General features: G+C 41.9%; 1 protein-coding gene across 2 annotated transcripts; it reads left to right on the forward strand.

Annotated features, from left to right (window-relative positions):
- The first annotated feature begins 34,580 nt into the window (after nucleotides 1-34,580).
- UBL3 (ubiquitin like 3) lies at nucleotides 34,581-117,105 on the forward strand. 2 transcript variants are annotated; one of them, XM_080658939.1, is made up of 5 exons: nucleotides 34,581-35,658; nucleotides 98,386-98,494; nucleotides 104,938-105,024; nucleotides 113,491-113,568; nucleotides 114,102-117,105. In XM_080658939.1, the coding sequence occupies exons 1-5, from the start codon at nucleotides 35,617-35,619 to the stop codon at nucleotides 114,152-114,154; spliced, it is 369 nt and encodes a 122-aa protein (XP_080515065.1). In that variant the 5' UTR covers nucleotides 34,581-35,616; the 3' UTR covers nucleotides 114,155-117,105. The 2 variants fall into 2 exon arrangements, with proteins under 2 accessions (XP_080515065.1, XP_080515066.1); XM_080658940.1 differs by having other exon boundaries at nucleotides 34,620-35,658; nucleotides 114,212-117,086.
- The last annotated feature ends 27,074 nt before the right edge of the window (nucleotides 117,106-144,179 follow it).

Here is a 144,179-nt window from a genome sequence, read left to right on the forward strand (position 1 = left end):
TGTTTCTTTTTTTCAGGCTCCTTGGTGTCCTGCCCTATCCTCCCCCAAAGAGTGTCACATCTTCAGGCCAGTGACTGGTGGCCATGTCCATGAGTGTTGTGGCTCCTCAGGCACCCTGCCAGATCTGATGGTTACTCATGGGCTCTCCAGTCTTCCACCTCCCTGACAGAAATCATAGACTTCCAACCAGTACTGCCTATAAAATCGATAGAAATGCTGAAACATGACTGAACCCGAACAGCTGAACCATCATTGATGGGAGCTGGAATCCACTGGCAGACTCTTGTTTCCCAGTGTTCTTTCTCTCACTATTCCATAGTAATAAAATTCATAATTTTTGTAAAACAAAATAAAGACAACACTTTCTAGCTTCTCCTGCAGTTAAGTATAGGAACTCATGCCTAAGCTCTGGCCAAAGAGATATAAGTGAAAATGGAAGAGAGGGGTCTAGCCTTCTTTTCTTCCTTCTTTCTGTTGGTGGGAATGTAGATGCAATGGCTGGAGCTCTAGCAGCAATCATAAGCCTTGAGATGGCCTGGAGAATGGAAACTATACATGCAAAAACAATCAAACAAGCAAAAAAGAGTTTGAGTTCTTCTGACACTATCTAGTTAAATCTAGCTCAGAAGTAATTGTCTCCAGACTTACAGAACATAAGACAAAAAATAATCTTCTTTCTTGCTTAAGTCACTGTTATATGTTACTCAGCCAAATTTGATTCTAACTATATGCTACAATTATAGAGCTAGCCATAGTCAAATAGTGACTAGGTGAATTGGTTTTTCATCTTCTAGGCTCTCTTTCACAATTCTTCTCATAGAGCCCACTGTCCTCTGATGCCCTCTGTCTGCCTCGGCACTAATGCCCTCCATTGAAGTGCCCATGCTCTGCAATTTTTCTAATCACTTTTCTATATGGACATACCAATCCTACATCCTGCCCACTCTGGGATATGACAGGTGACTGAGTAGGAAATGTGATAATGAAATGTATACTATGTTTTTATTCTAATAGAGCATTCTAGTGGGGGTTAGGGTGACCAGACCACAGGAATGACTAACATAGGTTCTCTAGCAGATAACTATGGCAGGTATTTTCAGGAAGGCAGGCTTTTAAACATTTGATATAAGAAATAGAGTTCTACAAACTGTCAGGCAGCTCCAAGTTCATTCATAGCATGTCGGATTCAATTAGTATTCCGAGATACTTAACTTTCTTCTTATATTACTTACTTGTATAAAACTTGTATCCTATATAATAAAAGCCTAATATGCAAATCGACCAAACGTCAGAATGACCAGCAGAACAACTGGCTGCTATGATGTGCACTGACCACCAGGGGGCAGACACTCAATGCAGGAGCTTCCCCCAGCCTGCAGGCCCCAGGCCAGCTGAGGAGGGTGCCAGTGGAGGCCCCCGATCGCCCCACCAGTTGCCCCGCAGAGGGAGGCAACTGGTGGTGGTGGCGGCGGGGGGGCGGGGCCAGTGAGCAGGCAGCGCCAGGCCAGCCAAGGCAGGTGCCAGCGGGGAGCACTGATCACCCCACCAGTTGCCCCACAGATTGGCCCTGATCATCAGCCTGGCCTAGGAACCCTACCTGTGCATGAATTTTGTGCACCGGGTCTCCAGTTCAAAATAAGATACATGGGGGCTGGGTAAGAAGAAATGTGAAAGTTAACACTTTAAAACATTTCAAGTTTTCAGAAACAACATTCTTTTGATTTTCCTATCATTGAAATTAGAAACAGTGTTTGAAAAAGGCCCCTACATTTAACACAACAATGTTTGTTGAAAAGTCTTTGGTTCCTCCATAATCTCCATCAGCTAGTCCTCTACCATGCAAATAAGCATGCACTCTAAGGAAAAAACAGTGTGCACCATACAGAAACACCACTTCTGGACAAGTCCCCTGGCTCCAGTTCTTCCAACAAAATTGCCATTCCAATGCCTATGATTTGGAAATTACGGGGCTACCATTGATTGACACAATATTATGCTTTTTGCTTCCTTGAACCATCAAAGCCAAATTACTAATTACTTATGAAATAGTAATAATTTGTTGTTATTTCAGTAGCTTATGTATTAATAGGCTTTTCTCTAACTTTGCATAAGTCAGAGCTTGCTAACAGTCAGGGAAACATATAAAGAGGAAGTACAGGAGACCACTTGAGTCATCAAATACTGCCTGAATAAACATCCACTTTTCTTTAGCCACCACTGGTATCACTTCCACTAAAAATACAGTAATTTGAGCTTGTGTCCTGGACCCCAAAGGAACAGCTTATGACAGACCTGCAATTGTAAACCAACTTCCTTGAAGATAGCAGTGCCTTGAAATGAAAGGCTGGCCTTGGAAAGTAGGCAAGCAAGTAACCTCATGGTAACCTCTTATCTTTCCTTTCAGTGCCTCTTATCTTACCATCCTCTTCCTCCTTCCTCTTTTTTTCATCTCACTGCTATTTACAATTGTCCCCTGGCAGGAAATGAGTTTAAAAAACAAACAAAAAAAGCTATCAAAATATCTTGTTACTAATAATTATTTTTAAGAATCTTGTTACTTTCCCCTTTTAAGAAATGTCCCTTTACTGTATAATTGCTGTTGTTATTTTGGAGTGTGTGTGTGTGTGTGTGTGTGTTTTCTAGGCCTTTACCCTCTAAGTCAGGGGTGGGCAAACTTTTTGACTCGAGGGCCACAATGGGTTCTTAAACTGGATCGGAGGGCCGGAACAAAAGCATGGATGGAGTGTTTGTGTGAACTAATATAAATTCAAAGTAAACATCATTACTTAAAAGGGTACGGTCTTTTTTTTTTTATTTCAATAGTTTTATTCATTTCAAACATTTTAACAAGAAGAATGTAAACACTAATTATTATAATTTAAAACTTCAAAAAATGGAGGAATCATAGCACAATAACATACCTTATATTGAAGATGGCAAAGGCAAAATAAAATTGCCTAACAAAGGAAAGGTACAAAAGCCTTTCAAATTAAACTTAAATATAGTAAAATAATTTAAAACTAAAACAAATAGAAAAGAACAAAATGTGTAAACAGTAAATTAAACATTTTCTTTAGTGCAACTTCCAAATTATGCCTGGGACGTAGATGTAGATGGCAATGTAGACTGGGTTGAAAGGTTTTTGGTCTTTAAAACATCAACTTCAGTGGGAACAGTGTTGTTGGTCTCCTTTTTTAGCTAATGCATCAAAGTCTGGAGTTAGTTTTGTTGTGGCTATTCTCAGGATAGATCTGAGGTGTTCATCAGTTAAGCTGAATCTGTGAGGGGCTTTGTTGATGTTCATGATGCTAAATGTCTGCTCACAAACATAGGTTGACCCAAACAGCACCAGTATCTTCTGTGCCATCCTCCGGATGTTTGGAAAAGTGGCTTCATTAAGTGAAGCATAAAAGTCTCTTAGTTCAAGAGAGCTGAATTTCTCCTTTAGGACAAAGTCAGACTGAAGATCGATGAGTTCCAGTTGCACCTCTTCTGGTGCTGTTTCAGGGTTTTGTGACAAAGGACGGGCTACCAGTTGAAGTGACTGGTCAATTTTTTCAACATCAGAAAACCGATGACAGAATTCTGCATGCAGGTCATCCAGTGATTTGCTCTATTTCTTCACGTTTTGGATGGTCTCCTTCTGTGTGGCTAGTGTGGCAAAATGAGTGAAGACTTTGTCTGGAAAAGAAAATCAGCTTCGATTTAAAGGCTTTCACATTAGTGTACATGTCATGTACATACTGATCTTTTCCCTGTAGCTTCACATTTAGCTCATTCAAATGTGAAAATATATCTACAGCAAATGCAAAGTCACACAGCCAATTCTTGTCACTCAGCTCAGTAAATTCGTCAGACTTCCCCTTTAATTTCAAAAATGCACCAATCTCTTCTTTGAGCTCCCACACTCATTGGAAAACTTTTCCCAAACTCAACCAGCGGACACGAGAGTGGTAAAGTAAGTCGTGGTGATCCGCATCAGTTTCCTCCAGAAACTTAATAAACTGACGGTGCTGAAGTCCCTTTGCTCGAATGAAATTAACAAACTTTACGACTGGATTAACAACATGATTAAGTTGTAATAAAGACTTGCACAATGATTCCTGGTGAATAATACAGTGAAGAAAAATAACATCTTGGTTAGGGTTCTCCTCTTTCACTTTATCCTGAATTCTTTTTAGCAGTCCAACATTTTTTCCAGTTAAATTTGGAGATCCATCTGTCATGACATTAGCAAGTTTACTCCAAGGTAGCTTCATTTTCTCGATGACAGTAGACACCCAGTCATACAAGTCCTCTCCCCGTGTTTTTCCTTTCAGTGGCTCCATGGCTAAAAACTCCTCCGTAATTTCAAAATTGTCACTAATCCCTCGGATAAAAATTAAGAGCTGAGCAGTGTCCTTTACGTCATTACTTTCATCCAATGCTAGTGAATAAAACTTAAAAAACTCTGCCTTACTATTTAACTTGCTGGCCAAGTCTTCATCAATCAGTTCCACTTGACGAGTCACTGTCCTGCGCGATAAGCTGAGTTTTTCAAACTTGCCTTTGCTCTCTGGACACAAGAGACCTGCTGTCTCTATCATACATTCTTTCAAAAACTCGCCTTCAGAGAGAGGTTTGCTAGCTTTTGCAAATTTGAATGATAGCATAAAACTTGCTTTGGTAGTTGTCTCTTGAATTGCAGTTTGTCTGTGAAAGACATTTTGCTGAGCCTGTAATTTAGCCATCAACCTCTGTGCAGTAGCCTCCCGTTCTTGAGGTGACTGCTTGCTAGCATAGTTGCCATGCTTTGTGGCAAAGTGATGGCTGAGATTGTACTCTTTGAAGACTGCAAGTGTTTCCTGGCATATCAGACATACCGGCATTGATCAGACTTCAGTGAAAAAATATTTTATTGTTCACTTTCTCTTAAACACTTGGCATTCACTGTCCACTTTCCTTTTCTTTGGTCCACTCATGTTTAATATTGGGCTAAAACCAACAGTACCATTCTCTTATTAAATTCTTTACTAAAATAAGACAGTAAAGTATAAAAACAAGTGATTAAATTTGCTCTATAACATTTTTGGTCTTCTAAAAATATATATATATAACAAAATCATCTGAAAAAGTTCAGACATGGGACAGAGGCACACCTTGACCATAGAGAACAACCCCTTTCCTCCATAGGAAACCTATGTATCTTTCACACAGGCCCTTTGTTTATGGTAACACACATAGCTGCACATTGCTGTGTCTTCCAGACACACTTGTATGGGAGGTGCTAGGGCAGTGCAAAACATGGGTAACCAGTAGTTACCACTAGCACTTCTGTTACTGGAAAAAAACAGCAGCAGTGAACATAGTGTGAAAGAGCCCATTATCAATGTCAGATTGCATCCACTGGACTCTAGAAAAACAAGCAAGTGCCACTTTTAAATGCCCATTGCAACAGTTTTTCTTATTAAAAGCTGGAAATGGCGGGATATTTATATATATATACCCCTACTGTGACAGCCTGGCAGAGCATTACAAAGGAGAAAACCCAGCATCTGGTGATGTCCATAAGTACAAGACTTCAGGCTGTCATTACCAGGAAAGGGTTTCATCCAAGTATTAGATATGAACATTTGATTTTCAGTTTTTCATTTGTCCAATTACTTCTGAAACCCTGAAATTAAGCGATTTTGTAATAAAATCTTTAGTTCATCACATTTCTATACAATCTTTGTGTTCAACCCACTGAATTAGGGTTCGTTCACACTAGCCGTGCTGCCGTTGCAGTGTGGTGCAGTACTGCAATGCAGCGCAGCTAGGGTTAATGCAGGGTACACAGGTTTCCATCATGTTTGCGTTGATGCTAATGTGCAGTGGTGCATGTTAACACAAATGCCCTGTAGCACGCATTTTTACAGGCACAAGGGGGAGAAGCAAACGCAGCGCAAAATGCATTTGTTTTGCCGCTAACACATGCGGTTAGTGGCCACGGTAGCATTACTGATACCGCATCCGTATCAGCAAAAAAATGCAGCCGCAGCATGGCTAGTGTGACATGTCTTCTGTGTATCTTTTTCCCTGCTCCGCCCGTCCTCAGTGGGAAAAAAAACTGCAGTGGATACAAGCCCTAAAAGCTGAAAGTCTTTGTTGTTTTATTAACGAGCCATTGTGATGTACAGAATGTGGGAACAGGAAAAAATTGTGTTTGAGTAGAGCTCTTAATCTTACCTCAGAAAGGCTCTGATACTGTGCTCTCCAGGGGCGTGTCTCCCTACATCACCACGATAATGATAACGTGTCTACGCATTCCCAGGGTGATGTCGGGAGACGCGTCCGAGGGCATTACAAGGAGCCTCTGAAAGATTGAGAGGTTGTTCCTTCTACTGAATGGGCGGATATAAATCCGCCCACTCAGAAGAAGGAGCTGCGGCCGAGTTTCCCGATGTTGCCATGTTAACACTGCTGCTGGTGAAGGAGCGGAGGGGAGAGCAGGAGAACCCTCTGCTCTTTCGGCTCCGCGGGCCGGATAGAACAGCCGAACGGGCCGTAGTTTGCCCACTGCTGCTCTAAGCTCACCAAGTTGGAGATCAAAGACCAGGGCACATAGTTCAGGGGCAGAAGCACACTTCTGGACTGACTTGCTCTCACCTAGGCATGTAAGGGAGTGTAGTCATCTGGAGACATGACTGCCACAGTTAACTGGTAGTCTTGTGGGAGGCAAGACAGAATGAATGAAACAATTAGAAAACAATGTCAATTGAAGATAACTAACAATGATGTCATGTTTGAAGTCAGTCCTTGAAATAACAATGTACATGCCTAAAAATAGAGCTCAGGTGAGTAAGGAACTAGGTGGGTGGAGAGGTGTAAGAATTGGAAAGATCCAGTCAGGGCAAGGTGAGCCTCCCCAACTTCAGAGAGAGCTCTCAGAACTTCTGAAGGCTATTGTTTGGGCCAGAACTTGATCTGATTAAGGTCTTTGCAAAGTTTCAATATTGAGGCATTCAGTACCGATTAAAGGAAACGGACTCTTACGTATGTTCCTTCTTACTTCTCTATGAGTGGGAAAGCCACTCAGGTTACTGCATGGGAATGACCCTTAACTCTCCTCTGTGCCCACCTGTAAGAGTGCATGGGTTTTCTTCTTCAGTAAAACCCTTTGAGTTACAAGGAGAGGAAATAACAACAAACTTCCACTAAAAAGGTATTATAGGGAAATAAGTGAAAATAAAATGAGGTTTTAATCTTATTTCTAAACCACATTATGCATATATAATGTCTAATCTTTTTGTAAAATGAGTAATAATTTAGATGCACCACACTCAATATTTAATTACACATGAGTTCAACATAAATTTGTCCTTTTGCAAATGTAAAATTCTTGCTATAAGAGGAAAAATCCAGTCCAAGGTGAATAAAATTTTGCTTCTAATTCTAGGTATAAATAAAGCTTCCCTTTAAACATGGTTTAAATGGTTGGGTTCATCAGTTTATGACTTGTGTTCATTGAGATAGAGAGAAAATGTCCAGCATACTGACTGACCATAGTATGGAGTGCTCAATAAACATTAATTTATTATTTTCAATAAAGCTGTGTAATTAAGCTACAATCTGCAGTAATGCAGATTTATTGAATATTTCAAATTTTTCATTAACTCGGCCCATGTTTTTCCACTTAGATGAGTCTAAATGTACAATGGGAACTATATGAAAATGTTCAGTTTTTTAATTATACTGGACCCTCCCTAATACTCTTTTCTCAAGGTTCTGTATTAGAACTAATTCTCCCTTGTGTACTTTGGTAGCCATATTATCTCAGTCGTGATCTCCATTTGCAACTTATCATTATCTCACCAGTCAAACAGGTCTTCATGGACAGACAAAACAATTCTGCTTCTCAAAGTGGGGACCTTTTAGTGCATGTGGTGGATGTCTATATATCATTCATTTTTAAAGAAACTGCTTCCAACCTAGTTGATTTCTATAATGGTTTTAACAGCTGTTATCTTTCCAACTTTCTTTAATGATTGGTTAGCATCTTTGGCCATATGCAAGAGATTGCTGGCTCTCACTATAAATTAAATGTAGGTAAACCAACTTATTTTAAATGCAATAGAGCTTTCAAACAAATCCTCTAGTTCAGTGGTTCTCAACCTTTCTAATGCCGCTACCCTTTAATACAGTTCCTCATGTTGTGGTGACCCCCAAGCATAAAATTATTTTCGTTGCTACTTCATAACTGTAATTTTGCTATTGTTAATGAATCATAATGTAAATATCTGTGTTTTCCAATGGTTGTAGGCTCTATAGCAGCGGTTCTCAACCTGTGGGTCGCAACCATCGGAAAACACAGATATTTACATTATGATTCATAACAGTAGCAAAATTACAGTTATGAAGTAGCAACGAAAATAATTTTATGCTTGGGGGTCACCACAACATGAGGAACTACTGTATTAAAGGGTTGCGGCATTAGAAAGGTTGAGAACCACTGCTCTAGTTGCTCCTTTGCAAAGTGAAGGATTCTTTCACAAAGCCAATAATCACTTCCTAATGCATGGGTTTTGCAAATCTGGAACTTAATACATCAGATTTGTTAAAAACAGGTAACCCCTCTTTATTTGCTTCTCTAAGGGTTGGTCTGTTGGCTTAATTTTAATTGAAAGAATAAAAGAATCAAGACCAGATTGCTCTAATCGTGTTTTGGTTTGGGTAGGGTTGACGACTAATGTGTAAAGAGCAATTTAGTATAAATGGGATGGAATGGAAGGTATGGGAGTGGGCTGGGGGGACTGTGCCCCCAGATCAATAAGTTTAAGACCCTAGCAGAGCTAAAGTTTGAATACCTTATATTTCATTTTTAAATTTATCAGGCTCTTTGCAAGATTGCATCACACAAAAATAAACAAACAAAAACGCAGTATTTCACAACAGATTCTGTACAAGGCGTGGTAGCAACAGAAAAGGATGACTCCAGTACAGAGACATGTAGGCCGAACAAGGAAATGCCTAAGTTGATGTTGTAAAACAAAACTACACAAGTGCAAAAGGGACAAGTGAGTTGGAGAAGCATGTTTTCCCAACCTGAAGAATAGAAAACTAAAAATAAGACCTCCTTCCTATCAAGAAAGGCTGGCTGTGTCCTTTATGATTCCCCTTTGTGCCCCTCACTCCCATGCTTCCGTCTGGTGTGGCCGCCATCCAATCCTCCAGGGAGAAAAAGAATCTTGCTTTGTCCCTGCCAGACCTTCCAAGCAAATGCAGCCTTTTGTTTCAGAGTTCTTTCACCTTCACAAAATGCTGAGACAGTTTCTACAAATCAGAGGAAATTTGATGGTGGGAGTGGGGGCAGGTTTGCAGAAAAAGAATTTACCTTCCTGCAACCAAGACAGGATACATTTCAAGTCACCTCCTCTGGGATAAAGGCTGACATGTAGATGGTCTAGACCCTGCATGCTTTCAGGCCTCCTTTCAGGGACTTTGTGCCAAGCAATGTAGGGATTAAGGTGAAAAAAATCTACCCCACTTAAATGCTTTGCCTCTCTAGCTGTCTAAATTTTTCTCGAGATTTTTAGCTGAATGCTCTTTAAGGTGATGCCTTTTCAAAAGGAAACCTCCAGTTCTGACTGCTCAGCTCAGTCAACCTCTTTGAACTTCCTTTTCCAGTTCTATGAATCCTCAGTGTGCCTTTCTGCTTGACATTGAGCACGAAGGGATTTCAGGGGATCAATCAAAGGCAATAAAAGAGCTCTGGGCTTTTATAGTTTAAAAGAATGCTGTTTTCAGAAATTGTGAACAAGAGCACTATTATAAAATTTTAATTATTTCTATGTATGCATTACAAATTCCTCCATCACTAGAATGTAATAACTAAAAACGGTCTTATAATGAAATGTAAATGAATTTCATTCCATGAAAATGAGACTTCAAAGTTAGCCAGGCAAACAATTGGCATTTTTTTTCGTGTTGGCTCCTCAAACCTGCTGTCTCATCAAAACACAGAGGAATGTTGTTCCCATCATGTAAGACATAATCCTATATAATAAAAGGGTAATATGCAAATTGTCCCCTCAACTAAGAGTTTGACTGGAGTTTGACCAGGGAGCAGCTCCAGCCTGCCAACCACCTGAGGTACCTCCCCCTGGCCAGCCAACCTCCCATATCCCCTCCCCCTGGCTGGCCCAGACCAATTGGCCCCGATTGGGGCAGGCTGGCTGGACCCCGCCCATGCACAAATTCGTGCACCGGGCCTCTAGTATTAACATAACTTTCACCATAGTTCCAAGACCCTAATTATGTAAAATTCTAGGGTAAGTCCAATTACTTCAAGGATGTTGGAAAATCCCACCCCCCAAAAAACAAAAACTTTAAAAATATAATATACATTTCTATACCTCAATCAAAAAGGTAGACAGGTGGTGTGAATAATTTTTGGAGGTGGAAGCATTAATCACAAATTATATAAATACTAGAGGCCCAGTGCACGAATTCATGAACCAGTGGGGTCCCTTGGCCTGGCCTGCGGGATTGGGCTGAAACTGGCTCTCCAACATTCTCTGAGGGGTTCCAGATTGCAAGAGGGTGCAGGCCAGGCCGAGGGACCCACTGGTGCACAATCAGGGCCAGGGAGAGACGCAGGAGGTTGGCCAGCCAGGGAGGGACTGTGGGAGGGCTCCAGGGCCTGTTTGGCCCATCTCGCTCAGTCCTGATCAGCCAGACCCCAGCAGCAAGCTAACTTACCTGTAGGAACATCTGCCCCCTCTGGTGGTCAGTGCACATCATAGTGACTGGTCGACCGGTCGACTGTCTGCCCCCTGGTAGTCAGTGCACTTCATAGCGAGCAGTTGAGCAGCCTTAGCATATCATTAGCATATTACACTTTGATTGGTTGAACGGCATACTGGTAGACCAGACACTTAGCATATTAGGCTTTTATTATATAGGACTAGAGGCCAGATGCATGAAAATTCGTGCACTGGGGAGGGATCCCTCAGCCCAGACTGTCCGCTCTCACAGTCCGGGAGCCCTCAGGGGATGTCCTACTGACGACTTAAGCCCGCTCCCCATGGGGGGCTGGCCTAAGCCTCAATCTGGTTTCTGTCTGGGGAGGCAACTGCACCAATCAGGGAAAGTGCCGCCCCCATCACCCCACTGCTGCTGCCACTGCTGGCCGCAGCAGCTGCCGGCCCTCAGCCCTCACAGCCACTATGGCTGCCGGCCCTCAGCCCTCACAGCCGTTGTGGTGTTTTCATCAACAGGGACTCCAGTCCCTTCACCATGAAAAAATGACAACTTTCTTTAGGCATTTTCAAGATGTCTGTTTCATAGGATATGACCTTCCTTCCTCTCTCTCTCTCCCTCCCTCTCTCTCTCTCTCTCTCTCTTTCTTTCTTTTTTTCTTTCTTTCCTCATCTGAGGATATTTTTCCATTGATTTTTAGAGAGTGTGGAAGAGAGAGGGTAAGACAGAGAGAAACATCAATGTGAGAGGGTTACATGGATTGGTTGCCTTCTGCATGAGCTCTGACCTGGACCTGGGCCAGGGAGGAGCCTGCAACCTAGGTACATGCCCTTGACTGGAATTGAACTGGGACCCTGCAGTCTGCAGGCTGAGGTTCTATCCACTGAGACAAACCGGCTAGGGCAGGATATGACATTTCTTAGCCCCTCCAGCAGCAGACCTCCGTTTTTTCCTCCAGGAGTGAGGTGGAAAAACCCTAGATCACCTTCTTGGATTCTTATTACCCAAATTACCAAGAACGCCGTGAATGGCTTACTGCAAGCTTAGCCAATGAGCGGTCAAAAAAAGGTGTTTCCTATGCAGCTCACATGCAGAGGCAGACCCTCGCAGCAGCTGCAGCTGCCAGGTCCTCTCCAGCCCTCGCAGCTGCTGTGGCTTTGTCTGGAAGGACATCTGGAAGATGTCTGGTCTAATTAGCATATTACCCTTTTATTAGTATAGATATTTGTTCTTTGCCAATTGCCAAGAACCCAAAGGCCTGCACTCTAAAGGATGCTAGATTGTGCTTTGAAGAGTGAAAGGCAAAAAAGTAAATAAACATTTATATACATTCAACTTTGACTATTTAAGGGTTAATTATACAATAGAGGAACCTTTTCTTTTTCTTCCTGATTATACCTGGACCTTGGGCAATTGTTCCTTAGGATCTTCCCAAGATGCTGGGTTCAGCAAGCGAGAGGATGTGAGTGTATTCAACTGTTCTTGCTCAGCTAAAAATATTAATATGTTGTGTCATGGCTTTATGATGGAACAATATGCAGCCACTAACTATGATATTTACAAAAAGTTGTGATGTTGGCAAAGTGTTTTCAACCATGAAAAATAAAAGCAAGATTTAAAACTGTATATACAATATGAGTCCAAATATTTTTTTAAATGTAGAAAAAAAGATTAATGGGAAGAAAGAGGAGTTAGTGTTATGGGTGGAATTTGTCAGGCTTTGTATCTTTTTCACATTTTTCATTTTTCCCCCCTCTGGTTTTCTTTTCCACATTTCTACTAAGGATAGATTACTTTTGTGTTTGTGATTTTACACTAAGTTTTAAAAGACAAATTAGTTTCTATGCCTTTTTTTGGCCACAGTCATTCATTTTTGTTGTTGTTGTTAATCCTCACCTGAGGACATTTTCCCATTGATTTTTAGAGAGAGTGGGAGGGAGGGGGAGAGACAGAGAGAAAGAGACATTGATGTGAGAGAGGCACATTTATTGGTTGCCTTCCTCATGTGACTGGAATCAAGCATCTAACCCACGACCCTTCAATCTGGAGGCTGACACCCTATCCACTGAGCCAAACTGGGTAGGGCCACAGTCATTCCTAATTAATCCTCTTGCCGGTTTTGCAAAGGTTAGAGTTAAAGATTCCCCTTAGGTATTGGTATAAACAGAATCCAAAGGACAGTTGTAGTCCTGACCCAGTTTCACAGAGAGTGTGGATCAGAGGCTAACTTAGACGGGATCTGTCCAGATGCAGTACATAATAAAGTGCGTATTATATCTCTTAAATGGCCCTCATGATTATTAAGGATTACCTTTGAATGGGTAAACAAAGGATACTTTTTTCCTCTAGGAAAAACTAGAGGGCTTAGAGGTGAACAATAGCTTAAAAGGGAAACAGGCAGAAAACAGAGAATAGTTCCAGAAGAAACTTGGTCTTTATTTCAGTAGAAGCTGAGCATCAGAAGAGACATCTTTTTTGAGGTCAGAGAAATTTAACTGGGAGCTCTGCCAAAACTGGGACCAGAATTGAGGACCCAGCAGAAGCCCTGCTCTGGCATTCAGAAAGACCAGTTGGCCCATTGCAGGAGTGGACAAAGATGAGTGGGGCTTGCAGGAGCTGGGCAGCAATCAGGATGACGGTAGATGGAAACAAACAGTCCTGTCTTGTGAGGCTGGACAGAGCTGACCACATCATGGGGGTGTCGAGTCACCTGAACCAAACCAGATTCTATTTTATTACCTCTGACCACCTGCCCATGGACAGATTGCTCCCCTGTCAATTATTATCTGGAAGAAAATTGTTTCCATCACCACACTTGGCAAAGACCGGCCTGCGTGTGTACTAGTATTGCTGGCATGATGATGATGATGACCTCCCAGGAAGAAAAATACAGGGAGGATGATAGATTTTTGGCCAAGGACAGAAAGAAGAATTTAAGCTCTTAAGAGATAAAAGCAAGGACACAGAGGTCTGTGCTGTGGCGGCATACTCCAGGACATGGCTGCCACAAGCAGCAACACTAATTAAACTGACATCCCTTATTGCCACTGTTAGAACATTTTGGCAGGTAAGTTTGTCCCTGGATTATTATCACTGTCTTTTTGGTAATCCTTTCCTTTATATGACCAACTTCTGTGGTCGTTGTAGGGGGTCATTTTGGCTGGTCCTGTCGACTCTACCTTAAAACATGTCCAGACTCATCAATTGTTCTTACCTAGTTTACGGTAAGAATCTCCAGATGTATCTCCCTGCTTCTCCTCAAGCCTCTAACACAAGACCCCGTTCTCCATATAGGAGCTAGAGGGATTTATATAAAACTTAAGTGAAATGTTGACACTGTTCTGCTTAAATCCTCCATGTTCCCCCTACATTAAAATCTAGCCACACTCTTTGTTGGGCTTCCAAAAACCTGTACAAACTACTTATATATGGATTCTCTGATTTCATCCTCTGCCCACTCTCCCATGTATACCATGCTCAAGCTCCACCAATCCTATCTTTGTCTCTTCAACTCACCAAGCCTGGCTCCATCTCAGGGTCTTGGCACTTGCTGGTCCCTCTGCTTGAACAACTCTTACCTCTACTCTTTTATTAATTTTTATTTTTATGTTTGATTTCATCACAGATATTTTTAAAAACTAAACATTTTCAAATATAATTACCATTCACAAATACTTTGTAAAATGATAATATTTTGCTAGGCAAAGTGACCATAGTGCTTTGCAAGCACGTTAAAGTCTGCAAGACTACACAATGAAGTTGGGAGCATCAGCAATCTTGACTAGGAAAGAACATAGCTGCGTGAACCCTCCCTGCAAGAGGCCTCTTAATAACTTGACGAAAGTCCAGATTCTGGCTTTCACTTTTCCCTCTACTCTTTATGTTGTTTTTCTTCTTGCCATTAGGACTGAGCACAAATGTTTTTCTTCAGAGAGGCCTTCTCAACTGAGCTAACCTCCCTTCCTATCACTTTGTCCCATCTGCCTGTGTCATTTTATTCCTAGCACTTAATGCAATCTGAATTGGTTCAATACGTGTGTGTGTGTGTGTGTGTGTGTGTGTGTGTGTGTGTGTGTATACACACACACACATATACATTAGTTGTTGTATTAGTTTTATGGGTTGCATTAATTAGTACCGAAGACTGGGTGGCTTAAACAACAGAAATTACTTTTTCTAGTTTTATTGAGATTTACAGCATTATATGAGTTTAAGGTATACAATATAATGATTTGACTTAAATATATCATCAACAGAAATTAATTTTTCACAGTTCTTGAGGCTGGATGTCCAAGATCAAGGTGTGGTCAGGTTTGGTTTCTTCTGAGGCCTCTTTTCTTGAGTTGCAGTTGGCTGCCTCCTCACATGGCCATCCTACTATGCAAACATCCCTGCTGTCTCTCTGTGTGTTCTAATTTCTTCTTAGGATGTCACCAGTCAGATTACAATGGGGCCCCACTCTAATGGCCCCATTTTTAACTTATTTACTTCTGCAAAGGGCGCTCTCTCCAAATACAGTCATATTCTGATGGGGTTAGGACTTCAACATCGGAATTTTGAGAGGAACACAATTATTTATTTGCTTCTTTTGCTTACCTATTTATTTTTGTCTGCCCATACTAGAATTTCATTATCACAAGAGCAGGACTTTATCTTTTGCTCACAGCCCTGATGCTACCACTGTGTCATTTCAGGGGAAGTGCTAAGTGTTTGCATAAAGCAATGATCAGTAAGTGGTTTTGCATAATTTTTATTACCTTTTCACAAACTATTCCATTTCTCTGAAAGATTTTTATCTCCTAAACTGCACTTACTAATAGATTCTCATTTATTAATAGTTTTTATTAAATAGATTCTCCCATGAGATAGTCAATGTCATCACCTTCTAGTCCAAATCTAATAAATATGACATTTGAGTCCCATGAGCAGCTCATCAGTCATAAATATACAATTTATATTAACCGTTTTAAAATGTTGAAAGTATCTCGAGGATTTCTTCCTCCTCTCTGCCCCATCACCATCTTTTCAGATCCTGCATGAAGAACCCAAGCTGGAAACCTCCTGGATCAACCCTTATGTATTTTGCCACTCCAAGTTTCTCAGATTTTATGAGGCACTAGAAAATGTCGGCTGAACAAAACCTCAAAATGTCACCTTTCTCTCAGGACCATGTTTTTCTTTACTTGTCTGTGTGGGTCAAGTGAATTTCAGACCCACCACCAGTCAGGTTAGTTGAGCTGAAAGAAAAGGCTGAAAGGAGACTATCTGCTTTAGCTAGATAATCCATGGTGAATTGTCCATAAAGAATGATCCATTCCAAATGGTAGGTCCCTTGATGTGAAAACTTTGTCATATCTTACAGTTAACAAAAAGTTTTTACAGAATGAAAACAAACATACCCATGGTACTATCAATAAAGGGTAAAGAGGGAGTCAGGTCAAATACAAACCAACTCACTAAAGCATAGGTTTCACAGGCAGCTGTTCTGAGAACCACAGCACATTCCTCAAAATAAAGGTACCGACGATTGATAATCAAGAATTTTAATTTCACACTTAGCCTCATAAGAATCATTGCAAATTCAATTTCTTTGTAAACTGGAGACTTCACATATTTGATTTGCCACAGGGACTAGGACAAAATAGCACATGTACATGTGATGTGAAAAGAACATACACAATCTCAAGTATAATTGGGGTTTAAATACAATATTTGGAAGGAAAAAAACACCTCCAATGACAGCAAAACCTTCCCCCAAATAGTTTTATAACTGTTTTATATATTCCAAAGGAATCATTTTATTCAGAGTAAACTGGTCTCTTAATTTAATGGCCAGATGGTATCAGCTCCAAAGAATCTCCAGGTGGGGGGCAAAGCACATTCAAGCTTCCAGCACTCACCCTTCACATTGTCTAACGTGCCTCCTGAAAGAAAATTTGACTTTAGAATTTGACAAGTACATCTTTAAAAAATGAGCTTTGGGCCACGTGCTTCCATCCTAACAGGATGGAACTTGCATGAAAAAGAATAAAAAGTCACAAGACTTGTTCAGGCCACCAAGAATTTCATAGCATCAGGACATGTGCTTAAGCTTGTCATCGTTTTATACCAATAATGTTAGTGATGTGAGTTGCTTTTAAATAAATGGTAAAATTTTATTTTTATTTCTTTTACTATTTCATGATGCAGAGCTACTTATAATTATATTTGCACAGAAAGTAGGAACACCCTTCCAAGCATAAGACAAACCCAAGCATGGATTTGATGAGCAAATTATTTCTTTAAAAGAAAGTAAACTCTAGGACCAGCATTTTATTAAGCCAATACTTATTTCTAGGTTTCTAAAGTTACTTATCTGTTTTTGCTATTTTGGAAAGAAAAGTGCATATGCATGAACTCAGAAGAGTGACACTTACGTTCTATCTAACTCATGAGCTCTTTTCTTCCTCTGTAATCTGGGACATAATGATATGACCTCATGAGTTGTCTTAAAGATTGCATAAAGTAAAGTATATAAAGCCTTATGATGCCTGACACATGGAAGTCACCAGAAAACTTTGGAGGATGAATATTCCATATTCTCTACCCCTTGTGCTACCTGATTAAAGCCATACGCAGTCTGAAAACTTACAAGAGCTTCACAAATCCATTCATGTCCATGATTTTGTAATTGCTGAATTCCCCTTGGGAAAGTTAGCTGAACAGCCCAGGAATAATTTACAAATGCAAAAGTTGAGGGCTAGGAGGACATAGAAAGGGTCAAGGACACTTGCCCTGGACTCCTCCTTGGGGAAGAAGCAAGAACCCATAAGGGGGTTGCTGCCATCCTCTGCCTCTTGCCCAGGGCATGGCATCTGTGTTGACTGGTCCTGTTTTTCCACTCACTTACTGTTTGGCAAACTCTATGTCTGGGTGTACTGACTCTGTCTCTTCCATTTCTCTTCTGTTTATGTTTGACTTGTATTCCATGTAGCACGTCAAAGTATTTGGGATGAAGTGTGTTCTGAGCTCCCTAGGATTTAGGGAAAAGACAACTTTGCTGAAAAGATCATGAATAATGGAAATTGCTGGGACTCACCATTCAAATCTTCAGACTACCACCTATATGTTGAGAAAATCAAGTACATCTTTGTTCAAATTTCTGCAGTGTTTTTAAGTTTTACAAAATAAAGCATTTGGGGGAAATCCCTTGTCTTAGATTTTCTTTGATTAGGAAGTAACCTATTTTTTTCAATTTTGAATCTGGTTTAGAACTCATCTGTGTTTTCATTTTCACACTCAATCTGAGTGTTTGTGTTTAAAGATAGATGGCAAGACTAAAATTCCACTAGACAAAATTGTGAAATGTGCTCTGGGACTTTACCAGATGTAACAAGATTTCTGTACTTCTCTCTTCCACAGGATCTTGATCTCACAGAAACATGTATATTCCTACATTAATGTCACTTGGGCATAAGATCAGGGATGGGAAAGTGACAGAGGAAAAATAAACAGTAGGAAACATACAGAGGAACACTTCATAAAATCCTAGCCACAAAGACAAAATAAAAATCCCTCCCCACATACCCATAGACTTTTGAAACCATAAGAAGGGCTCATACCCAGGAGCCAGTTAACAGTTGTGTCTACAAGTCAGAAACATAGAAAATCCCCACTGGCTCTATTTTCCTGGCTTACCCAAGACAATTAGAGGAATCTTGCAAAGCAATATTTCCCCAACAGAGAATGCTAGGTAAGTCCTAAAAGATGCAGAGTCCAGCTCTGGAGCCTTCCCAGTTTCTTCTGTTTAACAATCCAACTTAGCATTTATTGAGCAACTACTATGTACTGGACTCCAATAACATGCCAGGTAAGGTTAAGATTTTAGACATTTGTGGATGAAACTTCCTTTAAGTGAGAAGAACCTGGAAGAATCTGTCCCCTACCTCTTCACTAGTTTGACTCCCTCTTTTCTCTCAGGTCTCAGCTCAAATGCCTTCTTTTCCAATACTTCTCTGACCATTCATTCTAGAGCTGCCTCCAGCCTCCTGCCCCTTTACTCTTTATTTCGTTATTCCATTTTAGTTTTATTTTCTTTAAAGATTTATGACAATGTGAAATGATCTCATATATTAATTTCTTTATTTGTGGAGTTTATTGGCCATATTCCCAACTAAAACACAAGCTACGTGAGAGCTGGGCCTTTCCTGTCCGTGCACTCACCAGGAGTCTGACACATAGTGTGCAAATGGAGGCCAAAGCAGAGTGTATACCTACCAACGAAGTATCATTCAAATGATACACATGGCTGCCCCAGTGTCGTCCACTGGTCCTTCTGAAGCTGACACTATGACTGAGACTTGGGTGAGGTAGCAGACTACTTTGGGAGGACACTGAGTTTCTAAGGATCAGTAGCACTAGCAGGTGATGACTCAGGAAAAAGAGACACCAGGTGGAAGGAAAAGCTACACAAAGGCATGGATGCCAGAAAGACTTTACCAAATTTCAGGTTTGCCAATTTTTTGTTGTAACTAAAGCAGGCATTTAAGGGTGAAAGCAGGTTAAAAAAATTAAGTGAGAGAAGGCACAGGTCAAATACCAAGTGAGACAAGCTAAAGTATTGGGGGTATAACTGAGAGATTTTTAAGCAAGGAGACAATAACTATACTGATGATGATCAATCAGTGGCTTCTGAGCGAGTCAAACCTAGGTCCAAGTCCCAGTTCCACTACTTAAAAGCTATATGACCTGCTGCCTGTGCCTTCCTAAAGCAGACATAGAACCCACCTCACATGTTTGTTGTGATGCAAAGTTACTGTGCCCTGTACTAGACACATAAAAGTGTGCAATTGCTTTTAACTCTGATGATGATTATTGGGAATGACGTGATTCATTTATACATCTTAGAAAGAGTCTTCTAGAATCAGTGCAGATAGATGTAATAAGCTTTCAGATTTCATGACCTGAAAAACATTTTTAAACTTTATTCAGATACAGTTAATGCATAATAAACTGCTCATTTTAAAGTATACAGTTTGATAAGAAAATTTAAGAATATTTGGAGACAAATATAGAATGCTAATTTGTAAAAAAGAAAAATAATGATGATGACCTACTATCAACTGCTTCAAAAGCAATTATTTTAACACCATAAAAGCAGGAAGAACATTCTCTCCAAACAAAGGGTGAACATTTACATTGGGGGAGAAATTGCTTTATGAAAACTCAAAACATTATTTTCAACATTTTTTCATAGATCTCTGAGAACTCACCGTGCACTGGTGTGTTGGAACCTCTGATATTCGGATTTTATTATGGAGTATGAGCCTAGATGTGGGGAGGCTATCTGGGTGGCAGTTGGTTCCAGGAAAAACTTGTGAAGAGATGAACTAAGATTGTAGGAATGGGGGCAGAAATGTGGGTGATGGTTTAAAAAACACTAAGAGGGTAAAATCAGTAGGGCTTGGATATTGAGTGATTAGGGAAAAGTCAAGGCTAGGTCATAGGGAGAAGGAGGCACAACGTGGGAGGGAAGGAGGTTTGGTGGAGAAGCAGGTGATGCTTTGGTTTGTAATGAGTTAACTTTGGAGTTGCTGTGAGACATTCCAGAAGAGAGGTCTAACAGGACAGCTGGAATGGATGGATCTGGAGTCCTGGGAAGCAGTCTATACTTGAGATATAAAAGTGGACACCATCAGTTCAGTAGGGCATTTGAAGCCACTGGAGTAGAGGGTGTGTAGAGCAGAGAGGAGAGCAAAGGTGAGAGAAAGAAGAGCCACTGGTATTTTTTATTCCCTTCCCTCCAGGGAATTTTAATGAGCAGTCAGGCAGAGAAGCACTGTTGGAGGGAGCAGGTGAGATATTAAACTTTGTTAGGAACACCTCATATTTATAGAAGAATTTAGAGGTTTGCATATATAGTTTTTTATTGAATGTTTTAATCATCCTCTGAGGTAGAAAGTATACCTAAGTAAGGAAACAGGATAAAATCAACAATTAAGAATCAGATGTAGTATAAAAGCTAGTGGAAAAGATGGAAAGGGAGCAAAGAGGTAGTTGGAGAACCAGGAAAGGGAGATATTGTAGAAACAGTTTTTAAAAAATATAATGATAGTGAGCATTTCTAGAGTGACATATTTATTAGGCATTGTGATAAATATTTTACAACTATTTCATTGGGTCCTGACAACAACTCCATGAAGAAGTTACTATTATTAACCATATTTTACAGTTGAGATGCTCCAGATTTACACAGATTAAGTAAACTTGCTCACAGTGCTGTGAGTGGTAGAGTTGGAATCCAAGCCCATGAGGTCTGACTCCAGACCTATCCAAGAGCAAGGGAGTGGCCAGTAGTGCCAAGGACTCAGAGAATTGATCGAGGATGACCAGGCTTAAAATGTGTCCATGGCATTTGGCAGTTAAAAATCTTGGCTTGAGAGTTTGAGTGAAGTGTGAGGGACAGAGTGGGTAAGGCTTCCCTATCCACTCATGCATGTGTGGCTGGGATAATTGTGCATCATGCAACTCCAATTATGACAGGAGTCACTCCTCTGGAGTTGTGAGGTATACAACCAGCACAGCCTTATGCAGAGTCCTGAGTGGAGGTTAAATGGTATTTATGGGACATGGTCCCCTGTACTTTAAAGAAGCTGATGTTGAGGGAGAAACAAGACGGGGTAGGAGATAGAGAAGAGCACTGAGAAATAAGCCTGTATTTTTGTTTGTTGTTTTAAAATATGGGAGTGATTTGACATATTTTCATAATAAAGAGAAATTTGCCTGGGGTCATCCCAGCTTTTTTGAGGAATTATTTATTTTTTATTTTTTTGTTAATCCTCACCCAATGATATTTTTCCATTGACTTTTTAGGGAGAGTGGAAGAGAGAGGGAAAGACAAAGAGAATCATGGATGTGAGAGAGACACATCAATTGGATGCCTCCTGCACGAGCCCCAACCAGGCCTGGGCTGGGGAGGAGCCTGCAACCAAGGTATGTGCCCTTGACCAGAAAGGAACCCCGGACCCTTTGGTCCACTCTATCCATTAGGCCAAACTGGCTAGGGCTGAGTAATTATTTATAGTGCTTCTTTTCCTTCAACTTTTCCCGGTTAGGACAGCATATTATATGGTCACCCTAAAAAGAAGAACTTTGGGACAGGAAAGGCAGAAGAAGTAAGAGAGAGAAGGAAAGTATTAGTTGGAACAAGGTTCTGACACAGAAGGAATGGCTCCTAGGCAGGTTAGAGAGCTGAATCTTGGAAGGAGGTTGCTAGGGCTTCCCCTAAAGCAGGAGGGTGATGAGATAAAAATAAGTTAGGGACTGGATACAAATTTGTGAGAAATCTTACTTGACTCCTTTTCTGGCCAGTATGACTCAGTTGGTTGGAGTGCTGTCCCATACACCAGAAGGTGGCAGGTTCAATTCCGGGTCAGGGCACATACCCAGGTTGTGGGTTTGATCCCCAATTGTTTGTGTACAGGAGGCAAGCAATCCGTGTTTCTCGCCCATCTCTCTCTCTCTGTCTGCTTTCCTCTCTCTCTCTCTCCAATAAAAAAGGAAGAATTTATTCCTTTTCTCTGTGAAGTAAGAGGCCATGAGGTCACAGTTTAGAGTTCAAATTCCATGTTCAATTCACTTTACATTATTAGTCATGAGGCTAACAACCTTTTCATAAGTTCCACAACCTTTGCATAAACATGGTTCCTTTGGTCTCTGTAAAAAAGGCAGACAAATGGAGATAGATTTGAGCTGAGCATCAACAAATAGCTGAAAACACATGCCTGAACGGAAGTTGGTTTAGTCATGTCACTATGATATATGAAAATGTTAGCATAGCAGGAAAATAGTGTGAGACAGACCTACACAAGTAACAGGCGAAGCATCCACCACTGTATCCCACTTCATTATGATAATTATAATAATAGCTTATTATTGAGAGCTTATTTTGTGCAAGAAAGAGTTTTGTTTTAAATGTATATATTTTAGTGTAATATTCTAAATATACTTTTCCAAGTCTTTTTTTTTTATAGATGAGAAAATTGAGTAAGTCACCCAGTTTTACTCATATAGTAATTTAAATCCAAAGCCCACATTCATAACTAATATGGTATTCCCCTCCCCTTCTCTTTCACTAGAATCTGTTGATTTAAGTTCATTTCAGGTCTTCTCTTTTAAGTCAAAGCTTGTTGTTGTAATAAATTAATCATGTCCGAGTCCTCCCACAAAAGATGATACAGTAATCTGATCTGAAAGCTCCTGGCATGGTGGACTAGATGCCCAGGCAAACAGAGCAGTCTCTTCCTGCTGCTACCCTTACAAGACTGTTAGGCAGCTCCCCTGTGAAATCTCTAACAGGCATGCTGGAGGAGGCAACTGCTAACTGGATTACTCAGTTTAGGAACAAGATCATGAAATTCAACCATATAGGCCAGTGGTTCTCAACCTTCCTAATGCCGCAACCCTTTAATACAGTTCCTCATGTTGTGGTGACCCCCAACCATAAAATTATTTTTGTTGCTACTTCATAACTGTAATTTTGCTACTGTTAATGAATCATAATGTAAATATCTGATATGCAGGATGTATTTTCATTGTTACAAATTGAACATAATTAAAGCATAGTGATTAATCACAAAAACAATATGTAGTTATATATTGTGAAATATTTATTTCTCATTACAAATAAATGAAATTTTGTCTTGAAGTATGGTGTAGCATGGTAACAGTCTTAATATAACAACAGTAAACTACATTGCTACATTTTGCGACAGTATGCGTAAAAAGCCAACTTCAGTGCGAAGGTTGAGATTGCTTCTTTCTCACCAGATCAGAAATTCTCGGGGCAGTCTTTGCAAGAGCACAACGAAGATCATCTTCCACAGCAAGTCTACTTCTGTATTTAGACTTGATAACCAACAAGCTGGAAAACTCTGTTTCTCAAAGATATGTTGTTGGAAATGGAAGAAGAAGGCGCAACATAGTCTCAGACAGAACAGGATATGACTGCAAACACTTGATCCAGAATTTTGTAATTGGCATTGTAGAGAAATCAGTTCTCGCTACATCACTGTTAATAAGTTCAATGAACTCCTCTTGTGCTGTCTCAGGAACATCTTGAACTTTGACTGTGAATGGGCTACTGGCAAGTGCAAGTGGGGTGTCAGGTAGATTTGGAAAGTACGATGAAATTTCATCTGCAAGCATGTGCAAGTGTTTTTTCACAGGAATTATCATCGTAATCCTTTTGTCTGGTTCAATGTCATGTTCCTCAAAGAAAGCAGATAAGGTAGGCAACATGTAAATTTTATTTTCATCCAATTTTTTTTTCCAAAGCTGAAGTTTCATTTGCAATGATCGGATCTTTTCAGACAAATCGAGGCATGTTGCATTTGGTCCTTGCAGTGATAAATTTAACTCATTCAAGATGGCAAAGATGTCAACCAAGTAAGCTATTTTCTGCAGTTCACTTTTATCACTGAAAAGTGCTTCAAACTGCGGTCTTGCTTTTTGATTAAAAAAGTTTTGAGTTCATCACGAAGCTCAAAAACACGTTTTAAAACTTTTCCTCTCAACAACCATCTCACTTCAGTGTGAAATAGCAGAGCATTGTTCAGTGCATCCAACTCATTGCACAGTTGTGAAAACAGTCGACTGTTTAAAGTGCTCGCCTTTACAAAATTGACAGAACTTATGACGTTTTTCATTACTTCTTGTAACTCTTGTAGCAGTGTCTTTGTTGCTAATATTTGCTGATGAATCATACAGTGAGTTCCAATGACTTTTGGTGACTCATTCAATACCAAATGTTGAAATCCAGATCAACATCCTAGCATAGCTGGAGCACCATCTGTGCAAACACCACAAACCTTTTCCCAAGAGATCTTATGCTCTTTCAAAAATGAACCAACTGTGTCAAATACATCACATGCAGTAGTTGTCATTTCAAGAGGTTTGCAAAAAAGAAACTCATCTTTAAAGTCGCCATCATTAATATACCTCACGTAAACCAGTAACTGTGAACAGTTTGCAACGTCTGTAGATTCATCAAGCTGTATACTAAATATTGGAAGTGGAGCAGATTTAATTTCCTGGATTACCTGATCAAGAATATCAGCAGATATGTCATCTATTCTTCTGGGGGCAGTGTCATTAGATAAGGAAATTGCACTCAATTTGGTAACAAATTCGTCTCTGATCATAACCCGAACAATGTCTTTGGCCGCTGGCAACAGTAAATCCTCAGCAATGGTGTGAGGTTTTATAGCTCTGGCGATTCTGAGTGCAACCAAATCTGAAGCTTCAATGGTTGCTACATTTTGTTTGTGGTACTTGCCACCGGTGTCACGTTTGGCTTTCTTGAGTCCATCAGCTTTGCTTCTAAAATAGTTGATATCCTTGCTGGCAAAGCTCGGATGCTTGCTATCAAAATGGCATTTTAGTTTGTTCAGCTTCATAGATTCGGCTGATAGAACTTCACAACAAATAACACATTGTGGTTTCTCAATTCCTGCTGTAATTATTGAGGTAAAACCATACTGTAAAAAATCCTCACTATATTTTCTTTTCTTAACGTTCTTCTCTACACGATCCATTGTCACAGGATGGTTTGCTAATGAAAATAATATATAACAATAGCTTTAATAATACAAAAGATGATACATGGCATAGTTCAGTCAATACAGTTCATTAGTTTCCTATGATTTACCATTCTCTGTGTTGTTGTTTTTTTTACATACCTGTTACTATCACAAGGGCACAGTATTCACATCAACCACAGCTGAATATAAAAAGACAGATCAGCATCCAGATTAAGTTCCCATGGTACAGATATTTTTTTTTTTGCAGTAGTTGATGATTTTACAGTACATGTTTTACATTTACCCAGTAATTATAATTCATGAAGTGTCGTTTTACCTCCAATACTGCTGCTTTCAACACAATAGCTGCTTTTAACAGAGTACCTGCTTTCAACACAGCAGCTGCTTTCTACACAGTAGCTGCTCTCTACACAGTAGCTGCTCTCTACACATGTGTGACTGGTCCTCATAAGTACATTATGGCGCCAACCCTGTCACATACACCTGTATTTGCACAAGGTGTATGTGATGGGGTTGGCGCAATGATGTCATCACGCTGGGTACTCGTATATGGGCGTATCTGCATGTGGGTGGACCCGCCTGGAGATGGATAGGGGAGCGGTGTCTCGGTTCCTAAGACCATCGGAAATATGTGTTTTCTGATGGTCTTAGGCGACCCTTGTGAAAGGGTCGTTCGACCCCCAAAGGGGTCGTGACCCACAGGTTGAGAACTGCTGATATAGGCAGTTGCCCAATAAGGCCTGACTTAAGTACTGAATCAGCATCAACAGAGGCTTTCCTGTGGTGACTTCCCTGTCAATGTGACACATTGCAAGGCTTCAAGAGCAAGCACAAGGTTTTGGAGAAATCTCTCCTTGATCCTTTATTCGGCTCTTAAATCCTATCTAATAAAGAGGGAATATGCTAATTGACTGCCCTACCCTCAAAGATGGCAGCTCCCACAGCCAATAAGGAGGGAATATGCTAATTGACTGCCCCACCCTCAAAGATGGCAGCACCCACAGCCACAATATGGTGGCGCCCAGTTCCTTCAGCCCCACTGGGGTGGCAGGTGTGCAGCACAGCTGGGCCCACCCCCATGCAGGCCCAGCCACTCCGTGAGCCTGCCTCCGGAGTCCCCCAGTGCCCTCAGCCCCCCAGCCACCCAGGGCCAGCCTGAGGCACAGGCAAGGGCTGCCCAAGGCTCAGGTAACCAGGGCCGGCCGATGCTTGCACTGCTGGCAGTGGCAGCAGCAGAGGTGTGATGGGGCGTCTCCTTTCCCTGATCGCCAGGTCACCTCCCGCCCCTGAGGCCTCCCTCACTGTGAGAGGGGGCAGGCCGGGCTGAGGGACCCCCCTCCAGTGCATGAATTTTCATGCACTGGGCCTCTAGTGTTAATACAATGCACAATATGTTTATTGATAAACAGTAAAGTTAGCCCCCTTGGTGAATAGAAAAACACAATTTGAACAATGTGAAGTAATGATGGATCAATCAATCAAAAAAACTAGTAAAAAAATGACTATGGTGAAGGTTATTAAGGTAGAAGAAACAGAATTTATAGTTTATGCCACAAGATTAGTGTTAAAGAGAATTTTTGCCTCCACTTATGTAATGCTTATGTATGCATAATTGTGTAGTTTTTTAAAAAATTTAATTGGGTTGAATTTTATTACTCTGGGTATTCAAATTTTTTTTTCTTTCATTGACTAACCCTATGATGGTGAGACAATAAAAACCAGGAATATTGATTGAGTTTCAGGATATCAATTTGATAATACATTTTATACTTATTTGGGATATTAGTCATTTTTAAGACAAAATTATGTAATAATTCAACAATTACATAAAGCCAGTAGGAATCATTCTGACTTTTTGTTTCTTGGAACATTTTAGAGGCAACTCATTCTCATGTACACTTGAAAATTACAGAGAAAATGTAGCTGTTTCTCAAGAAGTTTCTATTTCCTCATTTGTTCAAAAAAAGAGAGATGACATCATGTGTATAATTCTTTCCAGCTTGAGCATTGGCTGATTCAAAAGTATCAGCAAAAGTGGGGTCAAACCATGAAGGAAAGCATTATGGGATGCCAGTAAGAGGCAAACACAAAAGTTATTACTTTTCTGGTGGCCTATGAATTTAAATTGCGTCCATTGTTGAATATTTGCACACAAAAAAATGCTTAAAACTTGTTACCATTAAACTCTTATTTTTTTTTTTCAAAAATGAACTCCTTTTCACATAAAATTTGTTTTCCTTTCTATTCCTTAATTTAGTCGTGGGAAAACAGCTGAGCGAAGCCTTGAATATCATTTTTGTGCTCGTGAAACACACTTCTAGATCTGAACATAATAGTGAAAGATAGTTCCTGACTTTACAGAATCACAGAACCGGGAAAAGCTTTAAAAGATTCATCTCTATAATGCACTATTGACAAGGTCTCTTGAGTGTTATTAATTCATTATGCTAAGCTTTGGGGATACAAAGACCCTTAAAACTCCATGGTCACGACAGTGAGTCTAGATTCTAGAATTTATATATCATTGATATTACTTTTTACTTTAAAAATAAAAGAGAAAATACATACTGGGTTGAATATATTATGCAGTAGAGTGATAAATAGTCCTTCCTGTTTTTGTAGAAGTTTGTTGGTAGGAGAGGGGATAGTGGGACAAGCTCTGTATTAGGAGTCAGCTTGATCTCCTACTAAACTGGTAGCTTCCTGATCTGTAAAATAAATATTTGGGATTTGATCATCTCTAAGATCCCTGAAGCACTTTTAAATTATCTGAATCCAAGAGGTCATACAAATGACAACCAACTCCCAAAATATAGACAAAATATACTGTTGGAATTCAGAGACCTTTTCCCATTCTTCTATCAAAACAAATCTTATCTCAACATTCCCTAGTTTAAAACCTTTTAGTGGCTTCCATTTGCTGTCAGAGTAAATCCAAACTAATTTGCAAAACCTAAATTGCAAAGCCCTTAGAGATTGGCCTCCAGTTTCTCTCTTCTGCCTTTTCTTATCCTATTCCTGCCCCACACCCATGCAGCATTCTGAATTTCAGCAACTTCCCCTCCCTGTACTCTTTCCCTCTAGTCTAGGTTTTGGCCCACCTGTTCTCTCTTCCTGACTATGCCATTGAATTGTGCACCTAAGAACATACAACATAGTAAATTTTATATTATGTATATTTTACCATAATTCAAAAATAAAAAATAAATTAACCCATTTAACATGTTCAATTCAATTTTTTCAGTATATTTATAGAATTGTGCAACCATCATCATAATCTAATTTTAGAATATTTTCATCACCCCCAACCCCAAAAGAAAAATATACAAAAAACACCCATATAGTCATGAGTAGTCACTTGCGGGGGGAGATAAAAGGTCATGGTTGTCATGTGATAATCTTCTGGGACTTGATACTCAGAGACCTAGAAGTGACTTTAGAGATTTAGTTCAACCTCCTCAGATAAAGAAATGGAGGATCAGGGAGGCAGTGTGTTGGCAAAGGTCACACAGCTGATTTGTAAGACCCAGGTTTTTTGATTTCCTGTGAAGTTACTTTTCCTAATACAAAAATGCTGAGTCACTTGCTTCCTTCAGATTGATGCTGACAATAGATTAATGGGATTAAGAAGATGCTATTGGACTTAGAGATCAAAGGGAACCAAGATGGCAGGTAGTTAAACACAAGTACTCAACACCTCCCACAATCACATCAAAATTACAACTAAAATACAGATCAACCATCATTCAGAACAGCCTGAAATCTGGCTGAATAAAAGTCCTATAACTGGAGAAGTAAATAAAAAAGAACATTTGAGACTGATAGGAAGGGTGGAGGCATTGAACAGGCTGTACCAAAACCTGCCTGTGATGTTTTTATAATCAGGAGAGATTTCTTTGCTACAGAGATCTCCCGTGAGAAGCAAGGGGTCGCAACCACACACCAGCCCCCTGAGCCCAGTGTCCTAGAGCTGGGAAGAGTAACTTCATGCTGTAAAAATCAGTGGGGATTATGACTGAGTGACACAGAGGGTGCTAGAGACCCAGGCTGTTCCTCTTAAAGGGCCAGTGCACAAACTTATACAGTCTGCTTTCTCTGAGATCGAGAGTCAAGCTGCGGCTTTGGGAGATCCAGGACATACAAGAAGGAATTGGATTGTCTAGCATCGAGGCAGGAAATCAATGGCAGCTTTCTCCCAGATAGGAGCGCTCACAGAGTCATTTTTCCTGTGCTGGGACCTCACCCGTTGCACAGTTGACTGGAAGCCATATATGAGCTTCCATCAGTGTGTCCTACACTGTCCCCTCCACCCTGGTGATTCCCTGAGACCCTATCCCATCCAATTAGCAGCCTCACCCAAGCTGTTTGCAGTGGCTTTTACATATGAATGGCCTTTCCAGGCTCAGCCTTCAGGCTTTGCTAAATTCTCTCAGAGAAGCAGCAGCTGGCATCAGCATGCCCCAAACCTATCAATAAAAGGCCCAAGACCTGGCACTAGCATCAGCCTGCCTTGCTTCACAGCTGAGCCTCCCCCAGGCACTTCCAAGCCCAATATAAGTAGCAGCCATCTGCAGATCTCTCTGTAGCTCCTGCCAGGTGGCCCCAGGCAGTGGCTGACTTTACATCTCCCAGGAGACCCCAGAGCCAGTGTACCCAGTGCGCAGCTTCAGGCCATACTAGATTACAACTCTACACACCCACAAGCTATACACTCTAGGGTCAGACTCAGTGAGCAGCACCACAGCTCCACTGAAGCAAATCCTGCTCCATAAGGATGTCTCATACACAGCATGTGTGCAGCTGTTCCACCATAGTCACAGCTAGTCCTCACAGCTAATTGGCCTAGAAGTCAATTCCTCCCAGCAACACCAACAGCAATCAACTACAACAAGACTGTGCACACAGCCCAAGTGACTGGAAGGCTGAGCCACTGGACCCTACAGGACACCTACTACACAAGGCAACTCTACCAATTCCAGGAGACATAGCAACTCTACTTAAAGCATAGAAACAAACACAGAAAGCAGCTGGAAAGAGGAGACAAAGAAACATGTCACAAATAGAAGAAATGGGTGCAAGCAATCTACTGGATACAGAGCTCAAAACAATGGTCATAAGGTTATTCAAGGGACTTAATGAGAGATAAATTAAGTCATCAATTTATCTCTTAATTTATGACCAGATAAAATGGTCATAAGGTTATTCAAGGGACTTAGTGAGACTTTTGATGATCTTAGTGTGAATTTCAAAGACATGAAAAAGGATCAGTCAGAAATTAAGCATGCACTAACTCAGTGGTCGGCAAACTCATTAGTCAATAGAGCCAAATATCAATAGTACAACAATTGAAATTTCTTTTGAGAGCCAAATTTTTTAAACTTAAACTTCTTCTAACACCACTTCTTCAAAATAGACTCGCCCAAGCCGTGGTATTTTGTGGAAGAGCCACACTCAAGGGGCCAAAGAGCCGCATGTGGCTTGCGAGCTGCAGTTTGCCGGCCACTGCACTAACTGAAATAAAGAATAATTTACAGGGAATCAACAGTAGAGTAGAGGATTATGAGAATCAAATCAATGATTTGGAATATGCAGAAGCAAAAACACACCTAAACCTAGCTGGTTTGGCTCAGTGGATAGAGAATTGACCTGCATACTGAAGGGTCCCAGGTTCAGTTCTGGTCAAAGGAACATGCCCAGGTTGTGGGCTCGATCCCAAGTGGGGAGCATGCAGGAGGCAGCTGATCAATGATTCTCTCTCATCATTGATGTTTCTATCTCTCCCTCCCCTTCCCTCTGAAATCAATAAAAATATATTAAAACATAAAACACCCAATCAAAAGAGCAAAAAGAAAAAAGAATAAAAAAATATGAAGATAGTGTAAGGAGCTTCTGGGACAACTTTAAGTGTACCAACATTTGCATTATGGGGGTGCCATAAGGAAAGGGGAGAGAGCAGGATATTGAAAACCTATTTGAAGAAATAATGACAGAAAACTTCCCCTACCTGGTGAAAGAAATAAACTTACAAGTCCAAGAAGCACAGAGAACCCCAAATAAGTGGAACCCAAAGAGGCCCACACCAAGACACATCACAATTAAAATGCCAAGGGTTAAAGACAGAGAGAGAATCTTAAAAGCAGCACAAGGAAAACAATTAATTACCTACAAGGGAGTGCCCATACAACTGCCAGGTGACTTCTCAGCAGAAACTTTGTCGGCCAGAGGGATTGGCAAGAAATATTCAAAGTGATGAATAACAAGGACCTACAACCAAGATTAATCAATCTAGCAAAGCTATCTATAATAATAAAAGCATAATATGCAAATTGACTGAAAGGTCGAACAGTGGAATGACCATCTGGATGACCACGCTATGACACCCACTGGCACCAGGCCAGCCAAGCAGGTGCAATGTGATTGGTTGGGGACCTCACCATCACCCCATGATCGTTGCATAGAGGGAGGCCCAGGCCACTGACTGGCATGCTGTGGTGGGTGGGTGGGTCCTCCCTCTTTGGGGCAACCCATCACAGAGCCCCAGCCAGGTGGGCAGGAGCTCCCAGACTGTGAGAGGGCGCAGACCGGGCTGAGGGACCCCCCCCTTACCAAGTACAAGAATTTCATGCACCGGGCCTCTAGTCATTTATAATTGAAGGCCAGATAAAGTGCTTCCCAGACAAGAAAAAGCTAAAGGAGTTCATCACCACCAAATCAGTATTACATGAAATGTTAAAGGATATTCTTCAAGAAGAGGAAGAAAAAGAAGAAAAATATTAAAAATATGAACAATAAAATGGCAATAAATACATATTTATCAACAATTGAATCCAAATATAAAAATAAATAGATAAGAAATGTAATGAACAAAATAAACTGATGGATAAAATAGGATCAGAGGCATGGAAACATGGGACAGACTGACAAATCTCAGAAGGAAGAGATCTAGAGGAGATTAACCAATGATCATATATGCATCCTAGAGGCCTGGTGCATGAATTTGTGCATGGGTGGGGTCCCTCCGCCTGGCTGGCCGGCCACAGGAGGTTGGCTGTGGGAGCACACTGACCACCAGGGGGCAGCTCCTACGATTAGCATCTGCCCCCTGGTGGTCAGTGCATGTCATAGCTACCGGCTGGTCATCCAGTTGTCTGGTTGATGGGTTGTAACAGTCGCTTAGGCTTTTATATATATAGATATGCATTACCTAAGGACACAGACAATAGGGTGGTGAAGGCCTGGGGTAGGGTGGGAACTGGGTGGAGAGGGGCAATATGGGGAATATAAGGAGAGATCTGTTATACTCTCAACAATAAAGATTTAAAAAGGAAGATGCTACTCTTCCCTGCTGTGGACAACTGTGCTCTTTCTGCAGCCTCCTGGCTCACCTGTTTGAATCTGGAGGCAGAGAGTAAAGATAAGAGAATCTACATTGTGTTCAGTAATGCTCTCATGCCCTAACTCAGTGAATGAAGAGTTACAATGAGTTTTACTAAGAATAATGTCTCAGCCATTTTACAAGAGTGATTGGAAACACAGCTAGGTGCAGTGACTTTACTTTTGAAAAATGTGGTCTCTTCTAGTAGTGCACAGGTAGCTGGCAGCAAACAGTAACATCGTGTTGGAAATGTCAAGGTCATGGGCTCCCTTGGTGCTTGTTACACCCTTGCCGCATGGCCCTTGCAAAGCAGCAAAAGAGGTGTGAGTTAAAGCTTGCATAAGTCCTGCCATGTTATGCTCCTTGCCTTGCTACTTACATAGCATGGAGGCCCAACAAACCTCAGCCAGAGCAGTCATTGGATGAAAGTTGGTGTGAGGGGTAGATTGGGGACTAACTTTGTGAGCAAGAGCCTTCTAACTGTGTTCCAATATTCCTTCTGAACTCATTGGTCAATTGAAGCATTTTCAACTGTCCTTATTTCTGAAGGACTGGGAAGGGGGCTCTTTGCTTGCTAACCATGGTGAATGAGGAACCAAGTACCAAGGCCATGGAAAGTCATGTAACTAGAGACTCAGAAATGTTTAAACAAAGTCTTGAAGCCTAATTGGTGTGATTGGGCCTTTATTTCCTTTGTCCTTTGGTTTCTCTGGGTATTTGCTCTATCCTCCTGCCTGGTTACCAACCTAACTCACCATAGAACGTGGTAGGCTGGAGGAGTGCTTGGAATTTACCAGGCTACTTAAGAGGCAGGCACTCTACATGTCCTGCGAGTTTCTATCCTGATGAGACAAACCTGATTGGTTGCTATGGGGAATGACAAGCTGTCAGACAGTGAGTCCCCTGTGCACAGTGCCTGGATTATCCATTTTTACACTCCTGATGCCTAGCAGTGCCTGGCACAGTTGTTTGCTGAATGAAGGAGTAGTATCTCTTCATACCAAATGATGCATTATTACTTACAAAGTAATCTATTTTTCCAGCATGAAGTCATTCTACTTTAAAAGTGGAAGGTAGGCAAGACTGTCTTACAGATGAGGTCACATAGCTATAGGTTGGAGAGGTGGCTTTCAGACTCTAAGTTTGCTGGCGTTTTTACACATGTGTGTTATTGAGACTGACCTTCCTAAGATATGCTGCCAAAGCACTAAGTGAGATATGAATATGGATTCAGAGAGACATTTGTGTTTTCTGCATTTTGTTCCTAAATCTGGGGTAGACATATTCTTCATGTGTTTCGAATGGTATTATTTGGTGCTATTTGCTAATTACTGCAGGTATATAGGTTTTCAATTACATTTTGAGTTAAATAGAATTTAGAGACTGGCCTGGTAAACTAATGAATCCTCGCTTAGTTTTTAGTAGCTATTTCCTGATGTAGATTTGGCACTATTCACTATTACAGTTTTTGGTAATTTCAATTAATTAGATCATAGCTCTATGGCCCTAGGTCTTCAGGAAACACATGTTCAAACATTTTCCCTGCTTAATAAGATCCATGTTCCTGTTGAACTTGTACAGCCTCATTGGAAATCAATGATTGCCTCTGATCTTCCAAATGTAATGTTGAGACTCAGGAAATCACTACACAAAATGCTTTCAGATTGCAGGATGTGGAGAGCTCTGTCATTAAAACAGAATGATTCTGCTTAGAAGTAAACCATATTTTAAATCTGTATGTATATTGTATATGAGGGAACTTCTCTGTGCATAATTATTCCCCTCCAAATAATTCTCCAGGTCACACCTAACTTCTGGGCCACAGCTTGGCAAAAGCTAGCTTTCCTTTCCTAGCAACTGTTACTAGGAGGGGCGTGGCTTCGAAGTCGGGCGAGGGAGCGTGAACTACACTTCCCGTGATGCTCCAGGGTGGCCTCCGTAGTGATGCACTCGGTGTTCGCGAGGGGGACGGGGGCGGCGGCCGCTAGTGGGGGGCGAGCTCCCGGAGTCCCCAACTCGCTTTCAGGCAGCTGCAGCCGCCATGTTGGCTTGAGGGGCGATGACAGGAGGCGGCTGCTGCGTTTGGCACTGAGAAGTGGAGGCGAGACAAAGCTCTGAGAGGAAGCCGTTCCGGACTGAGGAGAGGGAGGACCGGCCTCTTCCGGGGACCGGCTGGAGTCGGTGTCGCGGGACCTCGCAAGGCCGGGGAGGGGAGGGGAGGCCGGTGAGGCGAGCGGAGCAGCGAAGACGATGCGCCCCGAGAGCCGCTGCGGCCCGGAGGCGCCCGCAGCCTGAGCCCCGAGGGGCGGTGGGTCCCTGCCCGACCCGAGCTCCCGTCCCCCGCGTGTCGCCGCGGGCTTCGGGCCTTGGCTCCCAACGAGTTAAATGCCCTTGAGCGCGGCTTCGGGCGGCCCGGCCCCTGGCCCCGGCGGCGCGAGGTAAGCCGTTTCCCCCGCCGGCCACTCAGAGCTCACGCGTCCATGTGTAGCCGCATAGTTATCTGTGTACCTCCAGCCGGGGCATTTTGCTGCTTAATGAGGACTGGACTCGGGCGCGAGTGTGAATCACTGCCGGCCCACGAAGGAGGAAGGCGCATTTAACCCCCTCCCACCGCTCCATGCCCGTGTGTCACTCGGCTCAGTCCACCTGGCGCGGCCGGTCCTGGGGCTACTGCTGCTGACGACGACGACCGGGCTGCTCCCTCCGAGTGCCCTGCGCTCCGGCCACTAGGCTCCTGGGCATCGCTCCTCCGCGCAGAACCTCGGCCAGGCCGCGACTTTGGCTCCCAGAGCACTTAGTTTTTGGAAAGCACATCACGAACTAATCGAGATCGTTAACGGTGATTTCTGTGGCTTGAAGACCTCTGCACCTTTTTGTTTGTTGTGGTTTTTTTGTTTTTTGTTTTTTTTGGGTTTTTTTTTTTTTGCGTGAACGTCTGGGTGTATGTCAAGTGGCAAGATGTCCAGTAATGTCCCGGCGGATATGGTGAGTGAAGGCCAAGTTACGACACACTTTGATTTAATTGTGGTTTCCAATCTTATTTAATCAGAAAGGATGCAGATGTGGGGCGAGTTTGCAGTGGACTGTTGAAAAGCCGTCGTGCTGGGAGATTTGGAGAAGTTGGAGGTTCTGGTTTCCCCCTTTTAGCAAGTAGTGTTTTTAGTATGGGGTTTCTCATTTGGTTGCGTTTTTCATATCACTAAAGGCAATGGAGAAGTTGGAGAAGTCGGGAAAATGTAACGAGGTAGCTTTAAGTGGAGAAGATCTCTTTGCTAGAAGCCTCTGAACAGTGTATCTTGTATCTTAAAGCTTCGGAAAACGTCAGTGACAATGGGCAGAGCCGAGGGCGGGTGTCCCCACCAGATACTGAGGCTGACAGGAAAACGGAATCTGTGACACTGACGAGCTCATTAATGCACTGGGTGCAAACTTGATCTTTGCGAGAACAGTGTCGTGTATCTCGTCAAGAAAAAGTCCACGAGAATTTGCAGTGACTTTTTTGAAGTGTCTAGGACTGAACAAGTATGGCAACAAATATTAAGATGTTTGGGAATTTTCACAAATCTAGGCTCACCGTATATTGGGACTTTTAATGAATATTACAGGACTTTTAGTACCAAATATTTGGTAGTACCTATTACATCATTGGACTTTTGAACGCTAATAAAACACATTATTGAGCTTTGATCCTTGACTGTTGAGAACTCGAAACAAAAAGTATTCTTTAACGTTGCTTTTCTTTTTGTTTGTAAACGTTAAGTTTGTGAGTTTGTTGACCAACAGTAGTAACCATGTAGACTTACGTGCTGGAGGTGGGTTTGTGTGAGTGTGAAATTACATTTTGCAGTCCTAGGGACAAATATAATGCAATTACCAAGAAGATGGATAATCTTGTTTATAAAAGAATTGCTGTTAACATAGTTACATTCCATTTGAGTGTTCATGTATTTAAGCCAAAAAAGTAAAATTGAACTTTGTTGATTACATTTTAAAATCTCAGATGTTTCTATAGGAGCAAACCTCAGTTACAGATTTTAAAATAATTAAAAAAATTAAATGACCCTAAGTGGTGTATTTTGACCTTGGTTTAAAGACATTTTGCTTATGTTGGATTTCCATTTAAGGTGCTATTTAAATGTGAAGGAACCACAACATTCTGTCTTTTGGGTGTCCACGCAACAACCTTACACTCTCCTTCCTGAGTTTTAAAACTCTTGCTTTGTCCTTTTGGTTTTCCCTTTCCTCCTGCTGTGCACACAGAAGAATATTCTTCTGCCCACTTAAGGAGATAACTGGACATGGTTTCCTCTACCCCTCTCTAGAAGTTGCCTGGAGAGGTCTCTGGACTGAGCTGGGAAATGCTGTTTCTTGTTTGGTAGGTGCTTGGACTCATCACCTCCAGCAAAAATTTGATCTCCATAAGGCCACCATTTTATATCATCCTGCACCCTGCAAGATATGTGCACTATTGTATCAGAGAGTTAGATTGAAATAGATTTGTGTCATTAAAACAGTACCATTACTTTCTTTAGTCCCAGTGATGATGAAAAGCTGAAATGTGCATAGCATCAATCACATTGAAATGATTTGGGAAATACTGTTTCCATGTCAGAGGGAAGGTTTGGAAGCTGATGTTTGTTTGGATCACGGACTGGGAAATAGTGGCAAGGTTTTTATTAATAGCTGCAATTATAAAATGTAATTATTTCTGTTCTAGACCTTATTTTAAGGCCTTAATGATTCTGTGGTGCTTTGAGATCCTTTGATTAAAGGTGATATGCAAGGGCACGGCAGTATTATATAATAAACATATAATATCTTGATGCTGTTTCAGAGTGTACCTAAGGTACAGCTCAGATGAGATTGTTGTGCGTATTTCTTATGTCTTGTATTCTAGCTGTTGAACTTGTTGAAGGTCCATAGATGTTCCCCCCTATGTCAAAAAGCCTTTTAAGCCCTTATTTGCTATTACTTCACATTTTTATTTAAGAAATACCTTCATTTGATATGCTCCTAAAATTCTTGACTTTTTGAAATATAACATGGTAAATACTGGTTAGAAGTTGTTGATGAAGTGCTTCGTATTTTTAAGCTCTTCATAGCAGTAATGGCAGTTAATTTGTTTTTATTCGTGACTTGAAGTGGGAACAATTTTACCACTGTGAAAAGCCTCAGCCTTCCCACCCCCACCACTTTCTACAATCTGACATTTTTTTTGCAGCATAACTCTAAATTGATCAGGATATGTGCTCTTGCAAGTATGAATACATACATTTTTGCTAGGTGCAGTAAAATTTTCAGTTTTCTATGTGCTGACAGCTGGTATGTGCTACTTAGAAACAAATGTTGCGCTCTTTTCCATGATAATGGTGCTTGTCAGTTGTATAGGAAAATCCTATTTAGGAGATGAGGTGGGCCAGTGAAGTTACAACCCTGCCATGTTTTCATTAGAGATAATTTATTCTTGAGCTACAGTAATTGCTAAATCAATTGATGTTTTTGGAAAGTCTTATGGCAATGATTGTGATTCACTTTAAAATAGATTTTTAGCATCTTCTTTATTTTGTAAATATAACTCACATAATAAAATTTATTTTTAAACATTCAGTAAATTTTTGTGTTTACCATAGGGATTCTCTTTTTATATTCCAAATTTAGCAAGTTGATTTTTTGGAAGGGGAGTAGCATCCCAAGGGAATGGATTTGCTGTACTGTTTTAAAAAAATAATTTGCAGTTGATGCTTTTCCTATTAACATTCTGTAAATATGTTCTATAAATAATATACGTGTTTTCATAAAATATTGGCTTTTCTTTTGCTAAGAGTGATTGAGTTTGAACTGAGATTTACTTCCAGCATAATAACTTGTGAAAAAAATCTGAGAATATCTGAACAGAATATTATAATACATTGTATATAAGTGATTCACTGCCTTTTCTTTTTCCAGCCAAATCATAGGTCATGATGGGACAATATTCATTGTTTATAATTGTAGCGTGAATGATGTTAATGACTGTAGGTTTTCTGAAAGATAATGTTTACTCTATTTGTTAATAATAAGGCCTAAGGCTAGGTAGATAGCTAGTACTTTTATTTTCCAGATTAGGAGAGTTATTAATAAATTGTATTTATAAAAGTATTATATAAACCATTTGAGTTACTATTTAGAGCTTTGGACTTAAAATTGTACTTGATGATATCTATAAAATTGAACACTCTACCTGTGAGAAATTGATAATTAGTTTGAGAATAATGGCAAAGCAATTTTGATATTTGAAACATTTTAGGTGATAAATGAGTTTATAAAGCCCTGTATCCTTTTGAACTGTTAATGTAGAAATTGTAGCAGATGTAAATATTTTAGTCTGGGGTTAAATGAGATAATGATAATTTGAATTTTTTCAGTACTTAATGAATTTATTGTAATGTTATATCTCTTCCATTTGTGGGAGAAATAAATATTGGGGCCCTCTGGTGGACAGGAAATTACTAAAATAAATGTCTTTTCAAAGTGAACTTTTATCACTTTTCCAATTTAAAGTAGAATGACAGGTATAGAATATATTAGGGGGAAAGGCCATGCTAGAAAAAGGTCCAGAGATTAGAAAATTGTTAACTTTGACAAAAGAGTATATTAAGATCTAGTGCCCCAAATTTTCCATTTACTTATAGCTCCTTTTAATTTTTCTTTCTTTTGCTAGAGCACTTATTTTAAGACTAAGTTGAGAGGTTTTATGAATGAAGCTAAAGGGTACCAGTTCTATATATAAGTGTGTGACGATGAACAAACAGCTTAATAAATTACGAGTCTCAAATGGAAACTTTCTCTAAATTGTTTTACTCGAATTGTCTTATATTTGGTGTTCTGAATTATTTGTTTTTATTAACGCAAGTAGCAAATTATTTCCCTCAGCTTTCAATGCCCTTTCTGGCTCTGAATCCTCCAGTTCATGTCCCTTTCCTGTAAAAATAGTTTTCAGTTCATCTTTCCTTCCTGTAAAACATTTTCTATCAGTATATTTGAGATTCTTTTATGATGACAAATTTATATGGATATGTATCTTATATTTATATCTCTTGTACTTTCTAATGCAGAATAGACATTTAAAAACTGGTTGAGTGATTTCTTGACTCGTGAAGCATTACTTTGTTACCTATGGAAAAAGTAGATTTGTTCCATACTACAACAACTACTACTACTACTATTACTACTACTGGTGTTAAATATGAAGTCTGTGATGTTTGCTTCTATTACTACTTTGAGTATTAAAAAATATTTTAATATTAAGGTTTGAAGTTATTTAAATTAGTGGATAACGTACTAATGGCTCCACTGGTTTTCATAATTGGAACAGTGAATGTATTTTAGGAGACTGAAGTATGTGCTCCTTAAATATGCTTTTTAAGAATTTCTCTCATTCATGGGTAAAACTGAAAGAGACTGTAGAATTCATGGTAACTGGAATCTCTGGGTGAGAGACTCTGAATCAGTAAATTTTTGAATATATGAAGGTTGTTTTTGGAAATATCCCAATCTAATAATTTTGAATGACTGTCCTGTTAGTCCTAATATGTATGCATAATTTAACTTACATTTGGTGACTTAGAGCCATTATTTGAATATCATTGATTCAATTCAATTATTGTTCATTGAGTACTTCTTTGTGTAATGAAGTATCATTTTATAAACTATAACTGTCATACCCTCTGCACCTAATATAAGTTGTGAAGCTTTGTGCTCCTTCACTAGTTCAGTAATTTTTACTAACTTTGATGAGGAAAGTCAACTGAGATATAAAAATTAAAATATTAGAACCTCTGTTTAATTTTTGCTCCCAAAAGGGGGAAGAACTGGCTTTTATATGAATTAGGGATTGGCTCTAAGACTATTTTAGGTTCACATCCAAGTGTTACAATGGCTGAATGTGGTTTGTTGATGAAAGATGTAGGAATTCTGTAATATAGAGATCAACAATAGCACCATGAGCTTTTCCAAGTTCTTGCATTTTTTCTTTTATATTATACTAGAGGCCCAGTGCACAAAATTTGGGCAAGAGTAGGCCTTCCCTCACCCGGCTGCCGCCACCGGCTTCCCTCTGGCACCCAGGACCCAGGCTTCCCTCTGGCCTCCAGCAGGCACCAGGGACTTGGGCTTCCCTCGCAGCCCCAGCTTCATCCAGAAGGTCGTCCGGAAGGATATCCGGTCTAATTAGCATACTATGCTTTTATTATTATAGATTATTATAGATTATTATAGACTAGAGGCCTGGTGCACAGATTTGTGCACCATTGGGGTCCCTTGGCCTGGCCCGTGCCCTCTCGCAATCCGGGACCCCTTGGGGGATGTCGACTGCCGGTTTCGTCCTGATCCATGTAGGCCAGGCCGAGGGACCCCTCCTGTGCACGAATCTGTGACCCGGCCTCTAGTATGCATATAAGATCTTTGGTTAATCTCTTCCCACCCTCCCCTCTTCCCTCTGAGATTCATCAGCGTGTTCCATGTTTCCATGCCTGTGCATTGAGTGTCTGCCCCCTGGTGGTCAGTGCATGTCATAGTTACTGGTTGAATGGTTGAATGGTCGCTTAGACTTTTATATATATAGATTATATAGTTACTTTTAAAAATACTTTTTAAAAGTATGTATACTTTATGTTGAGTTAAGAGTAGTGGTTCACTGTAAAAGTATTTAGAAGAGTTGTAGAACTCTAAGCCGCATTATGTATTTTTATTTTACAAAAGATTAATATTCTAGATGCCGATTTTTTTCAGGTTGAAAAGAAGTTATCAATAGTATGCTACCTAGCAGATATTTTTGAGAAATCAAATACTAGGTTGTTTCTTTAAGGCAAAATTGACATTTCAACCAATAAATGAGAAAGTACCTTCTTTTCAGAAGAAACTAATGTTATGGAGAGAATATTTTGAAAACATGTTTAGATATTTCCAGTATGTTGAAAAATCTTCCTTACAGAGAATTTCAGTGGATTTTGAATCCCATTTTTTTGAAACATAAAAAGTAACACATTTTGCTTAGTTTACAAAAATATCTGACATAAAAAAAATAAAATTTTAATAACATTGATATCAGGTAACTGACTTTTAATAAAAGCTTGTGCATATTTGGTGATAGAATAGAAAAGTGATATGATTTAGTAAACCAGTAAGCAACATATTCTTTTATATTGACTTATGCCTCTTAGTGAGCTAGGTTTTTCAGTTTTAACTATTTCAGCTCTTAAAATCAAATGTCAAAATACATTGAACTTTGCAAATTGGGAAACCAAGATTTTAAAAAATAGAAAAGCGTATTCAATAACAGTGCTTTCACTTAACATAGTAATAGTATTTTTAGTGATTGCAAGATTGAAACAAATTAATATTTTGAATAGTTGATATATATAATATACGTAAATACATGATTTATAAATGAATATACATATATCAGAGGTATATGCTCAAGTACTTTATAGTTGGGATTTTTAGTCAAAAATTTTTTTTGAAGCCATTGCATAAGATAACGAAATTGCCGAGTATTTTAAGTTCTTGTGCTTGATAATTATAGTTTTTCTGTCTCTTGCCTTGTTGAGCAATTATATTTTTCCGTGGTCAGTATGCCTACTTATCCCTCTCTATTTACAGTTGTTGTTGTTTGCTCTGGTGTGGAAACCAGATTTTCAAAGTTTATTAGAATAAGTGTGTTAAAACTGAGGAAATAGTGTCTGAATAGAATTTTCAGGAGACACCCTATGGCAGAGTGCATGATCTTTATTTCACGGACAACCAAGAGATCTATTTACTTGAGGGGCTTATTTTTTAAATTTTTTTATTTTCTTAAATTTCTTTATTAATTAAGGTATTACATGTGTCCTTATTCCCCCATTACCCCTCCTACCCCCCCCATTCATGCCCTTACCCCACTGTTGTCTGTGTCCATTGGTTAGGCTTATATGCATGCATACAAGTTCTTTGGTTGATCTCTCCCCCGTACCCCCACCCTTCCCAACCTTCCCTGAGGTTTGACGTTCTGATTGATGTTTCTCTGTCTCTGGATCTGTTTTTGTTCATCAGTTTATGTTGTTTATTATTTTCCATAATTGAGTGAGATCATTTGATATTTATCTTTCTCTGCCTGGCTTATTTCACTTAGCATAATGCTCTCCAGCTCCATCCATGTTGTTGCAAATGGTAAGAACTCCTTTTTTACTGTAGCGTAGTATTCCATTGTGTAGATGTACCACAGTTTTTTAATCCACTCATCTGCTGATGGGCACTTAGGCTATTTCCACATCATAGCTATGGTGAATTGTGCTGCTATGAACATAGGGGTGCATGTATCCTTTCTGATTCGTGTTTCTAGTTTCTTGGGATATATTCCTAGAAGTGGGATCACTGGGTCAAATGGGAGTTCCATTTTTAGTTTTTTGAGAAAACGCCATACTGTTCTCCACAGTGGCTGCACCAGTCTGCATTCCCACCAGCAGTACACGAGGGTTCCTTTTTCTCTGCATCCTCGCCAGCATTTGTCATTTGTTGATTTGTTGATGATAGCCATTCTGACAGGTGTGAGATGGTACTGCATTGTTGTTTTGATTTGCATCTCTCGGATGATTAGTGACTTTCAGCAGATTCTCCTATGTCTCTTGGCCTTCCTTCTGTCTTCTTTCGAAAAGTATCTATTTAGGTCCGTTGCCCATTTTTTGACTGGGTTCTTTATCTTCCTTTTGTTAAGTTGTATGAGTTCCCTGTAAATGTTGGAGATTAAACCCTTATCAGTGACATCATTGGCAAATATGTTCTCCCATGCAGTGGGCTTTCTTGTTGCTTTGTTGATAGTTTCCTTTGCTGTGCAAAAGCATTTTATTTTGATGTAGTCTCATTTGTTTATTTTCTCTTTAGTTTCCATTGCCCTAGGACAGGGGTGGGCAAACTTTTTGACTCGAGGGCCATGATGGGTTCTTAAACTGGACCAGAGGGCCGGAACAAAAGCATGGATGGAGTGTTTGTGTGAACTAATATAAATTCAAAGTAAAGGAGCGGAGGGGAGAGCATGAGAACCCTCCGCTCTTTCAGCTCCGCGGCCCGGATAGAACAGCTGAATGGGCCGGATCCGGCCCGCGGGCCGTAGTTTGCCCACGGCTGCCCTAGGAGCAGTATCAGTGAAGAAATTGCTTCGACATATGTCTGCGATTTCGCTGCCTGTGGATTCCTCTAGTATTTTTATGGTTTCCCGTCTTATGTTTAAGTCCTTGATCCATTTTGAGTTTATTTTTATGTATGGTGTAAGTTGGTGGTCTAGTTTCATTTTTTTGCAATATCCGATTTTCCCAACACCATTTGTTGAAGAGACTGTCTTGACTCCATTGTATGTTCATGCCTCCTTTGTCAAATATTAATTGAGCATAGTGGTTTGGGTCGATTTCTGGGTTCTCTATTCTATTCCATTGATCTATATGTCTGTTCTTATGCCAGTACCAGGCTGTTTTAAGAACAGTGGCTTTGTAATACAGCTTGATAACTGGTATTGAGATCCCACCTACTTTGTTCTTCTTTCTCAGGATTGCTGCAGCTATTCAGGGTCATTGTTTATTCCAGATGAATTTTTGGAAAGTTCGTTCTAGATCTGTGAAATATGCCATTGCTATTTTAATGGGGAGTTCATTGAATTTATAGATTGCTTTGGGTAGTATGGACATTTTGATGATGTTGATTCTACCAATTCATGAAGACGGTATGTTCTTCCATCTGTTTATGTCTTCATCTATCTCTTTTTTCAGTGTCGTGTAGTTTTCCACGTATAGGTCTTTTACCTTTTTAGCTAAATTTATTCCTACGTATCTTAATTTTTTTTGGTGCGATGGTAAATGGGATTGCTTTTTTAGTCTCTTTCTGTAAGTTCAATATTGGTGTATAGAAATGCCATAGATTTCTTGGCGTTAATTTTGTATCCTGCTACATTGCTGATTTCATTTATTAAGTCTAATAATTTTTTGATGGAGTCTTTAGGGTTTTCTATGTATAGTATCATGTCATCTGCAAAAAAGGACAGTTTTACTTCTTCTTTTCCAATTTGGATGCCTTTTATTTCTTCTTCTTGTCTGATTGCAATGGCTAGTACTTCCAGTACTATGTTGAACAGGAGAGGTGAGAGTGGACTTCTCTGTCTTGTTCCTGTTCTTAGGGGAAATGGTTTTAGTTTTTGCCCATTGAGTATGATGTTGGCTGTGGGTTTGTCATATATGGCTTTTATTATGTTGAGGTATGATCCTTCTATTCCCACCTTGCTGAGAGTTTTTATCAAGAAAGGGTGTTGGATTTTGTCAAATGCTTTTTCTGCATCAATTGATATGACTATGTGATTTTTATCTCTCAATTTGTTTATTTGATATATCACGTTTATTGATTTGCGAATATTGTACCATCCTTGCATCCCCGGGATAAATCCTACTTGGTCACGGTGTATGAGCTTTCTGATGTACTGCTGGATCCAATTTGCTAGAATTTTGTTGAGGATTTTGGCATCTATGTTCATGAGGGATGTTGGCCTGTAATTCTCCTTCATTGTGTTATCTTTATCTGGTTTTGGTATTAGGGTGATGCTGGCTTCATAGAAGGAGCTTGGAGGTGTTCCTTCCTCTTGAATTTTCTGGAATAGTCTGAGGAGGATAGGTTTTAGTTCTTCCTTGAATGTTTGGTAAAACTCCCCTGTGAAGCCATCTGGCCCCAGGCTTTTGTTTGCTGGAAGCTTTTGGATGACTGCTTCAATTTCTTTCATAGTTATCAGGCTCTTGAGATTTTTAGAATCTTCCTGAGTGAGTTTTGGAAGGTTGTATTTTTCTAGGAATATGTCCATTTCCTCCAGGTTGTATAGTTTGTTAGAATAGAGTTGTTCATAGTATTTTTTAACAATCCTTTGTATTTCGGTGGGGTCTGTTGTTATTTCTTCTCTTTCATTTCTAATTTTGTTTATTTGGGTTCTCTCTCTTTGCTTCTTGGTGAACCTGGCTAGAGGTTTGTCAATCTTGTTTATCCTTTCAAAAAACCAGCTCTTGGTTTCATTGTTCTTTTGTATTTTATTTTATTTTTTTGGTCTCTATGTCATTCATTTCTGCTCTTTATTATTTCCTTCCTTCTTACTGTGGGCTTTTCTTGTTGCTCTCTTTCTAATACTTTGAGTTGTAGAGTTAGATGATTTATTACCATTTTTTTTTTGTTGTTGTTGTTTTTTGAGGTAGGTTTGTAGAGCTATAAATTTCCCTCTCAGGACTGCTTTCATTGTGTCCCATAGCATTTGCATTGTTGTGTTTTTATTGTCATTAGTCTCCAGGATGTTTTTAATTTCTTCTTTGATCTCATTGGTAATGCAATCATTGTTTAATATCATGCTATTTAGACTCCAAGTGTTTGAATTTTTTGGAATGTTTTTATTGTAGTTTATTTCTAATATTATGCCATTGTGGTCTGAGAAAATGCTTGATATGATTTCAATCTTCTTGAATTTGGGGAGACTTTGCTTGTGACTCAATATGTGATCTGTTTTTGAAAATGTCCCATGTGCACTTGAGAAGAACGTATATTCTGTGGCTTTGGGGTGAAATGCTCTGAAGATGTCAATTAGGTCCATCTGATCTAGTGAGTAATTTAGAATTGCTGATTTTTTTTGTCTAGAGGATTTATCCAGTGATGTCAGTGGTGTACTAAAGTCCCCTGTTATGATTGTATTATTGTCAATCTCTCCCTTGATATCTTCCAGGATTTTTTTTAATGTATTTGGGTGCTCCTGCATTGGGTGCATATATGTTTACCAGAGTTATATCCTCTTGTTGTATCTATCCCTTTATTACTATGAAGTGGCCTTCCTTATCTCTTCTTATGGCCTTTACTTTCAGGTCTATTTTGTTAGATATAATCTGCTACCCCAGCTTTTTTTTCATTTCCATTTGCCTGAAAGATGTTCTTCCATCCCTTTACTTTCAGTCTGTGTGAGTGAGGGGCTTATTTTTTGGCATTTAGCATGTTTTTCAGAGATGTAGATTCTTAATAGTGACAAACTATGTAGACGATTAAAAAATAAAATTACATGTGTATAGTTTTATTTTATACTCATAGGGGAGAGAAGCTAATAGTGGTTCTGTACTTGCTATTCACCAGGCAGATGCTTGGCATTTTACATGATAACATTTCCTCTAATCCTCATAGTGATCCAGGGTAAATACAGTTGGTATATAGATAAAACTTCTACTGCCCACTAGGTGAAGACCACCAGGGATGCATTACGTTTGTTGGAACACATTAGGTTTGTTGATTTGCTGCAGCAAGGAAGAACGCATACCTGAGGAACCCTTAGTAGTTTCAGGAAGAAGGATTGAACAAGTTTTTGGTAACATTAGTTAGAGACCAGGGTAAGTAGAGACTAGCTCTGGATGGAATGCTGTCACCCATGAAGTGGAATGATGTTAGTGATTAGATGTCATAGCCATCTTTGTTTAAGAGGCAGGAGAAATGAATGGGTTTGGGGGAGATCTTTAGTCATTTTGGAGCTGTAGCATGGCCCTGAGAGAAATTGTTATCGATGGTCTTCTGTTGGCCTTGTCTGTTTTTAAGAAACATCACAGTGTGATTATCAGCAGAGATGATTTTTACTTTCTCAAAGCTGAGGTTCATAGAGGGTAAGGAGCTTCTTTGAGGTCATATAGCTAGTAAAATGTAGAGCTAGGATAAGAATTTGGATCTGATGCTAATAGTGATGAACATATTAAGCCTTTATCCCCTGCCATACATGAGCAAATCTTGCTAAATCCTTCAGGCACACTTTCCTAAGCAGAATATCTCAGATTCCTTCCCAAGACCTTGTTTCATGCTGTCACTGCTGATTACTCTGAGCTAGCATGGTCCAGTAGAGATAACACTTACTTAAATATGTTTGCAAATTACTATACTCTCTCTCTCTCTCTCTCTCTCTCTCTCTCTGGGTTGGAATTATTTTAATGAAGGTAGATTGTTTTATTGCTAAAATTAAAGGGAGTTTATAGTCTTTGGAACTTCTCTTGTGTATCTCATATATAGAAAAGAATTTTTCCCTATAAACTTACCACTTTGAATGCAGAAACTATATTGTTTTATATATGTAAAACAGATTGATATGCAACGATTTAGTGCTTTTAGGGTATTTTGTTTTTGTCTTTATGCTATAACTGCTTATGTATGATGCAAATTTTCTATTGATTTGTTTAAATCTATTTATGGTGTAAATAAAATACATACATGGGCAATTTTCTATGACTAGATTTTGAGAAGGAAATGTTCTTTCCACTAAAGAAAATTGTCCAAGTTAGGCATTATATTTTTGTGAATTTAAATTAAGATGGCAATTCATTGTGTCTAGACAAAATGTTCTCTCATGATACATGTTTAATTTTTGTTACTTTCAAATAAAATTAGTGCCTTTGCCTTAGAAATATTCCTGCTTTTGTATCCTGCCTCTTTCATTTAGTAATATATCAGGAACAGCTACCATACCTATAATTATAGAACCACATGATTTTGAATGGATTCTGATAGATGTACATAAATTGTTTAGCTGATTCCGTAGTCATGGACATTTAAAAGCTATTATAAACGAAATAATGCATATTTTAAAACATATCTCTATACTTGTCAGATAATTTTCTTAGAATGAAATTCTTAAGAATATAGTTGCTGTGTGTTGGATATGTGTTAAAAATTCGGTGGGTTGGAGGAGACACATATTTACTAATTTCAAAATATCCTTAAATTTCTGGATAAACCTCACTTCATTATGCATTATCTTCTTTATATGCTAGATTATATTTCATTTACAATGTTTGCAATTTTCATGAACAAGATTGACTAGTAATTTTAATTTCTTGTAAAGTCTGACAGATTTAGGCATCAGGGTTATGCTGACTTCATAAAATAAGCTGGAAGATATATTTTTACTCTCCGGAAGAGTTTGTGAAGATTGATTTTATTTCATCCATAAATGTTTGGAAGAATTCGCTAGTGAAGCCATCTGGAGTTTGCTTGGGGAATATTGATTCAATTTCTTTATTACATATAGGACTATTCACATTTTCTATTATTGTCAGTTTTGACAAATTTTGATTTTCAAGGGATTTGTCCATTTTATTTAAATTTTCTTATTTGGCTTAAAATTTTTCACAATATTATTATCTTTTTGATGTTTGTAATAGTATCTGCTTTGTAAAATCTGTTGGTAATTTTGTGCTTTCTGCTTATCAGTCAGTTTTTTAAAGCCAACTTTTAGATTTAAATTTTTAAAAAATTTTCTATTGGGTACTACTTTTACTGTTTTTTTTTTGGTTTTTAATTAACTTGCCGTTATTTTTCAGGTTTCTTTTTTTATTGATTAAGGTATTACATATGTGTCCTTATACCCCCTTTGCCCCCCCCCACCCCACCCCACTCCCATTTATGCTCTCACCCCCCTGGTGTCTATGTCCATTGGTTATGCTTACAAGTTTCTTGAGATGGATACTCAAATCATTAATGATCAGTCTTCTTTTTTTCATTTATGCATTTAAGTCTGATATTTCCGTATAAATGCAACTTTAGTTGAATCTCACAAGTCTGATATATTTTTATTTATCACTTAATTCAAAATATTTTGAAAATTCCACTGTGATTTCTACTTTGGTCCATGGGTTATTTAGAAATAGTATAATGTACAATATCTAAGCATTTGGGGATTTTTTTTTTAGCTATATTTTTGTTGTTGATATTCAGTTTAATAGTACTGTGGTTTTAGGATTATTTTTTCTATGATTCCAATCGTGAGTAACTTGTTATTTGCTTTATAGTTAATTTTAGAAAATTGAGTGTGGTGTGCTTAATATTTAAATCAAATTTGTTAATTATGTTCAAAGCCTTATTTTGGAGGGTTTGTAATCAAATTAGAGAAGTGTGTTAAAATCTTCAACTGTGTAAGGATTTTTCTCTATGTTCTTTTAGTTATCTCCAATTTTGCCTCATATATTTTGAGGCTAAGTTAATGGCTGCAAATAAATTTACGATTATTGTTCAGCACCTCTTGATTGCATAATTTTCTTTTGTGCTTAATTTAATCTCGTGTTATTTTGTACAGTAACATACTTTATAGGCTTATGGCCTAGGAGTAATAGGCTACAACATATGGCCTCTTTACCAGGGCCTGAATGTTGTTTTCTGTGCAGTAGGCTATGCCATACAGGTTTGTGTAAGTGAACTCTGTGATGTCCACACAGCATGAAATAATATAATGACACATTTCTCAGAACTTATCCTGTGATTAAGAGGCACCTGATTGTATTGTGAGCTTATGCGTGGCTTTTATTGTAATTCTGCATGGCATTTGTAGAGTGTCTTGAATCTATGGGTTGCTATCATTTTTCACTTTGGGAATTTTCTAAGCTGGTATTCTTTAAATATTGTTTCTATTTAATTCTCTCCTTTACTTCTGGGACTGCAGTTATATGTATGTTAGGTCATTTCACAGTTTCCATCCTCCCTTCCCCCACTGTGTATCAGATTTGATATTTTTCACTGATCTATATTCAAGTTCACTTATGTCTTTTCTGTCCAATATCCAGGTATACCCAATTATTGAGTTCTTAAGTTTGGATTTTGTATTTTCAGTCTTAAAATTTACACAGATTCAAGTTCTCATGATGTTTTCATCTACTTTTTGGTTATATCAATCATTGTTGTAATATTCTTGTCTGATGGCTCTAATATCTAGATCATCCATGAGCCTATTTCAGTTGTTTGGGTTTTCGATCATTTGATCCTTTTTTGTAGAATGCCTGGTAATGTTTTATTAATATTGTGATGAAAAATTATAGAGGATCAGAACGATATTATCTTCCTCTTGATAGGATTTCATATTCTCTGGCAGGGAGGTTGAAAAAACATGGATCACTTTGATTCATCAGTGACTGATATGACATGAAGCGGAATTCAGGGCAATCAAGAGATTCAGATAGACTCACTCCTAGTGCGTAGTGCTTATGAGGTTTCACTTGAAAGTTTGGAGTATTTACTAAGATTTGTCTTTTTTGGCAGGCCCTGAATTCCAAGTGGTGTGAAGCTGATAAAAGCTGTGCTTAGCTTTTTTAGCCTCTTTGCAGCATCTTTTCATTGAGTTTTCCTGTCTGTCAGTTCTGTTGTCTATGATTCAGCATATTCCTTCTGGAAGGGCAAAAACTGAGCAGAATATAGGGCTCATTCTTTTATCTGGGAGCCTCAATTTCTGGCTACTGTGGTAGTGCATAATTTCAATTTTTGTCTTCCTTACCCAGTGAAACTGATACCAGGGCCTGGATGTTGTTTTCTGTGTGGCTCTGTGCCCTGTACTGGTAATTGGCAGATAACTCGAGGGGAAAAAGTAGGGATCTTCTCAATGTGTTCCCTTCTCTAGGAGCTCTTGACCCCTAATGTCCTGGCACTCTTAATTGCTCTCTCCATATTTCAAATAGCAGGGTCTTTTGTTTATTAGTTTTGTATTTTATTTCTCACTTTCATAGTTGTTTTCAGTGGGAAATTTGGTCTGATATTGCTATTCTGTCATAGCTTGACCTAATTGCCCTTTCTTTTTGTATAGCTAAAATTAATTAAATAACCATGGCACCATCAGCCAAACAGTTTGCTCAAGTTAGACATCTAGGAGTCATCCTTGATTCATCTCTTTCCCTCATCCCCCAAATTCGATGCATTTAAAAATATATCTGGAATCCATCAACTTTTCTTTATTTTCATACTACCACCTGTTGCAAGCCATCTCTCTCTCCTGGACTGCTGTATTGGTCTTGGGACTAATTCTTCCATTTCTGTTCACATTCCCCTGTAATACATTTTCCAGAAATAGCTTGAGTGATCTTTATGAGACATAAATTGGTTATCTTTTCCTCTGAAAAACAGGAAATTTCAGCAGGTTCCCATCTTATATAATAAAAGCCTAATATGCTAAGTGTCTGGTCATCCATTCAATCAATCAAAGCATAATATGCTAATGATATGCTAAGGCCGCTCAACTGCTTTCTGTCATGTGCACTGACCACCAGGGGGCAGACAGTCGACCGGTCAACCAGTCACTATGACGTGCACTGACCACCAGGGGGCAGACAGTTGACTGGTTGACAAGTCACTACAATGTGCACTAACCACTAGGGGGCAGATGCTCCAACTGGTAGGTTAGCTTGCTGCTGGGATCCAGCTGATCAGGACTGAGTGAGACGGGCGGGACATGTCCTGGAGCCCTCCTCTGGTCCCTCCCTGCTGGTCAACCTCCCGTGTCCCTCTCCAGCTCCGATCGTGGGTGGGAGGTAATCAACCAAAGACCATCCTATATAATAAAAGGCTAATATGCAAATCGACCTAATGGTGGAACGACTGGTCACTATGATGCACACTGACCACCAGGGGGCAGACGCTCAATGCAGGAGGTTCCCCCTGGTGGTCAGTGCTGCACTCCCACAAGGGGGAGCGCCACTCATCCAGAAGACTGGCTCACGGCTGGCAAGCACAGCCCTGGTAGTGGCAGCTTCTCCTACCTCCGTGTCAGTTGGACATCCCCCGAGGGATCCTGGACTGTGAGAGGGTGCAGGCCAGCCTGAGGGGACCCCCCCCCCCCCCGAGTGCATGAATTTCGTGTACCGGGCCTGTAGTTGAAAAATAAATTCTCGTGGCATAAGATCACGGATCCTTACCAAGGCCCTGCAGAGTTCTATAACATCTGACTCCTGTGTGTCTCTATGATCTTACCTCATTGGCTTAATATGCTTCCATTATACTGGGTTCCTCTCAGTTCCTCACATAAGCCAAAAGCTCTTCATATAGCTGGGCTGAGCTTTTGCATGTATCATCAGTGTTTTGCCTAAAACACTTACCAGTATACTTTGTGTGTGTGTGTGTGTGTGTGTGTGTGTGTGTGTGTGTGTGTGTGTGTTTGTGTTTTACATTTAGGTCTAGGACTCATTTTGAGTTAATTTTTGTGACACTTCCACACCCTTGTATTGGTAATGCTTTCTTAGGTTTTCTGTACTCGGAAACACTTTTTTAAAAAATATATTTTTATTGATTTCAGAGAGGAAGGGAGAGAGAGAGAAGGAGATAGAAACATCAATGATGAGAGAGAATCATTGATTAGCTGTCTCCTGCACGCCCCCTATTGGGGATAGAGCCCGAAACCTGGGCATGTGCCCTTGACCAGAATCGAACCAGGGACCCTTTAGTCTGCAGGCTGACGCTCTATCCACTAAGCCAAACCGGCCAGGGCAGAAATACTTTTCCTGACCACATTTCAAGTTGAATTTTCTCTCTCCCTTTCTGTCTCAGGTCCTTACTGGCTTTCTCCATAGCACTTGTCACACTTTGTAATTCATTTGTTTGTCTTTCCAGTAGGCCATACATTCTGAGAGTAGGTATGTGTCTTTTTCACTTGCCACTGTAGCCAGCATCTGGAATGGCACCTTTTGTGTAGTAGGTAGTTTCTTCATGAATATTTGTGGATTAAAGGAGTAAATGACTGTGATAGACGCTATGCCAAACTTATTACTTAAAATATATTTAATCCCCCCCAAAAAAATCTCAGAACAAGTCTATCAGGTAGGTAGGTGCTAGTGTTAGCAGCATTTTATTAATGAGGAAAATGAGGCATAATCATTGTGTTCTTGGATTTTTTTATTTTTCTAACTTTTTGGCCATTCTTTACCTTTCATGTCATATCCTTTTCCTATATCACTATATCTTAAAGCTAATCGCTATGATTATGAAAATATTCCAGTATTTCAATTTTAGCTACTTGCCTTCACTTAACATCTAATAATAGCCAAATCCCAGATACCAGGGCCTCCACTTGGGTCACTGGGGGGCGTGGCCTGCCTGCAAACCACCACAGGCCCCTTACCCAGGCCGCTCCATGCCCCAAGGGAACCCCCACCCTGATCCAGGACACCCTTCAGGGCAAACCAGCTGGTCCCAACCCATGCGCCAGGCCTCTATCCTATCTAATAAAAGAGTAATATGCAGATTTACCATCACTCCAACACACAAGATGGCTGCCCCCATGTGGTCAAAGATGGCTGCCCCCATGTAGACACAAGATGGCTGCGACAAGATGGCCAGCAGGGGAGGGCAGTTGGGAGGGACCAGGCCTGCAAGGGAGGGCAGTTGGGGGCAATCAAGCCTGCAGGGGAGGGCAGTTAGGGTTGACCAAGCTGGCAGAGGAGGGAAGTTGGGGGCGATGGGGCCTGCAGGGAAGGGCAGTTGGGGGGAACCCAGGCCTGCAGGGGAGAGCAGTTGGGGGGGACCAGGCCTGTAGGGGAGGGCAGTTAGGGGTGACCAGGCCTGCAGGGGAGGGCAGTTAGGGGTGACCAGGCCTGCAGGGGAGGGCAGTTAGGGGCAATCAGGCTGGCAGGGGAATGGTTAGGGGGTGATCAGGCTGGCAGGCAGAAGCAGTTAGGGGCAATCAGGAAGGCAAGTAGGCAAGCAGTTGGGAGCTAGCAGTCCTGGATTGTGAGAGGGATGTCTGACTGCCCGTTTAGGCCCGATCCGATGGACAACCCCCCCATGCACGAATTTTGTGCACCAGGCCTCTAGTTCATTATAACACCTGTTGAATAAGGCCAAGTCTGCAAAAAAGGCTAGGGAAAAGGATTGGAATCCTAGCTAATTGGTCTGAAATTCAGAGTTGGGTCCCTTAACAATCACTCTCTCATAAATATCATTACCTCTACTCTAGAACTTGTAAATATTTTGTTTTCTACACTAGACAGATATGTGCTCTTAAGGAAGAGAGAAACCTCTTACTAATTTTTTATATCCCCATGCCTAGCATGGTGCCTACCTACACATAGAGAATACCCAATAAAGGTTCAGTCAGCACTGTAGCTTTGTCCAGTAGAACTTTCTGGGGTGATCCTAATGTTATTTTTCTCTGTTGTCCAATAAGGTACCTGTGGCTAGTATAACTGAGGAACTGAGATTTTTTAGTCATCTGGCTAATGGCTACTATGTTGTACAATGCAATTATATGTAGTTTATGTAAATCTTTCAATGGACTAAAGAGATCTCTGATTTTTTGTGGAAAGGGGACTTGTATCCCAAATGGTCTCTGATTGCTAAGTTTTAGGTTTTACATTGTGATTTTTTGTTCTCTCAATGTCAGCATCTATTTTTTTCTATTATTATTATACTAGAGGCCCGGTGCACGAAATTTGTGCACGGGAGGCGGGGGGGTGGCCCTCAGCCCAGCCTGCACCCTCTCCAATCTGGGACCCCTCGAGGGATGTCCGACTGCCCTTTTAGGATCAGGCCTAAACGGGCAGTCGGACATCCCTCTCACAATCCAGGACTGCTGGCTTCCAACTGCTCGCCTGCCTGCTTTCCTGATTGCCCCTAACCGCTTCTGCCTGCCAGTCTGATCATCCCTTAACCACTCGCCTGCCAGCCTGATTTATGGTAACTGCTCCCTTGCAGCCTGTTTTCCCCTAACTGCCCTCCCCTGCAGGCCTGGTCACCCCTAACTGCCCTCCCCTGCAGGCCTGGTCCCCCCCAACTGCTCTCACCTGCAGGCCTGGGTCCCCCCCAACTGCCCTTCCCTGTAGGCCCGGTTGCCCCCAACTTCCCTCCTCTGCCGGCCTGGTCACCCCTAACTGCCCTGCTCTGCAGGCTTGATCATCCCCAACTGCCCTCCCTTGCAGGCCTGGTCCCTCCCAACTGCCCTCCCCTGCTGGCCATCTTGTGGTGGCCATATTGTGTCCACATGGGGGCAGTCATCTTTGACCACATGGGGGCAGCCATCTTGTGAGTTTGAATGACGGTCAATTTGCATATTCTTTTATTAGATAGGATAGAGGCCTGGTGCATGGGTTGGGACCAGCTGGTTTGCCCTGAAGGGTGTCCCAGATCAGGGTGGGGTTTCCCTTGGGGCATGGGGCGGCCTGGGTGAGGAGCCTGTGGTGGTTTGCCGGCCGGCCATGCCCCCCGGCGACCCAAGCAGAGGCCCTGGTATCTGGATTTATTTATCTTCTATAATTGAAACTTTGTAGCTTTAAGCAGAAGCTAAGGCAGGCCAGGGCTGCAGAAGCTGGCTTCCTCCATCGCCGGGGGCAACCCTAGCCACCTGCTCTCTCCAGCTCAATGGCTGCCGCCATTTTTGTTGGGAGTTATTTATCTTTTATCATTGAAACTTTATAGCATTGAGTGGACCGACAAGGGCAGGCGGACTGACCTGGGCCGACCTGGGACCTGGGCCAGCAAGGGCAGGCGGAAAGCTTGGCTTCCTCCATTGCCAGGGAAACCCAAGCCTCCCTCCTGCTCTCTCTGTGGCCGCAACCATCTTGTTTGGGTTTATTTGCATATTCGTTCCTGATTGGCTGGTGGGCGTGGCTTATGGGTGTAGTGGAGGTATGGTCAATTTGCATATTACTCTTTTATTAGATAGGATTAGAGTCCTGGTGCATGAAATTCGTGCACGGGGGTGGGGTTTCTCCTCAGCCCAGCCTGCACCCTCTCCAATCCGGGACCCCTTGGGGGATGTCCAACTGCCGGTTTAGGTCTGATCCCCAGAGGCCCGATCCCCAGGATCAGGCCTAAATCAGCAGTTGGACATCCCTCTCACAATCCTGGATTGCTGGTTCCTAATTGCTCACCTGCCTGCCTGCCTGGTCACCCCTAACTGTCCCCCAACTGCCGGCCTGGTCGTTCCTAACTGCCCTCTGCTGCCGGCCTCGTTGCCCCTAACTGCATTCCTTGCCAGCCTGGTTGCCTCTTACTGACCCCCCTGCCAGCCTGGTTGCCCCATGCAGACTGCTTGTTCAGTCATTTGGTCGGCCTTCACCAGCCCCCCTACTGGCCTGGTCATAGGTAGGCATCTTGTGAGGGTGTGAGGGTCAATTTGCATATTACCTCTTTATTATATAGGATGTATACTAGAGGCCCAGTGCATGAATTCCAGCTGGCCCAGCCCAAATCAGGGAGGATTGGGGCCGGGCCTGTCAGGAGGAGGAGATGGTGGGAGGTTGGCCAGCTGGCCTGTCCCAATTGGGGCCCAATCAGGGCTGGGCCAGCTGGGGGGAGGGCCCGAGGGTGATTGTCCAGTGGATTCTGCCCCTGATTGGGGTGTGAGGGCCAATTGGGGGTCAGCGGCTGGGGGTGGGGGCATGGGTGGTTTGCTGGCTGGCCCTGCCTCTGATGCGAGTGGGGGGCCGATTGGGATGGTGGGGGCCCATCGGGGGCAGGACTGGTCTGGGGGAACAGCCTCAGGTGAGTGGCTGCCCGGCCTTGCCCCTGATTGGGGGGGTGGGAGGGCTGATCTAGGGTGGGGTTGGGCAGGGGGAGAGGCTGCAGGAGGGCTGGCTGGCCCCACCCCCTATTGTGGTAGAGGGCCGATCAGGGGTGGGGCCGTCTGGGGGGGGGGGGGCTGCAGGCCTATTGGACTGGTGGGAACCCATCGGGGATGGGGATGGCTTGGGGGAGGGGCTGCAGGCCGATCAGGGTGAGGGGACCAGCCAGGGGGAAGGGCCTCGGGGGGGTTGGCCACTGCCCCACTCTCGATCGGGGTGAGAGAGGCCAATCAGGGGTGGGCTGGCTATGGGGAGGGGCTGCAGAAGTTTGGCTGGCTGGCCCCACCCCCAATCAGGCTGGTTTCCTGGCCACAGTGGGCATCATAGTGACCGGTCATTCCTGTCATTCCAGTATTCAGGTCCCTGGCTTTTTATATATATAGAGACTAGAAGCCCGATGCATGAAGATTCGTGCTAGAATGGGCTTTCCTTTCCCTGGCTGCTGGCACCGCCTTTCCGCTCTGGCCCAGCCCCTTTTCGCTCAGGCCCCAGAGCCGCCTCTTTCCGCTATGGGAGCCGCCTCTTTCCGCTCCAGGAGCGGCCTCTTTCCACTCCGGGAGTGGCCTCTTTCTGCTCTGGCCCCACCTTCCCACGCTACCCAGAGGCCCTGAGAGACCAGGGGTGGGGCAGAACACCTGCATCGTCGCCATGGCGCCTGTGTATGCAAATTAACCACCATCTTTGTTGGGTTAATTTGCATATCACTCCTGATTGGCTGCTGGCATAGCGGAGGTATGGTCAGTTTACATGTTTGTCTATTATTAGGTAAGACTAGAGGCCCAATGCATGAAATTTGTGCACGGTGGAGGGGTGGAGTCCCTCAGCCCAGCCTGCACCCTTTCCAGTCTGGGACCCCTCAGGGGATGTCCAACTGCCTCTTGCAATCCAGGAGCACTGGCTCCTAACCGCTCGCCTGCCTGCCTGCCTGATTGCCCCTAACCCCTCTGCCTGCCTACCTGATGGCCCCTAACTGCTCCCCTGCTGGCCTGATTACTTCTAACTGCCTCTGCCTCACCCCGCACCAGGGACCCAGGATTCTCTCCTCTGGCTGGTTGCATGCACCCGGGACCTGGGCTTCCCTCCCTCTGCCGGCTGCCTCTGGCCGGCTGCAGGCACCCAGGACCTGGGCCGGCTTTGCCCAGGCCGGCTGCAGCCACAGGGGACCATGGGCGGGCGGCTTCGCCCAGGCCGCAACCACAGGCACTGGCGCCCAGGACTGTGGGGCGGGTGGCTTGTCCCTCTCCTGGGCCGCAGGTGCAGATGCAGCTGCTGGCACCCGGGACCGTGGGGACCATGGGGACCTTGGGGCATGCGGCTTATCCCTCTCCCGGGCTGCAGGTGCCAACGCGGCTGCTGGCGCCTGGGACTGTGGGGAACATGGGGCATGCAGATTGTCCCTCTCCCAGGCCAGAGGCACAGGAGCAGCTGCTGGTGCCCGGGACTGCGGGGCGGACGGCTTGTCCTTCTGGGCCGCAGCCCAGCTACTGGCGCCTGGGACCGTGGGGCAGGCAGCTTGTCCCTCTCCTGGGCTGCAGCCTGGCTGGTCCCTATTCCTCTTCCCCAGTTTTGAGTGTCTGAGCCGTTATGGCATGATGACCATTTGCACGTTAGCTCTTTATTATATAGGGTTGTCATCAAGTTTATAGAATTCTTTTTTTTAAAAGTATGTTTTTATTGATTTTTTTTTTTTTTTTTTTTTTGAGAGACAGAGAGAAACATCCATTGGCTACTTCCTGCACGCCTCCCACTGGGGACTGAGTCAGCAGCCTGTGCATGTGCTCTGACCTGGAATCCTACCTGTGACCTTTAGGTGCATGGGATGATGCTTAATCCATTGAGCCACATCAGTGTGCTAGAATCCTCTTTTTAAAAAAACAGATACTCTAAAGAACCTGGGAGTCATCACTGACCTCTCTTTAACCCCTAGTAAGAATGTGAAATTAGCCCTCAGGAAAGAAGAGAGGGCTAAAAATATAAATTAGTGTGGGCATTTAATTGAAGAAAAATAATATCAATATGAGATTACATAAATTCGCCCAGAGGAGGGAGGGCGGGCAGCCTAAAAGTACAGTGGGGAATTTTAAAAGTGACTAAAGTAATAGAGTTACCGGAAAAGTAAAAAAAAAAAAAAATTATTACCTTGAAAGCCATTCATGGAGAAACTCAGGGAGGAGGAGTGCTTGGGTAAAGCATACACTGAAGGGTGGTGAAGAATAAGAACTAAAGTCCATCTTGTGTAATCTGGTGAAGGCTGTATCTTAACTCATCAAGTGTGGTCAAACAGTGTTTTTGTTTTAATTACCCAGTTTTCTTTCATATTGAAGTGTTAGGCATAGGAGAATTAAGTATGTCCACTTTTTTTGAAGTTATTACTGTTTTTGTAGTTTCTGTGTTCATATCTAACTTTTCTCAGCCCTTTCTTTTTGTTAAAATGTTTTGTTTTGCTCCTGTATATAATCTGGACAAGTTAATATTTGCTTTTTGCTCTGAGATTGAGCCTTTTAAAATCCTGCAGAAGTACAGGACCTAATAGGATTGTTGGTTCTATAGCAACCATGTTTTGGTTTACTAAGAGATGTTGTGTCTTGTTAAATTCTCTATATCCAGAGAAAGACATTTTACTAAAAAATTGGGACATCTTGCCTTTCAGAGGTGTTGTCAGAATTCCAGCTGGCACAGGAGGCAGCAAAAGGCTCTTTCATTTCCCTGAGTACTGTCTACCTTACTCTTTTGGGACTTAGGACAGACAGCCAAGAAAAATAAAACGATGGGAAAACATTTTCCTTAAGTATTTTTATTATGAAGTAGAGGTGAGTTCACTCTTAAGTTGTGTATAGTGCAGATGTAAGCTTATTATTATATCTTTTATTTTCAAATTTGCCAATACATGAGTCATTTGTGAAATGTCATTTCTTAATTAGAACCACTAGATATACAGCTGAAGTATCCCTGGACCAGTTCAAGTGGCCATCCCAGTTGGACAAAAGGGAGAGCATCTATCCTAAAATTGTAAAATTATTTTGTTGATTCTTAGGTGACTTGAATAACTATGTAAATTATAATTTCCTGTGAAGTACACCAAAGATAATCACAAGGACAAAAAGGAGATGTCCCAGAATAGGTACATTAGATAGTACTAGTACAAAGTCAAGAACTGTAATACCCTTTTACTCTATTTGAAAACAGTCACATATGTGGTCATTTATTATTAATTTTTGCTAAAGAGTTAAGTTTCTAAGATTGTCCTTATTTTGTTAATCTTAGCATCTGATAGTTTTAAAAAATAAACTATTTAGATTAAGGAAAGGTAATCATAATAATGCAATATCAAGTAGGTTAATGTGATTGCCACTCAGCAATGGGTGAAATGTAACTTATCTCTATAGTGAATTGAATGACATTTATCCTTTCTGTGATCTCTTGATATACTTGACCTTTTCTAAAGGGAAGTGTTTGGCTTGCCTTATTTTGCCCTTTCTTGGCCATAGTCTATTTATTTTATATATTTGTACTTAAATATAAACCTTTTTTATTGTCTTATTCTAATTGTGTTACTGACTAGAAAAACAACAGATTTTATTGTAAAATAGGAAACATTTTAAAACATATAATGCCACTTATAAAATTTTGTTACGTAGTATAAATGTTGTGAATGTTTTGTTCTCTTACCTCTATCTAGACTTGGGGGGGGTGAGTGTTTGTACAGTTGATGATTCATTTTTATATGTCCTGATTTGGGCAGGTTTTAAAGATCAAATTTAACTATGTGTAGGCAGTTTGTATTCATTCACTCATTAGAAACCTTTAAGTCTTTGAGTTTTTCCAAATAATAAAATTGGCTTCTTTTTAACACATCTTATCTGTACCATTTTTCCTTTTTAAAATGCAGTGTTCTTTCTGGGGATTCTATAGAGTCTAATATGGATGTGCCAGTGACAAGAAACATTTTGCTAATTTTAATTAATGAATCCCCCTAAAGTTAAAGCAAAATAAACATTTGCCTAAACAAGAGTACTTTATTTCAGTAGAATCAAAAGGAGGGGGAGTTTGAGCTTATGTATATTTGAGATTTGCAGAAATGATTATTTTAGAAGTCCTTGGGACAAACACTCCCCCCACCAAGTCTAGATAGAGGTAAGAGACAAAACATTCACAACATTTATACTAAGTAACAAAATTTTATAAATGGCATTACATGTTTTAAAATGTTTCCTATTTTCAATAATCCTATTGTTTTTCTAGTTAATATAATGTATTAATGGGGGGCGAGGAGCTTTAAAAAAAAATTCCTTCTGTGAAGAAGGAATTTTTTTTAAAGCTCCTCGCCCCCCATTAATACATTATATTGTCTATCCTACTTATAGGTTTGGAAATACATATATATGGTATATAGATACAACATCTATATATGAGATTTTTAAAAATAACCATACACTTTAATAAGTTTTATAGTTTATTTACTCCCCCTTCCACCTGTCTAAAGTAAAAAAAAAAAAAAAAAATCTCTAAATGTATGATTTACAAAATTTATACATTTTGTTTAGAAAGTCAACCAAAGAAGTTAGGACCTCTCAATCAGATTCTTATAATCTCTGGTACATCTCTTTTGTAGGGTCGCTAACATACCACTATCACTAAGGTCTTCATTAGAGAACCTTTACAGTAACAAAACAAAATACCTGGTGCTGGAAGTTAAGAGACATTATTAGGCTTATCTAAACACCATAAATCATTCTATTAAGCTGACATGTAGAATCTGTGACATTTCTGAAATGGCTGAATTTTACCCTTGCAATTGTCTGTAGAAAAATTTGGGGAGTAAGAGATGAGGAAAATGGATTATTCTTGAATTATCACCTGTGATAGAGGTCTCAGGTCTTTTAATCAGCTTTGACATTAGTGAATGTTGCTCATTAATTCTTTTGAGAGGAGGTCCTTGGATTCTTGGAAAATCGTCTCTCTCCAATTTGCTGATATGACTCTCTCTCTCTCTCTCCTCTCTCTCTCTCTCTCTCTCTCTCTCTCTCTCGTTCTTGTTAAATGATGTCCTTTTTGGTAGAAAGAACACATTTTATTTTAGAAAACTGCTCATGAAAAATCTATATAATTTGTAGTGCCCTAGTATTTTAATTCATTATTATAAATAAACAGTAATTATCCAGGATTGGTTGCTGAAAACATAACTGCTTTTATTAGATCAAATCTAATTCCATTAATAGATAGGTTAATTTTTTTCCAGATATATGGTAGTACTGTTATAGCAATCTCCTGAGTTTATGCTCTTGGCTCACTCTTTTATTCATAGGCAGCTGTATTTCTTATGAACTCTATAATTATGTTTTTTTATTCCAGGATTTCTACTATGGATGATACATACTACAACCAAACAACTTTACTTAGCCTTTCTCTTCTGTCTTACATTATTTCTCATTTTCTGTCCCAAAGCTAAATTACTAGTTTTACAGTTGGATTTAACTTATTTATTTATGTACTAGAGGCCCGGTGCATGACATTCATTCACTGGGGTGGGGGGGTCCCCTCAGCCCGGCCTGCGCCTTCTGGCAGTCTGGGACATCCCCCGAGGGGTCCTTAGCACTGCTGCGGAGGTGGGAGAGGCTCCTGCCACCACTGCTGCACTTGCCAGCCTTGAACCTGGCTTCTGGCTGAGTAGCACTCCTCCTGTGGGAGTGCACTGACCACCAGGAGGCAGCTTCTGCGTTGAGTGTGTGCAGGGAGGTGGTCAGTGCATATCATAGTGACCAGTCATTCCACAGTTTGGTCGATTTGCATATTAGGGTTTTATTATATAGGATTTACTTTTTATTTTATCAATTTTTTATTTCATAATTTGCATTCAGTATTAGTTTGAATTAGTTTCAGGTATACTACATAGTGGTTACATAGTCATATACTTCACAAAGTACTCCCCCCCCTGATATTTCCAGTACCCACCTAACACAATACATAGTTATTAAAATCTTATTGACTATATTTCCTATGCTGTACTTTTAATCCCTATGACTATTTTGTAACTACCAATCTGTACTTCTCAATCACTTTACCGTTTTTACCAGTTGAGTCAACTCTTTTAGATTATAACATTGAATCACTTGGGTGGGATTTTGTCAGCACTTTTTAACTTTTATGAAAAATTTCAGACAAACACAGAAGTGGAGAAAATAGTATAATGAAACCCCATGTACTCATGTCCCAGATTCAACAATTATCAACTAATGGTCAATAATTTTTTATCTGTAATCTGCTGTACTTGCCCTTCCTGGATTATTTTTAATCAAATCCCGAATATTATATATGATATTTTATGTATATGTATGAGATATACACCTCTTTAAAAATAACCATAATACTCATCACAGTTTCAAAGTTAACAATAATCACCTAATATTATAAAGCATACAGCTATCCTATCTAATAAAAGAGTAATATGCAAATTAACCATCACTCTGCTACACCCACAAACCACGCCCACCAGCCAATCAGGAGCGAGTATGCAAATTAACCCCAGCCAAGATGGCTGCAGCCACAGAGCGAGCAGGAGGGAGGCTTGGGTTTCCCTGGAGATGGAGGAAGCCACGCTTTCCGCACACCCTGGCGGGCCCAGGCCTCTGCTTAAGGCTATAAAGTTTCAATGATAGAAAATACATAAATCCAAAAAAAAATGGCTGCCGCCACAGAACAAGCAAAAGGCTTGGCTCTACTCCAGGCTACAAAGTTTCAGTTGTAGAAGATAAATAAACCCCAGATACCAGGGCCTCCGCTTGGGTCGCCAGGGGGTGTGGCCGGCCTGCAAACCACCACAGGCCCCTTGCCCAGGCCTCCCCACACCCCAAGGGAACCCCCACCCTGATCCGGGACACCCTTCAGGGCAAACCAGCTGGCCCCCACCTGTGCACCAGGCCTCTATCCTATCTAATAAAAGAGTAATATGCAGATTGACGATCACTCCAACACACAAGATGGCTGCCCCCATGTGGTCCTGCCCCCAGGTGGACACAAGATGGCCACCACAAGATGGCCAGCAAGGGAGGGCAGTTGGGAGGGACCAGGCCTGCAAGGGAGGGCAGTTGGGGGAGATCAAGCCTGCAGGGGAGGGCAGTTAGGGGTGACCAGGCCTACAGGGGAGGGCAGTTGTGAGGGACCCAGGCCTGCAGGGAAGAGCAGTTGGGGGGGACCAGGCCTGCAGGGGAGGGCAGTTAGGGGTGACCAGGCCTACAGGGGAGGGCAGTTAGGGAAAACAGGCTGGCAGGGGAGGGCAGTTAGGGGTGACCAGGCCTACAGGGGAGGGCAGTTAGGGGAAAACAGGCTGGCAGGGGAGCAGTTAGGCATCAATCTGGCTGGCAGGGGAGTGGTTAGGGAGTGATCAGGCTGGCAGGCAGAAATGGTTAGGGGCAATCAGGAGCCAGCAGTCCTGTATTGGTGGGATCGGGCCTAAACGGGCAGTCGGACATCCCTCGAGGGGGTCCCAGTTTGGAGAGGGTGCAGGCTGGGCTGAGGGACACCCCCCCCTTGCACGAATTTCATGCACCGGGCCTCTAGTAAAGCATATAAAGACAAATTTTTATGCTAAATTTTAGCAATATGAAGACACTAAAAGTTAACATTTCAAAATACGTATAGCATTAAAGTGTTTTTTGTCTTATGAACGTTGAGAAGTGGAGACGGCACAGGAAAGACAGTATTCTTTAGTTCTCTGTTTTTCTATCTTACCTCTAAAAGAAGTAAAAAATATTATGACTTTGCTGTCCGAATTTACAAACTATTATATGTTGGCCACTAATGTTGAATACAAGCGCATTTGCAACTATGAAATAAGATCTTTTAAAATAAATAACACTATTTTTGAAAGGTTAAAAAATTTTTGTTAAGATTTAGAGATAGTTTTTAAATAGGGAAATATCATTCAGGAGATTGATTGGCTTTGCTTTGGGAAATCACTAAGTTGCTGTCGCCCTCTTTTATTGGAAGAGAAAGGGTAGCATCTGTACCTCTGGTCAAGTTAACTAGTTTGTTCTCTTTTTCCTTTGCTCTATAATAGAGTAGTAGTTCTTTAAATAATTGATGTTAAGTGTCTCTGAATCCCTGTGGTTTGAAGGCTCTAAGATATTATTAATTTTCTTTTCCTGACTAAAAAGGATGTGTTAGTATCTTTGTTTCCTTAGTCACTCTAAATTTAGACTTTTTGATCATGAATTAGAAAGCTTGTGTGTTGACTAGAGGTAAAATATGGCTGTTTTCTTATTTTTAGCTTTTTTTTTTTGCTTCTCTTTTTTCATGCCTTGATACAATTAAGGGTTAATGGAGAGTTACAAATAAATGTTTGCAAACAGTTCAAACTAGAAGAAGTTACTTTCCTATTGCTCTTGAACTGAATAAAAGCAAAAATTTTAAAAAATTTTCTGAATCAAGTTTCATTTGGAATCCTTGATTTACAGAGAAAGTGTTTCTTTATCTCAGGCTGCCATTTTACTTAGCTGTCTACTCTCCCAATCTCTCAAAACTTTGGCCCAGTTCTGGATTAGAGTAGGGATTGGCCGCATGCACAAGAACATACATGCTTGTGTACGTGTACATGGGAATTTGCACTTGAATCTCCCTTTTAACAAATGATAATGATCTGTTGACTGGAGTTTCATTTTTTGTGTGGTTTGTTTTTTAATCTATGATTACTTTCTGATTTTAGAATTGGATCACAAGATTGACATTTAAAAAATAGAATACCTCAAGAACCCTGTCCTTTCTAATACATTTAGGCTATCTTGTTTATGGCCCCTTTCCTGTTCCTTCCCAACCCATTCTCTCATTCCCATCAGTGCAGCTAGCCTTATTATATCACTAGAGGCCTGGTGCATGGAATTCATGCACGGGGTGGGGGGGTCCCCTCAGCCCAGCCTGCACCCTCTCCAATCCAGGACCCCTCAGGGGATGTCCGACTGCCAGTTTAGGCCTGATCCCGGGGATTGGTCCTAAACCGGCAGTCAGACATCCCTCTCACAATCCAGGACCGCTGGCTCCTAACTGCTCACCTGCCTGCCTGCCTGATTGCCCCTAACTACCCCGCCTGCCAGCCTGATCACCCCTCATCACCTCTTCCTGCCCCCCCCCCCCCGCTGGCCTGGTTGCCCCCAATTGCCCCCCCCCCCGCCAGTCTGGTTGCCCCCAACTGCCCCCCCCCCCCCCCGCCAGCCTGGTCATCCCTTACTGCCCGCCTTGCCGGCCTGGTCGCCCCCAACTACTCCCAACTACTCCCCTCTGCTGTCTTGGTCGCCTCTCACTGCCCCCCCTGCTGGCCTGGTTGCCTCCAACTGCCCTTCTGCCGGCCTGGTCGCCCCACACAGCCTGCTGTTCGGTCGTTACTGTTACTGTGATGGCATCCCGGACAATTTGCATATTCCTCTATTATTAGTATAGATAACCCTGCACCCTCAACCTTCAAAGGTGGAGAGGGTCTAAAGCAATGATTAAAACATAAGAGCAAGGCCGGGTGGCTTAAATCATATGTTTAAAAATTCAAGGTTTCTGCTGCTTCTACAGATTTGTCAAACAGGAGGCAAAATAAACAGAAACCAATTTAGTTGTTACCTTTTATATTTTCATTTTAAATACTATTAGCATCCTGAGCTATAGTAACTAGTAGCCTTTCCCCACATTGACATTAAAAATCTAAGACTCAAAAATGCTTTTGTTTCTTTATTCCAGAATGAATAAAATATAGTCAATAAGAAATTAAAGTACTCCCCTTCTACCCATGATTTCAAAGATTGAAGTAGTATTTTGCACTGTAGCTTGGAATTGAACAGTCAGTCCTCAGCACAATATGTTGGAAATAAAAAGGAAACAACACAGCAGCATTGCTACAGTTTTGGTCTTGATCTCGAGTATTGTTACATGCAGCTAAGATCATGTGTGTTCCATATTTTGAATTGAGACATGATACAATTTAGGATAAATAATCCCTAATTTAGCTAGTGGTTATCTGTATAGCAATCCCTGTTCCCTAGAGCAGTGGTCGGCAAACTCATTAGTCAACAGAGCCAAATATCAACAGTACAATGATTGAAATTTCTTTTGAGAGCCAAAAACCAACTTCTGTGCATGGGCCACGAAGTTTTAATTGCACTGTACGTGCGCGCCCACACGTGGTATTTTGTGGAAGAGCCACACTCAAGGGGCCAAAGAGCCGCATGTGGCTCGCGAGCCACAGTTTGCCGACCACTGCCCTAGAGCATAGCCAAGACCAAGAAAATAACAGTCTCCAAACAGCAAAAATTCTTGTAACCAACTTGATATACTTTATTCCTAAAAGATTTTCAGAATTCAACATTAACAGCATAGTTGTTCTTAATTTAGACATAATTTAAAACTGATGAACTCAGCCCATAATAAGAGCTATGCCCCCTAAGTAGCCACAACTGGTAGCTTCTCTAATAAAAATTTCTTATTATTAGTTGGTTTCAAAACGTTGTTTGTAAAATAAAACTATGCCAATTGCTTAGGAACAGGAAATTTTTTCTCTTGACACCGAAGTCTGAAATTTCTTGCATAGGCCTTTATTAGGAGATATCAAGTAATATAGCTTTCTCCAAGTAAATATAATAGTGAGTTTTTAACGGTATAACTCCTAGTCACAATTGGGTAAAAAATGATTTTTTAAAGAACAGCACTGTCCAATAGAAACACAGTGCAACAATATATATAATTTTAAATTTTCTATTAGCTACATTAAAAAAGTAAAAGAAACAGGTTAATTTTAATATATTTGACCCAACATATCAAAAATATTATCTCTAATTAATTATCTAATTGTCTGTAATTAATATAAATGATTATGGCATTTTAAATTTTTTCACACCAAGTCTTTGAAATTGACTTACAGCACTTGTCAATTCAGATGTTAAATTTTTATCAGAAATAGTCATAAAATATTTCATAACATTTACAGTCAAAAAGTAAAATATATGGACCCAAATTCCAAACATATTTAGAATTTTCCAGTAACTGAATCTCACATATCAGATTTAAATTAATTTCAAATGCTCAGTATCCACATATAACCAATAGCTACCATATTGAACAGTGAAGCTGGAGAATACTAGAGTAGAAAAAACTTACCCGAAAGTATACATCAAAACCGCCTGGGGCCTTGAGCATATGTGCCCTTGGAAATGATTCAGTCACTCTGGGGAGCTTCCTTGGCATATGTATTTTGGAAAAGTTTCTCAGATATATTCTGACTTACACTCTTAGTTAAGAATCACTGATGCTGGGAATGAGTTGTATATATTTAAAGTAATGTGACAAGGAGTTCCTGCAAGTACATTTTTGGTAAACGTTGCAGCAGCAGGAACATGGATTCAGGTATTCTGTGTTCCCAGCCTGAAACCTCTTAGAATTGGTTTTTTAAAAGATTTTTTTATTGCAGTCTTGGTCTTTCTCTGCTGCTGTTAGGGTTCAAAATATCTGGAGAAGGGGCTGCTGTAAATTAATCAAGAAACTAGAAATATAATATAAATTTGTAATCCATGGGGGAGCCAGAGGAGGACTTAGCTTCAGTAACCAAGTTCTCTCTGTCTCAGGACTCCTTGCTCTTTATTAACACAAATTGTCCTAAGGCAAGGTAGATATACATATCAAACCTTAAGGTTTAGTATACAGAGGCATTGTCAGTTTTGGGGAAACTGCCTTCGGCTATTCAGGTGTTTGGCCAGCAGGAAGCAATAACATGTAGATTAAAATGCCCTCAGCTGTGTGGCAACAGAAAATAATATATGCAAATCTTTAGGTGTGGGGAAATGCCCTTTAGCCATTTTAGTAGGTAATAACATGTATTCAGCCCTGCTGAATCCCCAAGTTCCATCAACCTTTTGATGAAACTTCTTGCATTTATGACATGCTGGAATTAGCTTCCGGCAATTTTCTTTTATTGATTTTTAGGGAGAGAGAGAGAAAAAAATCAATATTATAGTGAAACATCTATCAGCTGCCTCTTGCATGCCCCCTACCAGGGACTGAGCCCAAAACCTGGGTATGTGCTCTCAACGGGAATCGAACTGGCACAGGATGACCCTCAGTGAACTGAGTCACACCAGCCAGGGCTAGAATTGAATTTTGAATTGGCTAAATACTGCGCCAGCTTGAAAGTGAGGGTTTACATGGAGAATAAAATACAGGAGATGAAGAATAGGGAGTGACTGTCAATAAATGAATGGAGAGGATTGTAGTCTTCAGGACATAATCCTATGGTTCCCTGGGGAAAGTCCTTGAGGGCCACAGGAATTAAGCTAGACTCTATAAGATTAGATGGGAGAGCATTCCAAGGATGGAACTAGTATAATTTCAACCGATATTGGAGAAGACATTTTGAAATGAGATGCAAAGCCAGAGTAATGGAGGAACTTTTGTTTACTCAAAGGGTAGCATGAAGGCACATGGATATTTGAGAGAAGGAAGGAATGCTTTTAGCTGGAGGAAAAACCCACCTTTAAAAAATAAAGGTTACTCTATTGATAATGGCTATCAATAAAGGCATTTATCTTATACTAGAGGCCCAATGCACAATATTTGTGCATGGGGGGAGAGGGTCCCCTCAGCCCAGCCTGCACCCTCTCCAATCTGGGACCTTACAGGGATGTCTGACTGCCGGTTTCGGCCCGATCCCAGGAATCGGGCCGAAACCAGCAGTTGGACATTTCTGTCACAATCCGGGACTGCTGGCTCCTAACTGCTCACCTGCCTGCCTGCTTGATCGCCCCTAACTGCCCCTCCCCCCCCGCTGGCCTGGTTGCCCCCAACTGCCCCCCCTGCCGGCCTGGTCACCCCTTAGTGCCCCCTGCCGGTCTGATTGCCCCCAACTGCCCCCCTCTGCTGGCCTGGTAGCCCCCAACTGCACCCCTTCTGGCCTGGTTGCCCCTCACTGCCCCCCTCTGCTGGCCTGGTCATCCCTCACTCCCCCTCCCCCCACCGGCCTGGTCACCCCACGCAGCCTGCTGGTCAGTCGTTTGGTTGTCCCTCACTAACCCCCCTGCCGGCCTTGTCACCCCATGCAGCCTGCTAGTCAGTTGTTTGATTGTCTCTCGCTTACCCCCCTGCCGGCCTGGTTGCCCCATGCAGCCTGCTGTTCGGTCTTTTGGTCGTCCCTCGCTAACCCCCCTGCCGGCCTGGTTGCCCCATGCAGCCTGCTGGTCTGTCGTTTGGTTGGCCCTCGCTAACCCCCCTGCCAGCCTAGTCACCCCACGCAACCTGCTGGTCAGTCATTTGGTCTTCCCTCGCTAACCCCCCTCCCGGCCTGGTCGCTTCACACAGCCTGCTGGTGAGTTGTTTGGTCATCCCTCGCTAACCCCCCTGCCAGCCTTGTCACCCCACGCAGCCTGCTGTTGAACTAAATCACATAGCCACTACTTGTTGCAGTGGAGTTTGTTATAGTTCTAATGTCTTCTTGTATTAAACATTACTTCTTTTTAAAGTACTGTTACTTAGGAAGAAATGAAATGAACTAATAAGGCATGTATCTGTTAGTATCCTCTATAGCACTTTCCCACAAGTTGTCTTTTGTTTGTTTCTTCATTTACATATCCAGTATGTCCATAGTAGGTGCTAATTTTTTCTGAGTGCATGATTAATACCATGGAGAGATTCTTATATTATTTGGGGAAAACAAAAGAAAGAGCATTTACATACTATTGAGCATTATCACACATTGTTAAAAACATTTATAGTCTTTAGATTGTAGAAATATTTTCTTAATTAACTTTTCTAATAGCAAAAGAAAACTTAAAAACTTCTAACTTGAACTGACTTCTAGATATAACTTTAGAGATCATTGAATGTAATTACTACCTCCCTAATAAGGGAACATGGATAATAGTATGCTATTTTACATTTTTATGAAAAGTTTACAAAATACATTAAAATACATGTTGTCTCATTTGAGGTTCAAAACAAATTCTGAATAGCTAGGCTATTATCTGTATGTAAGCCCTAGTCTTGCCATCAGGAATGTGACCTTGGATAAGTCATCTGCAAAATGAGAAAAGGAGAGTGGTATGAGTATCATTTGCATTAAAATATAAGAAAACATTTTGCAAACAACAGTAAGAGCTGGCCAGTGTGGCTCAATGGTTGAGCATCAATCTAGGAACCAGAAGGTCACAGTTCAATTCCTGGTCAGGCCACATGGCCAGATTGTGGGCTCAATCCTCAGTGTGGGGTGTGCAGGAAGCAGCCAATCAATGATTCTCTGTCATCATTGATGTTTCTAAATTTCTTTCCCTTCCTCTCTGAAATCAATAAAAATATATTTTTAAGACACACAAAAAAACCCAGTATGAAACAAATGTTGGTAGTAGTGGTGTTAAAACTTAGAAACTTAGCATCCAGGACAGTAAGGTATGTAGTATGTCCAGGATGTCACAGCTATTAAGTTGTAGGGCTGATAACCAAACCCAGGCTGCACAGTAAACTGGAAAAATCTAGGGTTTTGAGTAATAACATATTAGAATGTCTTCATAACTTTGTGTTTTTGGACAGGCAATACCATGTACTTTTTTTAGAAACCATACAATAAATTGGTAGTTATTTTCCTAATTCCAAAATTTGTGCACTGGTAGGGTCCCTAGCAGCTGCCGGTTGCCGGCCAGGGCCGCTCTCCCTTATGGCTGCTTGCCACTGCTGTTGCTGGCCAGGGCCTCTTCCCTTCCCCTGGCCGGCCCCGCCCCTAGGTCGAACTCCCAGACAAACTCCTGGTTGAGAGGACAGTTTGCATACTATGCTTTTATTATATAGGACGAGAGGCCTGATATATGAAATTTGTGCAAGAGTAGGTCTCCCTTCCCCTGGCTGCCAGCACCAGCTTCCCTCTGGCACCTGGGGCCCAGGCTTCCCTCCAGCCACTGTCAGGCACCTGGGACTCGTGCTTCCCTCTAGCCACCGGCAGGCACCCAGGACCCAGGCTTTCCTCTGCCACCGCCAGGCACTGGGGATCTGTGCTTCCCTCCGGCCGCTGGCAGGCACCCGGGACCCAGGTTTTCACCTGGGACCCGGGCTTCGCTTGAAGCCCTGGCTTCGTCTGGAAAGATGTCCAGTCTAATTAGCATATTATTCTTTTATTATTGTAGATTATTATAGATAGTAAGATTATGCTTTAAGTTTATTAAATGGACAATTATATATATACTAGAGATCAGGGAAAGGCCACACCCCATCACACCTCTGCTGCTGCCACTGCTGGCAGCACAAGCTTTGGCCGGCCCTGGTTACCTGAGCCTTGGGAGGCCCTGGGCGGCTGGGCAGCCGCCATCCAAGGCTTGCCTGCGCCTCGGGCCTGTCCTGGGCAGCTGGGGTGCTGAGGGGACTGGGGCACTCCAAAGGCAGGTGCCACAGCGGGGCTGAGGGGACTGGGTGCTGCCATCTTGTGGCTGTGGGCGCCACCATCTTGGAGGGCATGACAGTCAATTAGCATATTCCCTCCTTATTGGCTGTGGGCATCACCATCTTTTTTTTCTTTACAGAGAGGAAGGGAGAGGGATAGAGAGCTAGAAACATCAGTGGGAGAGAAACATCGATCAGCTGCCTCCTGCACACCTCCTGCTGGGGATGTGCCCTCAACCAAGGTACATGCCCTTGACCGGAATTGAACCTGGGACCCTTCAGTCCGCAGGCCGACGCTCTATCCACTGAGCCAAACTGGCCAGGGCGGCACCGCCATCTTTGAGGGTGGGGCAGTCAATTAGCATATTCACTCCTTATTGGCTACGGGTGCTGCCATCTTTGCGACGGTGCAAGGGTCAATTAGCATATTCCCTCTTTATTAGATAGGATATACGGTACAGAATGCATTGAGTATACATAGAGACATAAGCAGTGTGTGGCACCATTTAATACGTTTGCTACCAAGTTAATTTGCTAGCTATACATTAAATATTTAATATTAAAAGTTGTACCCTAACCCGTTTGGCTCCGTGGGTAGAATATCACCCTTGGACAGAGGGTCCTGAGTTCTATTCTGACCAGAGGCATATACCTTGGTTGTAGGCTCAATTCCCAGTAGTGCGCGTGCAAGGAGGCAGCTGATCGATGTTTCTCTCTCATTGGTGTTTCTAACTCTAGTCCTCTCCCTTTCTCTCTGTAAAAAAAAATATATATATATATTTTAAAGTTGTATAAAGACTCTGGAATAGATCATTAATTAAAACTGCCTACACAGTGACTCCTTTTCTATCAGTTTTTTCTTTAGCAAACACTTTCAGAATTCCATTATATATACCTGATACCTCCTGAAAGTACTATAAAAGCTATTTAATGCACATTTGTTAATGATAATTATGATTTTGCCCACTACAAAGAAGTCATAAAGTAGATTATAAATTGCATAATCCATTAAAAATAAATAATTCTTTTAAAAATTTAGAAAGTATAGAAAATATTTTTTGAACTTGCAGAAAAATCACCCATATTGTTCCCACCAAAAGATGACCATTGTAAATATTTTGGGTTATTTGTTGCTAATCTTGCAAGTAGTAATTGTTAAAAGTAAATCTTGAATCAACTTCGCCACCTTTTCTTCAGAGTTCTTTAGATTTCCCCCCGCCAAACTACACTATAATAAGCAAAGCTGGTTATTGTTAGATCAAATACAGCCCTCAAGGAAGCAGTGGTGCAAATTTCCACTTGACACTATGTTCACAATTACTAAACTAATTCATACTTCAATGAACAACAGTAAAAAGTTACTATCACTACTGGAGAAAAAAGAGCTCTAAAAATTAATAGATTTAATACGGCAAACTGGATGTAGAATTGTGGTTAAAAAAGTAATTAGGTGGGGAGGAGAGAGAAAGGGTAAAGGCAATGAGAATTGAAGTATGGAATACTAGATTCACAGAACTCAGAAGCAGTATAGGGAGCTAGACTAGCAAGCTAGATTCTTGTCCAGCTCTTCATTTTATTATGGGCTGGGAATCAGGCCATATCCTATCTAATAAAAGAGTAATATGCAAATTGACTATCACACCAAGACACAAGATGGCCGCCCCCATGTGGTCAAAAAAAATGGCTGCCCCCATGTGGACACAAGATGGCCACCACAAGATGGCCACCACAAGATGGCCTGCAGGGGAGGGCAGTTATGGGAAGTTAGGGGTGACCAGGCCAGCAAAGAAGGGCAGTCAGGGGAGACCAGGCCAGCAAGGGAGGGCAATTGGGGGGACCTAGTCCTGCAGGGGAGGGCAGTTGGGGGGGACTCAGGACTGCAGGGGAGGGCAGTTGTGGGGGACCAGGACTGCAGGGGAGAGCAGTTGGGTGGGGACCAGGCCTTCAGGGGAGGGCAGTTGCGGGGGGACCAGGCCTACAGGGGAGAGCAGTTTTGGTGGACCAGGCCTGCAGGGGAGGGCAGTTGTGGGGGGCACAAGGCCTGCAGGGGATGACAGTTGGGGGGGACCAGGCTCTACAGCAGCGGTTCTCAACCTGTGGGTCGCGACCCACAGGTTGAGAACCGCTAGCAAGGTCGCCTAAGACCATCGGAAAACACAGATATTTACATTAAGATTCATAACAGTAGCAAAATTACAGTTATGAAGTAGCAACGAAAATAATTTTATAGTTGGGGGTCACCACAACATGAGGAACTGTATTAAAGGGTCGCAGCATTAGAAAGGTTGAGAACCACTGTGTTAAAAGTGTGTATACAATTTTTGGGGACACCCTGTATACGGTACCCTTTTACCTTAGCTCTAGACACCACCTCAGTCTCCAGCCCTTCTCTTTGCTCATGACAGACATGGTTAATTAACCATAACTAGAGTTCCTCAAGAACATTGTCTTTGTGTTTCAACAAGTTAAAGAGCTTAATCCTGTGATTCTTAACCAAGATGATTTTGCCCTCTGGAGACCTGTGGCCATGTCTGGGGATATTTTTTTATTGCCATGATTTGGTGGAGGGCAGGGTCCGCTAGGGATGATATTATACATATAACAATGCACAAAACAGCCCCCACAACAAAGAATTATCCAGTATGAAATATCAATCATGGTGAAGTTGAGAAACCCTATCTTAGCCTAAGATCTTGGACTCAGAAATAGTTAGATCTATATTCAGTCTTCCAGTTCACTTCACAAGATTTTTAATCTCAGTCTCAGTTTCCTCATCTGGAAAAAAAAAAAAGATATCTGCTTTATATAATTTTAGTTACCACAGTTCCTGACAAACAGTATTTTTGTTATTACCGCCAACAATAATATCAAGCATGTCAAAAATTATTAGAGTGGTAAAGTTTGATGAGTACTATAAGACTTACAGTTTTTCAATTTCTTTGCTAAATTCCCCTGTTTGAGCAGTAGTAATTCACATATACTTAGTGTAACAGCTGTGTTACAGCAGAGTGAGACCACTAGAAGTCTTTTGTTTTCCATGTATTTTCTAATTATACAAGCTCTGGCTACCTAATTCAGGTTTAAATTATTGAAATAATAAATAGTTTCAAGACTGAAAAATTTGTAGAATGGTTGTAGACATTCCGAGTACCTTGGGTCTTTGGAATGAGGATTGTTCCTTCCTAAGGCTATGTGCTGAGCTCTAGCTATTGCTCCTTGGGATCAGTTCTTCAGTAGTTGCTGGGGCTTGTTAGAGATTGTGGTTGATCATGGAAATCATGGTGTTTTCTCTTTCTCTCCAATGGCCCCAATGATTTTATTGATGCAATTAGGGAGGATGATCAGCTGGTTCAGTACTTGTACCGTGCCTTCATTAAACATGTATATGGAGCCCAGCTGGTGTTGCTCAGTGGTTGAGCATCAATCTGTGAACCAGAAGGTCACGGTTCGATTCCCAGTCAGGGCACATCCCTGGTGTGGGGCATGCAGGAGGCAACCGACCAATGATTCTCTCTCATCATAGATGTTTCTATCTCTCTCCCTTCCTTTCTGAAATCAATAAAAATCTATTTAAAAAAACACACAAAACATATGTGTAATGATGCTAGCATAAATAAATACCCACTGTGAAAAACTGGCTAATGGTGAGAGAAAGCAGAAAGAAGTGAAGACATAGAAGGAGTACAAGGCATTGTGATCCCTGCCCTTGAGGAGTGTACTGTCTAATCAAGGAGATATAACTTACACATTTAACACTCAAAGGATTTATAGACCTAAATGTATGGCAGACCTCACATATAAGGTAGTAAATAATTGAGCAAGGTTAGGAAAAGGACAAATCAAAGATAACCATTTCATTTGATTGAAGCTAATTACTACTTATATATAAATATGAGACTTATGGCACTTTAAGGTCTTATAATTTGCAGTAAATGTCCATACTTGTTTTATTGGATCTTTACAGTAGCCAAAAAGATAAAGTAACAATTATTAAAGTGCCTTCCAAATGCAAGTAGGTAATATATGTGTTATAAATTAAGTTATAGATTGGAAAATATATTGGGAAATGCCAGTTAGAATTAGAAGAGTAATAATCTGTCTCCAGCACTAGCCTGGCCAGTGGACATAAATGTGTTTAGGAGACCTTAAAGAAGAAGGGTATTCACTTGATGGAACCTTCCTATAGAGACATTACACTCCTTTAATTCTAAAATTCTGTCTGAACTCCTCAAACATACTTTACTCACAAACTAAGCCTGTTTTCTTTATTGTCAGTATTACGTTTCTTTCACAAGTTAGCAAAGCATGTAGAACACTTTTCTATCTCCTTTTTCTAATCTGAAGACTTGTTGGGGTGTTTTTTTTTGTTGTTGTTTTTAAATCCTCACCCAAGAATATGTTTTTATTGATTTGAGAGGAAAGGACAGAGAAACATCGATTGGTTGCCACCCCTGCATGCCTGACCGGGGATCAAATCCACAATCTATGTATGTGCCCTGCACAGGAATCAAACCCACAGGGCGTGATGCTCCAACCAACTGAGCCACCCAGGCAGGTCTGATGAAATATCTTTTATATGGGAAGACAAAAACCAATAGAACACAGGTGCTAAAATGAGAATAAGAAAAATACATCACAAAGTGTTTTTCTTTATAGCCTATTTAATAGGTTGTGTTTTTATAAGGTATTTATTTATACGAATTAATTTATAAATAATTGATTTATAAATATATTAACTGTTTATTCCATGGCACTATAATTGAAATGTCAGTGGTTAAAGAAAAGAGACACTTAACAAACCATGTTCTCTTACATGACAGGTAGTCCCTGTCCTCAAATTTTTTCCTAACTCTTCCTATAATTTCCCTAAATGTAGAATATGAAACACTTGGGGAATATAAGCTGAATTTTGAACAGTACTTAATGAAAAAGCTGAATGAATCTGCAAATACCTTTCAGTGGAATGATATTACCACTTGTGATCAGAATTCAAATCAAGTCATGAGAAGGATTCAAGATTAATTCATTTTCTATTTTATCACCTAAAAGAATTGTAGCTCAAAAAGATAGGAAATATATGAAAAGATATGTAGTCTATCTACCAAGTTTGAGGTTCTTGGATAATGTATGAAAAGACATTTACAACATCTTTTTTTAATTTTTACTAGTGGCCTGGTGCACAAAATTTGTGCACATTAAAAGGGGGACCCAGAGTCAAGTCCATGCCCACCCACATGTGCCTCAAAATCACGTAAGACCCAGACCTGGCCGCCCCCCCCCCAATTGGGCTAGATCCAGAACTGGCCAGTCCCACCCTTGTCAAGCCCCGCTGGGCAGGGGACATAGCCTCAGGTCCCCTGGCCCGGCACCAGGATGGGGGGCGTGGCCTGAGGTCCCCCATCAAGCCCTGCCAGGTGGGGAACACGGCCTGAGATCCCCTGTCAAGCCCCGCCAGGTGGCGAGGGGGCGCAGCCTCAGGTACCCCGGCCCAGCACCAGGAGGGGGGCACAGCCTCATCCCCCGTCAGGCCCTGCTGGGTGGAGGGGCGTGGCCTGAGTTCCCCTGACCCAGCACTGGGTGTGCACCTTGAGGTCCCATGTCAAGCCCTGCTGGGTGGGGAGCACAGCCTCAGGTCACCTGTCAAGCTCCTCCAGGCAGGGGGATGCAGCCTCAGGTCTCCTGGCATGGTGCCGGGGTGGGGGGAGCGTGGCCTGAAGTCCCCTGTCAAGCCCCCCTGGTGGGGGGGCACAGCCTGAGGTCCCCTGGCCTGGCGCTGGGGCAGGGGGAGCAGCCTGAAGTCCCCTAGCCCAGCACCAGGATGGGAAGCACACCTTGAGGTCTCCCGTCAAGCCCCGCTGGGGGGGCGTGGCCTCAGGTTCCCTTCAAGCCCTGCCAGGTGGGGGGCATGGCCTGAGGTCCCCTGGCCTGGTGCCAAGGCAGAAGGTACAGCCTGAGGTCCCCCAGCCTGATGCCAGGGCGGGGGCACGGTCTGAGGTCCCCTGTCAAGCCCTGCCAGGTGGGGGGCATGGCCTGAGGTCCCCTGTCAAGCCCCACGAGGGCGGGGGAGGGCATAGCCTCAGGTCCCTGCTGATTGCTCATTAAGGCTCCTTAAGAGAACTTGGCCTCAGCTGTGGCTGCAGCCATCTTTGTGACGGAGTGATGGTCAATAAGCATATCCCCTCTTTATTAGATAGGATTATAGACCTTCATTTACACATCTTAAGGTTCAAATAAATAATAAATCTAATCAGTGCTGTAACCATCTGAGGAAGGGTAGAGATTTCTTTGAGTAAGCAAAAAATTAGCCCTGACCAGTTTGGTTCAGTGGATAGAGTGTTGGCCTTCGGACTGGGGGGGGTCCCAGGTTCAATTCTGGTCAAGGGCATGTACCTTGGTTGCGGGCACATCCCCAGTAGGGAGTGTGCAGGAGGCAGCTGATCAATGTTTTTCTCGCATTGATGTTTCTAACTCTCTATCCCTCACCCTCTCCCTTCCTCTCTATAAAAAAATCAATGAAATATATTTTTTAAAAAATTAGTATACACATCTATATATATAAAAAGCCAGTGACCGGAACGACCAGTGGCTATGATGCCCAATGCAACCAGCAAACTGGCCCGATCTGGGGTGGGGACAGCTGTCCAACCTCCCAGGGCCCCGCCTTCTGGCCAGCCCTGCCCCTGATTGACCCGCCCCACCCCAATTGGCCCCCAGCCCCTCCCCCTGGCTGGCCCCACCCTAATAGGGGACAGGGCCAGCTGCCCAACTTCCTGCAGCCCCTCCCCACCGCCGGCCCTACCCAATCAGCCCCCACCAGATGGGTACCCAACACCCCGATTAGGGGCAGGGCCAGCCGGCCAACCACCCATGGCCCCTCCCCCAGGTCGCTGGTCCCTGATTGGCCCCCTCACCCCATTTGGGGGCTGGGCTGGGCTGGCTGGCCCACAGCCCCTCCCCACGGCTGGCCCCACCCCTGATCAGCCTCCACCAGCCTGATCAGCTTTCAGCCCCTCCCCCATCCAGCTCCACACCATTTGAGGGCAGGGCCCACTGGCCAATTGCCCATGGCCCCTACCCCCAGCCGGCCTGGCCCTGATTGACCCCAATTAGGGTGGGCTGGCCAACCTCCCGCCATCTCCTCCTCCTCCCCTTGGCAGGCCTGGCCCTGATCTGCCAATTGGGGCTGGGCCGGCCAGACCCTGAATTCATGCACTGGGCCTCTAGTTAATAATAAACCTAAATCTAAGGGTCATTCAGGTTGTCTCACCCAAGGTAAAGGCACCTTTCATATCAAGTGGATCTTTGATTATTTTCAAAGTTTTAAAAATCCTATATAATAAAAATGTAATATGCAAATCAACCGAACAGCAGAATGACCAGTCGGTGGGGGGCGGGGCCGGCGAGCAGGTGGCACCAGGCCCGCCAAGGCATGTGCTAGCAGGCAGAGGGAGGGGACTGCGATGGGTGGGGGTGGGAGGCAGCAGTGACCAGCAGCAGCGGAGGGGCAATGGAGGGGGCGGACGGGGCCGTGCTGGCTGGTGCATCCCAATTGGCCTCCCAGTCTCCTCCTGCAGAGGGCGGTCGCTGGTGGCAGCAGCAGCGGGATGATGGGGGCAGCGCCGTCCCCTGATCGCCCGCCTGGTCGCCTCCCACAGAGGGATGCCAGAAGTGGCAGCACTAGTGGCAGCAGCAGGGTGATGGGGGTGGCGCTGTCCCCTGATTGGCTCACCTGGTAGCCTCCCAGAGAGGGAGGCCAGACTGTGGCTTAGGCCCGCTCCCTGAGGACCTAAGCCATCAGTAGAACATCCCCCATGGACTTCCGGACTGTGAGAGGGCGGAGACCAGGCTGAGAAACACCCTCCCACCACGAGTGCACAAGTTTTTGTGCACTGGGCTTCTAGTTCTTTATTATAATTGTTGACTGCAAAGATAGGTGATTTGTATATACTTTTTGACAACTTTCTGGCAGATAATAGTCATGTGTCTTGTTTAGAGGAGAGTAAGTGATCATTTAGGTTTGAGGGAGGCTTCTGAAGGACCTGCCTCTTTAAGTTATGGAGTCTTTGATATCTATCTAATAATAGGGTAATATGCAAATTGGTCGGGACACCATCACGTAACAACCAATCAGCAGGCTGCATGTGCAGCAGGGGCGGGTGGGCGGAGACTTGCAGTATCGGGGACGGGGACGGGGGAGACGGTGCCCAACAGAGGACGGCCTATACTTCCCACATGGTGGCGGCAGCTGTGAGCACTCCCGATGGCTGCTGCCGCTTGCCCAGAAGGACCACAGGTTCCTTCTGTCAAGTGGCAGTAGAGCTGCTCTGCCAGGAAACCTCTGCACTGGCAGTGAAGGCAAGTGAGCGAGGGAAAGCCCAGCAGCGAAGGCAGCTGAGGGAAAGTTCAAGCTCCAAGGTTCAGAGCTCCCGGCCTGCCCACGCCCCCCCTTGGCCTCTGGCACCGCAGGTCAGGGGTTCTGAGAAAGGCAGCTCCTTCCTGCCTAGGCCAACTCCATCGCCCCGCAATGCCCCCTCGGGTCAGGGTCAGGAATCAGTGGAGGCCTCCAGGTATCCAGGCAATCGAAGTAGGGAATTTCCTCTAGCAGCCGGACCCAGTGACCCAGGGCTGGAGTTAGACCTGCACCCTCCCCTGCATCTAGGAGAACCCTGGAAGACGTAGTCTGTCCATCACCAGATGAGTGCACCCAATTGGTTAAGCACAGGGAAGCTCATGGCCGATGGCCACTGCCACTTGCCCAGGGCCATCCTGGGGCTCAGGCAAGCTGCAGTAGCTGCGATGGCCGAGGCTCAGGCAGCCTCGTGGCCAGCAGTGGCATCAGCAGAGGCATGATGGGGGTGTTGTCTTCCCCTGATTTCAGGGTTGCCTTCTGCTGAGGGAGGCCAGAGGCAACAGTAGCTAAGGGGGTGATGGGGGCGGTGCCTTCCCCTGATCAGCTGGTCGCCTCCCACAGAGAGAGGCCAGAATGTGGCAGGGAGCAGGCCTAAGCTGTCAGTAGGACATCCCCTGAGGGCTCCCAGACTGTGAGAAGGGGCAGGCCGGGCTGAGGGGGACCCCTCCCCAATATCGTGCACTGGGATTCTAGTAACAGCTATAAAAACAAGTTCAGTCTGGCAGTTATAGTTGCAGGCAAGAATTCATCCTTGTCCTACCAGGGCGTCTCTAGTCTTGAAGAAACCGTAGCAGCCAAGAAGGTCACCCTAAAAGTTTCATGTGAAAGTTTTCTTAAAATTGTTAGTGATGATATGTTTTATTAAACAAATTTCTTTCACTTCCTGGAAGATTTTGAATTAAATTGAAAAAGAATGCACAAATAAGCAACCTGTATATTTGGCAGTATATGTAGTTTTCATAGTTAAAGATAGTTTGACTTCCTACAGCAGGAGTGGGGAACCTTTTTTCTGCCAAGGGCCATTTGGATATTTATAACATTATTCACAGGCCATACAAAATTATCAACCTAATAATTAGCCTACTGTATTTGGTCAAACATTTAATTCACCTCTAATGCCTTGACCAAATGATTTTTGTGGGCCTCATACAGCCCTTGGGTTGGACATTCCCCACCCCTCCTAGAGTAATATGACTGCCTTATAATTATAACTTTTTAAAAACTTTTCATTATACAAAGTTTCAAACATTCATTAAGTAGGAAAGATAATCTAAAAGACCCCTATGTACCTATCACCGTGCTTTATAAATCAATGGCATATACTACTTATATTTTTTTATATTCACCTGAGGACATGTTCATTGATTTTGAGAGAGAGAGAGAGAGAGAGAGAGAGAGAGAGAGAGACATCAATCAGTTGCTTTCAGCATGCATCTTGACTAGGGTTAGGGATTGAACCCACAACCTAGGTATGTGCCCTGACCGGGAATCGAACCTTTGACCTTTTGATGTATGGGACAGTGCTCCAACCAACTGAACCACACCAGCCAGGCTATATCATTTGTAACTCTGTATCAGATGATTTTCTTATCTCCATTTCTTTTATCTCTTCTTCTGGAGAATTCTCTTGTTCTTTAATTTGTGGGTTGTTTCTTTGTCTCATTTTGGCTGTCTGTTTGGGTTTGTGACTATGTATTAGGTAGATCTGCCACGCCTCTCAATTTCTAGTGCAGGACAGTGTGAAACACTTTTTCTGTCTAATCAGATCAGGCAAAAACTCAAAGCCTCCAGACACTGCCTCTGCCTACAGACTGGTAGTATTTAGTCTTGAATTGCCCTCAGGCGATTGTCCACAGGTGTGGGGAGGTTTTTTTTAGTAGGGTGGGGCAATTGCTTCTGCCTGGAGGCTATTATTCTCAGTCTCTTATTGAGCCTCAGAAACTCCCCATGGAGGTGCAGGGTGTTTTTCAATAGGGTGGGTCAACTGTCTTCCCCCCAGGTAAAGTCGCCTATATAGCTAATGCCTGTGTGAGAAAAATGTCCTTCACAGCATGAGGGAATGACTCAGCATAGGAAGCCAGAGTGTCTGCCTTCTGAGTTCTAACCCCTAAGTCCCTGATCCTGGCTTCTGCACACACACCTCCAGTCCACTCTGCCCTCCCTCTGTCAGAGCACAAGATGGGTGACTCCTCAGGGAATTTTGTGCACTGGCTCTTTAAGAGGGTGCCTAAATTTCCAGCCATCTCTCCCTGGCAGGCAGCAACCCCGCTGCTTTTCACAGCCAAATGTTATGTGAGTATCCTTCTCAGTTGTGGTGCTCTCTGCTGGGGGGCCCAACTTGGGGATTAGACCCTAGAGTTCTCAGTGGCAATCCCCCACAGCTGAGATATCTCTGGAATTTCAGTTGCTGTCTGTGGGTGCCTGGCCAACCCTTTTGAGCCTCCGCCAATCCTGCCAGTCTCTATGTGGACTCCACTTTCTATCCTCAGTTATCAGGGTTCTCTCCCGCAAGTCTTCCATTGATTATTTAGTAAGTTTTTCTGTATTTTAGTTGTAATTCCAATTTGGTCCTGGGAGCATGTCAGAGCAGCATCCACTTACTCCACTGCCATTTTTAATCTATTTATATCATTCTTATTACATCTAGTCACCACCATCCTTCCCCAGCAATTATTTTTAATAGAGTATTTTAAAACAAATATCCCAGATATCTTGTAATTTCCTCTTAAATTTTGTAGATATGAATCTCTAACAGATAACAATATCTATAATCATGACTTCATTAAATGACTAATTCCTTGGTAACACTTAATCCCCAGTCCATATTCAAATTTCCCTGATTAATAGTTGGTTTGTTCAAATTGACATCTAAAAAGAGTTTGCACATTACATTTGATTGTTACTTAAGTCAGCGGTCACCAACCTTTTGGACCTCGCGGATCACCAGTGGTCCACGGACCACCAGTTGACGACTGCTGAAAATGTCTTTTATTCTTGAGGTTCCCTCTTCCTTATCCCCCTTTCTCTCTCCTATGCCATTGATTTGTTGGAAGAAAAGGACATATATCCTGTAGAATATACTACTTGTTAAATTTGGTTAAGATTTGCTTTTTCATAGTGTCATTTTATTTTTTCCTCTATTCCCCAGTTTTCCTGCAAACTTAGAGACTCAATTAGATTCAGGTTCAATGTAATTCCACTTCTTAAAAATTGCGATATAATTCACACACGATAAAAATTCACCCTTTCAAAGTATACAATTCAGTCGCAGCCGTGGGCAAACTACGGCCTGCAGGCCGGATCCGGCCCGTTCCGCTGTTCTATCCGGCCTGTGGAGCCAAAAGAGCAGAGGGTTCTCTTGCTTTCCCCTCCGCTCCTTTACTTTGAATTTATATTAGTTCACACAAACACTCCATCCATGCTTTTGTTCCGGCCCTCCGGTCCAGTTTAAGAACCCATTGTGGCCCTCGAGTCAAAAAGTTTGCCCACCCCTGATTCAGTGGATGTTTAGAATATTCGTAAAGTTTTACAAATATCTGCTTAAGGTTATGTATTGATTGGTTGATGAAAATGTTGTGACCACAGACTCACAACTTAACCCTGTATTTCCCCAAAAGTTGTAATAGTTCAGTATTTTCTAGTTCAATCTTCACAGGACGTTGTAGAACGGAACTACTGTGAATAACAAGAATCAACCATACCTGAGGTCTGGAATTGTTGGATTGTAGGATAAATCTATGTTTAACATTTTGAGGAGGGCTAAACTATTTTCCCGAGTGACTACACCCTTTAACATTCCCATCAGCAATACTTGAGAATTCCAATTTCACCACATCTTTGCCAACACTTGGTCGTCTTTCATATAGCAAACCTAGTGGGTTTGAAAAGGTATCTCATTGTGGTTTTGATTTTGATTTCTTTGATGACTAATGATGTAAATCTTTTCATGCACTTATTGGTCAGTGTACTTTCAATTTAAAATATGTAATTGAGTTGATGTAGCTTGTGATAAGTTTATTTACATTATTGTAATAACATGTATGAGAATTTAAGGTTCAGTTTTTGTAAATTTATTCTATTAGTTTTATAAGAATTCTTAAGTAATTGAAAAGATTTGCCATCAGGTGGTTGAAATGGCTAAAAGGTAAAAAGAGTCTATATTCAATTATAATTGCAGTTTAAAATCTAAAGAATTAATGGAAAGCTACTCATAAGTGATACATTTTGACAGATTTGTAAATTGAATAAAAATTAAAGGTAACTTTAAAAGCTAGTACTAACTTTTTGAATTTGTAATTTTCATAAATCAAGTGTTAATTTAATAAACCAAAATGGAAGTAAACTTCTAAATATAATTTTCTGTGTATAAAAACTATGTGGCACACAAAAGCAACCTCTGTGGGCTCAAAAGCAACTCACATTATTATTTTTATTAGGATAGCTCTAATAATGCCTCCTCCTTTGCAATGGATCTTTATCATCAGTTCTCTTTTCTGTCTTTTCCATCTTCATCATAAAAATTGACCAGCAGAACTAAGTTATTTTTGATGTAATTGAAAATAAAAACTTTAAAATTACTTATTTTAAAAAACAAAACTCCAACTACCACTACAGCCACTCATAGACTTTTAAAAAATTGTCCTCAGTATTGGTTTTACATCTCATCAGAAGCTCTGACTTGGTAGAGACTGTGGAGTTTTAGTTTAACTTGTGCGTGGACCAGTTTGCTTGGAGCAATATTGGACACGTTATTTATTTAGCAGAAGTACAGTTTCAAGAATACCAGTATGATTCACAAGGAATTATACATTGTTTTTACTTTTTATTTAAAAAATATTTATTGTTGACAGTATTACAAATGCCCCTCTTTGTTCCCCCCATTGTCACTCTCCACCGGGTTCCTGCCCTGCCCCAGGCCTTCACCACCCTATTGTCTATGTCCATAGGTAATGCATATATGCATATAAGATCTTTGGTTAATCTCTTCCTGTCCCCTCTCCCTCCTTCCCTCTACGATTTGTCAGTCTCTTCCATGTTTCCATGCCTCTGATTCTATATTATTCATCAGTTTATTTTGTTCATTAGATTTCTTGTCATTTTTTTTATTTTTAGATTCACTTGTTGATACATATGCATTTGCCATTTTATTGTCCATATTTTTTATCTCCTATTCTTCTTCCTCTTTCTTCATCCTCTTCTTCACCTTCTTCTCCTTCTCCTTCAACATTTAATGTAATACTGATTTGGTGGTGATGAGCTCCTTTAGCTTTTCCTTATCTATGAACCTCTTTATCTGCCCTTCAATTCTAAATAGCTTTGCTGGGTAGAGTAATCTTGGTTGTAGTTCCTTGCTCTTCATCATTTTGAATAGTTCTCATCAGTCCCTTCTGGCTTGCAAAGTTTCTGTTGAGAAATCAGCTTATAATCATATGGGTGCTCCCTTGTAGGTAACTAACTGCTTTTCTGTTGCTGCTTTTAAGATTCTCTCTAACTTTAACCTTTGGCATTTTATTTATGATTAGAGGCCCGGTGCACAAAATTCGTGCACAGGGTGGGGGATGTCCCTCAGCCCAGCCTGCACCCTCTCCAATCTGGGACATCCCTCTCACAATCCAGGACTGCTGGCTCCCAACTGCTTGCCTGCCTGCCTTCCTGATTGCCCCTAACTGCTTCTGCCTGCCAGTCTGATCATCCCCTAACCACTCCCCTGCCAGCCTGATTGCCCCTAACTGCCCTCCCCTGAAGGCCTGGTCACCCCTAACTGCCCTCCCCTGCAGGCCTGGGTCCCTCCCAACTGCCTTTCCCTGCAGGCTTAGTCGACCCCAACTTCCCTCCACTGCCAGCTTGGTCACCCCTAACTGCCCTCCCCTGCAGGCTTGATCTCCCCCAACTGCCCTCCCTTGCAGGCCTGGTCCCTCCCAACTGCCCTCCCCTGCTGGCCATCTTGTCACAGCCATCTTGTGACCATATGGGGCAGCCATCTTTGACCACATGGGGGCAGCTATTTTGTGTGTTGAAATGACAATTTGCATATTACTCTTTTATTAGATAGGATAGAGGCCTGGTGCATGGGTGGAGGCCAGCTGGTTTGCCCTGAAGGGTGTCCCGGATCAGGGTGGGTGTTCCCTTGGGGCGTGGGGCGGCCTGGGCGAGGAGCCTGTGGTGGTTTGTAGGCCGGCCATGCCCCCCGGCGACGCAAGTGGAGGCCCTGGGATCTATTTATCTTCTATAATTGAAACTTTGTAGCCTTGAGCAGAGCCAAGCCTCCTGCTCGCTCCATAGCTGCAGCTATTTTTGTTGGGATTTTTTTATCATCTATAATTGAAACTTTGTAGCCTTGAGTGGAGGCCTAGGCTGGCCACGGTGTGTGGGAGCTTGGCTTCCTCCATCGCTGGGGGCAACCCAAGCCTCCTGCTCTCTCCAGCTCTGTGGCTGCTGCCATTTTTGTTGGGATTTATTTATCTTCTATAATTGAAACTTTGTATCCTTGAGTGGAGGCCTGGGCCCGCCAGGGTGTGTGGAAAGCTTGGCTTCCTCCATTGCCAGGGAAACCCAAGCCTCCTGCTCACTTCGTGGCCACAGCCATCTTGGTTGGGGTTTATTTGCATACTTGCTCCTGATTGGCTGGTGGGCGTGGCTTGTGGATGTAGCAGAGTGGCGGTTGATTTGCATATTACTCTTTTATTAGATAGGGTGTGTATTGGTGTGGGCCTCTTTGGGTTCCACTTGTTTGGGACTCTCTGTGCTTCCTGGACTTGTAAGTCTATTTCTTTCACCAGGTAAGGCAAGTTTTCTGTCATTATTTATTCAAATAGGTTTTCAATAACTTGCTCTCTCTTTTCTCCTTCTGGTACCCCCATAAATGCTTGAAGTTGTCCCAGAGGCTTCTTAGACTATTTTCATTTTTTTTTCTTTTTGCTTCTGATTGGGTGTTTTTTGCTTCCTTGTATTCCAAATTGGTGATTTGATTCTCAGAATGCTGTACTCTACTTTTGAATCCCTGTAAATTGTTCTTTATTTCAGTTAGTGTATGCTTAATAGTAATTTCTGACTGGTCCTTTTTTGTGTCTTTGAAATTCTCACTAAGGTCCTTGAAAGTCTTACTAACTCCCTTGAAACTCTCATTAAGTCCCTTGAAGCTCTCATTAAGATCCTTGAGCAAACTTAAAACCATTGTTTTGACTTTATATCCAGTAGTTTGCTTGCTTCCATTTCTTTTTCACTTGTGACATGTTTCTTTCTCTCCTCATTTTGGCTGTTTCCCTGTGTTTGTTTCTATTAGGTAGAACTAGCATGTCTCTTGGAATTGGTAGAGTTGCCTTGTGTAGTAGGTGTCCTGTAGGGTCCAGTGGCTCAGCCTCCCAGTCACCTGGGCTGTGTGCATAGTCTTATTTGTAGTTGATTGCTGTTGGTGTTGCTGGGAGGAATTGACCTCCAGGACAATTAGCTGTGAGGACCAGCTGTGACTATGATGGAACAGCTGCACACATGCTGTGTAGGAGACATCCCTATGGAGCAGGATTTGCTTCAGTGGAGCTGTGGTGCTGCTCATTGAGTCTGACCCTAGAGTGTATAGCTTGTGGGTGTGTAGAGTTGTAATCTAGTATGGCCTGAAGCTGCGCACTGGGTACACTGGCTCTGGGGTCTCCTGGGAGATGCAAAGTCAGCCACTGCCTGGGGCTACCTGGCAGGAGCTACAGAGAGATCTGCAGATGGCTGCTACTTATATTGGGCTTGGAAGTGCCTGGGGGAGGCTCAGCTGTGAAGCAAGGCAGGCTGATGCTAGTGCCAGGTCTTGGAGCTCAGAGAAAGCAGACTGTGTAAGTTTGTGTGCCAGCCCTTGAAGAGGAACTGACTGGGACACCAGCAGCCTCCATGTCACTCAGCCACAATCCCTGATGGTTTTTACAACCCAAAATTATGGGACTTCTCTTTCCAGCTCTGGAACCCTGGGAGTGGGATCTGGTGTGTGGCTGGGACCCCTTGTTCCTCACGGGAGGCCTCTGCAGACACAATCTCCCTCCTGATTAAAAATAATGCCACACGTGGGTGTCAGACCAGCCTGTTATGCATCTCCACCCCTCCTACCTGTTTCAGTGTACTTTCTTCTTTACTTCTCTAGTTGTAGGACTTCCATTCAGCCAGATTTCAGCTAGTTCTGAATGTTGGTTGTTCTGTATTTCAGTTGTAATTTTGATGTGGTTGTAGGAAGCAGCAAATACTGGTGTTTACCTACGCTACTATCTTTGCTCTCTGCATATTGTTTTTAAGCAGAAATGATTATTCTAAAGTTAAGCTGCACGTCATGGAAGAAGAAGGTATTGTCCCTAATTTGTGGGTTCATGTAGTGTGATCACAGCCCTATGTTTTCTGTTGCTCCACAGTTGTTCTGTTCACTTAAACCTTGGTTAAGGGCTAGATTTTTATTTCACACTTGTGCTTCCATAAAAGGTGATTAAGGTATCCAGTATTATTGACCTAAATTGTCTGCAAGTTATGGGGTCAACAAATAGTTCATACTTCACATCTTCAAGGATTTTTCTTTTTCCCCCCTCTTACTTAGAGACTATGTTTCTTCACGTCTTTCACTTTAATTTGAATCATTATTGAGCTTTCTTCTCTTCTTCCTCCAGTCTTTCACTCATCCCTATTCTTTTCTTCACAGGAAAACTAGTCTAAAAATAGGCCCATACGCAACAGTGAATCTTTGTGATTTGAACCCATGTTAGTAGCTTCTTTGAATCTTTGTTTCTTGGGGCAAGATGGTGCTACCAAGATTAGTATTGCCAAGATCAGTGGCGGAGGAAAATTGACCGAAAATGAACAGATGAAAATGTCAAGCTATAACTTTGCCCCAGTAAATATAACATACAAGAAAACATTAAAAGCTGAAATCAAAATTTAATTCAAGCCCTGGCCCATGTTTCTCAGTGATCAGAGCGTCTGCTTGTGCACCGAAGGATCGTAGGTTCGATTCTGGTTAATGACACATACCTGGGTTGCAGGTTTGATCTCCGGCCCCCATTGAGGCACTTATGGGAAGCAGCCAGTTGATGTGTCTCTCTCACATCAATATTTCTCTCTTTTTACCCCCCTCCCATCTTTCTAAAAAAAATTAATGGAAAAATATTCTTGGGTGAGGATTAACAATAACAAAAAAGTTAATTCATTATATTTCTGGAGTGATTAGAAGTCATGGCAATATTTGCCCTTGCAGTTAACTTCCTGACCAAGATTTTTGTTTTGTGTTATTTTTTGTTTGTTTTAAGCCAGACAGCTCATATTTTTTTTTTTTATTTAGGAAACATATATTTTGGAGACAAATGGGGAAGTCTATATGCTTCAGCTTATCTGGGGTCTCTGACCATATAGACGGATCCTGAAGTAAATTCTATCTATATCATAAAAGTCCTGTGGTCATGAAGCCACCATGGCATCACGACCAAATACTGGACTCACCAGGAGGTGCATTGATGGGTCCTGTGGAGGCCGCAGCGGGAGGTACTTCTGGAGTGTCGCGGGGCGCCAGCAGCATCTGAGGAGCATCGGGGGCCACCAGCAGTGTCCGCAGAGTGTGCGAGGCTTTGCGGTGCGGTGGACATGGCCCTGATGGCAGGTTAGGCCTAGGGGACCCTACATGCACAAGATTTAATCGTGTGCTTTGCCTCTAGTATATACATATGTGAGCAATTCCTGAAATAACAATGAATGAGTGAGGTAATGAAACCCTTAGTCTTAAGGAGAACCTTAAAGTATGAGATGAATCATTTGAAATAAAACCATGATGTACTTTAAAAACTTTGGATTCTCCATATAAACTACCTAAAACTTTGTAATAGTCCTAGTCAATTGAACAGTAGTTAAAAAGCACAGACATTGGACCCAGGGTTGGTTGGAGACCCTGCTCAGCTACTTCTTAGCTGTTGGCCCTTGGACCAGTATTTAGTCTCTGTTATAGTTTCCTCCTCTGTGAACATGGATGTAATAATAGCAATTTTCCTGTCGGTTGCTGTGAGGATTAAATGAGGCAATGTATGTAAAATAGCTAAAAGAGAACCTGGGTGTTTGTGATTATTAATAATGTTACTATTTTTCACTGCATATTAGGTATACTTCAGTTATGTTATGAGGTTAAATAGATTTAGGAATTCCCTGGGAAACTAACTGCCATATATAGCCTTTTTCTATAGAAATGTAATCCAGGTTACAAACAATGGATTTACAAATGTGAAGCCTTGGGACATAAAAGCTTACTAGTATATATTAAAATTGGTTAGAGTCCAAAGTATTCAGCATTTGCTATATTAAAGCCATTAATAGTAGAGTTGTTCCTGGAAGGCATTAAGTTCTGTGCACATAAAAGCTTATAAAAATTATCAAAACCATTAACTTTATTCATGAGTGAATAGTATGAATACTGGGATATGAAATGAATGTTTCAAGTCTTATCACTTAAGAGTGCCAAGAAAAGACTATATTGGCTCCAATAGGCAATAATCATAACAGTAACTTTGGGTAGAATTCTGCCTTTGTTTAATTGCTGCCTGGATGCAATTAGTTCTTCCCCACAACTGCTGCAAAAAAACATAATCAGAAGCATAGCCAATTTCATGATCTCAGAAGCACATATGGGAAGTTTACCTGCTGGTTTCTATTGCTTTGGTAGGGTCTTGAATATTAAAGCATTCACATAGTAGGTCCATGATAAGTGCCTGGTTAATTTTTTTTGCATGGATGAGTTATAGTGCACAGGATTGATTAGAGCAAGATGCATGAGGGAAGGGGTACAGAATACCCAAGAAAAACCGATTAGTGGTTTACTTAACAAGTGATAAGGGTCTAAACTAGGATATTGACAGATGAATATGGTTGTGGGGAGAATAGATACAGAAGGAAAAACATTAACAAAACCTGGTAACTGTGTGGCTATGGAAAAATAGTTGTGATCAAAATACCATTTAAAATCATATCACTAGCAGCCTCACTTGTTGAAGAATCCATGTTCTTCATTATCTTCTACTAATTTCTAGAATCATTATTGATTCTCTAAATTAAATTAACCTTTTACCTGGGTTTCCACCTGCAAAAGAATAAACTAGGCCACAAAAGGTCAGCATACACATTGGTATGTCCATGTGCGTGTATGTATAGAGCTATTACATATTCCCTTACCATTGTTGAGTTGCTTTTGAAGAAACTGGGGAAAAATAATTTTACTATATTCCTTAAGAAAGCATTTTATGCTCTAGTCATACTTTTTGAAAATAAAAATCTAATTCTTTTAATGAGAGGTCCAGAAACGCATACCTTTGTCTGACTTTTATATCTGTTTTATGGTGTTAGTTATTCTGAATTATTATAGATATAACAGCAATTTTTGAAATTCCTCACATATTGTTGCAGTTGTGTTAATAGAAACAAATGTAGGCTATTTCATTGATTAAAAATTAGCACATTGTTCAGCATATAGTCCAAATCAGAGGATTGTCATACATAACTGACCTGAATAAGTTTACTTGGATTTCCAACTGTTTTCTGGTTTCTTTATAACTTGAGATAATTTTTCTTTAACTCAAAAGCTAAGTCTAAATTTGGAAAAAGTGTAATGTGGTATTTTCTAATTCAGTGTGGCGGTTCTTTATTTCCTGAATTGTTTCTCTTGTGATGATGCATTCTGCTCTTTTCATGTCCATGTCTTTAGATAATTGTCTAATCTGCTCATAACAATCTTTCCTGTTTATAAATATTCCTTCTTTTTGCTGTTTGTTAGTCATTTACTTTTTCCCAGGAGTTCATCTGTTTTTCTGCTTAACGATTTCTTTGTCAAATTTTTACTTTTAGTTTTAATTTATACTTTACTACTCTGTGGTTCTCTTTATTTCTGGTCTTTTAAACCATATCTTTGCTTTCTGTATTATAATACTAAATGTTTTTGTGCTTTCTGTAACCACTTTTTATGAGCATTCAGCGTTTTCTTAAAATGAATAGCACCAGTGATTATATTAATTAACATTCTTAGCTTAGATGGTATGTGCTGCATAGTTGCAGGATTTTATGATATCTTTTACTGGTAATTGTGTTTAATATTACATACTGATCCTGATACATTTGTTACATTTGTCCATCTTATTCCTGCTTGTACAGAGCTCTGCCTCTGAATAATTTGTCATGCTAATCCTAAGTAAGCTGATAAATTATTTATTAGGATTTAAAATTTTAATAAACAATAATTAATATAACACAATTGTATTCAAGTATGAATTCATGAGTATTCAAGAGATATTAATTTATAAATGAGAACCTCAATCTTAAGAACACATGAGGTCATAGCTATCTGGGACACCACTAAAGACAGTATCCCTAGTCACAGGTTGATGCAGATTGCCTGTGCAAGCTGAATAGGACTGCAGAGCACAGGCAGCCTAAACAATTGTTTTCTTCATAGTCAGACAGAGTGTATTCTTCTTAACTAAGAGAGCTTGCTATCACTTTTGAATAATGAGTGGACTGACAAGAGTATGGTAAAGAATAGGATGATTTTTTTTAGTGGCTTTTTTTTTTTCCTTCTTCAGGTCAGCTGATTTTCATTATTATCCTGTGGTCTGTTTCAGTGCCTGTATTCCATGATAGTTGTGTGTGGAAAATAATGTGTCATCACCCACTTTGTATAACAGTAAAACATGTTACAGTGTATTTTATCTTGGTGATTGTTGGTAGATTCACTTCCTCGTTTGCTTAAAGTATCCTATTACCTTTACATTATTGAAATATTTTAGGGATGTTGGCTACAGTCTGAAATATTCTGGTACATTATTCATTCATCTTCCAATATATTAAATACCTGCTATTTTTCAAGCACGGGTAACTATATAAGTTAACTATATGAATTAATTTAAAATGTATACTGGTATTTTTTTTTTTAATTTAAAAGCAGGATTTAATTAGGAAACAAAACTCAGCCAAAGGCACGTCATTTCCAAAACCAGTCTATAGCCACACATGCAAGAGACTGTGCTGTTTGATATAAGTTAACAATTTCTGAAAGAAGAGAACTATTAAGGAGTCTTAAGATTGATTTTCCACCATCAAGGAACATTATTAAAATTGCAGAGTTAAGAAACATACGTAAACTGTCCGTTGCTTCAATAAAATGTTATAATATGTGTAGAATGGCCTTATAATATATTGTCTAGATTGAAATACTTTTGAGGGCCCTGTTCATAATAGTGAGAAAGCAAGTATAAATCAGAAATGTCCCAGGCAAACATAGCACATAGGGTCTCCCTGATCCTCACCTGTGATTGGATAGGAACTCTGAGGGAGGAATGAGCAGTGTAGGCCAGAGTGGTCACATAGGCTTCAAAGAAGGCATTGGAACTTCAGTGAGGAAAATCATTCTTGTGATTCTTGCCAGGATATAAATATATTCATTTATAATGAATATATCAATTTGGATGGTTTAGAAATTTGGGTAGGGAAATACTAGTAGTTGGATTGGGCTGAGAAGTTTGGATTATGAACTACGTGATTTTCAGAAGTTACTTAACCTTAGTGTCCCAGTTTGCCATCAACAACATGGAGATAGCAGTACCTATCTCATAAGGTTGTACAATTAACTGTGTCTTCCTAGAAAGTACTTTGTTAACTACCTGTGGCACACTGACAGAATTTTAAACCGTTGAAAGTGTTTGGCAATGTGCAGAATGGATTGGGGATGAGAGAGGCAGAAGAGGGGATTTTAAAGAATTTAGTAAGTGATGAAGAGGAGATGAGTAAAGGGGGCTGAGTAAATTATGACTCTGAGCTTCCAAGCCTGCATGACTGGGAAACCAGGAGAATTTAGCAAAAATAGTAAGTCAGGAGGGTTACCTATTATTTAGGAAGAAAAAGTTCAAATTCAAACATACCGATTTTGAGGGGAGAACAGGCTATCCAGTTAGAAATGGTCAGCTGGCAGTTGGAGGAATAAAAGTGGTGTTCATTAAGAATGAGTTTGGGAATGTTCCAAATAGGTAATAGTTGAAGCCTTGGGCATAGATGATGAGCTCTTTCAAGGATAAACTGTAGGGGAAAGTAACAATTGATGAGGGAAATTTGGAAGCCCATATTTGTAGTACAAGAGGAAAAAAACAACTAAAAGAGAGAATCAAAGAAACAGGTATAGTATTTCCCAGAGTATGTTTTATCAAACATTAGATCTATAGTGTGGTAACAAGGCATATCTGTACTAATAGAAGAGTAATATGCTAATTAGACTGGGAGACCGTCTGGACAAAGCCATGGTGGCGGGGCTGAGGCAGAGGCAGTTGGGGGCGAGCAGGCCAGCAGGGGGGGCAGTTGAGGGTGAGCAGGCCAGCAGGGGCAGTTGAGGGCGAGCAGGCCGGCAGTAGGGGCAGTTGGGGGCAAGCAGGCCAGCAGGGGCAGTTGAGGGCGAGCAGGCCGGCAGTAGGGGCAGTTGGGGACGAGCAGGCCAACAGAGGGGTGGGGAGTTGGGGGCGATCAGTCTGGCAGGGGGGCAGTTGGGGTTGATCAGGCTGGCAGGCAAAGTGGTTAGGGGCGATCAGGCAAGCAGGTAGGTGAGCAGTTAGGAGCCAGCAGTCCTGGATTGCGAGAGGGAGTCGGACATCCCCCGAGGGGTCCCAGATTGGAGAGGGTGCAGGCTGGGCTGAGGGACACCCCCCCCCTTCACAAATTCCGTGCACCAGGCCACTAGTAGGAAAGAAAATTGGTTCTGTGGTTAAATTCTACAACTCTGTTAAATTAGTTCATTGCAAGAATTACCTGATTTTTAGTATGTTAACATACACAGCAAATCTCCAAGAGGGAAATATATGAAGTTATGGTTTGCAGATTTATTCGTTTGCTGAACCCTCTTCTTCCCCAAAATACTTCATAGAGGCTAGTGCTCCATAAAACACACTTAGGGAATTATAGAAACCTAACAAGGAAAGATTTTCAAGAAGGAAGGAATTAAACTTGTCAAATGTTGTAGAGAGATTAAGGAAGATGAGAAATGAGAAGAAGCTATTAGATTTTTTTTTTATTAAGTTATCATACATGGCCTTTAAGAATACAGTTCAGTAGGATGGAGTGTGCTGTGCCAGCACAGCCAAGGGTTCGGCGAGTCTGAGGGAGGGCAGTGAAGGATTGAAGAAAAGACAGACAAAGAGAATAAGCTGGGTCTAGGTCAGCCATGGGCAAACTACGGCCCGCGGGCCGGATCCGGCCCGTTCGGCTGTTCTATCCAGCCCGTGGAGCCGAAAGAGCAGAGGGTTCTCTTGCTCTCCCCTCCGCTCCTTCACCAGCAGCAGTGTTAACATGGCAACGTTGGGAAACTCGGCCGCAGCTCCTTCTTCTGAGTGGGTGGATTTATATCCGCCCATTCAGTAGAAGGAACAACCTCTCAATCTTCCAGAGGCTCCTTGTAATGCCCGCGGACGCGTCTCCCGACATCACCCTGGGAATGCGTAGACACGTTATCGTGGTGATGTAGGGAGACACGCCCCTGGAGAGCACAGTATCAGAGCACAGTTTGAAATGAATAAAACTATTGAAATAAAAAAAAAAGACCGTACCCTTTTATGTAATGATGTTTACTTTGAATTTATATTAGTTCACACAAACACTCCATCCATGCTTTTGTTCCGGCCCTCCGGTCCAGTTTAAGAACCCATTGTGGCCCTCGAGTCAAAAAGTTTGCCCACCCCTGGTCTAGGTGGATCTCTCGTGCCTGGCTAAGGCCACAGAGAAAAGATCCAGACGGCAAGCTGATTCTTTATTTTACAGTCAGAGGTAAACAAGGTAGTGGTCACCATAGTTACAATGTTCTTGTGAATTTCACTTGTTTTGGCAGCACTTGCTGCACCTCCCATAGCCCATTAGCTACCCAGGAAGGATCCAGGGGGCGTCATAAGGTCAAGCTTAATTATGCTAAGAGGGCTATTCCCTCTAAGCTGGGACTTGTTTGTGACTTTGCCAACAGGTCAGTCCTAGGCTTAACCCTATAGCCACTCCCTACATGGGAGGACCCAGTGCACTCTCCCTTCCTCCTTTCCTCACTCCCAAGTTCCAAGGGCCCTTCTTTTACATCTATGGTGTGTTTCCTAAGCCTATTTATTCTAGGAATTACTTTTTCTACCTCTGTGATTTACCAAATAAATGTTCTCTTATAGTTTGGGAAAAAAATACAGTTCAGTAGTGTGGCTTCAATAGACACTTGTTTATAGGGAATTAAGGATAAGAGTTATTCATGAGGAAATGAAGGCAGTAGGTTTACATCATTCCATTTCTATTAATTCAAATATAAAGTGTGATTGATAGGAACAAATTGGTCATTACTGAATATTTTTGTATCCTATGTATATTTTATTACACGTAATAAAATTGTTATTTTTCTAAGTAACATGGCCTTTTGTTTAATGCTAATCCTATCTAATAAAAGAATAATATGCAAATTGACGGTCACTCCAACACACAAGATGGCTGCCCCCATGTGGTCAAAGATGGCCACCCCCATGTGGACACAAGATGGCCGGCAGGGGAGGGCAGTTGTGGGAGATCAGGCCGGCAGGGGAGGGCAGTTGTGGGAGATCAGGCCAGCAGGGGAGGGCAGTTGGGAGGGACCAGGACTGCCAGGGAGGGCAGTTGGGGGCGATCAAGCCTGCAAGGGAGGGCAGTTGGGAAGGACCAGGCCTGCAAGGGAGGGCAGTTGGGGGCGATCAAGCCTGCAGGGGAGGGCAGTTGGGAGGGACCAGGCCTGCAAGGGAGGTTGCCCAGCAGGGGAGGGCAGTTAGGGGTGTCCAGGCCAGCAAAGGAGGGAAGTTGGGGGCAACTGGGCCTGCAGGGAAGGGCAGTGGGGGGGACCCAGGCCTGCAGGGGAGAGTAGTTGGGGGGGACCAGGCCTACAGGGGAGGGCAGTTGCCGGGGACCCCGGCCTGCAGGGGAGAGCAGTTGCGGGGGACCAGGCCTGCAGGGGAGGGCAGTTGGATGGGACCAGGCCTGCAGGGGAGGGCAGTTAAGGGTGACTTGGCCTGCAGGGGAGGGCAGTTAGGGGTGACCAGGCCTGCAGGGGAAGGCAGTTAGGGGCAATCAGGCTGGCAGGGGAGCAGTTAGGCATCAATCAGGCTGGCAGGGGAGCAGTTAGGGGGTGATCAGGCTGTCAGGCAGAAGTTGTTAGGGGCAATCAGGAAGGCAGGCAGGCAAGCATTTGCGAGCCAGCAGTCCTGGATTGTGAGAGGAATGTCCGACTGCCCGTTACCGGATCAGGCCAAAGCGGGCAGCCGGACATCCCTCGAGGGGTCCCAGATTGGAGAGGGTGCAGGTTGGACTGAGGGACACACACCCCCCCCCCCCGTGCATGAATTTTGTGCACCAGGCCTGTAGTATATAAATAATTATATATCAAATTCCCATTCTCTAAAAAAATGTTTGCAGAGCTTAAGGTAAATAAAAATGAGAAATTGATAATAATTTAGAATGTGATTGAAATAAAAAAACTGAGTCATTTTATTACTTTAAAATTTCAAGGTTTATATTAAGAGCATCATTGTCTTCTTTCAGATCAATTTGCGCCTCATCTTGGTAAGCGGAAAGACAAAAGAGTTCCTGTTTTCTCCGAATGACTCTGCTTCTGACATTGCCAAGCATGTGTATGACAATTGGCCAATGGGTGAGTGGTGTTTTTCCTATTGAGATTGAATAATTTTACTTCTCCATGCCCTTACCTTATTTCACAAACATTTTGAAAAAGTTTTAAATATATAAGAGAGAAAAGAACAAACTAATTAAGGGCATAAGGGTCAAAGGTAAAAGGGACCACCTTCCCTATTCTGCTCTTCAGCTACCTCACTACAAAATGGTAAAGGAGCCATAATGCCAAGTCCCTGTTTTTTACTTAGAACTGCTTGATGTAAATCAAAACTATTTTTAAAAGTTAAACACAATGTAGCAAACATACACTTTCATATAAGTAAACCCATTTATGCTGAGACACAACGTAAAGGGAAAGAAAAACTACCTTAACAGATTATAATACTTTCTCTTTGGTCTATTCTATACATAGCCTATTTAAAATTGAGTTTGACACAAAGTTAATTTCTAATTCATGTCACTTCATATGTTTTCTGAACTACTTACAAGGTCAAGAAGGTATTAAGTCCATTTGTGCTTTGCATATTTAAATTAGTATCCATGACACCAAAATTGGGGAGTGTCATTCTTTCCTTTCTCTGGTTTTCTGTGTAATAAGACTCGATCTTGCCTTCCTAATGTGAGTCTTTAGCTTATGTTCTTCCTTTGAACTTTCCCCATGTTCTCTTAGATCCTTTTGTGGCATGTACCATAGTGATATGACTGTTTCAGCTGATTTCACTTAATTTTACTAGCCAAAGCAATTTGGGCTTTTAAAGGACAAGACTTGTTTCAACAAAGAACACAGTATATACAAATGACTAAATTATATCAGTGTCTCTCAACCTTAAACATTATATGGAATTCCTGTACAGGAAGAAAATCCTTATAGATTCCTTAGTTCTGACTTAAATTATTTTTATCACAATGTTTATTTTTAAAGATAGAAACATGAAACACAGTTAAAACTCTTTATCCTTATTAACTCATATACTTAAGTAAAATAGATCCACAAGGAAAATGCAGACTTAACTCTAAAACCAATAATATTCAAATTAACAACATTGTTGTGCCCTATGATGTATTTTTACAAAAACCAACTTAAGTCTTGCACAGTAAGTATGGTACCGTTGAGTTGGCGTGCATGTGTTCTTGCTTGGGGAATGAGGACCCAGTCACCACAAAACCTTCATTCACACCGTGTTCCAAATTGTCATTCAGCCTTCACTCAGCAACAATTGATTGATTATGTATTAAGCCAGCCTCTGTTCTTTCGTTGTTAGCCCCTTGGCAATTAAAGAAGTCCTACTTGGCACCCGTTCAATCATGAACTTAAACACATACATGGCTTTAAAATCCCAAGGCTGTATACTTGGTTATAAAGTGATTATTTGAATTATATAGAATATTTCTTCCAGATTATCATTAAAATGAACACACAATTTAAAAATTCTTGAAGAGGACTTTCAGACCCTAAGAATATGTCTTTCTGGATTCATAGATCTGAGTTTAAGAAACACTGAGACAAATACTTTCAAATAACTAGATCTTTCTTCCCATTGGTAACCAAGGTTCAAGTCAGTGTTAGTCCTGAATCAGGGAGCTACTGAAGCTAAAGGTTATAGGTAAGAAGGAATTTCAGAAAAGATGAAGTGGGCTAAACTTGGGGCTCATGGGATATTGAAATTTCTTCATTGCCAGGAACCAGGCAGGAAAGATAGCTGTCAGTATGAAAAGCATTTTTAAAATACTTGTTTAGTAGTGATGTTTTCATAAGTATGACACAACATTACTTTTGTGATTTTGGAGGGAAAGGAGGGTAAAGATGACATATATGGATATTATAGAAAAGATCCCACAAGACAAAAAAACGAGTCGTCAGTCTCAAAAATTTTTTGAGGGCAACATTGTAATTTGAGCTAAAAGAAATACTTTTACCTTCATAATTGTTTGACTTGGATATTAAAATTAGTTTTAATTCCTTAGAATATACTGACTAATGGTAAACAAAGGTACAACCCAAGTGCAGGTCTTTGCCATAAATAGTTTCCTAAATGAATGAACCATCTACAGCATTGGAAATTTATTGTATCAATCCTATGGTATGTACACAAAAAAAGTTTCTGAAAATTTTTTATTTTTTATTGATTTTTAGAAGAGGAAGGGGGAGGGAGAGAGCGAGAAACATCTATGTGAGAGCAAAACATAGATTGGCTGCCTCCCACATGCCCCCTACCCGAGATCAAGCCTGCAACCATGGCATGTGCCCTGACCAGGAATCGAACCAGTAACCTTTCAGTGCATGGGACAATGCCTAACCAACTGAGCCACACCATTCAGGGCAAAAGTTTTGAACCCAGCCTTTCCTCAGTTTGTCAGTTATAGTCAGCAATTTTAGTCAATGCAGGGAATAAAAATAAATAATTTTTATTTTCTATAAAATATTTGTTAAAAATCCATTTCTACATTGTATTACATAAATGCACCAAAAGTCAACAAATGTAAATATTTATTGATGCTAGTAATAAAACTGTAGTAAAAATTAAATCAGTCAAGAAAATACTTTGCACAATATATTTTTGGAAGGAATTGGATTTTCTTGGTATAATCCTACACAGTGTAGTGGAATATTGTTAATAGTTGTAATAGTGCCACACATAGCTGTTACTGAATCAGAGGTTCAAAATACAATTTACTAAAATATGTTTTTATAGCTGAAATTGCTCCTTGAAGCATTGTTCTTCTGCAGTTCTCTAAATTTCAGATCCTGTGAGAGGGAAGGGAGTTAGCATATTAAATCAGTGGTGTATGCAGAAATCAGGGCACTCTGTGTAAGATAATGAAATAGGGGGCCTGGGTAGGGGCTGGGAAGAGTTGGGAATGGGAAAAAATGGGAGATATCTGTAATACTATCAACAATAAAAATATATTAAAACAAAACAAAAAGATAAATATGTGGCTTTAAGTTTCTGCAGCACAAAAATACTTTAAATATTTTTAGAATATGTTTTCCTGTGAACTGGACATTTGCTGTAATTTGTCTTTTATATCTATGAAACACATCTTGACCATAAATATTCTAATAAACCATAATTTTGGGTGTGATGGATTCAGAATAATCCATACAAAAGTGTTCAAGGCTTATTTGACCTTTCTTCTAGAAGAGGAGGGAATCTAGGAACTCTAGAGTCAGAAGGAGTGAAGGCATGCCAGGGGGAGGGAAGAGGAACAGGAAGAAAGGCTGGAGGAGTCTAGGGGAAGGGGGAGAGAGAGGGGAAAGGAAGGCGGGAGAAATTACATTCATTTTTTCACTACCCAGTTTGTTGTGCTGAGTCACTGAGAGGCACTGGTTTTATCAAATTCATATTCATTATTTTGCATACACACACAAAATTGGCAAAAAGAAAGTGCTCTATTTAGCCCCATTCTCTGCTATCACTTCCTCTTCAGGATTTTTTAAAAAAGATAACTTTATTGATTTCAGAGAGAAGGGAGGAGGGAGAGAGAGATAGAAACATTAGTGATGAGAGAATCATTGATAAGCTGCCTCCTACATGCCCCCTACTGGGGATCAAACCTGCATCCCAGGAATATACCCTGACCGGAGTCAACCAGTGACCTCCTGGTGCATAGGTTGACACTCAATCACTGAACCTCACTGGCTAGGCTCTTGGGGATATTTTAAACTAGTGTATGTGTTGAGAGTTATCATCTGATAATAGGAGCTTCTGTAAGAAACAAACACATCATACTAGAATTGTTGAGAAAGATAATGATGGAAATCTCATCTCTGTCAAAATCAGAGCTTAATTATATCCACAAGCTAGAGAAAATTACTAACCCTATAGCCTATCACATGCCAGTGTCCTTACACCATCATGTTAACAGAGTAGTGTTTCATAAGTTACACACTAAAATGAACTATTCTGTTATTCATCCTGCCCACCAGTTTGTCTTTTGACTTTCTTTTTTTAAAATATATTTTATTGATACTTTACAGAGAGGAAGGGAGAGGGATAGAGAGCTAGAAACATCGATCAGCTGCCTCCTGCACACCTCCCACTGGGGATGTGCCCGCAACCAAGGTACATGCCCTTGACCGGAATCGAACCCGGGACCCCTCAGTCCGCAGACCGATGCTCTATCCACTGAGCCAAACCAGTTTCGGCTTTTGACTTCCTTTATGCACTTTCCTACCTTTCATCATACCTTCTAATATATGGGGTCTGTTTGTTTTTTTTAAGTTTCTCTTAAGTATTTTGGGTAAAGTGAATTAAAATTGTGTCTTCTGTAATATTTATCAAACTAGTGGCCCAGTGCATGAAATTCGTGCACATTAAAAGGGGATTAATTAGAGGAAATAATTTAATATTGCTATTTGCCCTTGAAGTGTCAGAGGTGAAAGAAAATTAGTAAAATGTATATGAAAACCTTCCTCCTGTCAGAGTCTGGGGTGCACCACGGGACCCAGAGTCAAGTCCCCGCCTACCCACATGTGCCTCAAAACCGCATGATACCCCGACCCAGCCGGCCCCCGCCCCCATTGGGCTAGATCCAGACCTGGCCAGTCCCACCCTTGCCAAGCCCTGCTGGGCAGAGGACGTAGTCTCAGGTCCCCTGGCCTGGCTCTAGGATGGGGGGCGTGGCCTGAGGTCTCCCAGCCCAGACCGGGGCAGGGAGCGTGCCTTGAGGTCCCCCATCAAGCCCTGCCGGCGGGGGGGGGGGGCGGGGGGGTGCAGCCTCAAGCCCTGCTGGGCACAGGGCGTGGCCTGAGTTCCCCCGACCCAGCACTGGGAGTGCACCTTGAGGTCCCCGGCAATCCCCGCTGGGTGGGGAGCACAGCCTGAGGTCCCCTGTCAAGCCCCATCAGGCAGGGGGGTGCAGCCTCAGGTCCCCTGGCCCGGTGCTGGGGCGGGGGGTGCGGCCCGAGGTCCCCCGGCCTGGTGCCGGGGTTGGGGGTGCAGCCTGAAGTCCCCTGTCAAGCCCCACCTGGTGAGGGGGCACAGCCTGAGGTTCCCCGGCCTGGTGCTGGGGCAGGGGGGAGCAGCCTGAGGTCCCCTAGCCCAGCACCAGGACGGGAAGCGCACCTTGAGGTCCCCCATCAAGCCCCGCCGAGCGGGGGGGCGTGGCCTCAGGTCCCCTGGCCTGGCGCCAGGGCAGGGGGCGAGGCCTGAGGTCCCCTGTCAAGCCCCGCCGGGTGGGGTGTGTGGTCTGAGGTCCCCTGTCAAGCTCAGCCAGGCAGAGGGGCACAGCCTCAGGTCCCCTGGCCTGGTGCTGGGGCAGGAGGTGTGGTCTGAGGTTCCCCAGCCTGGTGCTGGGGTGGGGGGCGTGGCCTGAGTTCCCCCGACTCAGCACTGGGGGTGCACCTTGAGGTCTTCTGTCAAGCCCCTCTGGGTGGGGGGGGGGGGGTCTGAGGTCCCCCGGCCTGGTGCCGGGGTGGGGGGCATGGCCTGAAGTCCCCTGTCAAGCCCCACCTGGTGGGGGGTATGGCCTGAGGTCCCCCAGCCTGGCGCTGGGGCAGGGGGAGCAGCTTGAGGTCCCCTAGCCCAGCATTAGGATGGGAAGCGCAGCTTGAGGTCCCCCGTCAAGCCCCACCAGGCAGGGGGCATGGCCTCAGGTCCCCTGGCCTGGTGCCAGGGCAGGGAGCGTGGCCTGAGGTCCCCCATCCTGACGCCAGGGCAGGGGGCGTGGCCTGAGGTCCCCTGTCAAGCCCTGCCGGGTCGGGGGCGCAGCCTGAGGTCCCCTGTGAAGCCCTACAGGGGCGGGGGAGGGCATAGCCTCAGGTCCCTGCGGATTGCTCCTTAAGGCTCCTTTTGGAAACTTGGCTTCAGCTGTTGGTGCAACCATCTTTGTGACGGAGTGATGGTCAATTAGCATATTCCCTCTTTATTAGATAGGATGGTTTAAAAAAGACAATAAAGTATTAAGTCACCATTGTCCAAAAGTAAACACAAATTTTTTTGTGATTCTCTTTTAAAATTTTTGTTTTCCAGTTTTAGTGAGATATAATTTTTTTGTTATTCTCTATAGCAATATATTAATTCTTTTCAAAATCTGTGTGAAACATATTGTGTCTAGCCTCATATATTTTAACAGGTACAAATATTAGAATATTAAAATATCCTCTGTTAATTACTGGTAATTGAAATTAATTTTCAAATGATGTTTCTCTTCACCTGGGATTAGATTTTTTGCAGCTTGTTTTTTATTTTTAATTTTTAAACTTTAGGACTCTATTTTGGCACATATTAGTGTTCTTAAAAAGCAAAAACTAGTCTTTCTGCAGCTCTGACTATTTAAGGCAAAGAACTAGCAAGAACTGAGACCGCATTGATTGCATGAATAGTGCCTGCTTTTACTGAAGTGGAAGCTCCAAGTGTCTTCCTTGATGTATCCTATTTGATTTGATCAGAAGTTTAGAATAATGCAGTAGTATTTTAATTTTGCGTTGAAATACTTAACAAGTTCACTGGTTTTTTTCAGACTGGGAAGAAGAGCAGGTCAGCAGCCCAAATATCCTACGACTTATTTATCAAGGACGATTTCTACATGGAAATGTCACATTAGGAGGTAATATTTGCCTTTGTAATGGGATTTAATGTCTGTCTCATGGCAGCATTATCCATTTGTTTGTTTAATGCTAATGTCTGATTTTACTAAAAAGTTTTAACTTCAAACTTAATGTGAATTCTGCCTAGTTTTTTATGTCCACTTCTTTATATTTTGCATTCTGTTAAATTTAATTTTAGCATTATAGTGTTTACTACCTTGTGAAATAAACTCTGTCCATACCTATTTATTTTATTTACTTCTGGATAATATAATTTAAATGTAATATTTAAAGTTAAAGCCAGACAAACTAGGAAACATTTATAATTGGTTTTCAAATATAATGATGAAGGAATGTTTTCAGTTTGACTTTGATGTAATGGCCATTCATTCAAGAATAATGAGTCACATTAGAGAGACAGTGTCATATAGTGGCTGAAAGAGCAGATTTTAGAGCCAGACAGTCCACGTTGCACCCTGGCTCCGCTGCTCACCGGCTGTGTAACCTTGGCAACTGACTTAACTGCTTTGTGTCCCAGTTTCCGCATAGTAAAGTGGAATAGCCATAGCACCTGCCTCCTAGGTTTGGGAGGGCTAAATTTTAGTGCGAAGCTTTTAGAACAGTGTTTGGCACTTAGTTAACACTTGTTAGCAATTACTACTCTTTACATGTGATTGGGGATATGTAGCTCAATGGTGCCCCCTTATGGGTACATTTTCTACCATCATCAGGGTTAGTTTTGTTTTTAGTACATGTATTTCAAAAGTATTATGATGATTAGAAATTTGTAGGCAAATGAATGATCTTTAATGGTCGCCAACCAATGGTCCGTGGAGGTCCGAAAGGTTGGCGACCGCTGATCTACTTTAATATATCTTTGTTTAAATTACAATCTTACTTTTTTCTCTAAAACTAACATCAAATGTTTAATTTGTTTTTCCTTGAAGGTAGAATATTTTCATTCATTCCTTCAGCATATACTTATTCCTATGTGCCAAAACTGTGCTAACCAATTGAAGATATATCAGTAAAGGGTAAATAAGATAGAATCTCTTCCTTTAAGGTGCTCTAGAAATACATAGAAACAGATAAAATCCACTATTAAAATACTGTGTGATCAGAGCTGGAGTAAATAAGTGCAAATGATGAGTATAATAATATCAAGTAGGTAGAACATTTCAGGATATATTTTCACAAATAACCACGTTTCAGTGGCAGTGTAATAACTGGTCTAAGGGTTGCTGCTACCTACTAAGAGATATCTGTTATTTCAAATACAGTTTTTTTGGCTTGTAGTTCTTTTAATAGCTTTGTGTAATTACATGGACCAACTCTTAGTGTAAGAATTGACTATTAGCTCCCTGGCTGTATTGGACATTCATTAAGGATGGGGCCATGTTTTAGTTTCTTTTTGAGTGTCTGTGTCTCACATAAGCTCTTGTACTGGTGATGGGTAAATGTTGAGTGAAGTTAATCTATTGACTACGTAAGTAAATCTTGAGACTCTGTTTCCCTTTGAGTATTGATCTATGTGAGCAATTTCCCACCAACTTGAATTCTTTATCTTTTTGTTGTGCCCCACAGTTCCAACTATGGAATTAAAGATTGTGGAATTTGTGTTAAAATCAAACTATTGATTTCATTCCTATTACAACTTAAATTTTTACCAGTATTTTCTGGGAATTTTTTTGGAATAATTAACAGATTGATTTACTGTTGTTATTGTCCTACTGTGGTGCTGTCAGTGTTTTCAAAAACAAAATAAACCATCTCTGGCTTTAGTGATTTAGGCAAATAGCATAGGAGCATAACCTAGACCTTTCAAGTTGGTCAGTATATCTGGGTGTTTGATAAAGGTTGAGTAATATTCAACTATTTGGTTTTTTGGTTGCAACTTTTCTTTTTAGTCTTCTTTGTCCTTGAATGTGGATAATGAAGAAGACAGCACACAGAGTCATAGCAACTGTCTTCCCATATTCTAAAGGCAAGTGTGGGGAAGGCGTCAGCTTGTGACTTGCTCTATAGCCCGGTGACTTAGATTTTGGACCAACAGCTGGAAGTCAAAGGCAGACAGATTTCTTCTATTCAATACCAGAAAGAATATTTGAGCAGTGGTGAGGTCCTTGTTATTGTTGACATTCAAATAGTGGGTGAATACAACCATGGGGAGGGGTCAGTCATTATGTTAAACCAGGAGACCTGGGCATTCTCTGCCACTGTTGAGATTTTGTGGTTTAATAAGTTTCAGGTTTAAATTTTTGTTACCAAGTTTCTTAAAACATAGCCCCGAACCCCTTTTTTTGATCTCAGTTACATAGAATTTCCATCTACTAAAGAAAAGGTGTGATAACAGCCTTAGTAATTGGGGATAAAGAAGGTCAGCTACAGGTTTGACGTTCAGTACATTCCAGATCAGTGTTTCCCAAAATGTGGATGAGCTGGTGAGCTTGAGACTCCCTTGGATACTCTTAACAAACAGATTTCTGCATGTCCTCTCTCCCTTCCCACATCTCCCATCTTGTACTGAATTGAAGTCCTGGGTGATGTTCATGTGAAGGTTGAAAACCTCTGTTCTGGATATTGCGCAGTTTCATAGCAGAAAGCAGAAGCATCCGCAGTGAAGGAAACACAAAGCATTTCGAATCCTTGTACCCTCTTCCTTTAGCTTCTTTGATGCTATCAGTATCAGTACCTATTCTTTCTAGTTAAAATTAAAATGGAGAAGAAAAACTATAGCCTCCTCAATCCAAGTTTTAGCTTCAAATGGCCAGCTTCTCAGCAGCTTTCCAGGCCTGTCCAACATTTCTCTAAATTGCCATCTCAGTTCTCTGCCCTGTTTCCTGAGATCCATTTTCCTTGCTGTCTCAAAAGGTTGATGTTAATGATGGCCATGGTAACACATACTGATTGCTTTCTTTGTGCCAAACCCTGAACTAAACACTTTCCTTGGATTGTTTAATTTAATCAATAGAACTGTTAAGGGGCAGGTGATAGAATTACTATTTCCAATTTAGGTGGAGGAAATTGAGGCTTAAGGAGGGGAGGTCAATAACACACAATTCCTTTCAAACAGTTGGTGAGTAGCAGAGGTGTGATTTTTAAAAAATATATTTTATTGATTTTTTACAGAGAGGAAGGGAGAGGGATAGAGAGTTAGAAACATCGATGAGAGAGAAACATAGATCAGCTGCCTCCTGCACACTCCCTATTGGGTATGTGCCCGCAACCAAAGTACATGCCCTTGACTGGAATTGAACCTTGGACCCTTGAGTCCACAGGCCGACACTCTATCCACTGAGCCAAACCGGTTAGGGCAGAGGTGTGATTTTTACCTCAGGTCTTGGCATACTAGAGTTAACAAGATGATATGACAGTGATGCACAGCTGGGCATGTGTACATATTAAATTAAGTCAGGCTTTCCCAATACATTTAGTGAAATTTTTAATAATATGACATCTTATTTGCATTTTAATGTTAAGTCAGGCTTGAGAGATTATCCAAAAAAGGCCCTCCTTTTTCCATTATCATGTGTATTTATGGGCCATCATGCTTCATTTGAATTTCAAAAGTTAAGAGAATAGACCAAATAATGGCTGACTAATATTAAATAAGGTGGAAACTCACCTTGATTACATGAAATATTAAGATTGAAGATAATTGTGACTCTTAATCCACAAGTTGAATATCATCCAACAGAGCAGGATTTAAAAGGCACATAGCAAACAGGAGGATCATACTTGCTAATGGTCCTAAGCCTGCCTCCAGTTTGTAATTAATGAAGAGCAAGTAGTTTGGGATGTTAGAACTCAGAGGTCACAATGTTGGAAATAAGTCTAGAAGTTAGATATGCAGGATCTTCTAATTCTATACACTGAATAACAAAGGAATGTACCATGAAACTAGATGTTTTATGTAACCCTATACTGTTTTTCATAGTGGCTACACCAATTTACAGTCCCACCAACAGTACACTAAGGGTCCCCTTTTATCCACATCCTCGCCAACACTTGTTATTTCTTGTCTTTTTGATGACAGCCATTCTGACAAGGTGTGTGATGATACCTCATTATGGTTTTTATTTGCATTTCCCTGATATTTAGTGATGTTGAGCATCTTTTCACTTGTTTGTTCGCCATCTTGTGTCTTCTTTGGAAAAGTGCCTTCTCAGGTTTTCTGCCCATTTTTAAAATGGATTACTTGTTTTTTTATGCTGAGTTTATAAGTTTTTTATATATTTGGGATGTTAACTCCTTATTAGGCATATCATTTGCAAATATTTTCTCCCATTCAGTAGGTTGCATTTTTATTTTGTTCATAGTTACCTTTGCTGTGCAAAAGCTTTTTATTTAATATAACCCCATTTATTTATTTTTTCATTTTGATGCCCTTGCCTAAGGAGACATGTCCAAAAATGTATTTCTAAGACCAATGTCAAAGAGTTGACTGCCTGTGTTTTCTTCTAAGAGTTTTATGGTTTCAGTTCTTAAATCAAGTCTTTAATCCATTTTGTGTTGATTTTTTTATATAGTGTAACAAAGTGGTCCTGTTTAATTCTTTTTCTTGTAGCTATCCAGTTTTCCCACCACCACTTATTGAAGACTTTTCCCCATTGTATATTCTTGCCTCCTTTGTTGTAAATTTAATTGACTATATAAGCATAGTTTTCTTTCTGTGCTCTTTATTCTGTTGCATGACCTATATATCTGTTTTTGTGCCAATACAATACAATTTAGATTACTATAGCTTTGTAGTATAGTTTGAAATCACAGAGAGTGAGGTCTCCAACTTCAATTTCATTTACTTTTGCTCTGGTCTTATTCCTTCCTTCTACTAACGTAGGGCTTTGTTTGCTTCTTTTTCTACTTCCTTTAGTATAAGATTAGATTACTTGAGATTTTTCTTGTTTCTTGAGGTAGGCCTATATTGCTGTAAACTTTATCCTTAGAATGGCATTTGTTGTATCCCATAGATTTTGTAACATTTCCATTTTCATTTGTCTCAAGATGTTTTTTAATTTCCTCTTTGATTTTTTCATTGATCCATTGGTTTTTTGGTAGCATGATGTTCGGTCTTCACATATGTTCTTTCCAGTTTTCCTCTTACAATTAATTTCTGGTTTCATGTCATTGTGGTCAGAAAAGATGCCTGATACGATTTCAGTCTTTTTAAATTTATTGACATGTTTTATGGGCTAACATTTTATCTATCCTGGAGAATGTTCATGTTCATTTAAAAAGAATGTGTATTCTACTGTTTGGGAATGGAATGTTCCGTATATATCTATTAAGCCCATGTAGTCTAATGTTTCCTTGTTGATTTTGTCTGGATGATCTGTCCATTGATGAAAGTAGGATGTTTTAGTCCTCTACTATTAATTGTATTACTGCCAATCTCTCTCGTTATGTCTGTTAATTTTTGCTGTATATATTTAGATGCTCCTATGTCAGATGCATAGATTTTTGTGTTACTTTCTCTAGCTGGATGATCTCTTTATTATTATGTCGTAACCTTGTGTTTTATTACAGTGTTTATTTTTTTAAGTAAAGCTACCCAGCTTTCTTTTCATTTCCGTTTACATAGAATATCTTTTTCCATCTACTTTCAGTTTGTGTGTATCTTTAGATCTGAAGTGAGTCTCTTATAGGTAGCATATGTGTGCATCTTTTTTTTATCCATTCACCCACCCTATATCTTTTGAATGGAGCACTTAGTCCATTTACATTTAAAGTAATTATTGGTAGGTAGGTACTCATTACCATTTTGTTTTCATACTTGCGTTATAAGTGGTTCATCTACTACCTTTATTACACGTTTGCCCTTATGAGTGAGATTTTCTTTCTTTTATATATTTTCTTATTTCTAGTTTTGGTCTTTTCTTTTCAAACTTAAAGAATTCTCTTTAACATTTCTTACAATGCTAGTTTAGTGGTGATAAACTCCTTTAGCTTTTGCTTGTCTGAGAAACTATTTCTCCTTCAATTCCAAATGATAACCTTACCTGGTAGAGTATTCTTAGTTGTAGGGTTTTCCCTTTTATCATGTTTAATATATCATGCCACCCCTTCTGACCTGCAAATTTTCCGTTGAAAAATCAGCTGTAAGTCTTAGGAGAGCTTCCTTGTAGGTAACTATGTTTCTCTTGCTGCTTTTAAGAGTCTCTTTATCTTTAACATTAAATATATATATATATATATATATATATATATATATATATATATATATATATATTTCTATTGATTTCAGAGAGGAAATGAGAGGGAGAGAGAGATAGAAACATGAGTGATGAGAGAGACTCATTGATCAGCTGCCTCCTGCAGGCCCCATACTGGGGATCGAGCCCACAACCCCAGCATGTTCCCTGACTGTGAATCGAACCATGGCCTCCTGGTTCATAAATCGACACTCAACCACAGAGCCATACTGGCTGGGCTATCTTTAACTTTTTTAACATTTCATTTATGAGATGTCTTGATGTGAGTCTCTGGGTTCATCTTGTTTGAAACTCTCTGTACTTCCTGGACTTGGATGTCATTTCCTTCACAAGGTTAGGGATGTTCAGCCATTGTTTCTTCAGATAGGTTTTCTGTCCCTTTCTCTTCCCTCCTTCTGAGATTCATATAGTGTAAATGTTAATATGCTTGATGTTGTCCCAGGTGTCCCTTATGCCATCCTTATTCTTTTTAATTCTTCTTTTTTTTAATCTCCCAGTTGGGTGATTTCCACTATCCTGATTTTTGATACATTCTTCTGCATCATCTGATCTGCTGTTGATTCCCTTCAGTATATTTTTCATTTCAGTTGATATAGTCTTCAGTTCTGATAGGTTTTTTTTTTTTATCATTTTTATCTCTTTGTTGAAGTTCTATACTTATATGCAGAGTTTGATGCGCATCTTTATGATTGTTACTTTGAACTCTTTAGTATATAGCTTCCTTTTAGTTTAGTTCTGTTTCTGGGGTAATGTCCTTTTTGTTTGTTTGTATCATATGCTTTTGTCTCTTCATTTTGTCTGTTTCTATGCATTAGGTAGATGAGTTACATCTCCTGGCCTTGAAAAAGTGACCTTATTAAGAAGGTGTACTGTGGGGCCCAGAGGTGGAATCCTTTCTTGTCACCAGAGCCAGATGCTCCAGAGATGTGGACTAGTGTGGCCTTCGATTATGGTTGGTCCCCAACTGCTAAGGACCCACTGGCAGGCGAGGCTGGTCCCTGGGCCATCTGGCTGTGGCCTGGCCACAAGTGTTGTGGTCATGCTGGTGTGCAGGGCAGTTTTTTGGTGTGAATGGCTTCAAGGCCCAGCTTCGACTACTGGAGACACACTGCACTGTGCTGATGCTGACTGAGGCTGTTCACCAGATGTAGCAGGGCAGGAGTCCCTTTGGAAGGTGGGCAGCTATATGAGTCTTCAGGGACACACCAGAGTGGAATGAACATTCTTAGCAAGGTTAAAGGAGAATGTCAGAAATGACGCCTGCCAGCGTCAGACCAGCTAGGTGGAAGGAGAATTTAAAAGGGGGGAATTGGTGCTCACCAGCACTCTTGTCCCTGGAGAAAGTTTCAGTAGATCCCTATCCCTCCAGCACATGCCCTCAAATTAGTCAGGGTATCACCTTCACATATGGCCCACGTACTTTTCAAATTGCTACCTTTGTGCTCATTTCCTACAGCCCTTTGACTCTCCTAGGCGTAAGCCCCACTGGTTTTCATATTTTATGTGGGCTCCTCTTCCTGGTGCAGGTCCTATAGGCTGGGGCTAGGACCCCTCCCTCTTCAGGATAATTGTGATATCCCTTCCACTTGCGGGTCACCACACTGCAAGTGGGGGTAGGGTAGGTCCTGACTATAATGAGTCTCTGCCCCTCCCACCCATCTTAATGTGGCTTTTTTTTTCTTTATATCTGTAGTTGTAGAAAATCTGTTGTTAGTCTTCAGGTCATTCTCAAAAATAGCTATTCTTTATATTGTTGTAGTTTTGATATCAGGGCGAGGAGGTGAGCTTAGGATCTCCCTACTCTACCATCTTGAACCTCAATTCTGAGCCTTGCTCTTAAATGCCAATTTAGCTTGTCCGTGAGACGTTGTTCCTTGTGGTTGGTGCATTGTCCCTGTAACCTTGTCCCTGGTGCATTGTTTCTAGATCACCAAGTCACTACCTTTCAAAATATTTTTTTTTATTCCTTTTCTTCTCTCTTCTACAGGTAATTTCCAATATTAACCAGTTATACATTTTCTTTTATCGCCTTCCTTAAACAGTGTGGTTTATGTATCAAGCTAATGGCCATATCTGAACTTCTGAATTGTAAAAATGATTTTCGATAATATTAACCTAATTTCATTTTTTAAGAGATATTCTATCCAGGACACAGTTTAACCTGTTGAGGAAGTCATACAAAAAAACAAAAAATGTGTTAAATGGTTTCAGTTCTGATTAGTGATTTCGATAAGTTGATGAATATGTAACAAATTGTCTTCTACTTTCACACAGCATTAAAACTTCCTTTTGGCAAAACAACAGTGATGCATTTGGTGGCCAGAGAGACATTGCCAGAGCCAAACTCTCAAGGTAAGCCAGGCACTGGAGAAGGGTCTCACTTGAGCCACAGAGACAAGCATTCAGAAATGGCTCAGTTTTGCCCTAGCTGGTTTGGTTCAGTGGATAGAGCATCGGCCTGCAGACTGAAGGGTCCCGGGTTCGATTCTGACCAAGGGCACATGCCTGGGTGGCGGGCTCAGTCCCCCACTGGGGGGCATGCAGGCGGCAGCCAATCAATGGTTTTCTCTCATCATTGATGTTTCTATCTCTCCATCCCTCTCCCTTCCTCTCTGAAATCAATAAAAATATATTTATTTAAAAAAAGGTTCAGTTTTTCTTGAACAAGAATTCTTAGGGAAAGGAAGTTTTCATAGTTTATAAATAGAATGTGTTGAGCAAATAACCAGACATTCTGGAAATAGACTAAAATTAAAAGCATTTATTATAGCTTTTTAATTGCAAAAAAATGCATACATTAAAAAAACACTATTATAATTCTTGGGTTGGGTGCCTTTCTTCCCACAAGTGTTATTATAAACAGGGCTTTTCTTCATTTTCTCCAGGTCAGAGGAATCGTGAGAAGACTGGAGAGAGTAATTGTTGTGTAATCTTGTAAACACTGTCTGCTAAATGTGATGTGATGTCGTCCTTGTCTTTCATGCTGCTGGGACAGAAGAGACCCAACATTGCTTCAGAAACCCTTAGAAAGTCTGCCTGTAAAGCCATGGAACTGAGTGATCACATGAACACTGTCATCTTCTCTCATGAAAGTAAAAAGAACCGAGAACATTTTTCACTATGATTTTCTATTCCTAGTATTTTTGTTTATGTTGAGCAGTTTTAAAATACTGGTTTTTGAATGCAGTCAATCTCCAAGGGAAAAGTTAACCAAGTTACTTTTCATAGCAAAAACCTTTCTGCTGCCACAAAAATTTTATCACCAGAACTAACAAATCAACTGTTCCAAATACAGTTTGCACTAAAAAAGTTTGACATCATTTTTTTCATCAGCAGAATTTATAGTGTAGTTTATGGTACCTAGAAATACTCATGTATACAATTCCACACTGGAAAACACTCAGCAGTTAATGTAGTTAATTACTGGGCCAACTGGAGAGGGAAAAAATGGAAAAGAAACTAAAATGGGTGAATTCTACCCAAGTCAGCCGTGGTGGCTGAACTGGCACGGACACTAAACTGGGTGTGACGATCTTCACCGCAGCAAGTGAAGAAATAAATGTGCCTGGTGTTTGAAGCACTCAGTGGAGAGCTGATGAGCAAATTGTTTTCCTTTCACACTCTTCAGTCATAAATAACCGAGTGCTAGTTCACATAGCACAAAAGGGATGAGTGTGCTTCCTAGCCTTAATGTGGAGGGGAAAATTCTAATCACTCATAGACTTTTGTGATTGGGCAGAAATATTAGAAAACCTCATTTACTGTTCAATTTTATGTATTTGAATATCAGTAGATGGAATTTTTGCATAATTTTTGCTCATCTATAATTGTGTCCAGTGTCAGACTTACTCATTAGAGAGTTCAGATGAATTCTTAAAATTTAAAAATTCTCCATAATAACTGACTTGTTTCTTTATGTAGTTTGCATTTGGTATCAGTGCTTGCAATTGTATTAAAGTCAATTATTTTGTTTTAAATCAATAATTTAAAAATGGATATGCTAAAAACAATTTGCACAGCACTAAAGCATGAGCTAGTTTCATCTAAACCTGTAAAAATATAAAAGATTTTATATTTTTTCACTGGGGAGAAATTTTCTTCCTAGATGAAATTACAAATATGTGTAGATTATATTTAATAAAAAACTTATAAAATACCTAACTATAGAACTTAAATATAGATTGGCGTGTAGTATATAGAACAATAATCCATATTAATAACTTTAGCCTTTATAAAATGAAGTTGCAGGCTGACATGTTCTGTACTTAAATTTAAGTGTCCACGGTCCTTACAAACATTAAGTGTAAAGGGTTTCAGATTGTCAGCTTGTTTAAAGATAATCAGATTATTTTATTCATTGTTACTGCATTGATGAAAAGGCTTTATATGCAGTAGGTCTACGAAAATATTGTTCATACTGATAGAATTAAATTTGTATAGAGCAGAGTTTTAAAAATGAATGTAAATAGCACTAAACATTTTTTTCTGCAACCTGTACTTAGAGATTCTTTCTGTAAACTAAATAAAAAAGTATCGTGCATTTCGGTGGTCATTCTAAAAGGTCTTGATTAGGTTAATGTTTAAGTGATGTCATTCATGTTACATTTGTCTTCTACTTTTATTTCTTAATCTTTAAAAATTTGTTTAATTACTATTCTGTTGTTAGTTTTGGGAGTTATTTACAGTGTATCTTTGATATTTAACCTGGTTAATTTGCGCACAGTCAAAATAATGGTTAGAATTATGTAGTCTCTGTTATCACTAAAATGTTATATTCAAGAGATGTTAAATATTTATATGCTTTGTTGACTAGCTCAAATGTGAGTTCTGTTAGTGTTGACTAAAGAAGAATCTGTTAATTACTTAATTGGGCAATTTAGTCATGTATGGTTCTTCTTTTGTAAAACAAACTACTGGTAATTATTTTTAATACCTAGTTTAATTCTATTTACTTTTCTGTTTTTCCATAGTTAAAAACTATCAGCTAATTGTGATTGAATTTTTATGATGGTTAAAAATATTCTCTACTGGTTTTTAATATATTTTTCTGTGTGCTCCCACGTTATACATTTCCCTCTCACAAGACCTCAATTTAAAGTTTGCAAAATGGATAAACTTGTTTATTAGAAAAAAAAATTATGTCACTTAATATGTAATATCATTGTTGTGCAAATGAAAAAATAAAAAATAACAGTAAAATTATATACTGAAAACACCAAAAATATACATGCCTTAATAGTATATTCATGAAAATACTCACTTATCTCTTTAAATAGTCCTTGGACTGCCTGATGTCTGAAATATGATTAGTCATAGCCACGGCTACTACTGAAGGTCCCTCTGTCAAAACAACAGCTCACTTACCAAAAGGTGAAAGCTGCATAGACCCAGTAATATAAATAAAGCCTGAATTGTGGGCCTGTGACTCTGCCCAGCGCTTGGTATCTATCACACCTCTTTGACATAAATTATCCTAGACTTTAAGTGTTCTGGACAAGGCTAAGCTTTCCTTCACCATTAAACCTCAGCATGTCTCCTTGATCTGAACTATTTGCTTTCTCTTCAAGATAAGTTGTATCTTATCCTGTCATGAAAAACATAGTATCTCACATTATCATTCACATTAAATGAGGTTTTCTCATAACAAACATTTATCCTTAGTTTTATGTCATCTTGACCTTTGTTACAGTAATTTCTGTTAGCTGATTGTGGTAAACAATGTTTAATGTGAAAAGAAATTAAAAAGTTCATCTGCTGTAGAATACTTCCTTTAAATTATTTCTATTCATAATTTTGGAGTATTTTCCTGTTCTTTATCTTTCTACTGTTTTTCTTTCTTCCCTTCAATTTACTTTATTACATTCTTCAGTAAAATCAGTATTGTGTGTGCCAGCCTTTATTCTTCTAGAAAGAGAAGCGATCAGCCAAAATTTAGTGTGCCATCTTTAATGTTAACTCACAAGCATGTCTTCAAGTTTTCCACTAACATTTCTATAATAATATAGTCTCTTGTTAGCCAAACAGTGATTTGGGTGAGATGAGGGCTTGAGAGAAGAGTATAAAATCTAGAATTATGATGGACACACTAGTGCAGACTGCTGCCCGTTATCCAGGCACACTTTCCCCAGCCCAGGCGGAAAGGGGATGTCAGTTACTCTACAATTCAAGCGAATCCAAAGGAGTTGGTTGGGTAAGCGCACACACACACTTCTTACAATGAATCTGGAAGGGATTTAAGTTTTATATAGAGACTTCCATTGTTTTCAGATGGAGTTCCACATTCAAACATCATTTAGTATCTGATTTTTATTTTCTACAGACTTTTCTTGAGCCTTATTTTGATGATGTCTACAATGTAATGAGAAATTTCACTCTATTTTAAATTTTTTTTTATTTTAGAGAGGAAGGGAAAGAGAGAAACATCAATGAGAGAAACATTGGGTGTGTAGGACATTGGACGATGCTCAACTGAGAGCCACACTGGCCAGGGCCACTTTGCCATATTTAAATAACATAAAGGAACAGACTCTAGAAGTAGTAACTGACCCATCAGCAGAGCTAGAACCTCAAGGTTCCAATTGGTGTTGCAGTTGTACAGACATTCCATGTGGGTATTTATTCAGTTCCCAGTGGGTTGCCTTTAAGATGGTTTTTCCAGCATTCCGCAGCCTTATCTCACTGTTTAGTTTTTCACTGAGGGCATTGCTTTTCTGAATTCCACTAATTTGTATGCTGCCCCCACCCCCACCCCTACACACACTTTCTCAGATGCCCTTTTGATCATTTGAACAGTCCATTTTGACTGACACTCATTTGGTCCTCAGATTTAGAATCCCATGAGATTTCTGGGCTTTGAAGTCAGGCCTGGTTTCAAGCTGGGTGACTGAACAAATTACTTAATCTTTGGACTTCTGTTTTCATATCTATACTAATAAAAGAGTAATATGCAAATTGGTTAGGACGCCCTCACAGTAATGACCGAATAGCAGGCTGCGTGGGGCGACCAGGCCTGCAGGGAGGTTAGTGAGAGACGACCAAACTACTGAACAGCAGGGTGTGTGGGACGGCCAGGCTAGCAGGGGGGGCAGTGAGGGGCAACCGGGCTGGCAGGGGGAGCAGTTGGTGGTGACCAGGTCGGCAGAGGGGGCAGTGAGGGGTGACCAGGCCAGCAGAGGGGGGCAGTGAGGGGTGACCAGGCTGGTGTGGGGGGGCAGTTGGGGATGACCAGGTCAGTGGGGGGGGGGGGCAGTTGGGGACGACCAGGCTGCAGAGGGTGGCAGTTGGGGGTGACCAGGCTGGCAGGGGGGCAGTAAGGGATGACCAAGCGACTGAATAGCAGGCTGCATGGGGCAAAAAGGCCGGCAGGAGGTTTAGTGAGGGATGACCACACGACCGAACAGCAGGCTGTGTGGGGTGACAAGGCTAGCAGGGGGATTAGTGAGGGACAACCAAATGACTGAAGAGCAGGCTGCGTGGAGTGGCCAGTCCAGCAGGGGGGTTAGTGAGGGACAACCAAATGACCTAGCAGCAGGCTGCATGGGGCGACCAAGCCAGCAGGGGGTCAGAGGCGACCAGGCCAGCAGAGTGGGGCAGTTGGCAGCAACCAAGCTGGCAGCGGGGGCAGTTGGGAGTGATCAGGTCGGCATGGGGGGGACAGTTGAGGGTGACCAGGTTGGTGGGTGGGGGCAGTTGGGGGTGACCAGGCCTGTGTGGGGGGGGGCAGTTGGGGGTGACCAGGCCAGGAGGGGGGCAGTTAGGGGTGATCAGGCCGGCAGGCAGAAGTGGTTAGGGGTGATCAGGCTGGCAGGGGGGGGGCAGTTAGGGGCAATCAAGCAGGCAGGCAGGTGAGCAGTTAGTAGCCAGCGTTCCTGGATTGTGAAAGGGATGTCCGACTGCCAGTTTAGGTGTGATCCCTGGGATTGGGCCTAAACTGGTAGTCAGACATCCCCTGAGGGGTCCCAGATTGGAGAGGGTGCAGGGACCCCCACCCCCATGCATGAATTTTGTGCATCTGGCCTCTAGTATAGAATAAGAATAATACCTACTTTGTAGGGTTGTAATAGTTACTTTTAAATAAACATGTAGAGCACATTTTATCCAAGAACCCATTTTGTTACCAGAAAGAGTACCTGGCCCTTAGTGGGTCAGCCTAGGGTTTGTGCAGAAAAGATTCCACATGAGTGTAGGTAATTTTCCAAAGTACCTTTATTAAAGCTGGGAACAGTGAAACAAGGAGAGCCTAAGTGGGGCTGCTTTAGCACACAGGGAAGTCTGAGAATAGGGGCCTTGGGGTCAGGTTCACAGGGTTAGCCCAGGACCAGCTACTGTTGCCCATTGCTCCCCTGGTTGCAAGCCTCCTGGGGTCTCCTAGAGTTTAGGAGATCCATGACTGGAAGGGAAGGTCGGGGGAGGGAGAGTGAGCACTGGGACATTTGTTTTGGTGTTTTTAAAGGCTGGGAGTTTAGGGGAGGTCTTGAGGGAAGATCTCAGAATATTCATCACTTGATCCTGATGTGCCAAAATGAGATTTATTCCCTTAACTTCATCTGTCCGTGGGTGTGGTTGGCAAATGGCACTAATTGGCTTTCTGTTATCTATCTCCCTGAGTGGGTGATTTAAAGCTCTTTGCTCTCTGGTTGAGAAGTGTAAACCATTTACTCTTATGTGTCCTTGGTTTAGGGAAGGTAGGATTTTGCAATTTACTGGATGGCTGTAAACTGCTTAGCTGTTTATCTGTCTCAGTTTCCCTATTCTGCTTTCCTGGTTTACTAGCCTGGCTCAATTTGACACACTGGCCAACCTATCAAAGGCTTTTTGTTAGAAATTAAGTACTAGGCATTAACATGTACTCCAGACTTTACAAATATAGCTTACAAGACTGGTGCAGCCATTATGGAAAACAGTATGGAGTTTCCTCAAAAAATTAAATATGGAACTACATTTGACCCAATGATCCCACTTCTGGGAATATATCCTAAGAAACCCAAAACACAAATCAGAAAGAATGTATGCACCCCTATGTTCATAACAGCAAAATTACAATAGCTAAGATTTGGAAACAGCCCAAGTGCCCATCAGTAGATGAGTGGATAAAAAAGCTGTGGTACATTTACACCATGGAATACTAAGCAGCAGTAAAAAAAGAAGATCTCTTACCCTTTGAGACAGCATGGAGGGACCTGGAGAGTATCATGCTAAGTGAATTAAGTCAGTCAGAGAAAGACAAGTATCACATGATCTCACTCATATGTGGAATCTAATTAACAAAGTAAACTGACAAACCAAGTGGATCCAGAGACATAGAAGCATGGAACAGAGTGCGAAGTCTCAGAGAGAAGGCGAGGGAGGGTGGGTGAGTGGGAAGTAATCAACCAAGAACCTTGTATGCATATGTGCATGGCCCATGGACACAGACAATGGGGCAGAGGGGGGCGGGGGCGAGCTCAAGGGCGTCAATGGGAGAGAATGAGGGTCATGTAATACTTTCAACAATAAAGAATTATATATATATAATTCTTTATATATATATATATATATATCTATCTTACAAAATTATATATATATATATCTATCTTACAAAAATGTCAGAAGATAAGTGATGCTATGTTTAAATATTTCTAAAAGCAAGAAAAGAAGTGGGAATATCTTAACAATTAGCCTTAGATTCGAATAAAAATAGAGGACCCAATAATTCACTACTGAGACGTGGCTTCAGAAACAGATTAGACACCAGGTTGTAGAGCTTGCACAGTAAGAGAAGAACTGGACATATTAACACATGGACGTAACTGTAAACATTTGAGGTGGGATTTGTTAACTGAGATGTAAAAATATATGTATACATTGCTGAAAAGAGACAGGTCTGATCAGGGATCAGGGTGGGAAACAGCTCTAGGGCAAGAAGAACCCACATGGAGCTTCACAGACCAGAGAGCTTAAGTGAGTGAGGAGTAGCTGAATCGTGATGGAGAACAGAGACAAAAATATCATGGGATACTCCTGCATGTTTACTCAGATTCAGGCATCAGTTTCTGAATCTGTTATTGGAAAGGGGACCTGGCCCTTAGTGGATCTACCGAGGGTTGGTGAATAGTGTGTGGGTTCTTGACCTCATGCAGGAAAAATTTCATACTCCAGTCCAGGTGAATTTTAAAGGATGTTTATTAAAGCTGGGGACAATGAAACAGGAAAGGGCTGGGGAAATGAGCCTAGGCTGGTCTGCTTTGGCTCGCTAAGAAGTCAGAGGAAAGGGGGCCATGGGGATAGGTTCAGGGACAAACTGCTGCTGCCCATTGCTGCCCTGGTTCCATGCCTCCTGGGGTCCCTTGGAGCTTAGGAGATGCATGCCTTGGCGGGGGGGGGGGGGGGGGGGAGGTCGGGGGGAGAGGAAGGTCAGGGAAATGCATGGCATCCTCTTGGGAGGGAAATCATGAGCTGGGACCTTAGTTCTGAGAGGTTTTAAAGGCTGGGCATTTAGGGGAGGATCTCAAAATAATATTCATTAGTTTTATGCTGGTGTGCCAAAATGATATTTATTTCCTTAACTTCATCTGTCCTTGGATGTGGTTGGCAAATGGCACTACTTAGATTTCTGCTCTGTCTCTCCCTGACTGGGGTGATTTTAAGCTATTTACCATCTGGTTGGGGATGGGGAGAAGGGAGAAGTACAAACTATTTACTATTAAGTGTTCTTGGTTTAGGGAAGATGGGGTTTATTAGATGGCTGCAAACTGCTGGTTAATTATCTGCCTCGGTTTCCCTATCCTGCTTGTCCTGGCTTACTAGCCTGTCTCAAACCTACCAGAGCCAGCACACTGAAGGTACAGAGTAGAAAGAAGATACATGGCCTCCACGGACATCACAGGGCTGCTGGTTCTGCCCAGCATAAACTCGCTACTCTAGACTTATATTTTTGTTAATCCTTACCCAAGGATATTATTTTCATTGATTTTCAGAGACGGTAGAAGGGAGGGAGGGAGGAGGAGAGAGTGAAACATCAATGTGAGAGAGATACATTAATCAGTTGCCTCCCATGTGCACCCTGACCAGGGCTGGGGGATTAAACCTACAATCCAGGTACATGCCCTTGACTGAGAATCGAACCTACGACCCTTTGGTCTGTGGGCCAATACTCTAGCCCAGTGGTTGGCAAACTGTGGCTCACGAGCCACATGCGGCTCTTTGAGTCTTTGAGACGGCCTGGGCGAGTCTATTTTGAAGAAGTGGCGTTAGAAGAAGTTTAAGTTTAAAAATTTTGGCTCTCAAAAGAAATTTCAATCATTGTACTGTTAATATTTGGCTCTGTTGACTAATGAGTTTGCCGACCACTGCTCTAACCACTGAGAAAACTGGCCTGGGCTACTTTGACTTCTTGATAGGCAATCTATACTAATAAAAGCCTTGGTGGCAGTCTCACCCTCACATCATCACAAGATGGCCACCACAAGATGGCCGGCAGGGTAGGGCAGTTGTGGGCAATCAGGCCAGCAGGGGAGGGCAGTTGGGGTGACCAAGCCGGCAGGGGAGGGCATTTGGGGGTGATTGGGCTGGCAGGGGAGGGCAGTTGGGGGCGAGATCAGGCTGGCAGGGAAAGGCAGTTGGGGACGATTGGGTCGGCAGGCGAGAGCAGTTTGGGGCAATCGGGCCAGCACGGGAGTGGTTAGGCAGCCGTGGGCAAACTACGGCCCACGGGCCGGATCCGGCCCATTCGGCTGTTCTATCCGGCCCACGGAGCCGAAAGAGCGGAGGGTTCTCTTGCTCTCCCCTCTGCTCCTTTACTTTGAATTTATATTAGTTCACACAAACACTCCATCCATGCTTTTGTTCCGGCCCTCCGGTCCAGTTTAAGAACCCATTGTGGCCCTCGAGTCAAAAAGTTTGCCCACCCCGGGGTTAGAGGCTGATCAGGCAGGCAGGCAGGCAAGTGGTAAGGAGCCAGCAGTCCTGGATTGTGAGAGGGATGTCCAACATCCCCCGAGGGGTCCCAGATTGGAGAGGGTGCAGGCTTGGCTGAGGGACACCCCCCCCCCCAGTGCATGAATTTCATGCACTGGGCCTCTAATATATTTGTCAATGTAAGAAACATTCAAACTGGTAGAGAATTTTTGTGAGCTTATTTAAGCCAAACTGACAACAATTCCCAGGAAGCAAAATCTCAATGAATTGAGAAAGTGCTCTAAAAAAAAATTGGCAGTTTTTGCACCTTATTTTATACATTACAATCAAAAGAGAAGGCTTAAGTGGGTTACATGAAATCTGGGTGATAGATTAGGAAGGTGGGAGAATGCAAAGCTGGGAAGCCTCTGTAATTGGATAAAGAAGTAAAATGATAGACACATATTTCTTTTACATAGGTGGGTACAGTATAGTTAACAGTCAACAATTAACAAGATAGCAGTAACAGTGAGGAGAGTTGTGTTCTCCACTTCAGGTGTAGTACCTGTGCTTTGAGGGGTCTGGAAAAAGGAAAATTACTTTGGCATTCCAAAGGTATGTTATTGTAGGTGCAAAAAGGCCTTAGACAGGCTCAAGGAAGGTAAAGATTGACTTTTGTCAGGGAGGATTCTAGCTTAGGACATGACTACCAGCCATAAACTGCTTTCAGACCATCCTATGTGGTTACTTTAGGTCTCTGAGTTTGTAAGGCCACCACACAGGCCTCCCCTTAGCTTGTCACGGTTAGTATGTGACCCCTTTTCATACATAATTTCTTAGAGGTTTTTCCTACTTCTGTTACTGGTGGAAATGGGATTCTTGCAATATCCCGAGAAAAGGAATTTTCTAAGACTAGCACTGGAGGATGAGATATTGTAGAAAGCTTTATTTCTATGGAATCAAGTCCCTAAGTTCCCAAGGTCCCCTTTCTCATTGTGCTGCCAAAGAAGTGTAGCTGTGGTTTCAGCAGAGCGAAGATCAAAGCCAGTGTCCAGAGTTCTCGCTCCATGTTAGGACATAGTCTGGTGCAGTATCAGGCTAGTTTAGTTTGAGTTTCCTGCTACAGTCCATTGTGTGTGGAGTTCACGTGGCTGTGGCCATGCAGCCATGGAGGCAACATGTCAGGGAAAAAGCCAAAGGAGTCAGAGATCCAGGAGAGAGAGATCCATTTTCTAGGGGATTATATATTCTCAAGTTTTCATGGGCTTGCAATGGCCCTTCCCCTTCTGACCAATGATTTCTGTTCCCAGGTTTGACTGACAGGCATCTTACCCACACCACCCTGACTTTACTGCACATGCATCCATGTCTATTTTGTCCAGTCCCTTCCCTCAGTGATCTGTGGGGAATGAGCTGGTGGTTCCCTGGGGAGTGTGAAGTTACAACTTCCTGCTGAAGCTGCCCAAATGGCATGCCAATAATGTCTGGCCTTCCCTTTGCTTCTTTCCTATCCTATCTAATAAAGAGGGAATATGCTAATTGACTGCCCTGCCCTCAAAGATGGCAGTGCCCATAGCCAAAAGGAGGGAATATGCTAATTGACTGCCCTGCCCTCAAAGATGGCAGTGCCCACAGCCAAAAGGAGGGAATATGCTAATTGACTGCCCCACCCTCAAAGATGGCGGTGCCCACAGCCACAAGATGGTGGCGCCTAGTCCCCTTAGCCCCGCTGGGGCATCAGGCATCTGGCAAGGCCAGGCCTGCCCCGAGGTGGGCCTGGCCTTGCCACGCGCCTGCCTCTGGGGTCCCCCAGTCTCCCCAGTCCCTTCAGCACCCCCAGCCATCCAGGGCCAGCCTGAGGCGCAGGCAAGCCTTGGATGGTGGCTGCCCAGCTAATGCCCAAGGCACAGGCAAGCCTCAAATGTCAGCTGCCCAGCCGCCTAGGGCCGGCCCGAGGTGCAAGCAAGCCTCAGATGGCAGCTGCCCAGATGCCCAGGGCTGCCTGAGGCTCAGGTAACCAGGCTGGCCGAGGCTTGCACTGCCAGCAGTGGCAGCAGCAGAGGTATGATGGGGGCATCACCTTCCCCAGATCACTGGGTGGCCTCCTGCCCTGAGGGCTCCTGGACTGTGAGAGGGGGCAGGCCAGGCTGAGGGACCCCTCCTTCAGTGCATGAATTTTCATGTACTGCGCCTCTATTTATTAATAACTAGCTAATTACAACGTGTCACTTCCACTCATAAAGCATCCCTAATGATAAATAGAAGGGAGGGTTACATTTCAACACATACTTCAAACTTTATGAAATTAGCTTACAAAAAGATGAGGAAAAATAGGAAGGTGATTCTGTGTTCAGATTTCCCCAAAATACATCTCTGAATGTATGAGCACAAATTATCTACACTAATAAAAGAGTAACATGCAAATTGAACGTCCCTCTGCTACGCCCACCAGCCAATCAGGAATGAGTATGCAAATTAACCCAACAAAGATGGCGGTGGCCACGGAGCTGGAGCGAGCAGGAGGCTTGGGTTGCCCCTGGCGATGAAGGAAGCCAAGCTTCCTGCCAGCCCTGGCCCGCTCAAGGAGGGGCTGGGGGAAAAAACAAAAAGGAGGGTCTGGGAGCCTGGGTCGCCGGGGAGTATGATCAGCCTGAAAACGGCCCTCAGCCCCTTACCCAGGCTGGCCACACCCCCATGGGGTGAGGGTCCCCACTGGGGGGGCATGGCCAGCCTGCAAACAGCCATCAGCCCCTCACTCAGGCTGGCCAGGCACCCCAGCGGGAACCCCCACCCTGAAGGAGATGTGGCCAGCCTGAAAACAGCCCTCAGCCCCTCACCCAGGCTGCCCCATGCCCCAAGGGAACCCTCACCCTGATCCAGGACACCCTTCAGGGCAAACCAGCTGGCCCCCACCCATGCACCAGGCCTCCATCTATACTAATAAAAGGGTAATATGCTAATTAGACTGGGAGACCTTCCAGGAGACCTTCCGGACTTTCTTCTGGACAAAGCCATAGTGGCAGGGCCGAGGTAGAGGCAGTTAGAGGCCAAGAGGGGAGGGACGTTGTGGGTGATCAGGCCAGGATGGGACAGCAGTTGTGGGTGATCAGGCCGGTGGGGGGGGGCAGTTGGGGGTGAGCAGGCCAGCAGGGGGGCAGTTGGGGGTGAGCAGGCCAGTGGGGAGGGCAGGTGGGGAGAGCAGGCCAGCAGGGGGGGCAGTTGGGGGTGAGCAGGCTGGCAGAGGGGTAGTTGGGGGTGATCAGGCTGGTGGGGGGGAGCATTTGGGGGCGAGCAGGCTGGTGGTGGGGGGCAGTTGGGGGCAAGCAGGCTGGCAGGCAGAGTGATTAGGGGCAATCAGGCAGGCATGCAGGTGAACAGTTAGGAACCAGCAGTCCCGGATTGCGAGAGGGATGTCTGACTGCCGGTTTAGGCCCAATCCCTGTAAACCAGCAGGACATCCTTTGAGGGGTCCCAGATTGGAGAGGGTGAAGGCCTGGCTGAGGAACACCCCCGCCCCCATGCACGAATTTTGCGCACTAGGCCTCTAGTCTATAATAATAAAAGCGAATATGCTAATTAGACCAGAAGGCTGGATGACCTTCTGGATGAAGCCAGGGCTGTGAGGGACAAGGCAAGCTGTGGCTGCGAGGGCTGAGTCCCTTGCACAAATTTCATGCATCGGGCCTCTAGTACTGATGATCAAGGAAAAAGATGTCTAAAGAGACCATTGTGGCTACAAATCAGCTCTCCAATCTTATAATTTTTAAAGGCATGAGAAGAATGAGGTTTTGGGTCTATAAATTAAGGATGAATAGCAAATGTCAACCACCTCTGATAAAAATGTTAGAAAGGCCTGAAGTAAGCTGGAGTTGACAAAACATAATAAAAGAGAAGAGCAGTGAAACACACACACACACACACACACACACACACACACACACACACACACACAGCACTGCTGGTGGCCAGCCCTGCCTCCTTCAGCTGGATTTAATCTGAGCACTTGTGGCTTGGAGCAGTTGCCTTGGTTTTTGCAGATGACCAAAACAGAACCACGTAAATATTTCAGGGGGATACAGTGGAAAGGTGGGGATAAGTGTAGTTAAGAGGACATTGGAAACCAAGTGAGATGATGGAGACAGGAACAAGGTGCCACCTACTGTGGGAGTAAGTTGCCAGACCCAGATAACTTACACTTTAGGATTCTAAGAAAACTCATGCACTCTCCAAGCAATATTGTCCTCTGCCCACCTCCTGGTGCCATCATCAGGAGTGAAGGGGGAACCGAGACCCTCACCTTCCTACGGCCCTGGCACAGGCTCACCACCACTGCCTGCTCTGAGACCACAGAAGGCACAGACAACCAGGCCCCACTCGGTGTCCTCACCATGATCCCCATGTGGCCCTAGGATGTCCACTTCCTGTCCCATTTCCTACCACTTACCTGCCACCCTCCCCCCAATCCCAGAAACTCAGGAACCAGTAGAAACCTGCCAGTTGGCCTCTGCCTTGTCTCTGGAAGTCCCTTTCATTCCTTACTCAGACTCCATCTCTCCCCTGAGGGGACTATCGCCCTGCAATCCTGGGAGTGTTATGCTTTCAAAGGCTATCATTTACTGAGTGCTCACCCAGTGATAAACACTGTTAAGGTCATGATGTAGGCCTATTTGCAGGTGATAAAACAGGCCCAGAGGAGTGCAGCCCATATATATATATATATATATATATATATATATATATATATATATATGTATGTATGTATGTATATTTATTTTACATAAGAAGTTCATTTTATCAGGCAAATATTATTCTTAAAAATATTATTTTTTTTCCTACTTTTAAAATTGATATTTGTTCATTGTAGGACATCTCATGATTATGGAAAAGTTAAGGAAAAGTAAACTAATCCTTCCTCTGGAATCAACTATTATTATCATTATAAATTTCTTGTAGGCCTCTTTATTAACATGTATACATTAAAATAAAAAGTGTACTTCATAAAGAGTTTATATGTTGTTTTTCATCTTTAACATACCATAAGCATATCCTCAATATTGTATTATTTAACAACACATTTGTTTATATTTATATAATACTCCATTTCATGGGCATATTATTTTTATTTATGCAATTAATAAAAGTTTAGTGTTAAAACTACAATAAAATATCACTACATCCTCACTAGAATGGCTGAAATGAAAAGGATTGACAATATTAAGTGTTAGCAAGATGTGAAGCAACCGCCTGGTTGGTGTTGCTCAGTGGTTGAGCATCCACCTATGAACCAGAGGTCATGGTTCAATTCCCAGTCAGGTCACATGCCCGGGTTGTGGGCTTGATCCCCAGTAGGGGGTGTGCAGGAGGAAGCCAATCATTATTGATTCTCTCTCATTATTGATGTTTCTATCTCCCACTTTCTCTCCCTTCCTCCTTCCGAAATCAATCCTATATAATAAAAGCCTAATATGCAAATTGACCAAATGCCAGAACGACCAGCAGAACAGTCACTATGATGCACACTGACCACCAAGGGGCAGACACTCAATGCAGGAGCTGCCCCCAGCCCACAGGCCCCAGGCCAGCCAAGACGGGTGCCAGTGGGGGCCCTCCTGATTGCCACACAGAGAGAGGCTATCTGTGGTGGTGGAGCCAGCAAGTGGGCGGCACCAGGCCGGCCAAGGCAGGTGCCAGCAGGGGCCCCCTGATCACCCTGCCAATTGCTCCATGGATCGGCCCTGATTGCCATCCAGGCCTAGGACCCTACCTGTGCACAAATTTCATGCACCGGGCCTCTAGTAAAAACATATTTAAAAAATATATATGTGAAGCAACCAAAACACTCATATATTCCTAGTGAGAATGTAATTGAGAACAACTGTATTACAAAACCATTTTGTCGTATCAACCAAGTATATGTATATGCCGTGACCCGGAAATTCTTCTCCTGGATAAATATCCAACAGAAAAAAACTGTGTCTGCCCATAAAAGACATGTACAAGAATCTTCACAGCCACTTTATTCATAAACAAGGAGCATCCCAAATGTCCATCAACAGTAGAGTGGACTTTAATATTGTGCAACAGTAATTTTAAGGGAAGAAGCCAGACATGAAAGAATACATACTGTGTGAGCTCATTTAAATCAAGTCCGCAGAGAGCTGCTGTAACTGGGAGCCCAGCCTCACTTCCACCCAGGGTGCCCTCAGAGAACACCTGTGACTCTAAAGCCACCCCTGCCAGGGACCTGCTACCTCGGCTGTGGTCCCACGGTCAACAAGTCTCCAGACACCCTGGGCGCAGGCTCCTGTGAGTTCTGAAGCAGGCTCCTCTCTAACCGGCCCAATGCTTTAGCCCAGGGCACTGCAACCATGCAAGCAGCAGACATGTAAGCAGCCCGCTCCAGTCCAAGGAGAAGCAGCCCCAGGCCTAAGAGCAGCAGCCTCACGTGGCCTGCCCCTATCCAAGGAGAAGCAGCTATGTGAGCAGCCCGCTCCCCTGTCCAAGAAACGGCAGCCCTGCAAGCAGCCTGTCCCAGGCTAAGAGCAGCAGCCTCACGTGACCTGCCCCTGTCCAAGGAGCAGCAGCTGTATAAGAGGCCCAATTCCCAGTCCGAGGAGAAGCAACAACGTGAGCAGCCCGCCCCATCTGAGGAGCAGCAGCGCCCGAGCAGCCCACCCAAGATTGAGGAGTGGCAGCTTCATCAGCCCGCCTCCATCCGAGGAGCAGCAGATATGCGCAGCCCGCACCCTGCACCTGTCCAAGGAGCAGCAGCCGCATGAGCAGCCCACCACCATTTGAGGAGCAGCAGCCACCTAAGCAGACTGCTTATGTCTGAGGAGCAGCAGCCCTGCGCAGCCCACACTGGTCTGAGGAACATCAGCCACATGCAGCCTGCACCTGTCTGATAAGCAAGAGCTGGGTGAGCAGCCCGCCCCTGTCTGAGGAGCAGCCCCCACACGTGCAGCTCACTCCTACCTGAGGAGCAGCAGCCACCCAAGCAGCCCACCCCAGACCGAGGAGCAGCAGCCACATGAGCAGACCGCCCACATTCAAAGAGCAGCAGCCCTGTGCAGCCCGCACTGGTCCGAGGAGCAGCAGCCAGACGCAGCCTGCACCAGTCTGACGAGCAGCAGCTTGGTGAGCGGCCCACCTCCATCCGAGGGGCAGCAGCTGCATGTGCAGCTCATTCCCGCCTGAGGAGCAGCAATCACGAAGCAGCCTGTCCCAGATCTGAGGAGCAGCAGCCGCCCGAGCATCCTGCCCAGGACTGAGAGCAGCAGCGACATGAGCAGACTGCCCATGTCCAAGGAGTGGCAGTCCTGTGCAGCCCACACTGGTCCGAGGAGGAGCAGCCACACACAGCCTGCACCTGTCCAATGAGCAGCAGCAGGGTGAGCAGTCCACCCCTGTCGGAGGAGCAGCAGCCACACTTGCAGCTCACTCCTGCCTGAGGAGCAGCAGCCATGCAAGCAGCCTGTCCCCCGTCAGAGGAGCAGCAGCTGCACAAGGAAACCACACCTGTACGAGGAGCACCAGCCTGCCAAGCAACCTGCCCCTGTCCAAGAAGCAGCAGCCTCACCAGCAGCCCACCCCATCTGAGGAATAGAGCAGCATGCAGCCAGACCCGATCCAAGGAGCAGCAGCCACATGAGCAGTCTGCCCCTGTCTGAGGAGCAGCAGCCACGTGAGCAGCCCACCCCCATCCAAGGAACAGCAGCTGTGTAAAAAGCCTCTTCCACCAGCCAGAGGAGACACTACTGCTGCAAACAGCAACCACCAGAAGAGCTGCTGCCAACTGAGGAGCAGCCACTTCAATGACCACCTGAGGAGCAACAGCAGCCTGAGGAGCCACTGCCACCCAAGGAGCAGCTCCTGCATGACTCAATATCTAGATTAGTTGGTGAGACCAAAAATGGGTAGACAAAGAAATCCCCAAAGGAAAGAAAAGGAGGAATCACCAGAAAAGGAGCTAAGCAAAACAGAGGTAAGCAAATATGTCAGAAAAAAAAATTAGAATAAGGGTCATCCAGTTCATAAACTGATGGAGGAAAAAATCAACAACTTATGTAAGAATCAAGAAGGAATGGATGAAAAAAATCAATAACTTATATAAAAATCACGAAGAAATGAAGAGTGATATAGCTGCAATAAAAAACACCATGGAAATTTTCAACAGTAGACCAGGAGAGCGAAGGACTGAATTGGTGAATTAGAAGACAGGGAAGCAAAACACACCCAAATTGAACTGCAATTGGAGAAAAAAATTAAAAGACAGGAGGAGAACCTAAGGGAGCTATGGGACAACATGAAACGAAGCAACATACGAATAATAGGGTGCCAGAACAACAGGAAGAGGAACAAGGGTTAGAAAACCTATTTGAAGAAATAATGTCAGACAACTTCCCTGATGTGGGGAAGAAAAAAGTCACACAAACACAGAGAGTCCCAAAGAAGATGAACGCAAAAAGACCCACATCAAGACACATCATAATTACAATGGCAAATGTTCAGAACAAAGAGAGAATCTTAAAGGCTGCAAGAGAGAGACAGAAAGTTACATACAAGGGAACTCCCAATAGATTATCAAATGATTTCTCAACAGAAACACATCAGGCCAGAAAATAATGGAAGGAAATTAACAAAGTGATGCAAAGCAAGGGACTGAATCCAAGAATACTCTATCCAGAAAGGCTATCATTCAAAATTGAAGGGGAAATAGGAAGCTTCACTGACAAAAAAAGGGCTAAGGGAATTTGTCACTACCAAGCCAGCAATGCAAGAAATGCTAAAGGGACTGGTGTAAAAAGAAGAAATAAAAAGGTAAGAAAGAACATAGGCACAAAAAATAAAAATGGCTACAAACAATTACCTTTCAATAATAACTTTAAACATAAATGGACTAAATGCTCCAATCAAAAGACATCGAGTGAGTGAATAGATAAAAAAACATGACCCATATATATGTTGTCTACAAGAGACCCACCTCAGAACAAGAGACTCACACAGACTGAAAGTGAAAGGATGGAAAAATATCTTTCAGGCAAGTGGAAATGAAAAAAAAAGCTGGAGTAGCAGTACTTATATCTGACAAAATAGACTACAAAGTAAATGCCATAACAAGAGATAAGGAAGGCCACTTCATAATACTAAAGGGATTGATAAAACAAGAGGATATAACCCTGATAAACATATATGCACCCAATGCAGGAGCACCCAAATACATAACAAAACTCCTGGAAGATATCAAGGGACAGATTGACAATAGAATCATAGTAGGGGACTTTAATACACCACTGACATCACTGGATAAATACTCCAGACAAAAAAAATCAGCAAAGAAACAGCAATCCTAAATGAATCACTAGATCAGATAGACTTAATTGACATCTTCAGAACATTTCACCCCAAAGCCACAGAATATATGTTCTTCTTAAGTGCACATGGGACATTTTGAAAAATAGACCACAAATTGGATCACAAGCAAAGTCTCCCCAAATTCAAGAAGATTGAAATCATATCAAGCATTTTCTCAGACCACAATGGCATAATATTAGAAATAAGCTACAATAAAAACAACCCCAAAAATGCAAACACTTGGAAGCTGAATAGCATGATATAAAACAGTAATTGGGTTACCAAAGAGATCAAAGAAGAAATTAAAGACATCCTGGAAACTAATGACAATAAAAACATAACAATCCAAAATCTATGGGACACAATGAATGCAGTCATGAGAGGGAAGTTTATAGCTCTACAGGCCTATCTCAAAAAACAAGAAAAAATGGTAATAAATCATCTAACTCTACAACTCAAAGAATTACAAAGAGAGCAACAAGAAAAGCCCAGAGCAAGCAGAAGGAAGGAGATAATAAAGATAAGAGCAGAAATAAATGACATAGAGACCAAAAAAAAAAAAAAATACAAAAGCTCAATGAAACAAAGAGCTGGATTTTTGAAAGGATAAACAAGATTGATGAGCCTCTAGCCAGACTCACCAAGAAATAAAGAAAGAGGACTCAAATAAACAAAATCAGAAATGAAAGAGGAGAAATAACAACAGACCCCACCGAAATACAAAGGATTGTTAAAAAATACTATGAACAACTCCATTCTGACAATCTGGAGGAAATGGACATATTGCTAGAAAAATACAACCTTCCAAAACTCACTCAGGAAGATTCTGAAAATCTCAACAGGCTAATAACTATGGAAGAAATTGAAGCAGTCATCAAAAAGCTTCCAGCAAACAAAAGCCCGGGGCCAGACGGCTTCACAGGGGAGTTTTACCAAACATTCAAGGAAGAACTAAAACCTATCCTCCTCAGACTATTCCAGAAAATTCAAGAGGAAGGAACACCTCCAAGCTCCTTCTATGAAGCCAGCATCACCCTAATACCAAAACCAGATAAAGATAACACAATGAAAGAGAATTACAGGTCAATATCACTCATGAACACAGATGCCAAAATCCTCAACAAAATTCTAGCAAATTGGATCCAGTACATCAGAAAGATCATACACCATGACCAAGTAGGATTTATCCCAGGGATGCAAGGATGGTACAATATCCGCAAATCAATAAATGTGGTACATCACATAGACAAATAGAGAGATAAAAATCACATAGTCATATCAATTGATGCAGAAAAAGCATTTGACAAAATCCAACACCCTTTCTTGATAAAAACTCTCAGCAAGGTGGGAATAGAAGGATCATATCTCAACATAATAAAAGCCATATATGACAAACCCAGAGCCAACATCATGCTCAATGGGCAAAACCTAAAACCATTTCCCCTAAGAACAGGAACAAGACAGGGAAGTCCACTCTCACCACTCCTGTTCAACATAGTACTGGAAGTACTAGCCATTGCAATCAGACAAGAAGAAGAAATAAAAGGCATCCAAATTGGAAAAGAAGAAGTAAAACTGTCCTTTTTTTTTTGCAGATGACATGATATTATACATAGAAAACACTAAAGATCCATCAAAAAAATTATTAGACTTAATAAATGATTTCGGCAATGTAGCAGGATACAAAATTAATGCCAGGAAATCTATGGCATTTCTATACACCAATAATGAACTTACAGAAAGAGAGACTAAAAAAGCAATCCCATTTACCATCACACCAAAAAAAATTAAGATACCGGAATAAACTTAACTAAGATGGTAAAAGACCTGTACACAGAAAACTACAGGACACCGAAAAAAGAGATAGTGGAAGACATAAACAGATGGAAGAACAAACCATGTTCATGGATTGGTAGAATAAACATCATTAAAATGTCCATACTACCCAAAGCCATCTATAGATTCAATGCACTCCCCATTAAAATACCAATGGCATATTTCGCAGACCTAGAACAAACTTTCCAAAAATTCATCTGGAATAAAAAAAGACCTTGAATAGCTGCAGCAATCCTGAGAAAGAAGAACAAAGTAGGTGGGATCTCAATACCAGATATCAAGTTGTATTACAAAGCCACTGTTCTCAAAACAGCCTGGTGCTGGCACAAGAACAGACATATAGATGAAAGAAATAGAATAGAGAACCCAGAAATCAACCCAAGCCACTACACTCAATTAATATTTGACAAAGGAGGCATGAATATACAATGGAGTCTAGACAGTCTCTTCAATAAATGGTGTTGGGAAAATTGGACAGATACATGCAAAAAAATGAAACTAGACCACTGACTTACACCATACACAGAAATAAACTCAAAATGGATAAAGGACTTAAACATAAGACAGGAAACCATAAAAATACTAGAGCAGTGGTCGGCAAACTGCGGCTCGGGAGCCACATGTGGCTATTTGGCCCCTTGAGTGTGGCTCTTCCACAAAATACCACGGCCTGGGCGATTCTATTTTGAAGAAGTGGCGTTAGAAGAAGTTTAAGTTTAAAAAATTTGGCTCTCAAAAGAAATTTCAATCATTGTACTGTTGATACAATGAGTTTGGCTCTGTTGACTAATGAGTTTGCCGACCACTGTACTAGAGGAATCCACAGGCAGCAAAATCTCAGACATATGCTGAAGAAATTTCTTCACTGATACTGCTCCTAGGGCAATGGAAACTAAAGAGAAAATTAACAAATGGGACATCAAAATAAAAAGCTTTTTCACAGCAAAAGACACCATCAACAAAACAACAAGAAAGCCCACTGCATGGGAGAAGATATTTGCCAATGTTGTCACCGATAAGGGCTTAATCTCCAACATTTACAGGGAACTATATAACTTAACAAAAGGAAGATAAACAACCCAATAAAAAAATGGGCAAGGGACCTAAATAGATACTTTTCGAAAGAAGACTGAAGGAAGGCCAAGAGACATATGAAAACCTGCTGAAAGTCACTAATCATCCGAGAGATGCAAATCAAAACAATGAGGTACCATCGCACACCTGTCAGAATGGCTATCATCAACAAATTAATAAAGGACAAGTGCTGGTGAGGATGCAGAGAAAAATAAACCCTCGTGCACTGCTGGTGGGAATGCAGACTGGTGCAGCCACTGTGGAGAACAATATGGAGTTTCCTCAAAAAACTAAAAATGGAACTCCCATTTGACGCAGTGATCCCACTTCTAGGAATATATCCCAAGAAACTAGAAACACCAATTAGAAAGGATATATACATTCCTATGTTCATTGAAGCACAATTTACAATAGCTAAGATTGGGAAACAGCCTAAGTGCCCATCAGCAGATGAGTGGATTAAAAAACTGTGGTACATCCACACAATGGAATACTATGCTGCAGTACAAAAGAAGGAGTTCTTACCATTTGCAACAGCATAGATGGAACTGGAGAGCATTATGCTAAGTGAAATAAGCCAGTCAGAGAAAGATAAATACCACATGATCTCACTCATTTATGGAATATAGTGAACAACATGGACTGATGAACAAAAATAGATCCAGTCAAACCTCAGAAGGAAGGTGGGGGTGGGTGGGGATAAGGGGGAAAGATCAACCAAAGGACTTGTATGCATGCATATGGGCCTAACCAATGGACACAGACAACAGGGGGTGAGGGCATGAGTGGGGGGGGTGGGGGGATAATGGGGGAATAAGGACACATATGTAACACCTTAATCAATAAAGAAATTAAAAAATAAATAAATAAAAAAGAATGCTTATTATAACTGCTTAAAAAAATCAAGTCCACAAACAGGCAAAACTAGTCTATTGAGATAGCATCAGAATAATGGTCAGCTTTGGTGGGGAGGGGTGCTACTAACTAGAGAGAGTGAGGGGTGCTAAAAATGTTCTATATTTGACATGCAATATACATACACATGTAAAAATCAAGCTGTACACTTCAGATTTTTATATTTTATTGTATGTAATTTCTGGATATAAGTTAGACCTCAAGAAAAAGGAAATTTAATAAGCCAGGATATATGCCACCTGGTAGAGATATAATGGCAGTAGTCCAGGCCACTTCTGAGCTCACTATATTTCACCCATTCACCTAATTTTGGACATTTAAGCTATTTCAAATATTCATACACATAAATCAGAAGAAGAAATTATGTCAGAATTGATTCTATAAAAATGAAAAATTTTTAAAATTTCCTTAACTTTGTATTTGAAAAATGTAAAACCTATAGAAAAATTGCAAAAATAGTCTATTGAAAACTCATTTTTCCTTCATCTATATAGTTATCATTTGTTAACATTTTGTCATATTGTTTTCTACATGCAGAGATAAATAGATATCCTAATATATAAAAATCCTGTGTCCAGCCCAACTGGAGGCTTGACCAACCAGAAGTCAGTCCTGCAGTCAGCACTGGGTTGCTGTGGCAACCCAGCACTGACTTCTGTGGCTGCAGGCATGGTGACCCAGCACTGACTGCTGAGGGGCTGTGAATCAGGCCCGGAGAGAGACCTGAAGAGAGAAGCAGGGTCTGATCCATAGCCTGTGTGGCAGCTATTGATCAGCACTTGCCTCTCTCTTTCTCTCTGGGCTAGGCCAGCAGCCACACCTCCATTTCTCTCTAGGCCTCCACCAGAGCTGCTGATCAGCCCCGCCTTTCTGATCAGGCCCCGCTGATAGGTCCAGAGAAGCTAACTGGCATAGAAACCGACCAATCAGAACCAAACCTGGGTGACGTGTGAGGAGCCAATGGCTGCCTAGGAAACAGAGCTTTTGACACTGACTAGCATAGAAACTGACCAATCAGAACCAAATTGGCCAGCAGAGGAGGGCAACTGGGGGTGAGATCAGGCCTGCAGGGGAGGGTATTTGGGGGTGAGATCAGGCCAGCAGGGGAGGGCAGTTAGGGATGATCAGGCAGGCAGAGGCAGTTGGGGTCAAGATCAGGCTGGCAGGGGAGAGCAGTTGGGGGCAAGATCAGGCCAGCAGGGGAAGGCAGTTAGGGGCCATCAGGCAGTCAGGCAGAGGCAGTTAGAGGTGATCAGGCAGGCAGGCAGAGAGGTTAGGGGTGATCAGGCAGGCAGGCAGAATGGTTAGGGGCAATCAGGCAGGCGGAGGCAGGTAGGGGCCATCAAGCAGGCAGGTAAGTAAGCGGTTAGGAGCCAGCAGTCCCTCTGGGATCAGGCCTAAACCGGCAGTCGGACATCCCCCAAGGGGTCCCTGAATGGAGAGGGTGCAGGCTGGGCTGAGGGAACCCCCCCTCCGTGTATGAATTTCATGCACCGGGGCATTAGTAAGTAATATAAAGAGATAGAGATTTGGGGAATAAAAGCTGAATTCTTTGAAAGTGCAGATTTTGAGTCTTTTTATCCCTAAATTCTACAGCGTATATTTCTTAAGAAATATTTGAGGAATTCACCTTATATTCAAGAAATGTAACATTAACTCAAAATGTATTATCTAAAATACTAGAGGCCCGGTGCACAAGATTTGTGCACTGGGGGGGGGGGGGGGGGTCAATTCCCTCAGCCTGGCCTTCACCTCTCGCAGTCTCGCAGTCTGGGACCCCTCAGCGGACATCCTTAGCACTGCTGTGGAGGCGGGAGAGGCTCCCGCCACTGCGGCTGTGCTCGCCAGCCATGAGCCCAATTTCTGGCTGAGCAGCGCTCCCCTGGTGGGAGCGCACTGACCATCAGGGGCAGCTGCTGCATTGAGAGTCTGCCCCCTGGTGGTCAGTGCACATCATAGCGACTGGTCATTCCGCTGTTCGGTCGATTTGCATATTATCCTTTTATTATATAGGAAGGATAGCCAATATTTAAATCCTACAATTGTCCCAATAATGCCTTTGAAGCTATTGGATCACAAAACTGGCACATGTATGACTTGGGGAGCATGCATGATGGTTGATGTGTCAACTTGACTGGGCCATGGGATATTATTCTAGGTATTTCTATAAGGGTGGTTTTAGATGAGATTAATATTAAATTTGTAGACTGAGTCAAGCAGATTGTCCTCCCTAATGTGGATGGACTTTATCCAATCAGGTGAAGACGTGACAGAACAGAAAGGGTGACCCTCCTGGAGTAACAGACTTTTCTGGCACATGTTACAAGGATGAGCATTGAAGACACTCTTCTTGTAAGTGAAATAAGCAACACAAAGGTCAAATACTGTTTGATCCTATGAAATACCTTGAATAGGCAAATTTGCAGAGACAGAAGGTAGAGTAGAGGTCATCGGGGCTGGGAGAAGGGGGAATGGAAGTTAGACAGAGTTCAGTTTGGGAGAATTAAAAGAGTTCAGGAGATGGATGGTGGTGATTGTTGTACAACAGTGGGAATGTTCTTAATGCCCTTGAATTGTACAATGGAAAAATGGCTAACATGGTCTTCCTCTCTGTAAAAAATCAATAAAATATATTTTTAAAAAATAAAAATAAATACGAGTAAACATTATCCAGGAACAGGAACATGGATGGTGGAGGGCCAGAGAGAGAGAGGGCAAAGGGTGGGCAAACAGACATGCAAAAGGCCAGAAGTGAGAGCAGGTGAACTGGCCAGAAAAGTATGAGTAGATCAATGTGATGAGAGTGTGCAACACATGACTTCGATAGGGAGAAAATAAGAAAGCTGAGTCTGGAAAAGTAAGCAGGAAGTGTGCTGTGAAGAACCTTGGAACCTTGAAGTCCAGACCTTTCTGAAGACAGTTGCACAACTAAGTATCATCCACATTCACATCATGGAGAATGAACTCCTTACATCATCTTGGCATATACCCCTCCAGCCTTCCTGGTGCAATAACTTATAAATTATTTTTTATTTAAAAAATGCTTATTATAAAAAATGCAAACAGTTCTGAACATGAAGAGATGCAAGTGTTGCCCAGATGGCGTGGCTCAGTGGTTGAGCATCAACCTATGAACCAGGACATCAGGGTTTGATTCCCAGTCAGGGCACATGCCCGGGTTGGAGGCTTGATCCCCAGTATGGGGCATACAGGAGGCAGCCACCTATCAATGATTCTCTGTCATCATTGATGTTTCTATCTCCCTCTCCCTCTCCTTTCCTCTCTGAAATCAATAAAAACTATATTTTTTTAAAAAGAGAGGAAAGTGTTTTATATCAATCCAAACCCCTTGCTCATAAATAAGAACATGGTCTGAATATATTCTATTCATATAGATAGTAAAAATGGCTTATAAGCAAAATTGCTTTTATAAATGTGGACTCATATAATGGAAGCTGTATAAAGAAAAAAGAGGCTGGGTTATTGTTTATTTTTACAACTTTATATCTCAATTTTGAAAATACTGATCGATTCCTTTCTATGAAAGATTAAACTGTTAATATTTCCTCCATTTGACCCTCTCTGAATTTTATAGGTGAAAAATATTTTAATATTTTTTTTAGCTTCTAACTCATACATGTGCTCTATAATTGTGTCCTCATAATTATTTAGTTTCAACTCTCTAAGTGGCATATGGATGGATTTTTTTTGTTTCTCAGTCATGATTCATCTATCAGTTAGTAAGCTTTTATTATAAATATATATATGTATATTATATTTATGTTTTTATTGATTTTTTAGAGAGAGATGAAGGGAAAGGGAGAGAAAGAAACAACTATGAGAGAAACATTTGCTTGGCTGCTTCCTATACACCCCCTACTGGGAATCAAACCAGCAACCTGAATAAGTGCTCTGAATTGGAATTGAACTGGCTACCTCTTGATGCATGGGACGATGCGCAACCAACTGAGCTGCACCGGCCAGAGCTAAAATTATTTATTTTAAGAAGACTCATGACGAAAGATTAAAAATGGCAGCAGAGTAAGTGATGCTGCACAGACACGCTCCCAGGAACAAACTGGAATTAAAACTAAAATACAGAAAAACTTTACTGAATAATCAAAGGAAGACTCACAGGAGAGAACCCTGATACCTAAGGACCAAAAGTGGAGACTGCATAGGGACTGGTAGGAAGGATGGAGGCACAAAAGGGCTGGCCAGGAACCCACAGACAGCAACTGAAGTCCTGGAGAGATATCTCAGCTGTTGGGGGATTGATTGCCACTGAGAACTCTAGGGTCTAATCCCCAAGCTGGGTCCCCCAGCAGAGAGCACCACAACTGAGGTTACCCATATAACATCTGGCTGTGAAAAGCAGTGAGGTTGTTGTCTGCCAGAGAGTGACAGCTGAAAATTCAGGCACCCTCTTAAAGTGCCAATGCACAAAATTTCCTGTGGAGCCACCCACCTTGTGCTCTGGCAGAGGGAGGGTGAAGAGGACAGGAGCTGTGAGAGCAGAAGCCAGGACTGGGGACTCAGGGGTTAGAAATCAAAAGGCAGACACCCCCAGTTTCCTGTGCTGAGTCATTTCTTCATGTAGCAGGGGACATCTTTCCAGCACAGACATTTGACTTGCCTGGGGGGAACACAATTGAACCACCCTATTGTAAAACACATTGCTCTGAGGCCACTTAAGAGACTAAAAATAACAATTAGCCTCCAGGCAGAAGCAACTACCCCCACCCTGTTGAAAAAAAACTCCCACCACACCTGAGGACAATTGCCTGGGGGCAATTCAAGTCGGAATCCTAGCAGTCTGTAGGCAGAGGTGGTCTCTGAAGACTTTGAGTATTTGCTTGATCTAATTAGTCAGAAATAGCCTTTAACACTGCCATGCACTAGAGATTAAGAGGTGTAGAGGATCTACCTAAAACATAGTCACAAACCCTAACAGAAAGCCAAAATAAGGAGACAAAGAACCCCCCAAATGAAAGAACAAGAGAATTCTCCAGAAGAAGAGATAAATGAAGCAGAGATAAGAAATTTATCTGAAACAAAGTTCAGAGTAATGATGGTAAAGATGCTCAAGATCATAAAAAAAGAAATAGTAACTATGAAAAAAAAAAAAAAACACAGTCGGAAATAAAGAATAACATAACACAAATAAAGAACTCATTGGAAGGAATACACAGTAGATTAGGGGAAGCTGAGGATCAAATCGGTGAATTAGAAGACAGGTTTGAAAAAATCACTCAATCAGAGAACCAAAAAGAAAAATAATTAAAAAACAGGAGGACAGCTTAAGGGAGCAATGTGAAACATAACAATATTTGACTAGCAGGTGTGCCAGAAGAGGCTGAAAGGGAGAAAGGGATAGAGAACGTATTTGAAGAAATAATGGCAGAAAACTTCCCTAACCCGGTAAAGAAAAAAGTCGAACAACTTCAGGAGGCACAGAGTCCCAAGCAAGAAGAACCCAAACAGGCCCATGCCCAGACACATCATAATTAAAATGCCAAAAATTAAAAACAGAGAGAGAATCTTAAAAGCAGCAAGAGAAAAGCAAACTGTTACCTGATTTCTCATCAGAAACTCTGTAGGCCAGAAGGGAATGGCATGAAGTACTCAAGGTAATGGAAGGCAAGGATCTGAAACCAAGATTACTATATCCAACAAAGCTATCATTCAAAATAGATGGTCAAATAAAGAGCTTCCCAGACCAAAAAAAAACCACAAAAAGCTAAAGGAGTACATTACCACCAAGACAGCATTATAAAAAATGCTAAAGGGACTGTTGTAATGAGAAGAAGAAGCAGAGAGAGAAACCTAGGCATACAAATTAAAATGACAATAAATAAGTATGTATCAGTAATAAATGAAATCCTTAAATGAAAATGGATTAAATGCTCCAATCAAAAGACATTGGGTAGCCCTGACAGGTTTGGCTCAGTGGATAGAGGGTCGGACTGCGGACTCAAGGGTCCCAGGTTCGATTCTGGTCAAGGGCATGTACCTTGGTTGCAGGCACATCCCCATTAGGGTGTGTGCAGGAGGCAGCTGATTGATGTTTCTCTCTCATCAATGTTTCTAACTCTCTATCCTTCTCCCTTCCTCTCTGTAAAAAATCAATAAATTGTATTTTTTTTTAAAAAGACATTGGGTAGCTAAATGGATACAAAAACATGACCCAAATATATGCTGTCTATAAGAGACCCACCTCAGAACAAAAGACACACACAGAATGAAAGTGAAGGAAAGGGAAAAAATTTTCCAGCAAATGGAAAAGAAAGAAAAGCTGGAGTAGCAATACTCATATCTGACAAAATAAACTTCAAAATGAAGGTCATCACAAGGGACAAAAAATGCCAGTATGTAATACTAAAGGGATTGATCCAAGAAGCTGATATAACCCTAGTAAAACATGTATGCACCCAATATAGGAGCACCTAAATATATAAACTTCTAGAGGATTTTAACAGAGAGATGGACAACAATACAGTCATAGTAGGGGACTTTAACACCCTGCTGACTTCCCTGGATAGATCTTCCAGACAAAAACTTAACAAGGAAACAGTGACTCTAAAGGACACGCTGGATTAGATGGATTTAATTGATATTTATAGAACATTTCACCCCAAAGCAGCAGAATATACATCCTTCTCAAGTATGTATAGATCAGAATATATCATTCACCAAGATAGATCATATGTTAGGACTTAAAACAAGTCTCTACAAGTTCAAGAAGATTGAAATCATATCAAGCATCTTCTCAGACCACAGTGGAATGAAATTAGAAATCAACTCTAGTAAAAACACCCAAAAACATTCAAACACATGGAAGCCAAATAGCATGTTATGAAACAATGAATGGGTTACCAAGGAGATCAATAAATAAATAAAAAACTTCCTGGCAATAAATGAAAATAAACACACAACAACCCCAAATCTCTGGGACACAGCGAAAGCAGTCCTGAGAGGAAAGTTCATAGCACTACAAGGCCTACCTCAAAAAGCAAGAAAAAGCAGCAATAAACTATCTAACCCTCCAACTTAAGGAAAAGAACAATAAAAGCCCAGAATAAATAGAAGGAAGGAAATAATAAAGATTAGAGCAGAAATAAATAACATAGAGCCTAAAATCAATCAATCAATCAATCAATCAATCAATTTAACCAAGAGTTGGTTCTTTGAAAGGATAAACAAAATTGATAAATCATTAGCCAGATCATCAAGAAACAAAGAGAGAGGACCCAAATAAAATCAGAAATGAAAGTGGAGAAGTAACCACTGACACACAGAAACACAGAGGATTGTAGGAAAATACTATGAACAACTATATACCAACAAGCTGGACAATGTTGATGAAATGGATAAATTCCTAGAAAAATATAATCACCCAAAACTGAATAATGAGGAATCAGAAAACCTGAATAGGCCAATAACAACTGATGACATAGAAGCAGTAATTAAAAAACTCCCAGCAAACAAAAGGCCATGTCTGGTGGCTTCACAGGGGAGTTTACCAAACATTCTAAGAAGAACCAACACCTATACTCCTCAAACCATTTTAAAAAATCCAAGAGGAAGGAACACTTCCAAACTCTTTTTATGTGTTATTCTTTTCAGCATTATTCTAATTCCAAAACCAGATAAAGATACTACAAAGAAAGAAAATTACAGGCCAATATGCCTGATGATTATTTGCAGATGACATGATTTTGTACATTGAAAACCCCAAAGATTCCACCAAAAAATCCTACTAGATTTAATTAATGAACTTGGTAATGTAGCAGAATACAAAATCAACACCCAAAATTCAATGGCTCTTTTATATACCAATAATGAATTCTCAGAAAGAGAAACTAAACAAACAATTCCATTTACCACTGCAAGAAAAAAAAAATTAAGAT

The sequence above is a fragment of the Plecotus auritus genome (genome assembly GCF_963455305.1).
Source record: "Plecotus auritus genome assembly, chromosome: 3".
Classification (NCBI taxonomy): domain Eukaryota; kingdom Metazoa; phylum Chordata; class Mammalia; order Chiroptera; family Vespertilionidae; genus Plecotus; species Plecotus auritus.

What these genes read in the sequence shown, in the direction of transcription:
- UBL3 (XM_080658939.1), top strand. Translation starts at nt 35,617, where the DNA reads ATGTCAAGTGGCAAGATGTCCAGTAATGTCCCGGCGGATATG. An exon ending in GTAATGTCCCGGCGGATATG is followed by an intron (nt 35,659 to 98,385) that starts GTGAGTGAAGGC and finishes GTCTTCTTTCAG; the next exon opens with ATCAATTTGCGCCTCATCTT. An exon ending in GCCAGAGCCAAACTCTCAAG is followed by an intron (nt 113,569 to 114,101) that starts GTAAGCCAGGCA and finishes CATTTTCTCCAG; the next exon opens with GTCAGAGGAATCGTGAGAAG.